Source organism: Cervus elaphus, chromosome 33 (assembly GCF_910594005.1).
Source record: "Cervus elaphus chromosome 33, mCerEla1.1, whole genome shotgun sequence".
In the NCBI taxonomy this organism is placed as follows: Eukaryota; Metazoa; Chordata; class Mammalia; order Artiodactyla; family Cervidae; genus Cervus; species Cervus elaphus.
This window is the reverse complement of record NC_057847.1, coordinates 17,574,746-17,718,924: the sequence shown is the minus strand read 5'-3', so window position 1 is coordinate 17,718,924 and position 144,179 is coordinate 17,574,746. Positions and strand designations below refer to the sequence as shown.

Below are 144,179 nucleotides of genomic sequence, written 5' to 3'. Positions count from 1 at the left end.
ACAGCATCGGAGGGTTCCCTTTTCTCCACACCATCTCCAGCATTTAATATTTACAAACATTTTGATGATGGCCATTCTGATTGGTGTAAGGTGATGCTTCATTGTAGTTTTGATTTGCATTTCTCTAATATGTAGCCGTATTCTTGCCTGGACAATCCCATGGACAGATGAGCCTGGTGGGCTATAGTCCAAAGGGTCGCAAAGAGTCGGACATGACTGAAGTGACTTAGCACACACGCACAATATGTAGCATGGTTTTAGGTATGGAAGTATGATACTGCCAGCTTTGTTCTTTTTCAAGAGTATATTGGCAATTTGGGACTTTTGTGATTGTATACACATATTATGATTACTTGTTCTAGTTCTCTAGAAAAAAAAAAGCCATTGTTTTGATAGTTCAGTGGCTCGGTTGTGTCTGACTCTTGTTTGATAGGGTTGCATTAAATCCATAGATTGCTTTAGGCAGCATGGACATTTTAACAATATTAATTCTTCCAATCCATGAGCATGGTACTGGTTTTCTATTTCTTCCTGGTTCAGTCATGGAAGATTGAATATTCTAAGACACAAAAGTGCCCATGACCCTGAATTCCCACACACTCCCCTTCCTCCAGTGGTGACAGAGCCTTCAACCAAGGAGACCCTGGACACAATGGAGGCACCCACCATCTTGGTGCCCCAGACAATGACACCAATGGCAGTATCAACACCACCAGCAGGAAGGCACCAGCAACCATAGAGAGACAAGCAGTGAAAACAAAGGAAAGACAAGCAGTGGTAGCCATGTACTGAGTGATACCGCTGGTAAATGTGGTAGGAGGTGAAAAGTACCAATTCTCAGATATAGCCAGACACAGCTCAGGTAAGAGAAACTACAAACCTGTGCTGTAGAGCTTCCTTGTTGTTGTTCAGTCGCTAAGTCGTGTCCACCTCTGCAACCTGCTGGACTGAAGCACATGTGTTTCAGACATGTTACTGGAAAACTTGGATTGAAGGATGTAAAAAGTCTCCTAATTTCTTCCAAGCCTAGAATTTTGGAATCCATCTGTTATTGTCTATCCGCTTGCAAATGAAAAGTTGGAGTTGAGAAAGCAAGCCCTCTTGGTCTGCTTATCACATAAAGATTAAAAACACAGGTGCTATATGTACCACAGCTTCCTTATCCATTCATCTGCTGATGGGCATCTAGGTTGCTTCCATGTCCTGGCTATTATAAACAGTGCTGCGATGAACATTGGGGTGCACGTGTCTCTTTCAGATCTGGTTTCCTCAGTGTGTATGCCCAGAAGTGGGATTGCTGGGTCATTTGGCAGTTCTATTTCCAGTTTTTTAAGAAATCTCCACACTGTTTTCCATAGCGGCTGTACTAGTTTGCATTCCCACCAACAGTGTAAGAGGGTTCCCTTTTCTCCACACCCTCTCCAGCATTTATTGCTTGTAGACTTTTGGATAGCAGCCATCCTGACTGGCGTGTAATGGTACCTCATTGTGGTTTTCATTTGCATTTCTCTAATAATGAGTGATGTTGAGCATCTTTTCATGTGTTTGTTAGCCATCTGTATGTCTTCTTTGGAGAAATGTCTGTTTAGTTCTTTGGCCCATTTTTTGATTGGGTCATTTATTTTTCCACCATGGAATATTACTCAGCCGTTAAAAAGAATCCATTTGAATCAGTTCTAATGAGATGGATGAAACTGGAGCCCATTATACAGAGTGAAGTAAGCCAGAAAGATAAAGATCATTACAGCATACTAACACATATATATGGAATTTAGAAAGATGGTAACGATAACCCTATATGCAAAACAGAAAAAGAGACACAGAAGTACAGAACAGACTTTTGAACTCTGTGGGAGAAGGTGAGGGTGGGATGTTTCGAAAGAACAGCATGTATATTATCTATGGTGAAACAGATCACCAGCCCAGGTGGGATGCATGAGACAAGTGCTCGGGCCTGGTGCACTGGGAAGACCCAGAGGAATTGGGTGGAGAGGGAGGTGGGAGGGGGGATCGGGATGGGGAATACGTGTAACTCTATGGCTGATTCATATCAATGTATGACAAAACCCACTGAAATGTTGTGAAGTAATTAGCCTCCAACTAATAAAAAATTAAAAAAATAAAAAAAAAACACAGGTGCTAGCAACTTCCCTGGTGGTCTAGTAGTTAAGAGTCTGCACTTCCCCTGCAGAGGGCCCAGGTTTGATCCCTGGTTGAGGAACAAAAATCCCACCACGCAGCATGGCCAAAAACAAAACACCCGAAAACACAGTTGTTCACTGTGTAAGAGAGCAAACAGGCCCCAGAGGACAAGAAGCAGTTTCCTGTCCACTTGGCAGTATAGTGTCTTGCCTTCTGGTCAACATAGACCAAAGGAGAACAGCTTCTCTGTAATAGATAAGTAACCTGAGGTTCCGATGTTAAGCATCTTACTGAGGTCACATAACTAAGTGGCAAGGGGCCAAGGCAACACTCAAACCTAGACCCTTCCGATGAATATTTAGGACTGATTTCCTTTAGGATGGACTGGTTGGATCTCCTTGCAGTCCAAGGGACTCTCAATAGTCTTTGCCAATACCACAGTTCAAAATCAGCTCAGCTTTCTTTATAATCCACCTCTCACATCCATACATGACTACTGGAAAAACCATATCTTTGTCTAGACGGACCTTTGTTGGCGAAGTAATGTCTCTGCTTTTTAAGATGCTGTCTAGGTTAGTCATAACTTTCCTTCCAAGGAGCAAGTATCTTTTAATTTCATGGCTGCAGTCACCATCTGCAGTGATTTTGGGGAGTCCAAAAAAATAAAATCTGTCACTGTTTCCATTGTTTCCGCATCTATTTCCCATGAAGTGATGGGACCAGATGCCATGATCTTAGTTTTCAGAATGTTGAGTTTTAAGCCAACATTTTCACTCTCCTCTTTCACTTTCATCAAGAGGCTCTTTAGTTCTTTGCTTTCTGCCATAAGGGTGGTGTCATCTGCATATCTGAAGTTATTGATATTTCTCCTGGCAATCTTGATTCCAGCTTGTGCTTCTTCCAGCCTGGCATTTCTCATGATGTACTCTGCATATAAGTTAAATAAGCAGGGTGACAATATACAGCCTTGACATACTCCTTTCCCAAGTTTGAACCAGTCTGTTATTCCACGTCCAGTTCTAACTGTTGCTTCTTGACCTGCATACAGGTTTCTCAGGAGGCAGTTCAGGTGGTCTGGTATTCCCAGCTCGAAGATTTTTCCACAGTTTGTTGTGATCCACATACTCAAAGGCTTTAGCGTAGTCAATGAAGCAGATGTTTTTCTGGAATTCTCTTGGTTTTTCAATGATCCAGTGGATGTTGGCAATTTGATCTCTGCTTCCTTTGCCTTTTCTAAGTCCAGCTTGAACATTTGGAAGTTCTCAGTTCACATACTGTTAAACCTAGCTTGGAGAATTTTGAGCATTACTTTGCTAGCGTGTGAAATGGGTGCCATTGTGTGGTAGTTTGAACATTCTTTGGCATTGCCTTTGTTTGGGATTGGAATGAAAACTGACCTTTTCCAGTCCTGTGGCCTCTCCTGGGTTTTCCAAATTTGCTGGCATGTTGAGTGCAGCACTTTCAAAGCATCATCTTTTAGGATTTGAAATAGCTCAACTGGAATTCCATCACCTCCACTAGTTTTGTTTGTAGTGATGCTTTCTAAGGCCCACCTGACTTCATATTCCAGGATGTCTGGCTCTAGGTGAATGATCACACCATCATGATTATCTGGGTTGTGTGTATTTCTAAAAATACATTTAGAAATGTTTAAAAAACTATACATAAATATTTTTGAGTTCTATGGGAAAGTGAAAGTCACTCAGTTGTGTCCTACTCTTTGCCATCCCACAGACTGTAGCCCACCAGGCTCCTCTGTCCATGGAATTCATCAAGCAAGAATACTGGAGTGGGTTGCCATTCCTTTCTCCAGGGGATCTTCCTGACCCAGGGATCGAACCCAATCTGCCTGCACTGCAGGCAGATTCTTTACTGTCTGACTTATATGACTTAAATCATGACTATAGCAATGACCTATAAGAAATAGTATTGTTTCATGCTGCATATATTTCAGAAGATGTGCTTGGTCTTTAATTCATATGAGGACTGAAATTCTAAAAGATACCTTTCAAAGAAAGAAATCCTCCATTAGTTACAGCTATTAAGTTCTTAAATCTTATAGTATGAATGTTTTCTTCAGATTTTAAAATTTGTGCATAACAGTGATTGCTTTCTACATTAGAAAAATAATCTGCTTTCAAAACTGGAAAGGTAAATAAAGAAAGCAAGTCAATAATACCATAATTGTACACAATCACTTTTTAAATTTCTTTTGTATTTCTTGTCTTAAAAATTTTTGCTCATTTTTTTTTTCTCTACATAAAATCAATAGTCTTTCATTTTCTCCTACTAGAGCTCCAGGTTCCATAATTTATCTTCTCAAGAGTTTCTCCATTAGTTACTCCTCCTATTCCTGAATCTTTATGCTTTCTTCTCTCTGGGTTATATTTAAGCATATGAACAGGCTGTATTAGTTAAAGGTATGTGTCCTTTATGTCAGCATTTGTCCTAACACAGACCCATCGGCCATTTCCAACTCTAAGTAGCCCTCCCCTTGTCAGGAAAGACAATCCTTCATGGATCTCTGGTCTGCTGAGTGTGCCAAAACTGCAATGTCCTAACTGTTCTTTCACCTGGGTCATTTCTCAGGGTTGTTTGTGTATCTATTAAGAATATTTTAAGACATGAGTTACATCATCCTCTAGACAAAGAATAGACTTAATTGCTGCTTGCTGTAAAAGCAGTGAATTCTACAATCCCAATGTTCCTCGACACAAACACTCTAAATGCATGGTGTTCATCTAAGCTCATTGTATCATCTACATTGCATGGTATTGGCATAAAAATCAACATATATATCATTGGAATGGAATTGAGAGTCCAGAAGTAAATCTATACGTTTGTGACCAATTGAATTTCTACAAAGGTGCCAAAACATTTAATCAGGAAGGGGGTAGTCTAACCAACAAATGAGGCTAGGACAGCTGGATATCCACATGCAGAAGTGTGAGTGGATTCCTACCTCACACCATCTACAACAATTAATTCCAAATAGATCAAGGACCCAAATGTAAAAGCTAGGATTATATAATATATAATCATATATATTATACATATGCATATAAAACATATATATAATATGTCTTCCCTGGTGGCTCAGCAGTAAAGAATCCACCTGCAATGCAGGAGCCACAGGAGACGTGGGTTTGATTCCTGGGTCAGGAAGAGCTCCTGGAGAAATGAATGGCAACCCACTCCAGTATTCTTGCCTGGAGAATCTCATGGACAGAGGAGCCTGGCTGGTTACAGTCCATAGAGTTGCAGAGATGGACACAAACGAAGTGACTTAGCACATATAAAATGTACATGTAAATCATCATTACCTTGTATTAACAATACTATTTTAGACATTTATATATAACACCCAAAGCAGAAGCAAGCCCCCCCAAAATAGACTTCACCAAAATTAAAGTTTTATGCTTAAGAGAACACTATTTTTAAAGTGAACACACAATGAACAGAATGGGATAAATATTTGAAAAAGTATATCTGATAAGGGTCTAGTATTCAGAATATATAAAGAACTCACCAACTCAACAATGAGATGACAAATAACCCAGTTAACAAATGAGCAAACATACTTCTCCAAAGAAGAGGTACAAATGGACTATGAGTACATTGAAACTGAAGTTATGTTCAACATTATTAAATAAAATCAAAGAGGTATCACTTCTCACCCACTAGAATGGTTAGAATAAAAAAGACGTAATAAGTGTTAGCAAGGGTGTAGAGAAATCAGAAACCTCATACATTGCTGGTGGGAATATAAAACAATGCAGTTATTTTGCAATGGTTTCTTAAAAGGTTAAACAGAGTTACCATGTACTCCCGTAATTCCACTCTTAGATATGTACCCCAAAGTGATGAAAATATATGGACATACAAAAACTCATACACAAATGTTCATAGCAGTATTAATCATAGTAGCCAAAAAGTATTAACAACCCCAAAGTATATTAACTGATGAATGGGTAAACAAAATGAGGTGTGTCCATATAATTGCATATTATTTGGCCATATAAAGTTCTGATATATGATACAACATTGATGTACTTTGAAAACATTATGTTAAGTGAAAGAAACAGACACAAAAGAGCATATACTGTACAATTTCATTTTTTGAAATGTCCAGTACAGGCAAATCTATAGATTCAGAAATAAGTTAGGAATTGCTATGGGGTAGTGGGGGGGGGGGCAGGTGGAGAGTGACTTCTAATGAGATTTTGAGCTGATGAAAATGTCCTGAAATTATATAGTGACGATGGCTACATATATCTTTGTGAATTTATTGTCCCATCACTTCATGGCAAATAGATGGGGGAAACAATGGAAATAATGACAGACTTTATTTTCTTGGGTTCCAAACGGTGACTGCAGCCATGAAACTGAAAGACACTTGGTCCTTGGAAGAAAAGTTGTGGCAAACCTAGACAGTGTATTAAAAAGCAGAGACATCACTTTGCCAACAAAGGTCTGTATAGTCAAAGCTATGATTTTTCCAGTAGTCATGTATGGATGTGAGAATTGGACCATAAAGAAGGCTGAGTGCTAAGGAATTGATGCTTTTGAACTGTGACGTTAGCAAAGACTCGTGAGAGTCCCTTGGACTGCAAGGAGATCAAACCAGTGAATCCTAACGGAAATCAGTCCTGAATATTCATTGAAAGGACTGATGCTGAAGCTGAAATTCCAATACTCTGGCCACCTGATGCAAAGACCCGACTCATTGGAAAAGACCCTGACGGTGGGATAGATTGATGGCAGGAGGAGAAGGGGGTGACAGAGAATGAGACAATTAGATGGCATCACTGACTCAATAGACATGAGTTTGAGCGAACTCTGGGAGATAGTGAAGGATAGGGAAGCCTGGAATGCTGCAATCCATGGGGTCGTGCAGAGTCAAACATAACTGAGCGAATGAACAACATGCATCAGAAGAGCAGCAAAGACAGTCAGCATCTTCCTCTGGTAACAGTGCTGCTAAATGGTTATTATCAGTAACAGAATGCAACTCCCATACACAAGTCTCATACACTCTGTTACTGTTCTTAAAGTACAACTCCTCAGGACAACTTTTAAGCACTGCATTTTAGAAAGCTGATTAGGTTTTTATTAGGAAAAAATCGTTCCTTGCCCTCTACTCTAATGTCTTATGGGAATATACCTTAGACCCTAAATATACCTTTGAATTCTAAAATTCAACTCTTGAGATTCTAAGGGTAAGAAATAGAAAATAGCAAAGGTTTTATCCAGAGTGATACTTACATCAGCATTGTTTATCTCAGCAAAGGGAAATTTGGAAGCAGCTTTAAAAACTGGAAATAACCATGGGGTGAGTGTTTAAATAAATTATGCTAAATCCATTCGGTGAAATATTATAAACTACAGTATTATTAAATATATTTATAAAGATCATGTTGTAATATCGAAAATATTTGGTAGGAATTTGAATAGAAAGAACAGAATAAATACTTTTACAGATCTGTAGAAACAGAATGAGACATAAAAAGCGCTCACAGTACAATAGTACTTTTATTTGAGTGGTGGAAGATGAGCATCATCTTCCTTTTCTACTTCCTTTCATGCCTATTCTTATTATAAAATATATATGTGTATTTTTAAAGCCCAGAGACATTAGATACAGTGAGTGCCTAACATAGCCTATCACCAAGGCAAAGGGGTAAAACAACATGGCTATGAATTCATTTCCTCTTTAAGGCTGTTCCTAATGTTCATTTCAAGCTGATTTCATCTCTAAATATACTCATGTGGGAGAACCTGAGAACACAGTGTATTTGGCCCCGAGACATCTGGTTCCCAAGAAATGTCTACAGACAGTTGGCAGCGCTTGTCAACTAACAGGTGGATCAGGCGATAATGTATTTCAGTTATTCTTGAGTTTTAAAGACTGCGTGACTTCCCCTGACATAGCCCTTATCAGTAATAATGCTGTTGTTTTGATTTCTCTTTGACTCAAATCTTGGTGATTATTCTCTTTTGACCATAACTCAGGGAGAAGGGATAAGTGGTCATACTAAGGCCTCAGCCCACACCCCTAATCTTCATAAAGGAAATCAGGCTAGAAATTACACTCATCAAGATAACTCATGCTTCTAGACAAAGCTCTGTATGAAATAGCTGACTATCCACTCTCAGGAGGCAATTTACTCAATTTATTCCCAGTAAAGAAATGAGCATGACCTGCTGATTATTTCAGATTCACAGGTGTTGCATTTTGGTTAATATACCAAACTTCAGGATCAAATTTTTCTTACTTTTCAGTTTCTATATCACTTCGCTGAGGAGATAATAAAGCACCATAATTTTGATATACATAATATATTTTACAAGAAACATTTAAAGTCAAGAATGCAGATATGTGATTTTACACTGTAAGATAATTATCACACTTGATTCATTTTCAAAAATAATGGAATATAGGAAGTTACTTAGAGTATGTAGAATTTTAGATGACGTTACAAACATTTAAGAAATATTTCCAGTAAGCTTAAACAGCCTGATGAAATACTATTTTCTGCTATAAGGCTATTCCTGTAGAAAGAACAAGCAAAAAGTTTGTTTGCTTTTTCCTTGTACATTACCATTTGTGAATGCTTATCACATACCAGGCTTTTTAAACACATGGTCTTTTATAATTCTCAAAACAATCTTGTGAGGTCATCATTATGACTACTTTACAGAAAAGGATAAAAGAGGTTAACTGATTTGTCCAAGGCTGAAATGACATAGCTGGGATTCAAACCCAGGTCTTTCTCATCATCCTGTGATCTTTGCTCTTGATCACAGTACTGAGGCCGCTGTCAGTGCTAGTAGTCATCAAGCCCTGTTTCTCTCCCAAAGAAAACTGACCGAGACCTTATTCTCCAGTGAAAGGTACGCTAGGTTGTATGGGATGCTCATCATAAAATATGTGCACTGAATTTTCAGATGGAGTTAGAGAAAATAGAGACTCGTCTTATTTTTTGTAACTATAAAAGTTATAAAAATTTTCTCTGAATAAGGAAATTTATGTTATTAATATTAAATGATGGCAATAATTTTAAAACTATTTTCTTAATTATTTAGGTTACTCTATTTATCAAAGGCCACATTAAAATTTTTTGCTTTCAGTTAATCTAAATTTACCAGCAAAGTAACTGGTGTTGCACCCTCACCACACTATGAACGTGACTAGTGTAAATTTGAGTCTTTTCCTGTTAGAAATAAAGTGAGTAAATAGGTGGCAATCAAAATATGTCAGTTTGGATTTTTGTGAATTTTTCATTCTCTTCCTTGTGATCTTTCAGACAGGTGACTCACACAAAGTACTTTCTGAATGTAACCATTACTTTTTAAGATTTCAAGTCATAACGACAGTGATGAAAGTTACTGATAAGAAAGTGTATTTGCAGTTGATTGTTAAAGTGAAACAGAACCAACCAAATGGTTCAAATGACTAACAAAAGCAAGATGAAATTTCTTTTCAGGAGGCAGTATGGGAAAGCATTTCAATATATATATATTTCATGTTCTATAAAAAATCCTACCTGGGATTTGATTTTATTTCTAATAAACCCTTCAGTCCCCAGTGGCAAGTTATTTTTCAATTTCTCTTCAGTTCAGTTCAGTTCAGTCACTCAGTCGTGTCCGACTCTTTGTGACCCCATGAACTGCAGCATGCCAGGCCTCCCTGTCCATCACCAACTCCCAGAGTTTACTCAAACTCATGCCCATCGAGTCGGTGATGCCATCCAGCCATCTCATCCTCTGTCGTCCCCTTTTCCTCCTGCCCCCAATCCCTCCCAGCATCAGGGTCTTTTCCAATGAGTCAACTCTTCCCATCAGGTGGCCAAAGTACTGGAGTTTCAGCCTCAGCATCAGTCCTTCCAATGAACACCCAGGACTGATCTCCTTTAGGATAGACTGGTTGGATCTCCTTGCAGTCCAAGGGACTCCCAAGAGTCTTCTCCAACACCACAGTTCAAAAGCATCAATTTTTCAGTGCTCAGCTTTCTTCCCAGTCCAACTCTCACATCCATACATGACCACTGGAAAAACCATAGCCTTGACTAGATGGACCTTTGGCAAAGTAATTGGCAAAGTAATGTCTCTGCTTTTTAATATGTCAGTTTCTCTTAGACTCTCTAATTTACATTCTGGAAGAAACAGGCCTATCTTCCACTCATTAATTTTCACAGCCCTTGAAAAGTTGGTGACTTCCCTGCTAAAAGGTCTCTGGTTAAAATGCTTTTCTGAGCAGAGGAAACAGTTGGAAATTCTGATTCTGACCAGGGGGCTGGAATGATCTGAAAGAAAACAGAAAGAATTTTAACAAGGTTAAGCAGGACTCACCTCTTCAGTTGGGTCAAATGTATGCCTCCATTCTACAAAAATTATTTATTAAATATCTATTATGGTGCAGACCTCCCACAATATAATACCTAAAGAAGAAGAAAGACTATACAATAAATTGAAAGGCATCTCTTGCACACCTGGCCTGGGAGGCTAATCAGGCCAGGCTGGGAACTCCAGCTCTACCAATTAACTGTGTTGTCTTGAACAAATCATTTCACTTTCCTGAATTACGTCTCCTCATCCATGAAATGAGTCAGCTATGAATATCTCCAAAGAAACCTGAGCAGGGACCAAAAATAATGAAAGACATTAAGTAGCTAGTAGAATGCCATATTACAAACTGTTTGTAAGTATCTAGCTATGGTCAAGTCTCATTACCTTGGTTATGTGAATGTGGGGATTATAGGAGAAATATTAATACTACCAGTCATAAAACTTAAGTTCTTTGATGCTCACCATTCCTACTCTTACATCTTCATACCTCTCCAATCAATTTTGCCGTTCAGTCATCAAGTTGCTTCAGGTATTCAGACTTCTGTAAAATTTAAGAATTTTACACCAGGGACTGAAGAGTTATTAGAAGTAAAATCAAATCCCAGGTAGGATTTTTATATAACACAATATATATATATATATATTGAATGCTTTCCCATACTGCCTCCTGAAAAGAAATTTCATCTTGCTTTTATTAGTCTTTTGAACAATTTGGTCGGTTCTGTGCCACTTTAACAACTGAAAATACACTTTCATATCATTAACTTTCATCACTGTTGTTATGACTTGAAATCTTAATAAGTAAAGGCTACTTTTAGAAAGTACTTGTGTGATTTACCTATCTGAAAGATCACAAGGTAATTGATCTGGCAGTAAATCTAGAGCTGGAGCAAGAGATGGGAGAACATAGGATACATGAACTAAAAACAGAGTTGAGGTCATTCAAATGAGTAAGGTTATTAGGTAAATATTCAAGTATACAATTCTCGGGATAAAGTGGGAAAATTAGGAAGTCTTCTTGGCATTCAGATTGTCAGTGATTTGCAAACTCTTGCCTCAGGATCCTTTCACACGTTAAGAATTGAGAACTTCAAAGAGCTTTTGTTTGTCTGTTGAGTCTATTGATATTTACCATATTAGAAGTTAAACTGAGGAATTTAAAATCTTTTGTTAATTCATTTTAAAAATAACAAATCTTTACATATTAAAATACATGTTTATGAAAAATCCCCCCCCCAAATTAATGATGATGACAGTATTTTAAGTCTCTATAAATCTCTTTAATGTCTCTAGCTTTACCCAAGAGGACTAGATTTTCATATCTGTCTCGTTATTCAATCTACTGCAATATGACATATCATATAGACTCTGGAAAATTTCAATGTATACTTGTGACAGAGTGAGAATGAGCAAAACACAGTTAATATCTCATTATTATGAAAATGACTTTGACCTCATGAATAACTGGAAAGATGCTGGAGTCTGGAATCCCCAAGAATCCCTAGCTCATACTTCCTGTCCTAATGATTAATTGAAGCATTCAAGATTTGTTTTTTTTTCCCCCAGATATGTCCAGGAGAATGTGGCCAACCATAGCCTGTGGCTTTCTTTCTTTTTTAGTTTTTTGCAACTGACAAATTGATCAAGTAGAAACAAAATCAAATAAAACTTTTAGACTTTACCTTTAAGAATATAGAAAAACTCAAGGTATCCTGAAGGACCACATATCATGTACAATAATTCCTCTAGCAAAAATTCTATACAAAGGGAAGTTTTGCACAATAGAAAGACAATTTCTTCCCCAGTATACTTTGGCAGTTCCTCTCACCTAATTAATAGTGAGTGGCACTTGGCTGCCTCAGTGGTGTCTTTATGAATTGAACAAAAACAATAATAATGGAGATAGGAGGAGATAGCATAGTGACAATATGTTTGCTGCCATCAACTTGGTGGCCATCTGCCCCTTAGTTTTGTAAAGTAAAAAATTATTCAGCTAATTAACATTGCTAATGAATAAAGGAAAAGCCACCGAAAAGCACATTTTTATAAGAAGTAGATTAGATCTTTGGGATATAAATTGACCTTGATAAAGACTAACTCTTCAAATGAAAAATTTATGACAACAGAATTAAACAATACTATTTAACTGCAGAATATTGCTGATTTCGCTATAAAATGTTCTTATAAATGGAATAACTGCATTAAAGTATCCACTGCAATTGAGAGGAAACTTAACAGATTTTCATGGTCAGCTTTGCTAAACAAACTGTTCAGTCTAACACTAAACTTCTGTTGAAAAGTCTGACTATTGTAGAAACTAAAACCTTTCGATGGGGGACAGGATAGGAGCCTGTTTCAATATGTGAGAGGCTGCTGTTACGTGATATTGCTGTTATGCAATATGTGAGAGGTAGAGTCCAAAAGGTGTCATCAACCAGGTCAGGCACTTGTATCTAGACAGATAGGAACAGGGGTTCAATGTTTAAAAATCTCAGAGCCTTTCATCGTCTACTCCCTTCTCTGAAACCCTATTCCCTCATTTAGAGATAGAGAATGCTTGTCCTTTTTATTTAGCAACCCCATTCAACATCAAGGAGGAGTCTTTCTGTATTAGTATGCAACTGAAATTTTAACAGTTTTATTTAATCTCAGTTCTGACTATATTAATTCAGGGAAAAGGCACACTCAGTTTTATTTGATGTTTTAAAATGTTAAGGAGGGAAACATGAATAACCCCTGGAAACAACATTCAGTAAAGAAATTCCTTTAGAAATAAATTCACCAAGAAGCAAAGAGTAATATAACTTGAAGCTGGTTACAATGAGTAATATATTCCAACACTGCCAAAGTAAACTTTTCTGATGGAAAAAGGCTATCAAAGAAGTAACAAGATTTCTTTTTAAAACACCACACCCATATTCTTTTGTTTGTTTTCTTGTTCTGACCACAAAATTTTAAAGGGCACATGGCTGCTAAAGCAAGCAGAAGTTGCACAAAACAAATAATGGTTTTCTCTTACCCACAAAACATCTGGTTAATTAGAGATCAATTATATGCTAGCAATGTAAGAAAGCCTGGGCCCTCAAACATTTTGATTTTACACTGGTAGCAACAAATGAGAATGAAATAGAGGGCAGTGGTTTAAATGGGTTTATAGTATCAGAGGTAAGAGAAAATGCAGGTTTTTCCTTAAAGCAGAATATGGAAAGGTAAGTTTGGCAATGAAAATAATAGCTTTTTTAACACTTCTACAATGATTCATTTACTTCTTCACAACAATTATTTGAGGTAAGCACTAGTTCATTCCCCTTGTTACATCTAAATGTCAGGTTGGCTTAATTCTCTTCCTCGGTTCTTGTCTCTGCAACAAAAGTTTGGAACAGTGGACAACAGACAAGTTACAGCTCAGTTCAGCTCAAGCAGATAGATCTTTTATAGCAGACACTTCCAAGACATGGGAGCAGGCTGACCCTAAAGGAGTTGTCCTTCTCATCCCTCTCGGCTTCTCCCTTTTTAAACTTCCTGTCTCCTCCTTTTGGTTGTGCCCTGTGCAAAATAGGGCTTGTACCCTCCACCAATCAATGAAAATGAATGCAAATGTTCTCAAAGCCAATTGCAATTGCAAGTTATATCACAGCAGGCTCTGTTGTGTAGGTCTTCCCATAATTCAATCTGTTATTATCAGATATATATGTGTATAGAATATTTATGAATCCTTAATGGGCTTCTGGCTGCCTAAAGTTACTTGGAGAAAACCCTGCGGTTAGTCTGTATCCATTGTGTGCCTAGGGTGCATGTGCCAGGGTTGGAAAAGTCTCTGTGGTTATTTTTATAGCATATCTGTGAGCTCTCCTGGGTACCTCCGGGATAGGGTTTAGAGATCAGCTTGCATCCTTTTCAGCTAGGCCACCCCTCATTGCTCATGGCTAACTTCCTACCTAACATAAATAACCCAAGGGCCAAATAAGAATTATAAGGGAAATTAAAAATATTTTTAACTGAATAAGAATAAAACACACATGCCACTAAATTGGTACTTAGAAAGAACTTGATAGCAGAGGAGGGACCACAGTGGGGACATAGGAGTCTCCTGAACTTCCCTCCTTCCACAGATATACCGAATGTAAAGTAATTCAAGTAACCAAAGCTGGAATTCACAGACTCTTTCCTTGCTCCCAGAATGAATCAGCTCCCAAATACAGTCCTTCAACTGAGATAGATGCCTGCAACAGGACAACAGAAAACACTGTGATTTTTCCCCTTGAGCCTTCCCCAGGAGATCCAGAGCCCTTTTGCCTGACTGACACTGCCTTTGTGAAAGGGAAGTAGCCATATATCCTGAGAGTTCTCAGACGCTAGTTCTGAGTTTTTTGCTGTTTCCTGGAAACTCAACATATCACCATGATCTACTAAGCAAGGTACGACGCATGGAGTTTTGGGCTGAATCTAATAGTAAGCCCAAGAGAATGTGAACCCATTCTGTGGTTATTTTCCCAGTCCTAAAATGTATAGTATAAACTGATATGCTAAGTAACTGGCAGAATCCCAAGAACTGGTTCCTTGAGGGGACGTGGGGATTTTATGACAGAAAGGGCCAAATGGAAGCATCTGAACTGTTGCACACAGACACACAGTAAGCAAGCCAAAAGCAGGATCACATCTCTGGGTGAATTTCAAACATTAACATCACCATTAAAGGCCTGAGAAAGGCAGGGTTAGTAGTTCCTAACACATCCTCATTTAACTTGCCTTCTTAACTGGGTCAAAAGTCATTGACTCTCGGAGAATAAAATGGTGATGCCAAAGGAAGTTACATTTGCAAATATGTTTTCTTAGCTGAAAAAACCTAGCAGTCTTTGGCACATGGTGTGTAGCCGTTTAAATTTTTTTTTTTTCACTTGGATAAGAGAAAGCAGAAGCAATTTGCATGTACCTGGCACCAGCAACAATATCGGTTCAGTTCAGTTCAGTCTCTCAGTTATGTCCGACTCTTTCCAACCCCATGGACTGCAGCACACCAGGCCTCCCTGTCCATCACCAACTCCCAGAGCTTGCTCAAACTCATGTCCATCAAATCGGTGATGCCCTCCAACCATCTCATCCTCTGCCATCCCCTTCTCCTGCCTTCAATCTTTCCCAGCATCAAGATCTTTTCCAATGAGTCAGTTCTTTGCATCAGATGGCCAAAGTACAGCTTCAGCATCAGTATAGTTTCAGTTTCAGCAACGGTATAGTTTTACCTTATTTCAGAACTATGGCAAACCTCTTATTGTCATATTGTGGTTTGCTGCTGCTGCTGAGTCACTTCAGTCATGTCCGACTCTGTGCAACCCCATAGATGGTAGCCCACCAGGCTCCACCATCCCCGGGATTCTCAAGGCAAGAACACTGGAGTGGGTTGCCATTTCCTTCTCCAATGCATGAAAGTGAAAAGTGAAAGTGAAGTCACTCAGTCGTGTCCGACTCTTCACGACCACATGGACTGTAGCCTACCAGGCTCCTCCGTCCATGGGATTTTCCAGGCAAGAGTACTGGAGTGGGTTGCCATTGCCTTCTCCATTGTGGTTTGCTGCCGCTGCTGCTAGGTCGCTTCAGTCGTGTCCGACTCTGTGCGACCCCATAGACGGCAGTCCACCAGGCTCCCCCGTCCCTGGGATTTTCCAGGCAAGAGTACTGGACTGGGGTGCCATTGCCTTCTCCATTGTGGTTTGGAGGGTCCTTAATCATTCTGATATTCTAAAGTCTTATTATATTGACCCACTTTATTAATGTGGAACAGATAAGTAGAATGTACCAAGCCTTACTAAGTCATAAATATGCCAGAGAATAGGAGACAGATTTCAGGATCTGCTACACTTGTAAAATTTCTAGAGGTCCAGTGACCTAGGACATGGTGAAATATTTCTTTTAAAGTAGTATAAAAGTATGAGTTCATATAAATTATAATGGCATAAGTGGTATAATGATGTGAGTTGCTGCACCTATTGTGAAGGAAGAAGTTAAACGTTTGGTGGCTTCTTGAATTTTGAAGGAAATGTTAATAACATTTGGAGGTGTTACTCCAACTCATTTACCAATTAATTTATGAGACTGGACAATTTCGGACAGACCTGGATTAAGAAAGGGTCTCAAATAAATATTGGGTTGGCCAAAAGCTTTGTTCAGATTTTTCTATAGGATGTAATGAATCTTTTGGCCAACGGAACAGATCTAAACTGTGATGCAAATGGTCCTGTCACTTGGGACTTATAACCAGCAGACTAACAATATTGAAAGTGCCTTTGGCAGACAGAGATACTATAAGGTGCTTCTGATATGTCTCAATAAAAGACTCACAGCCTAGGCCTTTAGAGTTTTGTTATATGTCAATGATATCCTCTTGTAACGAATATTATCCATGTGAATTAGTTTTCTCCTAGACTCGAGCACCAAATGCCTGACCCTGGCCTATCAAGTAAACTGAATCATAAACTGAGTGTTATCTGATCCGTCAAACCATAAATCAATTTCTCCAAGATCTAGAACTTCCCCTGTTGCCACCACACTCTCCCACTTTTATACAGCTAAGAATGAGTGCATGTGTAACAAGAACGATAAGTGTAGCATCCTCACAGCAGAGTGTCTGTGGCAGAAGTGCAGTATTATAAGGGTCATTGTAAAGGATGATCATGGCCCTGGGGGTGTGGCTACAACAGTGGGCCAGGAGAAGGCAGTGCCTCCAGGCTGGTGTTCATCCATCCACCCACGGGCACAGGATGCAGCCTAGGATTCCTAACTGATTGATCAGGGAGTCAGGGAGGAGGGAAGAGATTATGGGAAATCTTATCTAGGCTGGGGTCTTGCCCTGTATTTGTTCTACTCCAGAAGCTTCCATGCCTCCTTCTGGAACACTAGATGATAACTGAAAAGTGCAAGTGTTGGTCACTCAGTCATGTCCGACTCTTTACAACCCCATGGACTATAACACCCTCCAGGCTCCTCTGTTCACGGAATTCTCCAGGCAGGAATACTGGAGTGGATTGCCATTCCCTTCTCCAGATGATCTTCCCAACCCAGGGATTGAACCTGGGTCTCCTGCATTGCAGGCAGATTCTTTACCATCTGAGCCACCAGGGAAGCCCAGAAGATAGCTAAAAACAGATAAACTCTTGGAGAGACAACCTAAGGGAGATACAGCATTAGGCATTCAGTCTAATGGGCATTCAGTGACCCATTCAATCTACCAGTGGGATTATGAACAGCAGACTGATGAAATTTGTCCTTTTCAGTGACCTGTTCCAGCATTTTACTTCCACACAGTCTGCAGGTGATATATGCATGGAAGAGCCTATGCTAGGATGCCCAACTTAATATTTTCTGGGCCATGAAGTATAATCTAGCATCTGATTGGAGGGTCTCTGGACAGCTCAAGAGTCGAAAGCATCAATGTTCCAACCACGTGTATGAGCATCTGCAACTGGACGGTCAGTGCCTCTGCTTCACTCCGGGGTCATGATGGGTTAGCAACTACCCAGAGGACACATACCTTATCAGAAAAACTATCGTATTATTTAAACGTCATGCGAAGTGAAAGTTACTTAGTCACGTCTGACTCTTTGCAACCCCATGGAATATACAGTCCATGGAATTCTCCAGGACAGAATACTGGAGTGGGTAGCCATTCCCTTCTCCAGAGGATCTTCCCAACCCACGGATCGAACCCAGGTCTCCCACATTGCACGCAGATTCTTTACCAGCTGAGCCATGAGGGAAGCCCAAATGTCATATGAGGGGATATAAGTTTTGGTTCCTCCTTGTTCTCGCCTTCTAGATGGTATGGGCCTTCCCCTAATATTCGCTTTATCTCACACACTAAGCACTCAGTCTGGTTTTTACAAGAAGGGATCCCTAAACCCTAATTTCTCTCATATAACACAGTTGGGGACACTGAGTTTTTCTATTTGGACCCTTTATTTAGATGCCATAACTACACAGTCCTCCAAGAGGCAGCCTCAGAGTGGAGGTCCACCCAGCAGCTCTGTCAGTTCATGTGGTCAGATTTAAAGTTATCTCTTCCATGGAAGCAGGCGGTGTGGATGACCAGAAGGGTCACACACTTTATGCATTCCCCGCCCTCTTCTAGCTCCACAAACTGCCCTAACAACATTCTGTCTCATATGACCTAATCTTGACAGGACACATGACACCTATCTTGACATGGTTTCATGACAACCTACATTGCTTTAATTACAGGAAGTGGATTAGGGAAATAATTCATTTATTTCTTCTTACATTATCTGAAATTCTTTGCCATTCCACCCATCAGAATATTCAACTAGTAGTTTCACCTCCAGTTCCAGTCCACCCCTCCTCTTCTGTTTCACCTCCTGTATAACTCCTGCTCAGGCCTTAATAACAGCCATGGAATATTGAAAATATCTGCTCCTGTATCCCCCCAGGTCTTGACCTTCTTAGCATATTTATTGTTTAAGAAACTTGGGACTTCAAAGGACTATTTCCTGCAATGAGTTGGTAATTATCCATCACAGTCCTTGAAGCAAGTCATGCTACCCTGTTTGGGCTTTTCCCACTTCCAGAGAAAGGTCTTTAATCTGTGGTGCCTCAGTATGTTGGGCAGATGCCCTACTTTTGGCGCCAGTTGTTAGTTAGCAAACAACCCCAAACACTCCAGGCCTGCATAAAATTCCTACGAAAGTAGTAGGTATGCAACTCCTCCATCGCCTAGCTCGTCCTGGGCTAGGCCCCCAGGCATCTGGAAGGGCAGACTCTAGACTCAGAAAGCGCATCCTGGCCTGGGTGCTGTGGGGATTTGACTGGGAAAACACTAATCCTCCCTGTCACAATCAGGGTTCTGGATTTAAACCTTGTAGTTACAGATGTTGGACCAGTTGCTTGACCTATCACCAGAGAATTCTACCAGAACTGAGATCCTTAAACACTCAGCTATGACTTATTCCCATGGAAATCATGGAAAAACAAAAGGTTAAGTCTTTTCTGAGAAGAGAATCTTCAGGAAATAAGTCTCAAACAAATTTATTCTAACCTTGCACCCTGCTTTACTCTTTTGTGTATTTTCAACCTACATACTTAAAGTCTTTTTTGTAATGCTTAGATTTCCCATTTCCTCTTGTGTAAGATCTTCCACCTTTTTAAAATCTAAATCCATGGCTGATTCATGTCAATGTATGACAAAAACCACTAGAATATTGTAAAGTAATTAGCCTCCAAATAATAAAAATAAATGGAAAAAAAAAGAAATAGAAAAAAAATAAATAAATAAAAATAAAATCTAACTGGCTCTTTCATAGAAAAAAGTATCTGACTGCAACAAAATAAAAGGTTATTTCTGTCACAACAGGGTAAGTATATCATATTATGATGTAGAACAGTGTTAGTTCCTTTCATTTACCATATCTTCACCTTTTATTTTAAATTAGGTTTTTTAGAAGAAGAAACAAACCCATTTCATATGTCTCTTAAGGCTGAAGTCTTTACTATACAAGCTCCAGGTTTACAATTCTTGATCAGAGCTCATCTTTCTTGGAAGATTTCTCCCTCACTTGCCCCTTCTTCTAGTACTATTTCATATCTGTATGTGCTCCAGAACCTGCTCTCCATTCGTAGATTAGTGCCTCCCAGGGCTCCTGTCCTATATGCATGGTACAATTCTGAGTCCTACTCCAGACATGTGGCATCTTTCCCTTCTCCGTCTTATGCAGTTAGCTCTGCTGACATTGCCACCAGAAATTAGGAAGCTTGTTAATCACTGTGTATTCGAGGAAGGAATGCAAATCCATTTGCTCCTGAGCAGGTAATGCAGTCCCATCTCTTGGTTCTGTGATAAGAGTTTCAGCAACAGAAAATCTCAGTAATTGCTGGTGGAAATGCTTATTGGTACAGCCACTTTGGAAAACTGTTTGCTAGTTTCCTTAAAAAATAAACATACATTTACCATACAATCCAGCAAATCCCATACACTCCTGGGAATTTATTCTAGAGGAATTAAGATTTATATTCATGCATACACACAAAAACTACACACAAATATTCATGGCAGCTAGAAACAACTAAAATGTTCTACAATCGATAAATGATTAAGCATATCATAGAATACTGTTCAGAAATAAAATCAATGGAACAAACTATTAACACAACTTGAATAAATGTCAAGGGTTTAAGGCTAAGAGTAAATCAAATCTCAAAATGTCACACACTGATTTCTGTAGCATTCTCAAAAATGGCAAAATTATAAAGATGGAAATATGTTATTAAGGGTTAGAGGTGATAGGATGTTGGGGGAGATGCTGGTAATCTTGTGACTAAATGGGTGACATAAAGGAGACCTCTGTGAGATGGAATAGTTCTATGTCTTGAGTGACAACAATGGTACAGAACTATGCAAATATTATATCAATGTCAATTTGCTTGTTTTGATATTGTACTAAAATTACATAAAATATAACCATCGAAGAAAATCGAAAGAAGGCTTCACAGGACATCTTTGTATTTTCTTTTTTAATTTCTTGTTAATCTATCATGATTTTAAAATAAAAAGTTAAACAAAAAATAAATAAATAAACTTAAGAGCTCTATATCTATTTTTTTTCAATTGAGTTAAAAGTTAAATACCTTTCCACAGATAACATGGACTTCCCCAGTGGTTCAGATAATAAAGAATCTGCCTGTAATGTGGGAGACCCAGGTTCAGTCCCTGGGTTGGGAAGATCCCCTGGAGAAGGGAATGGCAATCTACTCCAGTATTCTTGCCTGGAGAATTCCATGGACAGAGGAGGCTGGCAGTCTACAGTTCATGGGATCACAAAGAGTTGGTCACGACTGAGCTATGTTCACTCACTCACAAATAAAGTCCTAGACTCAGATGGCTTCTTTGGTAAACTATACCGAATATTTAAGGAAGAAATACCAATTCTACACAAACTCTTCCAGAAAATTGAAAAGGAGTGAATACATATGTCCTAATGCATTCTATCAGCCCAACATTATACTGATGCCAAAAGCAAACTAAGACGTTACAAGAACAGAAAACTGCAAACTAATATTTCTCATAGAAAGAGAAGCAAAAATCCTAAACAAATTTCAGAAAATTAAGCCCAATATTATATTAAGAGGAACTGTATTATGACCAAGTGTATTTATCCAAGGAATGCAAGGACAGTTTAGCATTCAAAAATCAGTCAGCTTAATTCACCAAGTTAACAAACTGGAGAGAAAGAAAAAGTGATCTTCTTAATAAATAGAAACAATTCATTTGAGAAAATACAACTTCATTCCTAATAAAGTGTAAGTGAAAGTCGTTCAATTGTGTTCAACTCTTTGCGACCCTATGGACTATAGAGTCCACGGAATTCTCCAGGCCAGAATACTGGAGTGGGTAGCCTTTCCCTTCTCCGGGGTATCTTCCCAACCCAGGGATCAAACCCAGGTCTCCCACATCTCAGGCGGGTGGGTTCTTTACCAGCTGAACCACCAGAGAAGCCCATTTCTAATAAAGCCTCTCATCAAATTAGGAAGAGAAAGGAATTTTCTCAACTTGTTAAAAGTCATCTACCAAAAAAGCTACAACTAAAGTCATGCCTAGCTGTGAAACCCTGAATGCTCTCCCACTATGGTTAAAAAAATCTGTTCAACACTTCTACTCAGCTTGTACTGAAGCTCTAGTCAGTACAATAAAGCAAGAAAAAGGCATAAAAAGCATTCGTTGGAAAGAAGAAATAAAATTGTCTTAATGCATAAACAATATATTTTTTAAAGAAAATTCAATGTAACCTACAAAAAAAAGCTACCAAATTTCATTACTTTAGTGATGGTGCAGAATTCAAGTAAAAATAATTGTGTTACTGTATACTCACAATGAACAAAATATACTAAAAATGTAAAGTATAAAATTTATAATAGCATCAGAAAATAAAGTTCAGCATCATTTTCCCTCAGAATTTTGAGAAAGTGCCTTCTTGTATTTAGTTTGCCTTTAATCGGAAAATCATGTGTGCTTTTTTCCTTTGGAAGCATTTAACAGTTTATTCCTTCCATTGAGGCTTTGGTTTTATCACAAAATATGTTTTTCATTCATTCTGTTCAGTACAGTGTGTCCTATTAATCTGAAAAGCTGAGACTCCCACTGTAGGAAACATGTCTTTGAAACTTCTTACACTGCATTTGCACTCTCACCTCTTCCTGAAAGTGAAAGTTGCTCAATCATGTCCGACTCTGAATTATCCAGGCCAGAATATTGGAATGGGTAGACTTGCCCTTCTCCAGGGGATCTTCCCAACCCAGGGATTGAACCCAGGTCTCCCACATTGCAGGTGGATTCTTTACCAGCTGAGCCACAAGGGAAGCCCAAGAATACTGGAGTGGGTAGCCCATCCCTTCTCCAGTGGATCTTCCCAACCCAGGAATCGAACTGGAGTCTCCTGCATTGCAGGTGGATTCTTTACCCACGGAGCTCTCAGGGAAGCCCTTCTTGGAATCTCTGTTAAGTTCCCAGCTTCTCAAATCAATGGGTCCATCTTTGTGTCCACAGTCCTAGAGAGTTCCCCATTTGATCTTCTAGCTTGCTGGTTTTGTGTGACCATCGCTGTACCTAGTCCATCTTTGAGATTTTTATTTTAATAATTATACTTTTCATTTGTATTTGCAATGAATTTACTTCTTTTTTATTTTTTTTTTTTTGTTTTTGTTTTTGTGTTTTTTGAATTTACTTCTTTTTTATAACAACCTGTCCTGGTCTCCAGTTTTGGTTGTTTCAGGTTTTGTTTTTTTTTTCCATTTATTTTTATTAGTTGGAGGCTAATTACTTTACAATATTGTAGTGGTTTTTGTCATACATTGACATGAATCAGCCATGGATTTACATGTATTCCCCATCCTGATCCCCTCTCCCACCTCCCTCTCTACCCGATCCCTCTGGGTCTTCCCAGTACACCAGCCCCAAGCACTTGTCTCATGCATCCCACCTGGGCTGGTGATCTGTTTCACCCTAGATAATATACATGTTTCGATGCTGTTCTCTCAAAACATCCCACCCTCGCCTTCTCCCACAGAGTCCAAAAGTCTGTTCTGTACATCTGTGTCTCTTTTTCTGTTTTGCATATAGGGTTATCATTACCATCTTTCTAAATTCCATATATATGTGTTAGTATACTGTAACGGTCTTTATCTTTCTGGCTTACTTCACTTTTTTTTTTTAAGGGGCAGGGCAGACAAGGATGAGGGTTGTACTTTTATCAGTATATTTCTTTATAAATGCTATAACATTGCTGCTCTTAGCTCACATATTAAATTTATCCATTTATCCCTTCAACAAATACTAAAATCTACTCTTTAACAGACACCTCTTGAATATAAAGGGAATGCAGACAATATTCCTTGACTCTGATTAGCTGACATTTTAGTAAAATAAGTAAAGTTGGATTTTTTATAATTATTTTTAAAAAATAAAGAGTTAAAAAGTTTCCTCCCTACCCCCAAAAGATTACCTGTGTGTCTCCTGGGGGTACATGTAGCTCCCTGTATGCACTATTAACTCTTGTTAGTTCTATTTTTATTTGTTTTGTTTTTTGTTTCTTAGTTTTGTGCCTTTTTTGTTGAGTTGATCCTCAACTTTTGGTGATTCCTAGGTAAGCTATCTTTGTTTTTGCACCTCTTTTGGATAGCCTATATATATATGCTGTTCTGTGGACTGCAAGGATATCCAGCCAGTCCATCCTAAAGGAGATCAGTCCTGGGAGTTCATTGGAAGGACTGATGCTGAAGCTGAAACTCCGATACTTTGGCTGCCTCATGCGAAGAGTTGACTCATTGGAAAAGACCCTGATGCTGGGAGAGATTGGGGGCAGGAGGAGAAGGGGACAACAGAGGATGAGATGGCTGGATGGCATCACCAACTCGATGGACATGAGTTTGAGTAGACTCCGGGAGTTGGTGATGGACAGGGAGGCCTGGCGTGCTACGATTCATGGGATCGCAAAGAGTCGGACACAACTGAGTGACTGAACTGAACTGAACTGAACTGTACTGTATAATAGGATCTCCTCTGTGTTCATAAAGAAAGAGAAAATGTGCTGCTAAGATGAATGTGCCATTCATTCATTTTCTGAGTAGGTCATCTTTTCCCCCTCCTAGCAAAGCCAGGACCTTTCCTTGACACCTTGAAAAGTATCACATCCTCAATGTACCCGTCTGGCAGCAGATGCCTCTACAGTGTGCTGCTGGACTGGTTGGAGGAGAATAATTAGAGGACACTCTGCAAAAACGAGTCAACATAGCAAACCTGAAACTGCTATCCTTGGAGATTCTTGCTGGGAAGCTGGTCTTTGTCTGAGGTCTGGAAACTTGCAGGTAAGCAATTTCCTGATACAAAACTTTCCTTAAATGACAAAATTACTTACTGTACCTAAACTCTAAAACAATGTGGGTTGTGCTGAACATTTATTTTCCTTCTGAGTGCCAAGTCGCTTCAGTCGTGTCTGACTCCTTGTGACCCCATGGACTGTAGTCTGCCAGGCTCTTCTGTCCATGTGATTCTCCAGGCAAGAATATTGGAGTGGGTTGCCATGCCTTTCTCCAAAGGATCTTCCCAACCCAGGAATTGAACCATGTCTCTTTGTCTCCTGCATTGGCAGGCAAGATCTTTACCACTGGCAGCACCTGGGAAGCCCAGTGCCACCTGGATGTGCACCAGCCCACTGCCATTCCCTTCTCCAGGGGATCTTCTGACCCAGGGATTGAACCCAGGTCTCCTGCATTATAGGCAGATTCTTTACCATCTGAGCCACCAGGGAAGCCCCATTTTCCTTCTAGGGGTGTACAATTGTGGCACCTACTAAGCAGAGGATGGCTACATGCCTGGTTGCCAATAAAAACCTTAGCCAGTCTCTCATGAACTTCCATGCACACAGCCCTTTGCACATGTTATCACAACTCATTGCTGAAGCTGTGCAGACTGTGTGACTACTAGAAGAGAATTCTTGGAAGCTTCCACTGGTTTCCTCCAAAATCTACTCTTGCATTTTCCCCCTTCACTATTTCTGCTTTGTAATTATTCCCTGTAGTAAATCTTTGCCATGAGTACCATTATATTCTTAGTCAGATGGGTCATTCTAATGAATCATCAAACTTGGGGGTTGTCTTGAAGATGCCCAATACAGGGGCCCGCCTACACAGCCACCCTGAATTCAGTGCCTCAACCAACTAATATCTCCAAGTTCCTTCATTCTCATGTGATTTTCTTCTTAATAATATCCAGAGCCATTCTCAGATTTTGTAACTTTCTTCTCCTTTGTGCTTTGCTCGGTGATTTCTTCTGTCAATTCAGCACCTTCTGTGTTCCACATTTCAAGGATCCCTCAAAATTTCTGGTCCAGAGAACAAGATGGCAGAGGAGTAGGTGGGTGTGGAGTGCATCTGTCTCCACAGATACATCAGGAATACACCTTCAGATACAGGGGTGCAGTCAGAACACCAGCTTAGAGCGGACAGGAGTACCTGACCAGCAGAAAAGAACATACGGAACCACTCAAAACTCAGTAGGATGAAGGAATGAGAGGAAAACAGGAGTGTCAGTAGGGCTGGACCTGCCCTTGGCAGGTGGGAGAAGCAGTGGTCCAATCCCCACAGTGGGGCAACTGTCTGGGTTAGAGGAGAAACATTTAAGGCTGAGAGTGAAACAGCTGATCTGTGGCAGCCTAAATGGAATGAGCATCAGACAGTCCTTGCTGCAGCCGTACATACCCCGGACAGGGACGCGGGTCCCCTGGAAGGGGCAGCGGGTGGGAGCTGGAGCTTAGGAATCATGGAGCAATCCCAGGGCAAGGGCTGCCGTTGACTGTGAGGAGACAGACGGAGAGGACGTGAGGGAGGAGATTGTGGTGGGATATTCCTGTGGAGGAAAGCCAGGCAGCTACGGAAGCAAGGTGATACTGCTGAGTCACGCGTGGCGGGTGGAGCCATCACCATACCTCTCTGTCCCCGCACAACAGCATCAGCAGCTGAACAATACAGAGGCTGGTCCATCAAGCGACTGACTCACCGCCCTACAGAGCAGGCCCCCACCCAGGGTGCCCCTTAAGTGACTGATTCACCAAACTACAGAGAGGACCCCAGCCAGGAGGGCTGCTCTAGGTGCCTGACACACGGAACAACAGAGGACCCCAGGCAAGGGAGCCCTTTAAGTGCCTTAACGGCAGAGCTATGGAGAAAGACTGGCCAAAGAGACTTCCGATCGCCAGCTACCAGAGGCTCAAAAAAAGACCCTGATAGGGCTGTAACTGCTGCGGCTGAGGCAGTCCGTGTCCCTGCACACTTGGTGCTGCCAGGGTTCCCTCAATCCAAGCAACTGCGCCACCTTCAAGCTCAACCCTCACTGGGGCAGAGCTGCCACAGGCAAAAAAACAGTCTTGGGTCTATGCACGTGGAGTAACCTCAGTTGTGTCCAACTCTTTGCAACCCTGTGGACTGTGGCCTGCCAGGCCTCTCTGTCAGAGCGGTTCTCCAGGCAAGAATAATGGAGTATATTGGCCAATACTGGTTGCCATACCCTCTAGAGCACCATTTCCTGCTGCCCCAGCCACCAACTCCCCTGAGTACCTGGTGCTGCCAGAACCCCTGTGACCCAAGCAGCTGCACCACCTCCACACCTGGCCCTCACAGGGTCAGATCCAAGTCCTCCAGGGCAGCCCCAGGAGGAAACCCCAGTGGACGACCACATGGAGAGGTGGAAGTAAAACCACAATTGAAACCCAGGGTCAGTGTGGCTAAGGAAAAAGACCCAAACCTTCCCACCAGTTGTGCAAGCTTTAGATTAAATCCACATGATCAACGAGGCAGACTCTGTGTCTACAAAATATATCAAAAGATATTGAGAGCTCCCACACATGTATGTGTGTTTAAGTCACTTCAGTCGTGTTGGGTTCTTTGTGACCCTGTGGACTGTATCCCTCCAGTCTCCTCTGTCCATGGGATCCTCCAGGCAAGAATACCGGAGCGGGTTGCCATGTCCTCCTCCAGGTAATCTTCCCGACCAAGGGATTGAACTTGAGTCTCTTATGTCTCCTGCATTGGCAGGCAGGTTCTTTACCACTGGCACTACCTGGGAAGCCTGGGAATGTCCTCTCATTCTGCTCTGTTCACTTGAGCCCCAAACTGAATCCCTATGGAATACATTGTTTATATCATTCATTCAATCTTTACTACATTTCTACAAGTGACTGTGTGTTCTTCATACTGTCCTCCCAGGACAGACAATAATGACTTTAGAGACAAAGGGCCATTCTTTCCTCTTTGCACACGATAAATATTGATTCTTCATTCCATCATAATGCATGTATTGAGTAAGTGCCAAGAACTGTTTCAGCTAGACATTGAGGGAAAAAGTAAATATTATCTGCTTCCTGATCTCAAAGAATTCATTACGGTAGACCAACCAATGAAATGTAATTACAATATGGTATGATAAACGGAATAAAGGATGGAGTGATCAAATACGCTTGAATGGCTCACAGAAAATTAATGTCTAAAAGATAGTGAACTGGATCTTAAAAGATGAATAGCAGTTCCTTAGATGGAACTTAAAATTGAATAAAACAGTCCCCTCATTAAAATATATCTCATGCATATATGATACAGTGATTGTATCAAATTTTGATGTAGTATTATACTGAAGCTGGCAAAGCTTTGGTTTCCCTGAAACCAAAGTGGTTTCAGGGCAAAACTTGCCCTGAAGCAAGTGGGCATCAATTATCTGTCTTCAGATAGATCTTCAGTAGAGATCTGTCTTCAGATATCTTTTTCTTTCCCACCATGACCAAGTCATCAAAAGCATGGATCATGATTAGCACCAAGATCTTGGTATCTAATTACCACTCTCCTAAAGAATCAGGACTTTATAGAAATGACTGGTATCAGGGCTGAAGCAGGAAAAGTACTGCATAAGCCTAGAATGTCTTCCTATGCATTAAAATAAGCAAACTCAAAAAATAATGAGGATTGTCAAAAAAACATGAAAGTCAGCTTGAAACAATTCCAAATAGTCAAATCCATAACAACTTAGGCATCTAAATAATTTGTCAGGCATTAAAAATACATAGTAATATATCTTAACCCTTTAAACAAAATAGGAATCCATGAATCCATAGCATAAATTAATGAATAAACTGAAAGTTTGATGAGGAATAGGGTCATAAAGAAGGCTGAATGCCGAAGAATTGATGCTTTCAAATTTTGGTGCTGGAGAAGACTCTTGAGAGTCCCTTGGACTGCAGAGAGATCAAACCAGTCAATCCTAAAGGAAATCAACCCTGAATATTCACTGGAAGGACTGATGCTGAAGCTGAAGCTCCTGTACTCTGGCCACCTGATGCAAAGAGCCAACTCATGGGAGAAGACCCTGATGCTGGGAAAGATTGGGGGCAGGAGGAGAAGCATGAATGGTGGGATGGCATCACCAACTCAATGGACATGAGTCTGAGCAAACTCTGGGAGACAGTGAAGGACAGGGAAGCCTGGCGTGCTGCAGTCCATGGGGGTCACAAAGAGTCAGACATGACTTAGTGACTGAAAAAAAAAAGGGTATTCAGAGAGTGGCACAACTTAATTACAAAAAAGGAAAAATGTAACTTTACAGTGGAAAGGAAAGTCTTCACAGATACCTCTTTTATCAAATGATCCAGTTTAACCTACCAGCAATGGAACAAATTAAGATTTGGGACCACATGATAGCATGCAATGAAAACAGCATAATATTACTTTCTATTATATTCCCGACAAAGATGTATAACCTAAATCTAGTCATGAGGAACCATCAGACAAGCCAAAAAAGGGAGACATCTATAAAATAACTGGCTTGTATTCTTCATAAGTATCAAAGTATTGAAAGTCAAGGAAAAACTGAAGAACTATTCCCAACTGAAGGAGTCTAAGGAGTTATGACAACTCAGTTAAACAAGCAGTTCTGTGCTGGATCCTGCAAAGTCACTATTAGAACAATTGGCAAAGCCAACAAGGATATGAGGATTAGGGAGTAAATTAGATGGGGATAACCCGTGCCAGTGTTAGTTCTCTGACTTTGATGACTGTATTGTGGGTATATAGGAGATTGCCCTTGTGTGTAAAAAATACATACCACAGTTTTGGGAAATAATGGGAAAACATCAGCAACTTACTCTCAAATTGTTGAAGAAAACAAAGCTATTTGCATTATATTCTTACTTCCCTGGTAGCTCAGACGGTAAAGTGTCTGCTTACAATGCAGGAGACCGGGATACAATCCCTGGGTTGGGAAGATCTCCTGGAGAAGGAAATGGCAACCCACTCCAGTATCCTTGCCTGGAAAATCCCATAGACAGAGGAGCCTGGTGGGCTGCAGTCCATGGGGTCGCAAAGAGTCGGACACGACTTCATTTTCACTTTCACTTTGAATTGTTTTGGAAGTCTAAGCTTGTTCAAAAATTTTTTTAAATAAAATAATAACAATAACAATGATGATTATGATGGTGTTCTACAGTCTAAAACTTATCTAACTTTTTCTTGCTCTTAGGAAAAACGATAAGAATCCTTAAAGTGAACCATAAGACTTTGCATGATCATCCTGTCACCTGTTGACTCTTCATTAGGCTCACTGCATTCTCTTCTTTTTGTTCCTTAAACAACCCATGGACTTTTGAGGTACAAGTTCATGCTCTTGTCTTCCCTCTGCCTAAAACATTCTCTAATTCATTGCCCGTATACATTAAATTTCTTTTTTATCTTATTTATTTTGGTAATACCATTACAAAACTTTTGCCTCTCCAAGGTCAGTTTTCCCTTATTTATTCTCACAGCGCTGTGTATCTTCCCTTCATAATTACAGATTTCCTTGAATATAAGATTAATGTGAAAAAAAAAAAAGATTAATGTGTCCTCCATTATCCTACCTCTCTGGGGTAGAGTTGTACCTTTGCTCATCATGTTATCCCAAGGACCTAGCCCAGAGGACAATAAACAATACTAGTGAATAAATGAACTGTTTAAGATCAATCCATTCATTTGGGCCCTTGACTCTCCTACGTCTCAGCCTTCCTCTCTTTTTTGGCTCCTAACCAGATTTAAACATGTTCAAGTCTTTTCAACCTACAGCATTTCCTCTCTTGAATCCACATCCTCCTTGAACTGCAGTAAGTTTACCTGTTTCTCTCTTCACTCAAACTTCCAGTAGATTCCTGTAGACTTACAATTTCCATTTCTTCAGCTCCCATCCAATCTCCCGCCCACTGCAACTTGATTTCCACCCTATCACCCACTAAAATTGTGCTTTCTGTGGTGGCTATAACCTCCAAACTACTGGACTCAATTAACAAGTTTTAGTTACTATATCACCTTAATTTTTCTCACTAACTTCCTTGATATTTAGTTCAGTTTTAATATCTCTAATTATCTCATTTTTGACTCTTTGATGAGGTCTTCTTTTTCAGATTACTCTGCAAATTAATTTATTTATTCAAAAATATATTTATTTAGTACCTACCATAGGCCAGGAACAACTGTGGATACAATACTAATTAAACAAAAATCCCTTTCTTTGAGGAACTACATTCTTCTGTTTTTTTAATTAAGGTAGAATTCACTTGCAGTATTATATTAGTTTCAGGTGTATAACATAGGGACTTCCCAGATGGCACAGTGGTTAAAAAAAAAACCATCTGTTCATGCAGGAGACACAGGAGATGTGGGTTCGTTCCCTGGGTCAAGGATATCCCCTGGAGGAGGAAATAGCAACCTACTCCAGTATTCTTGCCAGAAAAATCCCATGGACAGAGGAGCCTGGCGGGCTATAGTCCATGGGGTTGCAAATCATCAGGAGCAACTGAGCACACACATCTGTGAGACATAACATTTGATAATTGTATATATTGTGAAATCATCACCGTAATAAGAATTTTATAGAATTTGATCCTTGTGATAAGAACTTTTAAGATCTACTCTTTTAGCAACTTTCAAATATGCAAAACAGTGTTATTCACTATAGTCACCCTGCTGTACTTAACATCCCTAGAACTTATTTCATAACTGGAGGTTTGTAACCTTTTGCCCCTTTCCCCCATTCCCCCCTCCTCTCCTCAGCCTCAGGCAACCACAAATTTATTCTCTATATCTATGAGCTTGGTCTTTTGTTTTGGGTTTTTTTTAGAATGCACATATAAGTAAAATAACACTCTACAAGCTCATTACTCTTAGCATAATACCCTCAAAGATCATTCATTTGTCTCAAATGGCAATATCTCATTCTTTTTATGGCTGAATAATATTCCACTACATATATATATATATATATATATTTTTTTTTTTTTTTCTTATCTACTCACCCTTCAGTGAACATTTAGGCTGTCTCCATATCTTTGCTATGGTAAATAATGTTGCAGTGAACATATTGATGCATATTTTATTTATAATTAGTGTTTCCATCTTCTTCTGATAAATACCCAGAGGTAGACTTGCTAGATATTGTGATAGTTCTATTTTAGCTTGTTGAGTCACCTCCATACTGATTTCCACAGCGGCTACACCTATCCACACTGATTCTCACAGTGCACAAAAGCTCCCTTTTCTCCACGTCCACTCCAGCATTTGCCTCTATAACAATAGCCAACAGGTATGAAGTGGTATCTCATTGTGGTTTTGATTTGCATCTCCCTGATGAGTCAAGGCTATGGTTTTTCCAGTGGTCATGTATGGATGTGAGAGTTGGACTGTGAGGAAAGCTGAGCGCCAAAAAATTGATGCTTTTGAACTGTGGTGTTGGAGAAGACTCTTGAGAGTCCTTTGGACTGCAAAGAGATCCAACCAGTCCATCCTAAAGGAGATCAGTCCTGGGTGTTCATTGGAAGGACTGATGCAGAAGCTGAAACTCCAATACTTTGGCCACCTCACGCGAAGAGCTGACTCATTGGAAAAGACCCTGATGCTGGGAGGGATTGGGGGCAGGAGGAGAAGGGGATGACAGAGGATGAGATGGCTGGATGGCATCGCCGACTCGATGGGCATGAGTTTAAGTGGACTCTGGGAGTTGGTGATGGATAGGGAGGCCTGGTGTGCTGCGATTCATGGGGTCGCAAAGAGTGGGACAGGACTGAGCAACTGAACTTAAGTGAACTGAACTGATGATTATGTAATAGGGAAGAAACTTTGTATTCTATTACAAGTTAATCACTAAAGGGATGGTGCCTATAAGCTTAAATTATTCATAATATCCATCTCTGGGAACCCAGCCTCCCAAATAATGAGCATTAAGCTACAATTCCTTTGTATAGCTCACAGGAAACATCCTGACCAGGCCCACCTGTGAATGTCTACAGGCAGGACAAAATTAACACAACCCTCTGGAGGTTGACCTGAACCAGGAAAATTTGACTTTACTCCTTCCACTTTTAGTATAAAAGAAGCCTAAATTCTAACTCAGGCAAGATGGTTTTTTAGGACACCAATCTGCCATCTTCTCAGTCTGATGGTTTTCTGAATAAAGTTGCTAAAAAGCTGGTCTCTCTATTTATTGGAATGCTGTGCAGGAAGCAGTGAGTATGACCCTGGACTCAATAACAATTAGTGAGTCTGAGCATCTTTTCATGTACCTATTGGATATCTGTACTTAGGAAAAAATATCTATTCAGATCCTCTGCCCATATTTTAATTGCATATTTTTAAAATTTGTTTTGTGAGTTTTTTTGCTATTCAGTTGTATGAGTTTTTCATATATTTTGAATATAGATGTTTTATCAGGTACATGATTTACAAACATTTTCTCTCATTCCATAGATTGTCTTATCATTTTGTTGATGTTTCATTGACTATAAGACATTCTTAATGTTAGAGTTTCCCAAGATTTTATCCTTGGTCCACAACTTTTCTTATTCTGCCTACTTTTTCTAAGTATTCTTATTCATGCTCATGGGTCCAACTACCACAGGATAATCTCCTGTTTTCTCCTCTAGTCTAGACACTTTACATGAATATTATACTCTGTGTCTTTATTTGGACATGATCTAGGAAATGTGAAATAGATATATCCAAATCAGAAACCTTTATCTTTTCCCTAAATAGATCTTCATTCAGTGAGTGGTACTCAGCCACCTAAACCAGAAGTTAACCTTAGATCCTTTCTTTATCTCCCACATCCAACTATTACCATTTCTTGCCAAATTTACTTTTCTGTTTTCCATTTCTCCAGTCATGGCCCCTTTGTATTCACTCTCCAGTAGCTACCAGAGTGATCTAAAATACAATCTCAGTCCCTTACTTAAAAGCTTTAAGTAGCTTTCTTATTACTTGAAAGGTAGTCTTCACCATGGCATAAAACCCACTGTAATATGGTCCCTTCTTGATTCTCCAGTTTTCCTTTTTGCTTTTCAATTTACTCTGAAGATTTTGGTGGCTCACAGTGTGGCATAATGATAAACATTACAGTCTCTGGGGCCAAGTTGCTCAGGTATGAACCCCAGCTCTATCATATATTTATCTCGTTTTCCTCAACTGTGAAATGGATATAATAATAGTCCCTATCATATAAGAGAACTTGGAGGACTGAATTACATGTGTACTTAGACCAGTTCATGGCACTCCTTAGCTACATGAGGCTACTTCTAATATTTCTGCCTTTGCTCTGGCTACGTTCTCTTCTTTCCGGTCAGGTATTAGTTTAGCTATGGGTCCTACATGCTCATCATTTTTTAACAAGCTGACATTTGATTTACTACACGTGAAATCGTTACCAATTACCACTTATATTAAGGTTGCTGTCATACGTAGGCATTCTTTTCATTAGGATGTTTTTTCTTTTCATGGTTGCAAATGCATCTACCTCAACTGTTCTAGTGATATTGTGTGTGCGCTCAGTGTTCCCAGGCATGTCCAATTCTTTGTGACCCCATGGACTGTAGCTCGCCAGGCTCTTCTGTCCATGGGATTTACCACTCAAAGAATACTGGAGTGGGTCGCCATTTTTTACTCCATGGGATCTTCCCCACCCAGGGATTGAACCTGTGTCTGTTACCTCTCCTGCACTGGCAGGCTGATTTACCATTCCGGGAAGCCTAGTTATAATGCTGCAGATCAAAATGCAGTTTCTATACCATATTATTTAGATACAAATGTGGGAGAGAGGAGTATGCACAACTCCCCAGTGTCCAGCTTGAATGACCAGGAAGTCGGGCAAAACAGTAGAACACTCACGTTTGTCGCCTACACACACACACTCATAAATATTTTTATTTCTTCCAAATTTCCTACTGCCTCTTCACTCTAGACTGACACTTCTATCAATGTCACTTCAGGTAAGTTTCCCTTTTCCTTCAAAATTTCCCCTTGCTGCCCCACTCACCCACCAAACAGAAAAGTACTGTAATGGGTCTGCCTTTCCCTTTAAGAACAGGGTCAGCGAGAAATTGCACGCCTAAACCAGCCCTCGGAATAGTCGCCGTAACCACAGCAACGGGAGCAGGAAGGGGCGGGTTACGTCGTCCTGCGTCCGGCCCGCGGCGCGCGCCAGCCGCAATGGTGCGGGTGCGGGGGCTTCGTGGTTACAGCGTGTTCTTCAGCTCCGGGTTGAAGCCGGAGCCGGAGCCGGATTCCGCGCCGAGGGCCACGTCAACCTAAACCTACACCGCCCTCCCCACCCTGTTCGGCCCGCAGGTCCTTAGGCGAATCCTCCCAGGCAGCGGCCTCCACGCCTTTCCCACAATGCCCCGCGCCAGGCCCCGCCCCGCCTCGCCTAGGAGACCGCCGCGCGAGGCGCAGACCGGAGCCAGCCGCGCTGCTAGCTGCCGGTGTGGCTGGTCCAGCCCCATCCCGGGCGCGGCGGCGCAGCGGTCAGAGAGTAAGTGCTTCTCTCCGGAACGCATAGGTTGTATTTGGCCTTGTGGGGTCCGCCCCCGGGGATTGAGGATGGGGAAGTAGCTGCAGGAGACGACCCCGCAACACCGAGGTGGGCTTGGACCCGGGGCCGGGGCTTTGCTGGAGCTGGTGGCGGCTTGGGCTCACCGGGAAGGGAGGGCGGAAATGGCCTGTGCGCTGGAATCTTCCCCCGCGCTCTTCTCTCCTGTGGCTGGATTTTAGTATTCTCGCTCCCAGTCGTCTTTCCCCCTGCTCCACACCATCCTTTCTTCAGTGGTTCCGCGCTTTTAGTTTCTCCCTTTAGCCTCAGTTATCCAGATTCCTGGCACACTAACTCGGTCTGAGGTCTCACACACCAGCACCCCTTGGCTCCCAATGTCTACATCTTTCCCCAGTCGCCGCAACCCATTCTGAAGTAGTGGCAGCAAGGAGTTCGTGTTGCATTTACCTGCAGCTTCTACCTGTCCCCGCACCTCGGCGCGCAGCCGTCCGGCACGCCCACGCTGACTTTGAGAACCCCCGCTGCACAGGGAACAAATAGCACTTGTCAAACGGTGTTTGCTAATGTGATCTCTGTTTTATTCTAAATGTTTTCTAGTCTGGATGTTTATTAATCTACATCGCTCTATTTTACAAAGGTTTTTTTGGTGACGTGAAAAGGAAGGATTAGAAATGAATCGAAAACCGTTCACAGGTGAGAAAAAAGTTAAAATAGGCATTTAAGATTAAAGGACGAAAGGAGGAACTGAGAACGCTCGAAAAGTTGGGTTTTTCGAAACATTATGAGTTCTTTGGAACTAAAGTATATACAAATTTGCATGTGATTTTATTTTATTTTTATCCTGCCCAGGTTAGCGTGTCTGAATAACTGATTGCTGCTTTTCTGTTTTTCTATTTTTATTTATGCCAAATGTAAACTTTGTAATGAAATTACAGTTAACTTGCAGTTATTATTCTGCAAGTTATATATAAAATAGTAACTGCTTAGATAGAACAATAGCACCTTCTGAGAAAATTCAGAAGAAAAAACGGGCGACTTTGTACGTTGTTACAGTGATAGAAATTCACTGCCGTTCTTCTTGCATCGGTTTTATGAAAAATACAGACTCCTTGGAAGGATCTGGTGCTTCTTTCTTGTACCCCCAAAGGGTATTTCCTACAAGTGAAATTTGATTGAAATGAAAACTGAATAGGCGTAAATGGGTGGAGAAATAACCAAAAAGGAAGCAGATTAAAAGGGCCAGTCTTAAGCTGGGTAGAAGAAGGAAGGAAGTAGCTCCTCACCTCCTGTTCACCACCCCCCTCCCTTGTGTTGATGCTGAGAGAGCGAATTGCTGCATTTGTTTGTTTCTAAAACGTTCTAAATAGCTGCAGCCACACTAGATCCCTTTTCTTTTTTTTACCTTTATCTGCTGTCTTGACACGAATGATCGCATGAATCTGGCTACCTAGATAATGGAAGGAATGAAGCAGGCCCCCAAAGAACAGGGCCTCAGGCACTCACCCTGATTTGCCATTTACTGGAGGTTATATTACTGGTCATGTTATTTAGTAAATAGTGCTGTTGATGGGTTGGGTTTTTTGTTGTTGTTGTTGGTTTTTAATGTATTTTACCTGATTTTTTCTCTTTAGATTAACATTTGGGGAGACAATTTATGATGCCTGTTTCACTTTTGGAGTAATGTGGACAGAAGTTCTCAAATTTGCATATTACATCAACTGGAACCAGTGGCCTTATCTTAATGTTTATTTAAATCAGAACTTGTACAAGAAAAACAATGGGAATCTGGTTAAATAAAGATGACTATGTCAGAGACTTGAAAAGGGTCATGCTCTTTTTTCTAATAATGTATATGGCCATTTTAGTGGGTACAGATCAGGATTTTTACAGTTTACTTGGAGTATCCAAAACTGCGAGCAATAGAGAAATAAGACAAGCTTTCAAGAAATTGGCATTGAAGCTACATCCTGATAAAAACCCGGTAGGTAAAAATTTCTTTTTAACCATTTCTGATTAATGTATTTTAAATTAGTGCTCAGAATTCTTAAGAACAGCCACTACTAGTCAAAAAGTTCAACATCTGTGCTCAAAACAGAGGAAGTTAAATAGTCTAAGTTTAGAGGAGTTAAACGAATGTCAATATCAAAATGCAGTTCTCTCAATTTGAAAACTAATTTTCAGCAGTTCTGTTACAGACGTTAATCACAGAGCAGTAGCTTTCTCTGTAAAGCAGGTTAAAATCAAGTATTTTAGAACAGTAAGAAAAATTATTTGCTTAGAACATACAGAGGGTATGTCTTGCTAAAAACAGCAGCAAGAGCTATTAATAGCATGCTTCAACTTTTTTCTCCTATGTACAAATCTAAAACCAGAGTCAGAAAGTATTACAAATTAAAACTTGGCAGCCAAATCGAGTTAATGCCGATCATAAATATTTGGTTATGTATTCCGTAATGTAATCTTTCAAAACTGTTTTAATTCTTAAGATATTTTTATTATTTATCTCATTTCATTTTTTTTTCTTAATGAGATTTGATATTCATCAATAAGAAAGATTTAACTATAATTTTCTAGGTAAAGTTTTTATTAACTTCAATAACTATTTTTTAACTTATTTTTACTTATTTTTATTTTTGGCCACACCACTCTGCTTGCAGGATCTTCCCTGACCAGGGGTTGAACCCAGGCCACCGCAATGAAAGGAATCCTAAGCGCTAGGCCACCAGGGAAGTCCCTAGATAGAATTTTAAGTAGGATTATTTTATTTCCATCACATAAAGCCGAGCAATAGAATTCGTATTTCTCTAAAACTCTTGTTAATTGGTAATCTTTTCCTGAGATCAACATTTTGTTGTGTTTAGGATTTTCATTTTTACAAGTTTTTCTTTAAATTTTCAAATGTCATTTCTTTTAAGTTTCTGTATAAAAGATGGTAGACCCACCTAAGTACTTAATTCAGCAATCCCCAACCCCTAGATGCTAATGCCTGAAAATTTAAAGTGGAGCTGATGTAATAATAATAGAAATAAATATACAATAAATGTAGTGTGCATAAGTCATTCCAAAACCACACCCCATCTGTGGAAAAATTGTCTTCTTTGAGAGGGTCCCTGGTCAAAATGGTTGGGGCTTGCTGATTTAAATGAAAGCATTCTTCAAAAAGCAATTCTATGAAACACTGACAAATGAAACATATCAGTCCAGTTTTAAGTTATTACTCTGGTATTAGTTCTTATGTCATTATAATCGATTGGGTTATGTACTTTTTTTTAATTTTGCCTCAAATAGGTAACCTAAAATTTTCTTTGTGATTGTTTTAGAGGCCACACATGATATTTACCATGTTGTTTCCAAGGATTCATTAGTCCGGTTTTTCTGTTGCATCTATTAGAGGTCATATTTTATGACCACCTCTGTCAACCTCTTGAGGCATTAATTCTCATTTCTTTGTTACTTTTCTTCTTTTTTAAGATTGTAGTTTTTTAAAAATACTTTTTTACTTTTTTATTTCAATGTGTGATGCCCATTTCATATTGTACTACTCCTCCTTATCTTGGTATCTACTCTCAAAGAATTCTCAGAATTAAGTCAGTTAATTGTGTATCTGAAATAAATATTATATCTAATATTTTTAATAGAATAACCCAAATGCACATAGTGATTTTTTGAAAGTAAATAGAGCATATGAAGTACTCAAAGATGAAGATCTGCGGAAAAAATACGACAAATATGGAGAAAAGGGACTTGCAGATAATCAAGGAGGCCAGTATGAAAGCTGGAATTACTACCGTTATGATTTTGGTAAGATGATAGATACTCCTTATGAAGTTATGGTTTATTTAAGTAAATTTAGAAAATTAATTTTGTTTCACCAGTTAGCCTATTTATGTAATTAATGTGCATCCCCTAGACCCTCTTTTTAATGCAACATGGAAGTGGAATTCAAGAGGAAAGTCAAGTAGTATGTAGATACCTGAATAAATATGGAGGTGTTTTGGTCATAATCTTGTTAAATACTTATAACAATTGTATTTAATTTTGTAAAATATTTGTATTAGAAGTTAAATATTGAAGCCTTCTAGTACTTTTAGAGTATCATATTTTCCAGGAAAGATTGAAGTTTCCTTTAATAGTGGTCACTTCAGTAGAAAAAACCATCCTTCTTAATTAGTAATGAATAATGGCTTAAGGTGTGACAGGAATGAGAAGGCAGGCGCAGAGAGAGTCAACAAGTGAAAGAGATCGAGGGAGGGGAGAGTAAACACAGGTGTCAAGCGAAGAGGGAGCGTTCTGATAGCAGTGGTCACTTATTGGCCTCAAATGCAGGCTGAGAAGCGAAGTACGCTTTTATCTTAGAATCAATAAAATATTTTCAGTTTTACATCTGGAGTATTTATTTCTCGAGACTGACTTTTCAATATAGTATTTTCAGGTATATTCACTATCGTTTGATAGTCTATAACAAGTGTCGGTAGTCAATATTTCACAGGCTAAGTCTGGCCTGCCACCTGGTTTTGCAAAGTTTTATTGGAATACAGTTTTGCTCATCTATGTACATATTATTTTTCACACTTCAGGGCAGAGTTGCATAGCTGTGACAGAAATCATATGTCTCACAAAATCAAATACTAACGTCTGTATATAGCTTATCACTTAATATTTATTCGTTGATATTTTATATAGTAATGAGAAGCTTTCCTACATTGGTGTTATTATAAGAAATAAATTTTATATTTAAGTTTGCCCCTGCCTCTGCAAATATTCTAATTATATAAGACATTTAGAACATTTTTAAATGATAGCACATTAAAAAGAAAAACATGCAATCTGAAAGTGAATGAGGTCTGAAAGTAATGTACTATGGCCAATTTCCTGGTTTGGATATTGTACTAAAATTACATAGTATGTCACCATTAGGGGAAGCTGGGTAAATGGAAGTCTGAACTATTTTTACAACTTAATAAAAGTCTATAATTACTTTCAAATAAAAGCTTTTTCAAAAAAGCAATAAAAATTTTCTGTGGAGATGAAATTGTGTGACTATTAGGAGCCACATCCCCAACACACACACCTGTGGCAGTACATATCAGGAAATGTCTTTTGATCACTCTTTAAATGTATCACCACTGTTACTATTTATTCTTTGCTTTACCCCTAGAAAAATAGAATAGATTCTTAGTGTTGCATATTCTTCAACTTGAGATTTAGAATAATCTGATTTTTGATGATTGAAAGAAAATGACATTTTTAATGTGTTTATTTTTATGATGAAGTATTAATTTTATAATTTTATTTACTTCTAAAATTAGGTATTTATGATGATGATCCTGAAATCATAACATTGGATAGAAGAGAATTTGGTAAGTTTGTGCATTTATGATTTTCCAAAACTAGTTTAAGACCAGTCTCTTTAACTAAAATTCCCTCAAAGACAAATTATTTAGAATTCAGAAATTTTTCTAATTTTAGCAAGGTAAATGGTATATATTGTATTTTAAATAATGTTTTATAATCACCATCTGAGATTTTAACAGTTTCTTTTATTGTAGATTTTAGCATATCATCAACTTTCCTTCTATTATGTTAATGAACTTTTCTAACATTCCTGTATTAGTACTATTATTCCTCTTATTTGGCAGTTGAGGAAACCATAGAAGTGCTAGCAACATCCTCAACATTCTATACTTGTGTGTTTGTGTATAATTGACACATTTGAGATAATGAGCCAATATTTATTCTATTTCTCTATATTTTTTCACATTATTAAAAAATGTGTATATTTAAAAGTATATTATATGAAAAAAAGCCTAATACAAAAATGTATATGCAGTATAATACAGATCATACAAGAGGTGTACATATATATGCGTAGAGAATAAAACCTGGGTGGGAACAAAATAAAAATATCAACACTGATTAAAAACAAAGTTCTTAACAGAATGTGGGGCAGTATACTATTTTTTTTTTTTAGTATACTATTTTTAAAAAATATTTATGCAGTGAAATGCCTCAGCATGTATACTAAATGAAGTGGACATTATACACAGCCCCCCATATCAGTTCAGGATAAGTTTGTATGCCGTGTGAGCTTCGTGCAAACTTGCAGAAATACTTCTAGTTTTGTGTTTCAGAGTTTTAAATAAGTATTGCAAGTAGATTTACTTTGATCTCTGATTTGTGTGAAAATGGATATAAAAATATACTCATATACTTGGCAGTGTACTTTAGAAAACGTTCATTATTCTTATACTTTCAAACTAGCACACTTTTAATAAAATACTCTACTTTAAAACTATATTTTACCTTAAATCATATTTCAATTTTATTTTGCTTTGTTACAGTTTCATTTAATTAACTAAAATAACTTACTAGGTGCAAAATGTATATAGTTTCTCATTTTAATAAACAATGTGTTACAACCAGTGAGTTTTTTACAGTTCCTTGTAAGCAAAAGTTGCATCCTATTTGTATTTTCTACAACATAGTGAGTTCAGGTCTACAGGGTAGCTGTTCAGTACATTATTTTGTTTAAAGTCCTGTAGTGAATACCTGAATAAGTTCTAAGGAACATTAGTTAATATCTTTATAAAAGAAATGGAAGAAAATTTTATTTGTTTGTATTATTGGTAGACAGAATTGATAACTCATGTCACAGGCTGGCAGAATCATGACTTACTGGCAGGTAGTTATATGAACCTATTGCTTTTTATGTCGTTATTGTCTCATCTGCTAGTTTATCAGTAAGTATTTTGTGGTCCTATGGGACAGAACACTTTGGAATTAGAGATAGAGAAACTGAACAAAACCTGCAAGCTGATTAATCCATGAACCTACCCAGAATGAAAGACTTTCCTGATGGCTGTATTGCACATGGGTTCAGACTTTTTCAGATCAGTCATTTCAGAGAAAAGGTTAAATTAAGAAATGCTAATAGTTCGTGTGGAACTGCAAATAGTAGTTAAAAATAGATTACAGTCACAAAATCTTAGAGACAGTTATTCAGAAATAATTAAATGACGTCGACAGGTCCAGTGCAAAGTGGCCAGTATTCTGTTTGAACTCTGATAACGACCCTGTGTGTGACTGGACTAAGGCAGGGTGATCCAGAGTTTCAGTTGAAGAAGCCGAGGGAGGAGACTGAGGATGGGTAGTCCTTACCAGTTTGTGCTTATGTAAATATCACATCCGCCTACTTGGTGTGGGTCTCTTCCTGTTACCAGTAGTTTCTATTTTTTGGGTTACTTAACTTGTCTTTTGTGTAACTAATAAGTAATTATGAAGTTATTTTTAAGGTATTTTATGTTCTTTTGCTCTAGAAAGAAATTATGTTTTCTTTTGACTAGAGTCACTAACAACCTTAGATCAGTTTTTTCCAGGGATTGAAATGATTCGAAAGCTGAGCTTTGGACTTGGACAATACCAGCCTCTTTTCAGTTCACCTTTACATATAGAACCCTCTCTACGTGTGCCCTGAACTTCATTTTGTGTCTCATCTCATGAATCTATTGAAAACTCTGCTTAGTTTCTTGCCTATCAAGAGATGGCAAACATTGGCCCCCTGATTTCTACCTCCTGCCGTTCCTGGGGGTCCCGTAATTCTTCAACCGCATTGGTAACTCTGATGCTTTCAACGCAGGTCTTTTGTATTTTGTCCAATTCTTCAGTTGTGGTAGGAGAGTTAATCCAAATTACATCAGTTCAGTTCAGTTCAGCCGCTCAGTCGTATCCGACTCTTTGCAACACCATGGACTGCAGCATACCAGGCCCCCCTCTCCATCACCAACTCCCAGAATTTATTCAAACCCATGTCCATTGAGTCGGTGATGTCATCCAGCCATCTTATCCTCTGTTGTCCCCTTCTCCTCCCGCCTTCCATCTTTCCCAGCGTCAGGGTCTTTTTAAATGAGTCATTTCTTCACATCAGGTGGCCAAAGTATTGGAGTTTCAGCTTCAGCATCAGTCCTTCCAGTGAACACCCAGGACTGATCTCCTTTAGGATGAACTGGTTGGATCTCCTTGCAGTCTAAGGGACTCTCAAGAGTCTTCTCCAACACCACAGTTCAAAAGCATCAATTCTTCAAATTACATAGTTCACTTTTATCAGGAGTAGAATTCAACTGTGATACAGAAGAGAGAATGTGATCAATACACTTCACTTTGAAGTTCTTATCCTTCCCATTAAACATGATTTGTATTATCTTTTTAAGTCACAGAAAAGTATTATATCGTTACTAAAAACAAGTTCTAGATAGTATCTGCAAAACCAGAACATCCTGCACTTAACACTAGTCATTTGGAGTAGTACCCACACAATACATGCATTCTTTTGAAGACAAACTCAAGAAATGAAAGAGGAACTCAAAGCACTTCAGCTTTTTTTTTAAACATTTTTCTGGGGCTAACAGAAGCTGCTAGCTATAATTGTACAAATATTAACAAACATTAGCTGTATAGTTTAGAAATTGAAAGTCACATTTTGAAATATACTTGTTCTTTTCTGGGTCACTGAGTTGTACAAAAACATCTCATTGAGCTTTGATAATAGAGTTTTACAAATATTGTCAACAGTAGTGGGAACTGGGCAAATTAGAAGTACTCTATGAAAACAAAGTACCAAGGTGGAAAACAATTTTCTTTTCATTCTCATATAGAGGCAAATTTAAATAGAAAAAAATTTTCTTGTAATGAGAATGCTCAGGATGTTCTTTTAACAACTTTTATATATAATATACAGCATTGTTGATTATAATGTTGTACATTACATCCCTAGTAGTTTTTTGTCTTGTAACTAAGAGATTGTTCCTTTTGACCACCTTCATCCAATTACCCTTTCCCCACCTCTGCCTCTGCCAACTTCGAAAATCTGATCTCTTTTTCTGGGAGGTTGTTTTTGAAGTGTAATGACCTATGACACTGTATTAGCTCCTGTTACACAGCATAGAGATTTGTCATTTCTGTGCATTTCAAAAGGATCGCTACAGTAAGTCTAATTACTATATGTCACCATACACAGAAACGGTATAGTTACTGAGGATACTCCTCACACTGCATAGCAGTCTGTATATGTGTGTTTATGTATATGATTATTTTAAGTTGCTGATCTCATAGGTTCAAACTCACCATAACAACCCTGCATTTTACTTCCCCCACCACCACATTCACAGATTTTAACATAATATTTTATATATTTTTGTATGTTTCTTAATTACTTATTGTGGGTATAAATGATTTTTCTATTTTGTCTTTTAACCTTCCTACTAGCTTTATACATGACAGATTTACTACCTTTACTGTATATTTGGCTTTAAGTGAGATTTTTTTCCTTCCATAATTTTCATTTTTGCAGTTGTGGCCTTTTCTTTTTTCACTTAGATAAGTCCCTTGTGACTGACTCGTGTTAGTATATGGCAGAGGCCAACACCATATTGTAAAGCAATTATCCTCCAATAAAAGAAAAGTTAAAAAAAATAATAAAATTTTAAGAAAAGAAGTCCTATAACTTTTCTTGTAAATATGGTTTCATGGTGATGAACTCTTTTGCTTCTCTGTAAAACTTTGAATCTGTCCTTCAAATCTTAATGACAGCCTTGCTGGGTAAAGTATTCTTAGCTGTAGGTTTTCCCTTTCATCACTTTAAAGATGTTCAGAGAACTTAGGAGAAGATTGAACAGAGTGAGAAGTTAGAAGTTTTTGAATAAAGAGCAAACAAAGAGCAACTAAACAGAGGTGAGGAATGCAATAACTTAAGTAAAAAATACGCTAGAAGAAGTCAACAAGTAGATTATATGATGCAGAGGAAGACAGTGGAAATCACTGAAATGGAACAGAAAAACGAAAACAGAATAGAAATGAGGACAGTTTAAGAAACCTTTGGGACATCATCATCCATATTAACACTCGCATGATAGAGGCCCCAGAAGAGTGGGGCAGAGAACGCGTAAGATTTTACCTCAGTTCCTACCAGTTGGTGGTCCAAGGCAGCATGGCCATTATTTTGACAACCTGGATAGAGTGGTCTATTCATCAGACTTTCTAAACTTTGCCAAAGCACAGCCAATAAAATCCTAATGTACACACTTTGCCTGTAATTTTTCCCACAGATCCATGTGTCTTGGCTTTGAAATGTAGGTGAACATTACTGCACACATTACTAATTAACCTGAATCAGTTATATATATTTTGAATAGTGTGCATGTTTTGATGTCTTAGCATAATTTATTATGACTTTTGAAAATTTTCTTTCAAAATTGCTGATTTTAGTGTGGAGTTATATGGAAACTCTTTAGCCAAAAGCAAATTGTCTTAAACTTTTTGTCTTGAATGTTAGAGCACATCCTTACAATCGTAAAATGTTTAAATGAATGTATTTTGTTTGTATCAGGTCCTTTATAGGTTAGATTATAACGTGTAATATAATTGTTGAGTAGATATTATGTAGTGTTTGGGTCTGTTAGCAAATATGTATCCATGTTTTGAATTGTTAAAAACCTTGATCTGATCTACTTCAGATAACGCAGTTTTCCAAAGAAAATGTCTTATTAAGAGCAAAAAGTGAAAGTGAAGGTCGCTGAGTCATGTCTGACTCTTTACAACCACATGGACTATACAGTCCGTGGAATTCTGCAGGCCAGAATACTGGAGTGGGTGGCCTTTCACTTCTCCAGGGGATCTTCCCAACCCAGGGATGGAACCCAGGCCTCCTGCATTGCAGGAGGATTCTTTGTCAGCTGAGTCACAAGAGAAGCCCCTATTAAGAGCAAAGGGTAGGTTTAATCTCCACAGCCCTTACTGTCATGTAGGTCGCTGACCGCATTCTTCTGTAATCTGGAGTAGCTCTCAGAGTTTGACTGTGTGCTAAACCGGTGCTGCAGGTGATGGAAGAGCCTGAAACCCCAGTCTCTCGGGTCATTTCTCCATTTCTGTCATCCACACAGCCTCTCGTGAGGTTTGACTGTTGCTTCCTTATGTTGCGTCCTTTATTTTTACAGCTTCTTAGTGACATAGATCATGCTTTTCAAGAGTGCATCTTATTGAAATAGAGCTTGGAAGAGGTTTTTTGTTGTTTTTTTGTTTAAAGGTATTGTTTGACAGTTGAAATAGTATGTTTTCTTCTTATAGAAAAAAAATGTATAGAAAATGATAAAGGCAGTATGAAAGATGTATGACTATTTTTTTCATTTTGATCTCAAGGAAAATTTTGAACTAAAACATGTACAAACCTTTAGTAAATAATTACAAGTTGTTTGGTTTATGTATTTTTAGATGCTGCTGTTAATTCTGGAGAACTGTGGTTTGTGAACTTTTACTCCCCAGGGTGTTCACACTGCCATGATTTAGCTCCCACAGTAAGTATTTTACATCCTGATTATTAAAGTTTTACTATTAACAGTTTATCTATTATTTGAATGTTTTTAAAAATATGTTAGGATTTAACTATCAGAAATAGCTATCATATTTTTTCACGTTTATGGTTTTATTTCATGAATATATTCTCTTTTAAGGAAGTGTAGTTTGAAGAATGTTCAAGGAAATGTAAATTATTTTATCAGAGAACTACTTTTTTTTCTTCATAGTGGAGAGACTTTGCAAAAGAAGTAGATGGATTGCTTCGAATTGGAGCAGTTAACTGTGGCGATGATAGAATGCTTTGCCGAATGAAAGGAGTCAACAGTTATCCCAGCCTCTTCATTTTTAGGTCTGGAATGGTAAGATATAAAATTCGCCTTTTTTTTTTTTTTTTTAATTTGATGGAACATTATAACAAGAGGACTACTAGAGAAAACAATATGTGAATTTGTAGAGTCTTTTGATTTTTCTTATTTTAGGTGCTATCTAACTATGCTATAGTCATAATAAACACTTTTGATTATACTGTAAATACTTTTTAGATGACATTGCTTTAACAAAATGTTTGCCAATTTCAGTTTCCATCTTAAGGAATATAATGATAACCAATATGTGTGTTGTACTTTATGATTTACAAAGTATTTCACAGGTATTTTCTCTCATTGAATATGAAGTTCTAATTTCCCTTTCTTTCCCCAGTGTTAAGCGATAAAACTGAAACTGAAACAATTATAAGTAATATTATTCAAATGTCTGATAGGGAATCCGTGTAATCCAGATTCTTAGCATGTCATTTAGAAAAACACTTTACCATTGAAAGACATATTTTACTTATTCAGAATAATGGAGAATCAAATCAATCAATTTGTTTGAGTCTTAAAAAGTAAAAGATGTTTCTCTTTTTATAAATGAAAATATAGGCTGCAGTGAAGTACCATGGTGACAGATCAAAGGAAAGTTTAATGAATTTCGCCATGCAGCATGTTACAAGCACAGTGACAGAATTATGGACAGGTAATTTTGTCTTCATAATTTGCTAGATTTTCAAGGATACTTTGAATTGGTATTTCAGATTTTTCAGTAGTAATATTAATGTTCTGGTCATATTATCTTTTCCATGCTTCTTAGAAAGGAATTATGTCATTTGTTCTGAGCTCTGCTAAATAGTAGGCCTTTAATAAATTTAATTTATACAGAAACGAAAACAAGTTTGATGTAGGATATGGATATGAGATGGGGCTAGGTGAAAAGGCAACTTTGAAAGTGCAACTGAATATTTAGTAAAACAAGTGTTTTATTTCTTTCGTAAGTATACTATATCAGGTGTAAATTTATGCCTATTCAATTTAATTTTGAAGTTTAAGAACTTTTCTAATCTCAGGCATTTAATTCATCAGGTGTCTTTAGGGGAGTTATGTAATTACACTACCCATGAAATGATAGTATTTACTTCTAAAGGGATGCTCATATCATTTAATGAATCCAGTTATGTCTCCAAAACTGTTAAGTACTAGGACTGCAGCCATAAACTGTATAATCTTTGCCTTCTGGGACCCCATTATTAAACCATTAAAATACAGAGTAGTGACTATTATGATAGAGGTAAGCTTAGGGAAGCATGAAGGATATGAAAGAATTCAGGTGGGGAAAGGAGGAAGGGTTAGGAAATTCTTCCTGAATGAAATCAGATCCAATCTGTCGTGAAAGTGAAGAGGAATCCTTAAAAGGTCACTGTATTGGGAATCTGCAATATTTCATGAATCTAACAAAAGATGGGTGATGAGTAGAGTGGTTTGGGGCAGGAATGACCAACTGAACGGGTAGACAAAGCTCAGATCACAAGGGGCCTAACTTGTCAATTTTAGTTTCTTTCTTAATAATAAATTTAGATTTTATATGATTGAAAAAAAGTCAGGGTGGGAATTTGACATACTCAATAGGAATCCTGAAAACTGCTCAAGAGTAGATTGGAAATGGATGAGATTAGATGGGAAAACCCATGTAGAAAATGGTTTCCATTGTGGAGTAGTAAATGATCAGAAATTTTCTTTATTTTCTCTTAAGGAAATTTTGTTAACTCCATACAAACTGCATTTGCTGCTGGTATCGGCTGGCTGATCACTTTTTGTTCCGAAGGAAGCGGTAATATTATTTGTTGTTTTGTTATGATGAAGAGACCATGACATTTGATTTTTAGGTGACAGTCTTTTTTTCCATAGCTTTATTGAGAGATAATTGACATAGAACATTCTCTAACTTTAAAGTGTACAATTTGTTGATCTGAAACACTTACATGTTAGAAAATGATGACCACCATGATAGTAGCTAACACCTCTATCCTGTCACATAATTACCATTTCTTTCTTGTCATGAGAACATTTAAGATCTACTCTTTGAACAAGTTTCAAGGATTTAATACAGTATTATTAGATATAATCACTATATCCTGTATATTAGGTCCTCAGAAGTTACTGGTCTTATAACTGGAAGTATGTACTCTTAGACTAGGTAAAAATCTTAAGTATGCTACTATAATTGATTATTTTCTATTTTCAAAGTACAATTTATACTTTTTAATTCAATGTTATAATTTTTATTTAATGAATATTTATCTTTTTATTATTTTACACATAAAGCTATAAAATTATTAATTGCTTGTTTTAAGTTGAAGTATATATTTGCAATACTGTGTTGGTTTCAGGTGTATAGCATTCAGTTTGATTTTTTGTGGGATACCTTCCATTATAGGTTGTTACAAGATATTGGGTAAAATGCCCTGTACTATACAGTAAATCCTTCGTATCAATTTTATGTGTAGTAGCTTGTATGAGTTAATCCCACATCCCACACTCCTAATCTGTCCCTTCCCTCGTCTCTCTCTCTTCTGGTGACCGTTAGTTTGTTTTCTGTGTCTGTTTTGTATATAGATTGATTTGTATTATTTTTTAGATTTCACATATAAATACCATATATTTGTCTGACTTCACAAAGTATATTCTCTAGGTCCATTCATGTTTCTGCAGATGGCAACATCTCATTCTTTTTATGGCCAAGTATTACTCCTTGTATCCATACCACATCTTCTTAGCCAGTTGTCTGTTGATAGACGCTTGGGTTATTTCCTGTTTTTGGCTATTGTAAATAGTTCTGCTTGAACATACAGGTGCATATATCTTTTCAAATTAAAGAGTTTTTGTCTTTTCTGGATATATACCCAAGAGTGGAATTGCTGGATCACACAGTAGATCTATTTTTAGTTTTTTTGAGCAACTACCATACTGTTTTCCACTGTGGCTGTACCAGTTTATATTCCCACCAACAGTTTGGTGGGGAGCCACAGTTTATATTCCCACCAACAGTTTGGTGGGGTTCCTTTTCTCCACACTCTTTCCAGCATTTATTTGTAGACTTTTTGATAATAGCCATACTTATGGGTGTCAGATGATACCTCATTGTGGTTTTGATTTGCATTTCTGTAATAAGTAGCCACATTGAGCATCTTTTCATGTGCTTGTTGGCTGTCTGTATATATGTCCTCTTTGGAGAAATGTCTGCTTAGGTCTTATGCCTTTTTTCTTTTTTTTTGGCTGCATGACACAGCATGTGGGATCTTAGTTCCCCAACCAGGGATCGAACTCGTGACCCCTGCATTGTAAGTGTGGATTCTTAACCACTAGACAGTCAGGGAAGTCCCTGCCCATTCCTTGATTGGGTTGTTTGTTTTTTTGTTATTTCTGTCATGTGAGCTATTTACTATTTTAGTTATTAACCCCTTTTGGTCACATCATTTGCAAATATTTTCTCCTGTTTCTTAAGTTGTCTTTTCATTTTATTGATGACTTCTTTGCTGTGCATACTTACAAAAACCAAGCCTGTAAGTTTGCTTAGGTCCCAGTTGTTCACTTCTGCTTTTTTATTGTGTTTGCCCTGGGAGACTGATCTAAGAAAAGATTGCTACAATTTATGTCTGAGAATGTTTTGCCTGTGTTTTCTTCTAGGAGTTTTATGAGATCATGTCTTATATTTGGGTCTTTAAAGCTTTTTTTTTTAATTGAGGTATAGTTGTTTTACAGAGTTGTGTTAACTACTGCTGTAATTAAGTGGTTGAGTTATACATGTGTATGCATCCTTTTTTTCCTATTCCTTTCCGTTGTGGTTTATTGTAGGATATTGAATATAGTTCTCTGTGCTGTACGCCAGCACCTTGTTTATTCATTCTGTGCAACCCCAGCCGCCTCCTCTGTCCCTCCTCCCAAACCCTCTCCTCCTGGCAACCACGCGTATGTTCCCTGTATCCGTGACCCTGTTTCATAGATAGATTCATTTGTGTCATGTCTTAGATTTCACATATAAGCCATATCATATGCTGTCTTCCTCTTTCTTCTGACTTACTTCACTTAGTATGATAACCTCTAATTGCATCCATGTTACTGTACATGGCATCGTGTTGTTGTATTTTATGGCTGAATGGTATTCCATTGTGTATATGTACCACGTCTTTATACATTAACTTGCTAATGGACATTTAGGTTGATTTCGTATCTTGGCTGTTGTGAATCGCGCTGCTCTGAGCATAGTGCTGCATGTATCTTTTTGGATTGGAGTTTTGTCTGGATATATAAAGCGTCTGCCTATAATGTGGGAGACTGGAGTTCAATCCCCAGGTCACGAAGATCCCCTGGAGAAGGAAATGGCAACCCACTCCAGTACTCTTGCCTGGAAAATCCCATGGATGGAGAAGCCTGGTAGGCTACAGTCCATGGGGTCGGGAAGAGTCAGACACGACTGAGTGACTTCACTTTCACTTTCATGCCTAGGGATGGGATTACTGGATCGTATGGTAATACTAGTTTTAGTTCTTTGAGGAAGCTCCATAATGTTCTCTATAATGGCAGTACCAACTGACATACCACCAGTAATGTCAGAGGGTTCCCTTTAATCCACAGCCTTTCCAGCATTTGTTATTTGTAGACTTTTTAATGATGGTCATTCTGACTGGAAGTGGTACCTCACTACAGTTATCGTTTGCATTTCTCTAATAGTTAACAACATTGAGCATCTTTTCATGTGTCTATTGGCCATCACTATTTCTTCTTTGAAGAAATATCTCTTTTATGTCTTCTGCTTGTTTCTTGATTGGGTTGACTTTTTGCTGTTGGATTTTTATGAACTATTTGTACATTTTGGAAATTAAGCCCTGGTTGGCTGTGCTGTTTGCGGATATTTTCTCCCATTCTGTAGGTTGTCTTTTTGTTTTGTTTGTGGTTTCTTTCGTTGTGCAAAAGCTTTTAAATTTGATTAGGTCCCATTTGTTTACTTTTGTTTTTATTCTTACTCTCTTGGGAGACTGACCTAAGAAAACATTGGTATGACTTATGTCAGAGAATGTTTTGCCTGTGATTTCTTCTAGGAGCTTTACGGTGTTAAATCTTCTATTTGAGTCTTGAAGCTATTTTGAGTTGATTTCCCTATGGTGACAGATGTGTTCCAGCTTCATTGATTTACCTGTGGCTCTCCAACATTTCCAGCACCACTTGCTGAGGAGATCCTCTTTTCCCCGTTATATATTCTTGCCTCCTTTGTTGAAAGTTAATTGACCATAGGTGTGTGAGTTTATTTCTAGGCTCTCTATTCTGTCCCATTGATCCATATATCTGTTTTTGTGCCAATACCTCACTCTTTTGACTAATGTAGCTTTGTAGCATTGTCTGAAGTTTGGTAGGATGATGCCTCCTGCTTTATTTTTCTTTAGGATTGCTCTGAACAATTCCTTGTCTGATTGCTGTGGCTAGGACCTCCAATACTTGAATAGAAGCGATGAGAGTGGGCATCCTCATCTTGTTCCCAAATTTAGAGGGAAGGCTTTCAGTTTTTCACTGTTGAGTATTATGTTTTTGCCTGTGGCTTTGTTGTAAGTGACCTTTTATTATGTTGTAATATGTTCCCTATACACCCACTTTTATGAAAGTTTTTTATCATGAATGGCTGTTGAATTTTGTGAAATGATTTTTCTGCATCTGTTGAGATGATCATGTGATTTTTGTCTTTTTTGTTAATATCACATTGATTGATTTGCATATGTGGAAACAGTCTTGTAACCCTGAAATGAATCCAACTTGATCATGGTATATGATCCTTTTTCAGTGTTGCTGGATTCACTTTGCTAATCTTTTGTTGGGGATTTTTGCACCTATATTCAGCAAAGATCAGTTCAGTTCAGTTGCTCATTCATGTCCGACTCTTTGCGACCCCATGAACCGCAGCACACCAGGCCTCGTTGTCCATCACCAACTCCCGGAGTTTACCCAAACTCATGTCCATTGAGTCAGTGATGCCATCCAGCCATCTCATCCTCTGTTGTCCCCGTCTCCCACCCCCAATCTTTCCCAACATCAGGGTCTTTTCAGAAGAGTCAGCTCTTCACATTAGGTAGCCAAAGTATTGGAGTTTCAGTTTCAGCATCAGTCCTTCCAGTGAACATCCAGGACTGATTTCCTTTAGGATGGACTGGTTGGATCTCTTTGCAGTCCAAGGGACTCTCAAGAGTCTTCTCCAACACCACAGTTCAAAAGCATCAATTCTTTGGTGCTCAGCTTTCTTTATAGTCCAACTTTCACATCCATACATTACTACTGGAAAAACTATAGCCTTGACTAGACAGACCTTTGTTGGCAAAGTAATGTGTCTGCTTTTTAATATGTTGTCTAGGTTGGTCATAGCTTTCCTTCCAAGGAGCAAGCGTCTTTTAATTTCATGGCTGCAGTCACCATCTGCAGTGATTTTGGAGCCCCAAAAAAAGTCAGCCACTGTTTCCACTGTTTCCCCATCTATTTGCCATGAAGTGATGGGACCAGATGCCATGATCTTAGTTTTCTGAATGTTGAGCTTTAAGTCAACTTTTTCACTCTCCTCTTTCACTTTCATCAAGAGGCTCTTTAGTTCTTCACTTCTGCCCTAAGGGTGGTGTCATCTGCATATCTGAGGTTATTGATATTTCTCCTGGTAATCTTGATTCCAGCTTGTGCTTCTTCCAGCCCAGCGTTTCTCATGATGTACTCTGCATATAAGTTAAACAACAGGGTGACACTATACAGCCTTGACGTACTCCTTTTCCTATTTGGATCCAGTCTGTTGTTCCATGTCCAGTTCTAACTGTTGCTTCCTGACCTGCATACAGATTTCTCAAGAAGCAGGTCAGGTGGTCTGGTATTCCCATCTCTTTCAGAATTTTCCTCAGCAAAGATACTGACCTGTAATTTTCTTCTTTCTAGTGTCTTTGTCTAGTGAATTTGGGACTGTTCCCTTTTCTTGAGTTTTTTTAAATTTGTTTTGTGTTTTGATTTGTGGTTACCATGGAATTCATGTATGTTGACCCATATCTCTTACCAGCTAATACTTGATTTAAACTGATAGTCATTCAAGTTTAAACATATTTTAAAAGATGTACATTTTTACTCCCCGCCTTGCTGTTTTGCAGTTTTGATACCCTGTCTTACATCCTATGCTTGTAGTTATAGTCGCTTTAGTCTGCATCCTAGCTTATATAAGTTGATCTTAAATCATTACTGTGTATTTGCATTGCCTATTTTGAGTTCCTTCTTGCTCCTTTTCCATTTAGAGAAGACCCTTCAGTATTTCTTTTAGGGTAGGTTTAATATTACTGAATCCTTTCAGTTTCTTCTTGTCAGAGAAATTTTTTTATCTCCCCTTCTGAATGGTAGTTTTGCTGTATAGAGTATCCTTGGTTACAGGTTTTTCCCTTTCAGGACTTTAGTAGATTATGCCACTGCCTTCTGGCCTGCAGATCAGTTGATAGCTTTATGCGGGTTCCCTTGTAATTAATTCTTCATTTTTCTCTTGCTACCTTTAGAATTCTCTTTTTATGTTTAAGTTTTGCCATCTTAATTATATGTTTTGTTGTGGGTCTGTTTGGGTCATCTTCTTTGGGAACCTCTGCTTCTTGTACCTGGTTGGTTATCTCTTTTTCTTTAGGTTTGGGAAGTTTTCAGCCATAGTTTCTTCAAATAAATTTTCGATGTCTTTCTCTCTTCTTCTGGAACCCCTGTTATGCATGCTGCTGCTGCTGCTGCTAAGTCACTTCAGTCATGTCCGACTCTGTGCAACCCCATAGACGTTAGACCACCAGGCTCCTCTGTCCCTGGGATTCTCTGGGCAAGAACACTGGAGTGGGTTGCCATTTCCTTCTCCAGTGCATGAAAGTGAAAAGTGAAAGTGAAGTCACTCACTTGTGTCTGACTCCTAGCGACCCCATGGACTGCAGCCTACCAGGCTCCTCCATCCATGGGATTTTCCAGGCAAGAGTACTGGAGTGGGGTGCCATTGCCTTCTCCTCCTGTTATGTATAGGTTGGCATATTTTACATTATCCCATATATCTCGTATGTTTCTTTTTTTTCCCATTTGTCTTTCTGTTCTTCTAATTGGGTGATTTCTATTATGTCTTCTAGATTATTTATTCATTCTTCTGTGTCATTTAGTTAGCTGTTCATTGCTTCTAGATTGCTTTTTATCTTAGAATTATCTGTTTCTGATTGGTTCATCTTCATAGTTTCTAGTTCTTGTTACAGTGATCTGCATTTATATTGATGATCTTTCTTAATTCATTTAGCATTTTTATTACCACTTTTTTGAGCTTGGGGTCAGGTAGACTAGTGAGCTCTATTTCATTATTTGTTTCAGTGGATTTCTCTTGGTCTTTCAATTGGAAATAGTTCCTCTGCCTTTTCATTTTACTTTCTCTGTCTCTGAATTTAGGAGAAATGATTATCTATTATGGTCTTAGAGGGGTGTTTTTGTATGGGAGCATCCCTATGTAGACCATATGTACAGTGTCTGGTGCGAGAGTTAGTTTTGATGTGGACACCAGTCCCATCTTTCTTCAGGTCCTTACATTTTGCCACTGGTTGTTATCACCTTACTGGGGGGCGTTGGTTGGTTTGGGGAGTCTAAAGCCTGGGCAGAGTGTGAGGTGGGACTTTTCTCTTTGCTCCATGGCTGCTGCCACCCTGTCAGGGATAAGGTCTGCTCCCCAGTTGTCGGAGTAGCTGCCCTGAGGGTCAGGGTGAACCAGGCTGCATTCTCCTTGAATGGTGCCCTGAGCCTTGAGGAGGCGGCTACTGAAGCAAGTGAGGCCTGTGTGCTCACAGGACCAGTGCACCACCTGTGCAGGTGTCTGAGGCTCGACTCAGATGCAGCCCAAGGTCTCATCCTTTCTTCTGTTGTGTCCACACCAGATCTAGTGCAAGACTGCGGTTTGGAGTGGGTGGGGCTAGAGCATTTGCCAGGCTGGGGGTCGGGGCATTGTGGCTCTCGGACTTGAGGTGGCTCTGCCACCACTCAGAGAGCAGGGCTGCCTCAGTGACAGTCCTCTCCCAGGACCTGTCTCCCCCAACCCCAAGGCCAGGGCGCTGGCCCCGCTGGGAGGCAAACTGCAGGGGGCCCCTGTAGCACTGCCCAAGCGAGTGCTAACGTGACCACCTCTGCTGCATCCAGATCACATCCCGGGACCCCAGTCTGTCTCTGCCTAGCTAGACTGAGTCTTCCCAGGACCTGCTTAGCCCAGATCTAATATCAGGCTGTGGTGTAGAGTGAGAAGGCCAGATACTTAAGCTACTCATGTTGGAGAGTGTGGTGAGGTGGCAACTGCCCCTCCAAAGCTCTCCCCCTGATTGTTGGTAAGCCAGCACGTGTGTTTGCCTCATGAATCGTCTCGGCTTCTCTAGGCCTTCTGTCTGTCCCAGCAGTTCTCCCAGGAGCCAAGTGTCTTGTCTCCTCCTTGCAGGACCCCCATGACAGTATTGCCCAGTCTGTGACTCAGCCCACTTGCTCCCCACGGTGAGGGTCTCCTTGTGGCAACCTTCTTTTCCTTTCAGATCCCTTTCAGGCAGGTGTCCCAACCCTCTGCCTTTTCCATCCTACCTGGTTGTGGGAACATCTTTTTTGCAGCCTTGGTTGTATAGGAGTCGTTCTGCCGTTTTCCAGTTAGTTTTCCATGAGAATTGTTCCACATACTTTTTTTTTTTTTTTTTAATGTTTGTCGGGGGTCGTGAACTCTATGTTCTCCTACACAGAGTCCATCTCGATCTCTCTTCTCCAGTTATTAATTTCCTAAAGTATCATTGTGGTTTATGTTCAGTGGGCAGATTTTTCAGCTTAATTGTACTCATAGGAAATTATACTGTAAGCTACTAATGCTTTGGGCACTTTGCAAAAATAATTGTTGATAGATATAACTCTCCCAAAATGATTTCTTCCCTCATACTTATTTCAAAAATGTACATGTTTGCCTCATTAAAGTATACATTTCAAGATGATAAATTTCTAATTCTAGGACCTTTTACCTTAGTAAATTAAGTTGAAAGTTCAATACCCTACACAAACTGTAAACTATATTTAAGCAATAAGATTGGTTAAAAATTGGTCCTAGTGTTAGAAAATATCCCAATTAATAAACTCCTCTTTGTTTAACTCCAACAAGGGTCTTTTCGCTATACTTCATCTCTCAGCCTTTAAGCCGCTGTGTTGAAAAGCTATTGCTTTGCAGCTAAAAATCAACCACTTATCCCATCTTAGGAAGGTATTGCCTTGCAGCAAAAATCACCTAATCATCCTTAGTCTGTCATTGAGGGATTTTATCTCATTTTGGCCTAATGCACATGTTTCTGTCCTTTCCACACATAAAGAAAACTTTAAAAACTTTCTCACATTATCTTACTTCTATAACAGGTAGGTTGATTTTGCCTATCTCTATAAGTTCTGTGATGCTGTATCTCCCTTATAAATCTATCTCATTGTATCCTAGCATTCATATTTATAGAACTTTCATAAAAGAGTTCCGTTCAGTTGTTCAGTTGTGTCTGACTCTTTGTGACCCCATGGACTGCAGCACACCAGGCTTTCCTGTCCATCACCAACTCCCAAAGCTTGCTCAAACGCATGTTCAATTGAGTCAGTGATGCCATCTAACCATCTCATCCTCTGTCGTCCCCTTCTCCTCCTGCCTTCAGTCTTTCCCAGCATCAGGTTCTTTTCTAATGAGTCAGTTCTTCACATCAGGTTGCCAAAGTACTAGAGCTTCAGCATCAGTCCTTCCAATGAACACCCAGGACTGATCTCCTTTAGGATGGACTGGTTGGATCTCCTTGCAGTCCAAGGGACTCTCAAGAGTCTTCTCCAACACCACACTTCAAAAGCATCAATTCTTCGGCACTCAGCTTTCTTTATAGCCCAACTCTCACATCCATACATGACCACTGGAAAAACCATAGCTTTGACTAGATGGACCTTTGTTGGCAAAGTAATGTCTCTGCTTTTTAATATACTATCTAGGTTGGTCGTAGCTTTTCTTCCAAGGAGCAAGCGTCTTTTAATTTCATGGCTGCAGTCACCATCTACAGTGATTTTGGAGCACAAGAAAATAAAGTCTCTCACTGTTGCAGTTGTTTCCCCATCTATTTGCCCTGAAGTGATGGGACTGGATGCCATGATCTTAGTTTTCTCAGTGTTGAGTTTTAAGCCAGCTTTTTCACTCTCCTCTTTCACTTTTATCAAGAGGCTCTTCATTTCCTCTTCACTTTCTGCCATAAGGGTGAAGAAAGAGTAAAGAAGCTATTTAAGATTGTACTGTATTTTAAGAATTTGTTGTATATGTTAATCAGATAGGTCCATTACGTTTTGTTACCCCAGATTATGAGATCCTTGGTTCAAGGGGACTGTTGATAGGAGGAGCTATTTTAGAATAAGATCTTAAAGAGGTGCTTGAGAGGGAATGCCTTCTCTTTTCTTTGGCTGGAAATCCTGAGAAACTAAGAGGGGAGAACAGAAGAGGGAGGGAAGGGAGGGAAAAGAGGTCAGGAGGGAGAAGAATGAGACATTGACCTCTGTGTCTGCCTAGTAAATAACAGTCTCAGTATTTACCAGCACAGCCCAGTTAATTGCCTTAGAATCAACATCATGGTTTGCAGCAAATGAAAAGTATAGATTTAATCATTAATAGCTGAAATTTCCTCATAAGTTTCTTTTTTCCCCCCAGATTGTTTGACCTCACAGACACGTCTCAGGTTAAGTGGTATGTTGGTAAGCATCAATTATTTTGCAAAACTGCATCACCATGTTAAGAAACACATTTAAAAACTGATTCCAGATAGTTTCTTTGCTGGTTTCTTGAACATTTAACTCGCTTGTTTGTAATCTTCCTTGTTTTCTGATCAATGTATTCATAGTTATAAGCGTCTTTCTAACTGATTGGCTGTGTTCAATATATTTTAACATGTTCAATATATATTTCATTCACTCCTAAATATTTCATAATTTAATTATGAGTTCCTCTTTAACCAGAGAGTTAGTGTTTTTGTCATTTCCAAACCATAATTTTTTGTTGTTTTGTTATTTTACTTACTTAGCTTTCATCATATTATGGTCAGGGAGTACAGTCTATGTGTTGATACTTTAACACTATTAAAACTGTCCTTGTGGGTTGGGAGTTTGCCAAGATTTTGTTTGTTTTACAAAGATTTTTAGTGTTCTATGTATGCTTTAAAATGTTTCCTATGTGAGGTGTAATTTTTATATCTATTTGATCAAATTTATTAATCATGTTATTCAAATCTGCATCATTTTTTATGTTCTTTTTAAAAGTTTAATTTTTATGGTAGTGAAGTTGTATTTTTGCTAAATATAAATCCTTTTAACTTTTTTTTTCAACTTATTTTTTCTTTTCATTTTAGGATGGTCTTGTTAATGTAGGATGGGTGGACTGTGCCACCCAGGACAACCTTTGTAAGAGTTTGGATATTACAACAAGTACTACTGCCTATTTTCCTCCTGGAGCCACTTTAAATAACAAAGAGAAAAGCGGTATTTTGGTATGAATCCCTTTAATTTCTTTACATATAGATACATAACACATGTATTCAAATATATCATTTTGTAAACAATGAGCAAAAAAAAGTGAACCAGTTTATATCATCTGATTATGGAACACTTAGTTTATTTAGAACAAATACTTAATATTTGGGATTCTGTTTAATACTTCAGTTTATAAAGTTACACTGTAAGGATTATTTTTAAACTGCACTTTTAATAATCCCAAAGGTTAAGGAATACATTGTTAGGTTAAATGAATATTTATTGGTTTCCATTTATTTCTATATTTTTTAATGTTAAAATATAGATTATTGGTAGGTTTAGCTGGGATCTGGTGTCTGTTTTTTTTAAAGCCTCCTGTTTGACTCTGATATAAACTTAGTTTGGTGATCTACTGGTCTGGTTCACCTTCCTAATTTTATGAATGAAGAAGCTGAGGTTCAAGATAGCTGTCAAGGAGCTGAAACAAATACTGGGATATCAGATAGGTCTCTAGAGAACCCACAAAAAAAGATTCTAATATAAGACAAACTACCTGTAGTTTTCTGTTTTTTTTTTTTTATATTGACATAGATTACATGTATTCATTATAGAAATTCATATTTGATTTATAAATGTGTAAAGAAAGATTTGAAATTTGTTAAAACTAAATCACCCACAGGCAGGCACCATCAAATCTTGGTACATACCCTTCCAGATCTCTGCTTATATGTGTATGAAATTATGACTTCATGCAGACAACTCACCAGCTTTGCCTTTGGCCCAGACCTCTGCCCTCCACTACAGACATGCTTATTCTCCAGCCTGTTCAGTATCTCCCCTGGGATATTAATTGATGTTTCAAACTTAGGTGTCTGTAACTATACTCCTGATATTTCCCCATACATCTGTTCTACCTAGTTTTTTCCCCATCTCAGTTAATGAAAGCTTCATCTTTTATGATTAAGGCCAAATACCTTGGAGTCATTCTTGACCCCTCTTTTTCCCATATCTTATAACCTATACCCTATTCATCAGGAAAATAGTTGGATCTCTTTACAGTCTTTCATAATCCACCTTATTGTACTTATCACCTTATATATTTATTCTTTCACCTTATATACTATATTTATTCTCTTGCAGTAAATTTTAAGTTTGAATTTTTCACTGACATATCCTAAGGGCGTAGAAGAGTATCTGGCACATAAGTACTATATATAGTGCCAGAATCCTGGAGTGGGTAGCCTTTCCATTCTCCCGGGGATCTTCCCAACCCAGGGATCGAACCCAGGTCTCCCACATTACAGGCGGACCCTTTACCAGCTAAGCCACAGGGGAAGCCCATTTAGTGCCTGCTTAAGTGCTTTATACTGTGCGTGTGTGTGTGTGTGTGTGTGTGTGTGTGAAGCCCATTTAGTGCCTGCTTAAGTGCTTTATACTCTGTGTGTGTGTGTGTGTGTGTGTGAAGCCCATTTAGTGCCTGCTTAAGTGCTTTATACTGTGTGTGTGTGTGTGTGTGTGTGTGTGTGTGTGTGTGTGTGTGTGTGTGTGTGTGTGTGTGTGTGTGTGTGTGTGTGAAGCCCATTTAGTGCCTGCTTAAGTGCTTTATACTGTGTGTGTGTGTGAAGCCCATTTAGTGCCTGCTTAAGTGCTTTATACTGTGTGTGTGTGTGAAGCCCATTTAGTGCCTGCTTAAGTGCTTTATACTGTGTGTGTGTGTGTGTGTGAAGCCCATTTAGTGCCTGCTTAAGTGCTTTATACTGTGTGTGTGTGTGTGTGTGTGTGAAGCCCATTTAGTGCCTGCTTAAGTGCTTTATACTGTGTGTGTGTGTGAAGCCCATTTAGTGCCTGCTTAAGTGCTTTATACTGTGTGTGTGTGTGAAGCCCATTTAGTGCCTGCTTAAGGGCTTTATACTGTGTGTGTGTGTGAAGCCCATTTAGTGCCTGCTTAAGTGCTTTATACTCTGTGTGTGTGTGTGTGTGTGTGTGTGTGTGTCCCTGAGTAGTAGTATGTATGATAATTCCTGTGAATGTGTGCATCACATTCCTAGAAACTAATTAATTGACTAAATGTAACATAATGAGTTTAACCAGTCCTCTCTGGATAGGTATTTAAATTTCTACTTTTTCATGATTACAAGTAGTGTTATAATGAACTGTCTTGTTCACCTTTGTGCAGTTCTTCCATTATCTATATAGAATGAGATGGTGGTAGCAATTGCAAATTCAGTTCATGTTGCCAGATTTCCCAGAAAACCTGGGTTTATTTTACACTGTGCCATTAGCTCATGAGGATTTCCTGTACTCTAGTCAACACTAAACATAGGCTCTTGCCTTCAGTACAACAATCTCATTTTTCAGTGAGACCTTGGGACTTTTTGGTTAAAACAGCAAGCTCAGATATGATCTCAGGAAACATAAATAAGTGATGTTAGACGTGTGATAACACAGGGTGATGAATTAAAGTCCTTGTCCCTCCTAAAAGCATTCAAGTTTTTTAAAAATGTAAAATACTATGCTAGCTAAATACGTTTGGCAGGTGAAATTTAGAGGCCGCACAATACCCTTGTAAATAAAACTACCAAATTTTACTCTAAAATAGATTTAAAATGAAGTTCTAGTGAATTTATAAATTACATAAAATTTTTGATGACTGTGAGTAAAGTGAATAAGCTTTATAGTACTGAAACAGGAAAGCTTTCTGTTTTGACCTTTTAAGCCCTTTGGTAACAAATTATTTCATAGGTTTTTGAGAGTATGCTATAGATTTTTTTTAAGCAGAAAAACCGAGTTTTCTATTCTTATAGACATTGTTTCTATCCATTTGATTGTGTTCTCATGTTGAACATAATTGAACTGAATACAGTAATAGTTTCTACAGGTTTTTAATAGAGTTTTATATCTTTGAGGTGATATTTGAATTGTCAAGAAAATAGTTTAAAGATAGACAGTAAACTGATCAACCCCTGTAACTGCTGCTACACTTTTGGTAACAGCAGCTGCTTCCATGAGAATTAGACTGGCAAAGAGAGTTCCATGAAAAAAAATATGCTGAGGATAAAATATGGACAGAAATAGACAGTTGTTAGAATTGAGATGTGTCTATTTCAGTTGTTTGCATTTTAAATAACAGACCTAGATGTAAAGTGTATTTAATTTAAAATACATATTTTACGTATATACATTTTACCCTGCAAAATTCCTCAGTGGTTTGGTTCAGGGCCTTTATTTCTATAAACCTCTATAATAAACAAGGTCCATTCCAGTTTTCCCATAAGTTTTTCTTAATTCCTTCAATTCAGTTCAGTTGTCACCAGTCATGTCCGACACTTTGCGACCCCATGGACCACAGCACGCCAGGCCTCCCTATCCATCACCAACTCCTGGAGTTCACCCAAACTCATGTCCATTGAGTTGATGATGCCATCCAATCATCTCATCCTCTGCTGTCCCCTTCTCCTCCTGCCCTCGATCTTTCACAGCATCAGGGTCTGTTCCAGTGAGTCAGCTCTTCTCACCAGGTGGCCAAAGTATTGGAGTTTCAGCTTCAACATCAGTCCCTCCAATGAACACTCAGGACTGATCTCCTTTAGGATGGACTGGTTGGATCTCCTTGCAGTCCAAGGGACTCTCAAGAGTCTTCTCCAACACCACAGTTCAGAAGCATCAAGTCTTTTGTGCTCAGCTTTCTTTATAATCCAACTCTCATATCCATACATGACTACTGGAAAAACCATAGCCTTGACTAGACGGACCTTTGTTGGCAAAGTAATGTCTTTGCTTTTTAATATGCTGTCTAGGTTGGTCATAACTTTCCTTCCAAGGAGTAAGCGTCTTTTAATTTCATGGCTACACTCACCATCTGCAGTCATTTCAGAGCCCCCAAAAAGTCAGCCACTGTTTCCCCATCTATTTCCCATGAAGTGATGGGACTGGATGCCATGATCTTAGTTTTTTGAATGTTGAGCTTTAAGTCAACTTTTTCACTCTCCTCTTTCACTTTCATCAAGAGGCTCTTCAGTTCCTCTGCACTCTCTGCCAGTATTAATTGGGATATGAAGCATCTTGCTGCTGCTGCTTACTTGCGTCAGTCACGTCCAGCTCTGTGCAACACCGTGGACTGTAGCCCGCCAGGCTCCTCTGTCCATGGAACTCTCCAGGCAAAAGTACTGCAGTGGGTTGCTTTGCCCTCCTCCAGGGGATCTTCCCAACCCAGGGATCAAACCCTGGTCTCCTGCATTACAGGCAGATTCTTTACCACTGAGCCACCAGGGAAGCCCATAAAGCATCGTATTAGATCGTCAAATATTCTATTGTTTTAACAATTTTTAGAAAATTTGTAAAGCACTGGCATTCTGTAAAACATGGTTAGCATTAAAATTAGATTGAATATGATACAGCTTTTCCCACCAGTGAGCCCCAGTTCACTCAAGGTTATTTTGAGGATTATCATAGAATACCCAGCAGAGTTAGCAGAACATTCCAGGTAATAAAACGCCTAATAATGAAATTTATTTTGCATCACTATTTTTAAAGAAACAACCCAGTTATATAACTCTTTAATAATTGCCAAAATATGATATACTGTCTTTTTTTGAAAAGGAAAACATTTAGGATAAATAGCTTGAAAACTGTGTTACTTCTGTGGTTTTTTCTTAAAAGTTCTTTCTCTGAAAACTGAAAAACTAAGATACTGAAGTACTCAAATTTTGATTTAAAAAATAACAATATGATTCTCTTATTTTAGTTTCTTAATTCATTGGATGCTAAAGAAATTTATTTGGAAATAATGCATAATCTTCCAGATTTTGAACTCCTTTCAGCAAATACACTACAGGTAATTTTTTTTTTAATAATAAATAGTAGCAAATATTGATAACATTTCAGATCTTAACATTATCAGTTGATTCCAGGTTAAACTCTTAATGCCAGGTTTGCTGGGATTGCAACTTGAGGGTGGACCTATAGCTTTGTGTAACTAGTCCTGAAGGCAAGTTCAGGAAGAGCACCAGAAAAGACAAGATACTGACCACAAAGCAACTTTGAATCTGATCTGGAGCTCTGTGTTCCTCCTACAGAACAATTTGTGTTGTTCACTGAGAATTACAGAGCAGCTTTAGAAACATTCAGCTTGTAGTAGAATCAATTAATTTCTTCTACTTATTGATCCCAGAGTTTTCTAAGTCTATATCCCTATGAAACATTATGTTAAACCTGAAAAAAATCTGACTTCCCCACCTTTCAGCTTTTTAGCTGTGTCATTAAAACCATGTTTTTTCTTAGCACAGTCATCTACCTTAAGATTTCATGATTTAGTGGCTGTTTTCTTTCTATAGTACTGTATAATTGGTTTATATATAAACTACAAAATAAGAATATGAGTGGGTCTGAATTTTAGACAGTATTTTGAAGTAATGGGTAGGATAGTTAAAGAAATAAAGATTAGAACTCTTAGGATTTCTCATCTCTTGTTTCTTTCCCTTTACCACTTTCTTTTTAAATCACTTTTAAGGATCGTTTAGCTCATCATCGGTGGCTCTTGTTTTTTCACTTTGGACAAAATGAAAATTCAAACGATCCTGAGTTGAAGAAACTAAAAACTCTACTTAAAAATGAACATATTCAAGTAAGAAAAATGTATTCTGCCTACCCTTCTGCTTTTGTGCTGTCTTAATTTAGTACATAAAGTTATGTTTTAAATAACATTAAGATGTTTAGTTGAGTTCTAAATTTAGAAACCCCTAAATGCTTTTGTTCTTCTATTTTTTTTTTCTACTGAAAATTAAAATGATATCTGAAAAAGTTTAACCTTCATTACTCTTGAGCAGTTGGTATGTGATAAAGCTATATGATATAGTTTTTCTGGAATGCAGAAAACTATAGCCTTTTTTAAGTACTTGTTTCTTTATATAAGTAATTCATGTTCGTTATTTTAAATTAAGATATTATAAATAAGTACAAAAATGAGTTAGATCTAAAAATTATCCATATTTTCACCACTGTTAAGAATTTCCTGTTAATAACTCTTGAGGCTTTTTAAACGTGGGTTTGTGTTAGCACGTGCACATATCTATATATGTGCACCTATATTCATATTGTAATGGCCATGGTAATAGACATACACATGTAAATTTATATGTATGCTTTTATTCTCTTCTGTAAAATTTTCCATTTAGTGATTAAAAACCTTTCTACATACCAGTGTAATACATATTGATGTGTATATTTTTGTGTACATCTGTGTATCAGTCATCATCCAGAGACGGAGTAGTATCTCACTGTATGGCTGCACTATAATTGTTTAACCTGTTCTGTCTTACTGGTAACTTTCAGTTGTTTCCATTTCTATGTCAGAAAGATACACTGGAAAAATGCACTATGAGGAATTTTTTGAGCCAAGGTTATATTTTCTTAAAAGTTTTCTGTCCTCATTATCGAGCCTGCCTTCTTACTGACAGCGTGGGAGTGACCACTTCCCTACACCAGTGCCAGGCCTGGTGTTACACTCTTTATAAGCAGCAGTGCTTGGATAGGCCAGAAGGGAGATGTTAATAATACTCCTTTTTATTTATTTGCTTTCTACTTTATTTTCTATGTATGTCTCTACCCCACTTTCTTTCTCCTGATGGGATGTTTATCTTTTATTTCTTAATAGAAATCCTCTGTCTTAAATGGTGCAAATATTTTTCCTTGGTTTATCATTTGCCTACTAGCTTTTTTCCCACACTGTATGAAAATGTCGATCTTTTTATTATTTCTGCTTCTGCGGTCTTAAGACGTTCTTTCTCTCCCCCTTGTCAAGATAATATAAATATCCTCTAAGTTTTTAGAAGGATGGGCTTCATAAACAACTTAATATTTTCTTGGTAATTTCCTCTCAGGTTTTTGAGATCTCCAAGAGGCATTATTTAAACTAAACGTAGTTTCAGTGTTAAATGTAAATTAATGATTCCTGTTTCTTATTTTCATGGTCCACTAACTTGTTTAGAAGCTGTGTTGTTTTTATAGCAATGTCATTTTCGGATTATCCTTATGAATATTTAATTGAATGGATAAGATTTTATTTTCAACATATTGAACTTTCTCTTTCCTTTAGGTTGGCAAGTTTGACTGTTCCTCTGCGCCAGACGTCTGTAGTAACTTCTATGTTTCTCAGCCATGTCTGGCAGTATTTAAAGGACAAGGAACCAAAGAATTTGAAATTCATCATGGTAAGAAGGAAAAAATGATTAAAAAATTTCTTCATTTTTAATTTTACTTTTTACCTTGTTTTATATGGACATGAATATTTTAAAATAACTTTGCTTTCATTTATTAGTAAATGTTTCTTAAAGGGAAAGATATGTTTAATTATATATAGTTATTTTATCTTCTTTATTCTTTTTAAAATAAATCCCTTTCTTCTACCTAATATTTTGATCAGTGTTTCAGTAAGAACTCTAGTGACTTGTCAGGCTAGTAAAGAATTTAAGGGTCTTACTGGTTGACAAAAGTAAGCAACACCTATCGTTTCCATTTCAGTGTACCTAATATAGCATCTCAACCACTATGGGCAATTTCTAGATAGTCTGTTAGATGTTTTTGCAACACTTGATGACCAAAAATCTCTGTTAACTGCTTTGTTAGTGTTCTTGAATTTTGATTTTGTATTTCTGCATTTCAGCTTGTTCAGGACATTAGCCCTCTGCATCATGTAGGTGCAGTTCTATTTCCTGAGGTTTGGTATAGATCATTGTCTCTGTCCTGAAAAAGGCCAAGTGTAGGAAAAGATAGACACAAACTACTAACATTGACAGTAAATAACAGATATCTATATCATGCCTGTAATGTGAGAAGCATTCTTACAGGTGTTAGGAATGCAAAATTGTAAGATATGGACTCTGCTCTCAGGAAGTTTAAAATATCATCTAGTGGCAGGGGGGTGAGAAAAGGGAGATTTTTAAGAAAATATGAAGGACATTGTAATAGTCATTATAAATTATAAGATCAAATAAAGAGACTTTTGCATCAGGAGGTGATATTTGAATTAAGGTGACATTTGAACACTCAGTTTCCCCAGGCAAATACAAGAAAACAAGTGAGGTCCCCTAAACTGAAGGAGCTATGTGAACAAAGACAAGATAAACTTAACAGTAACTACTGTTTATTCAGTGTTTGTTTTTTTTGTTTTTTTTTGGTTTTTTTTGTTTTTTTTTTAATTTTTATTTTTTTTTTTCCCAGTGGGTTTTGTCATACATTGATATGCATCAGCCATGGATTTACATGTATTCCCAATCCCGATCCCCCCTCCCACCTCCCTCTCCACCTGATTCCTCTGGGTCTTCCCAGTGCACCAGGCCGGAGCACTTGTCTCATGCATCCCACCTGGGCTGGTGATCTGTTTCACCATAGATAGTATACATGCTGTTCTTTTGAAATATCCCACCCTCACATTCTCCCACAAAGTTCAAAAGTCTGTTCTGTATTTCAGTGTCTCTTTTTCTGTTTTGCATATAGGGTTATCGTTATCACCTTTCTAAATTCCATATATATGTGTTAGTATGCTGTAATGTTCTTTATCTTTCTGGCTTACTTCACTCTGTATAATGGGCTCCAGCTTCATCCATCTAATTAGGACTGGTTCAAATGAATTCTTTTTAATGGCTGAGTAATATTCCATGGTGTATATGTACCACAGCTTCCTTATCCATTCATCTGCTGATGGGCATCTAGGTTGCTTCCATGTCCTGGCTATTATAAACAGTGCTGCGATGAACATTGGGGTGCACGTGTCTCTTTCAGATCTGGTTTCCTCAGTGTGTATGCCCAGAAGTGGGATTGCTGGGTCATATGGCAGTTCTATTTCCAGTTTTTTAAGAAATCTCCACACTGTTTTCCATAGCGGCTGTACTAGTTTGCATTCCCACCAACAGTGTAAGAGGGTTCCCTTTTCTCCACACCCTCTCCAGCATTTATTGCTTGTAGACTTTTGGATAGCAGCCATCCTGACTGGCGTGTAATGGTACCTCATTGTGGTTTTGATTTGCATTTCTCTAATAATGAGTGATGTTGAGCATCTTTTCATGTGTTTGTTAGCCATCTGTATGTCTTCTTTGGAGAAATGTCTGTTTAGTTCTTTGGCCCATTTTTTGATTGGGTCATTTATTTTTCTGGAATTGAGCTGCAGGAGTTGCTTGTATATTTTTGAGATTAATCCTTTGTCTGTTTCTTCATTTGCTATTATTTTCTCCCAATCTGAGGGCTGTCTTTTCACCTTGCTTATAGTTTCCTTTGTAGTGCAAAAGCTTTTAAGTTTCATTAGGTCCCATTTGTTTAGTTTTGCTTTTATTTCCAATATTCTGGGAGGTGGGTCATAGAGGCTCTTGCTGTGATTTATGTCGGAGAGTGTTTTGCCTATGTTCTCCTCTAGGAGTTTTATAGTTTCTGGTCTTACATTTAGATCTTTAATCCATTTTGAGTTTATTTTTGTGTATGGTGTTAGAAAGTGTTCTAGTTTCATTCTTTTACAAGTGGTTGACCAGTTTTCCCAGCACCACTTGTTAAAGAGGTTGTCTTTTTTCCATTGTATATCCTTGCCTCCTTTGTCAAAAATAAGATGTCCATAGGTTCGTGGATTTATCTCTGGGCTTTCTATTTTGTTCCATTGATCTATATTTCTGTCTTTGTGCCAGTACCATACTGTCTTGATGACTGTGGCTTTGTAGTAGAGTCTGAAGTCAGGCAGGTTGATTCCTCCAGTTCCATTCTTCTTTCTCAAGATTATTTTGGCTATTCGAGGTTTTTTGTATTTCCATACAAATTGTGAAATTCTTTGGTCTAGTTCTGTGAAAAATACCGTTGGTAGCTTGATAGGGATTGCATTGAATCTATAGACTGCTTTGGGTAGTATAGCCATTTTCACAATATTGATTCTTCCAATCCATGAACACGGTATGTTTCTCCATCTGTTTGTGTCCTCTTTGATTTCTTTCATCAGTGTTTTATAGTTTTCTATGTATAGGTCCTTTGTTTCTTTAGGTAGATATACTCCTAAGTATTTTATTCTTTTTGTTGCAATGGTGAATGGTATTGTTTCCTTAATTTCTCTTTCTGTTTTTTCATTGTTAGTATATAGGAATGCAAGGGATTTCTGTGTGTTAATTTTATATCCTGCAACTTTACTATATTCATTGATTAGCTCTAGTAATTTTCTGGTAGAGTCTTTAGGGTTTTCTATATAGAGGATCATGTCATCTGCAAACAGTGAGAGTTTTACTTCTTCTTTTCCTATCTGGATTCCTTTTACTTCTTTTTCTGCTCTGATTGCTGTGGCCAGAACTTCCAACACTATGTTGAATAGTAGTGGTGAGAGTGGGCACCCTTGTCTTGTTCCTGATTTCAGGGGAAATGCCTTCAATTTTTCACCATTGAGGGTGATGCTTGCTGTGGGTTTGTCATATATAGCTTTTATTATGTTGAGGTATGTTCCTTCTATTCCTGCTTTTTGGAGAGTTTTAATCATAAATGAGTGTTGAATTTTGTCAAAGGCTTTCTCTGCATCTATTGAGATAATCATATGGTTTTTATCTTTCAATTTGTTAATGTGGTGTATTACATTGATTGATTTGCGGATATTAAAGAATCCTTGCATTCCTGGGATAAAGCCCACTTGGTCATGGTGTATGATTTTTTTAATATGTTGTTGGATTCTGTTTGCTAGAATTTTGTTAAGGATTTTTGCATCTATGTTCATCAGTGATATTGGCCTGTAGTTTTCTTTTTTTGTGGCATCTTTGTCTGGTTTTGGAATTAGGGTGATGGTGGCCTCATAGAATGAGTTTGGAAGCTTACCTTCATCTGCAATTTTCTGGAAGAGTTTGAGTAAGATAGGTGTTAACTCCTCTCTAAATTTTTGGTAGAATTCAGCTGTGAAGCCATCTGGTCCTGGGCTTTTGTTTGCTGGAAGATTTTTGATGACAGTTTCGATTTCCTTGCTTGTGATGGGTCTGTTAAGATCTTCTATTTCTTCCTGGTTCAGTTTTGGAAAGTTATACTTTTCTAAGAATTTGTCCATTTCATCCAAGTTGTCCATTTTATTGGCATAGAGCTGCTGGTAGTAGTCTCTTATGATCCTTTGTATTTCAGTGTTGTCTGTTGTGATCTCTCCATTTTCATTTCTAATTTTGTTAATTTGGTTTTTCTCTCTTTGTTTCTTAATGAGTCTTGCTAATGGTTTGTCAATTTTGTTTATTTTTTCAAAAAACCAGCTTTTAGCTTTGTTGATTTTTGCTATGGTCTCTTTAGTTTCTTTTGCATTTATTTCTGCCCTGATTTTTAAGATTTCTTTCCTTCTGCTAACTCTGGGGTTCTTCATTTCTTCCTTCTCTAATTGCTTTAGGTGTAGAGTTAGGTTATTTATTTGGTTTTTTTCTTGTTTCTTGATGTAAGCCTGTAATGCTATGAACCTTCCCCTTAGCACTGCTTTTACAGTGTCCCATAGGTTTTGGGTTGTTGTGTTTTCATTTTCATTCATTTCTATACATATTTTGATTTCTTTTTTGATTTCTTCTATGATTTGTTGGTTATTCAGAAGCGTGTTATTTAGCCTCCATATGTTTGAATTTTTAACAATTTTTTTCCTGTAATTGATATCTAATCTTACTGCACTGTGGTCAGAAAAGATGACTGGAATGATTTCAATTTTTTTGAATTTACCAAGACCAGATTTATGGCCCAGGATGTGATCTATTCTGGAGAATGTTCCGTGTGCACTTGAGAAAAAGGTGAAGTTGATTGTTTTGGGGTGAAATGTCCTATAGATATCAATTAGGTCTAGCTGGTCCATTGTGTCATTTAAGGTTTGTGTTTCCTTGTTAATTTTCTGTTTAGTTGATCTATCCATAGTTGTGAGTGGGGTATTAAAGTCTCCCACTATTATTGTGTTACTATTAATTTCCTCTTTCATACTCGTTAGCGTTTGCCGTACATATTGCGGTGCTCCTATGTTGGGTGCATATATATTTATAATTGTTATATCTTCTTCTTTGATTGATCCTTTGATCATTATGTAGTGTCCTTCTTTGTCTCTTTTCACATCCTTTATTTGAAAGTCTATTTTATCTGATATGAGTATTGCGACTCCTGCTTTCTTTTGGTCTCCATTTGCATGAAATATTTTTTTCCAGCCCTTCACTTTTAGTCTGTATGTGTCTCTTGTTTTGAGGTGGGTCTCTTGTAGACAGCATATATAGGGGTCTTGTTTTTGTATCCATTCAGCCAATCTTTGTCTTTTGGTTGGGGCATTCAACCCATTTACATTTAGGGTAATTATTGATAGGTGTGGTACCGTTGCCATTTACTTTGTTGTTTTGGGTTCACGTTTATACAACCTTTCTGTATTTCCTGTCTAGAGAAGATCCTTTAGCATTTGTTGAAGAGCTGGTTTGGTGGTGCTGAATTCTCTCAGCTTTTGCTTATCTGTAAAGCTTTTGAATTCTCCTTCATATCTGAATGAGATCCTTGCTGGATACAGTAATCTAGGTTGTAGGTTATTCTCTTTCATTACTTTCAGTACGTCCTGCCATTCCCTTCTGGCCTGGAGGGTTTCTATTGATAGATCAGCTGTTATCCTTATGGGAATCCCTTTGTGTGTTATTTGTTGTTTTTCCCTTGCTGCTTTTAATATTTGTTCTTTGTGTTTGATCTTTGTTAATTTGATTAATATGTGTCTTGGGGTGTTTCGCCTTGGGTTTATCCTGTTTGGGACTCTGGGTTTCTTGGATTTGGGTGGCTATTTCCTTCCCCATTTTAGGGAAGTTTTCAGCTATTATCTCGAGTATTTTCTCATGGCCTTTCTTTTTGTCTTCTTCTTCTGGAACTCCTATGATTCGAATGTTGGGGCGTTTCACAGTGTCCCAGAGGTCCCTGAGGTTGTCCTCATTTCTTTTGATCCTTTTTTCTTTTTTCCTCTCTGCTTCATTTATTTCCACCATTTTATCTTCTACCTCACTTATCCTATCTTCTGCCTCCGTTATTCTACTCTTGGTTCCCTCCAAAGTGTTTTTGATCTCATTCATTGCATTGTTCATTTTTAATTGACTCTTTTTTATTTCTTCTAGGTCTTTATTAAACAGTTCTTGAATCTTTTCAATCTTTGTTTCCAGGCTATTTATCTGTAACTCCATTTTGTTTTCAAGATTTTGGATCATTTTTATTATCATTATTCTAAATTCTTTTTCAGGTAGATTCCCTATCTCCTCCTCTTTTGTTTGACTTGGTGGGCATTTTTCATGTTCCTTTACCTGTTGGGTATTTCTTTGCCTTTTCATCTTGTTTAGATTGCTGTATCTGGAGTGGGCTTTCTGTATTCTGGAGGTCTGTGGTTCCTTTTTATTGTGGAGGATTAACCCAGTGGGTGGGGTTAGACGATTGGCTTGTCAAGATTTCCTGGTTAGGGGAGCTTGCGTCAGTGTTCTGGTGCGTGGAACTTGATTTCTTCTCTTTGGAGAGCAATGGAGTGCCCAGTAATGAGTTTTGAGATGGGTCTATGTGTTAGGTGTGTCCTTGGGCAGCCTGTATGTTGATGTTCAGGGCTATGTTCCTGCGTTGCTGGAGAATTTGCGTGGTATGTCTTGCTCTAATACTTACTGGCTCTTGGGTGGTGGTTGGTTTCAGTGTAGGTATGGAGGCTTTTGGACGGTCACTTATTACTTAAAGTTCCATGTAGTCAGGAGTTTTCTGGTGTTCTCAGGTTTTGGGCTTAAGTCTCCTGCCTCTGGATTTCAGTTTTATTCTTCCTGTAGTCTCAGGACTTCTCCAACTATACAGCCCTGATAAGAAAACTTCTAGGTTAATGGCTAAAAGATTCTCCCCCGTTAGGGACACCCAGAGAGGTTCACAGAGTTACATGAAGAAGAGGAGAGGGAGGAGGGAGATAGAGATGAGCAGGAGGAGAAAAAGGGGGACTCAAGAGGAGAGAGACAGATCTACGCAGCTGTCTGTTCCCAGAGTGTTCTCCGTAGCCCAGTCACCTACAAGGATTCACAGAATTGGATTGGGAAGAGAAGGGGAAAGGAGGAAATAGAGGTGTTCTGAGGTAGAAAACAGAGAGTCAAGATTGGGAGAGAATAATCTTCGGTTTAAAAATAGGGCTTCTCTTCTTTTTTTTTTTGTAAGGTTATAGTGTATTGAAAATGAAAATTAAGGAGTAGTAGAGGAGTACTAGAGGACTTTAAAAGAAATAAGAGAAAAAGAAAAATAGAAAATAGAAGAGAAAAAGGAAAGAAAAAAAAGAAAAAAAAAATTTTTTTTTTCCCCCTAATTAAAAAATCGTAAAAGTCTGTGGAAATGAAAGTTAAGGAGTAATGGGGGAGTAATAGGGGATTTTAAAGGAAAATAAAAGAGAAGAAAGAAAAAAGAAAAAAAATTAAAAAAAAAAAAAAGAGAAAAAAGTAAAATTATATCTAGGAGTTTCTCTGGAGCTGTTGCGGTCAGTGTGGGTTCGGCTCAGTTTCAGATAGCTCCTCGTTCCAGCTTACGCTTCTCGATATCTACAGGCCCCTCCGGTGTAGTCAGCGTTTCCTAGAGGGATTTTAATCTGTTGCACCAGTCCCTTCTGAAGCGGTTCCCTTTGTTTATTTGGCTTCTGTTTGCGGGTCTCTTCAGAGCCTCATTTCCGCCCTGACACAGGCGGGCGGAGGTGGACTCTTATTCAGGTAGCTAGTTCCGTCGCTCTGCGGGGTAGGGAGGGGCTTGCGCTGCAGGGAGAGGCTGGCGCTGTGGGGACAGGCTTGCGCTGCGGGGATGGGCTGGGGCTGCCGGGAGCGGCTGACGCTGCTTTCTCCGTCTGTGCTGCTCAGGCTCCCGGCTGTTCTATATGGAGCGCGCCCCGCGCTGCGCGAGGTTCCAGCCCTCGGGTGTTCCACAAAAGCGCGGAAGGAAAAGCTGCGCCTGCTCTCTGTGCCTTCCCCGTCAGAGCGGTCCAGGCAGCCAGGGGCTTGGTGGGCGCACTATCCCCAGGTGTGGCGCGCCCCCTCCCTTCCGCGGACCCAGTCTCAGTTTCCGCTGACGCCAGTCGGGTGCGCGCGCCTTCCGCCCTCTGCGTCCCCAGCCCCAGTCCCCGCCCGCGCCGGTCGGGTGCCTGCGCCCTGTGTCTCGCCGCGACCTTCCCCTCCCCCCTGCCTCCTGCCTCCGGCGGGGCTGGGCCGTCAGCAGCCTGCGAGCTCTTCTCTGGATTTTCTCGGTCTCTTTGTTCTGCGAACGGCCGGCAGTGTGTTCGGGCCGGTTAATTTACTCTCTCTCTTTTGGTCTCCCACAGTTCAAGTTGGCAACTCACAGAAGTTCCCTCCGATTGTCCTCAGGGCACTTGGGCCCGGACCCTACCCCAAGCAATGCCGCCTAAGAGCTCCCTGGACGGATCTCCGTCCTTAGCTCTTTTGTCTCACTTTTTATCTTTTATATTTTGTCCTACCTCCTTTCGAAGACAATGGGCTGCTTTTCTGGGCGCCTGATGACCTCAGCTAGCGATCCGAAGTTGTTTTGCGAAGTTTGCTCTGCGTTCAGTTATTCTTTTGATGAATTTGTAGGAGAGAAAGTGGTCTCCCCGTCCTACTCCTCCGCCATCTTGGCTCCTCTATTCAGTGTTTTTTATAAATGAGATGTTTTCCTAAAGCTATCTGCATATTGTGCATGTCCATTTATATCTTCACAGCAAGGCAGAAACTTAGGCTCAGAAAGATAAAATAACTGGTGAAGATAGATTTTGTATCCAAATATGTCTGACTCTGAAGCCTAGACTTAGAGCTACACTAAACTATGCCACCTCGTAAAAGTGCTGGGAATGACCTAAGGTTTCATAGTGTTCTGTTCTTTTCCGCCTCTGAAATATTTCTCAGATTCCTTCTCTAGTCTATGCTTGCTGCCTTATTTCAGGTCCATCATCTCCATCTTGTCTAATATCCTCCAGGATAATTATCTGCCTCACAACATTTTTTCTTTACAATTAATTATTTGTTTTCTTTGCAGATTTATTACCATAGAATACCTGGAACCTTCACATGTCTCTTTTCTGCCTTGAGTCTTCTGATTTCGTTAGGAATAAACTTCAGATTCCCTAGCATAGGAGCAATGACTTTGTCTTGGTCACCACTGTATTTCCAGCACCTGGAATGGTGGTGCCTAACAGGAATTCAGTAAATAGTTGTTAAGTTAAAAGTTAACCTGCCTCTGCCTGGTTTTCCAACCTCATCTCCCACCTCTGCCCCTGCAAATAATTTTAGCTCTAGCTACTTGTGAGAACTTTGGCCACCTGATGTGAAGAGTTGACTCATTGGAAAAGACCCTGATGCTGGGAGGGATTGGGGGCAGGAGGAGAAGGGGACGGCAGAGGATGAAATGGCTGGATGGCATCACCGACTTGATGGACATGAGTTTGAGTAAACTCTGGGAGTTGGTGATGGACAGGGAGGCCTGGCGTGCTGCGATTCATGGGGTCGCAAAGAGTCGGACACGACTGAGCGACTGAACTGAACTGATACAGGGTCATCGTTTCCATCTTTGTAAATTCCATATATATGCGTTAGTATACTGTATTGGTGTTTTTCTTTCTGACTTACTTCACTCTGTATAATAGGCTCCAGTTTCATCCTCCTCAGGAGAACTGATTCAAATGCATTCTTTTTAATGGCTGAGTAATATTCCATTGTGTATATGTACCATAGCTTCCTTATCCATTTGTCTGCTGATGGGCATCTAGGTTGCTTCCATGTCCTGTCTATTATAAACAGTGCTGCGATGAACATTGGGGTACACGTGTCTCTTTCAATTCTGGTTTCCTCGGTGTGTATGCCCAGCAGTGGGATCACTGGGTCATATGGCAGTTCTGTGTCCAGTTTTTTAAGGAATCTCCACACTGTTCTCCATAGTGGCTGTACTAGTTTGCATTCCCACGAACAGTGTAAGAGGGTTCCCTTTTCTCCACACACTCTCCAGCATTTATTATTTGTAGACTTTTTGATAGCAGCCATTCTGACCAGCATGAGATAGTACCTCATTGTGGGTTTGATTTGCATTTCTCTGATAATGAGTGATGTTGAGCATCTTTTCATGTGTTTGTTAGCCATCTGTATGGCTTCTTTGGAGAAATGTCTGTTTAATTCTTTGGCCCATTTTTTGATTGGGTCATTTATTTTTCTGGAATTAAGCTGCAGGAGCTGCTTGTATATTTTTGAGATAAATTCTTTGTCAGTTGCTTCATATGCTATTATTTTCTCCCATTCTGAAGGCTGTCTTTTCACCTTATAGTTTGCTTCGTTTTGCAAAAGCTTTTAAGTTTAATTAGGTCCCATTTGTTTATATTTGCTTTTATTTCCATTACTCTGGGAGGCGGGTCATAGAGGATTCTGCTGTGATTTTTGTCAGAAAGTGTTTTGCCTGTTTTCCTCTAGGAGTTTTATAGTTTCTGGTCTTATGCTTAGATCTTTAATCAATTTTGAGTTTATTTTTGTGTATAGTGTTAGAAAGTGTTCTAGTTTCATTCTTTTACAAGTGGTTGACCAATTTTCCCAACACCACTTGTTAAACAGATTGTCTGTTCTCCATTGTATAAACTTAGCAGTTTAAAACAATGACCATTTATTAACTCAGCACAGTTTCTAGTGTTCAGGAAGCTGAGAACAGCTTAGCTAAGTGCTTCTGGCTCGGGTTTTCTCATGAGGTTGCAGTCACGGTGGGTAAGGACTATAGTCGCCTGAGGATTAGACTGTGGCCGGCAGATCTGGCTCCAGACTGACTCATGGGATCGCCAGGAGGCCTGCGTTCCTCACAGGATGGACCTCTCTGGGGGCCTGCTTGCTTATCCCAGAAGGAATGATGGAGAGACACACATGCACAGAAGCAGTAGTATCTTTTATAATCTGATCTCCGACAGTATAAACCAGCACACTCACCATATTCTATTGATTACATACACCAACCCCGGTACAACCGTGGTATGAGTCCTTGAGACAGGGGTCACTGAAGGCTATCTTGGAGATACCTACCCTAAGATGACTATGGGTTACACTTAGGAAGAATACATAGATGGAGTAATTTTCTGAGGTTAGAGAAAGCAGTCTGTTCATTGAGATCCAAGTAGAAGTAATAAATAAAATAAATATATATAATATATAAAATATAAATATATAAATATGAAATATATATATATATAAATAAATAAAATAACACCTCTTTAAAAATAAAGTGTTAAATATGTTCCAAGCACAGGAACCAGTAAGTGTATTCTTGGACTTTGAAATAAGAGCGAGCCTTATTCATTCTTAGAAGGCAAGAATTTTAGGATAACTGGAATGTGGAGTGTGGAAAGGTCTGAGACTTAAGACTGGAAATGGCACCGGGGTCCCAATTGTGTGTTTCATCTGTCGGGTAATAAATTAGTTTGGACTCTACCCTGAAGACAGAGCAAAGACTCTTATGGATTTAAGCAGAGATGTGACTTAACTAGTTCTACATTTTAGAAAGTTAACTGGCTGCCTAGAATTGGAGGGAGGGAAACCAAGTAGAAGTCTGATGTAATCATTTATGTAAGACAAGATTGGTAATGTAGATGAAGAGAACTAGACAATTTTTAAATGAATGCAAAATCAGTATAACTTGATGATTGTGTTTAAACTTAGGGAGATAAGAAAAGGAAACTCAAGTTTCTGACTTGGCAACTGAGTGATTGCACCATTCTGTAAGAAAGAGGACACTGGGGGAGGAGGTGACATGAAGTACACACCCCTGGTTCACAGTTGAATATAGGCCTGGTCTCAGGAGAAGAGTTTGGGCTAAAACTCTTTCTTTGGTAATTGAAACCTTAGGTGAGGATGACCTTGTCCAAAGGTGAATAGAGAGACAAGATTGGGACCCTGTGAATCATTTTTAAAAGATTGTCAAAGATAGAACAATTTATGAAGCAATTCAAGCAGCAGTAGCTAAAGAGCGGGGAAGAAGGAGAATGTGGTATCATTTATCACTGTTTAAATATTTATGAAATGTTTCTTTTCTGTTGGCCTATGAACTCCTTAAGGAGAAAGTGTGTATCTTTTATTTTGCATGCGCTATGGCATTTAAAACAGGACCTGACACATAATAGGTGCTTTACTTAACATTAACTATTGAGTGAATAAATCAGAGGGCACATGGGAAAATGGATTATGTCCTGGTCCTAAGAAAGCTAGTATTTGCGAAGGCAAGGAGTATATTCTTTAAGCAGTGGCCTTTAAGCAAGGGGACCACACAATCAGATTAATGTTTTTGTAACTTGCCTCTGGTAGCAGTGTAGAAAATGAATTAGTTAAGGAAGGCAGAATAGAAAGACCAGCTTGGTTATTTCAGTAGGCTAGACTAAATTTAGGCAGTAGCCTAAATTGGGGTTGGAGATGGTAAGAGAGAGAATGGTTGGAGCTGTGATACACAGGCAAAGAGAGAAGGCAAGAATCACTCTAGGAAATCTGATTTACCACCTAGTGGATGATTACGCTATTGTCAAGGTAGGAAAGGTGAGAAAAGGAGCAAGTTTAGGGAAGAATAACTCAACTTGATTTAATGTATATTTTGTTTGAAATGTTCATATGGCATCCAGGTGTAAATATTTCCACTGGGTAACTCAGGTCTTGAATTCATAAAAGAAGTCTCGGTTGAAGAAACAGACTTAAGAGTTAGGCCATAACAGTAGTTCAGGCAAGCAAAAAGAACTCCAAGAACATTGGGAGGCAATAATTCTCCCTCTGAGGATGAAGGAACTTTTCAAAGAGGTCTTGACATTTTATCTGATCTGCAAGAAGCAGAGTGTAAAGCAAAGGTTTCTCTGGCAGAGCAAACTTACATAGTATACAGAACACTAAAACCTCCACCAAATCAATTTGTTCATAAGTTTATCTTCTTTTCAATATTTCAAGTATAAAAGCTTTGAAATGTTTCTATGGATAAAAAGACAAAATGTAGATTTTAATTTTTCTCTTTTTTCTCTATTTCAAAGGAAAGAAGATTCTATATGACATACTTGCCTTTGCCAAGGAAAGTGTCAATTCTCATGTTACCACACTTGGACCTCAGAATTTTCCTGCCAATGAAAAAGAACCATGGCTAGTTGATTTTTTTGCCCCTGTAAGTTATGTTTATTTGTCATATTTCAACATTTTCAGGTTTTCTCTTGTTATGACAGAAAAAAAAAAAAAAACAAATACGTTTTCTGGGTAACCTTGAATAATGAACAGTGTTACTCAATTTGGCTACTGGCACATATTGTTTTTAAGAAAGGCTGACATACTTGCCCTTCCAAGGACTAAGTATATAAATGCTTAAGATTTGTAACTGTAATAAATATCCTTTATCTTAGCATATTGCTTGTTGCAAAAAAATATGTGGTTTTTTGGTTTCATTTGGCTTGGTGCTTATGAATATTTTTCCTTCAATAGTGGTGTCCACCATGTCGAGCTTTATTGCCAGAGCTGCGAAAAGCATCAAAGCATCTTTATGGTCAGCTTAAGTTCGGTACATTAGATTGTACAGTTCACGAAGGACTCTGTAATATGGTAAGGCAAAGTATAAATATTTATTCTAATGTTTTTGCAAAATGTTTCAGCAGCCTCACATTAAGGCAGTAAAATAACTTTCAAAAGTACATATAACATTTAGAGTAGTAACATATTACTTAAATAATTTCATCAAAATGATATAAAATTATGAAAATTATGATTGGATTAAACATAAATATTTAAGGGGTTTTTTTTTTTTAATATTACCTTTTTGCAACCTATGGGCGTGTCTGCTCGCTCAGATGGTAAAAAATCTGCCTGCAATGCAGGAGACCCGGGTTTGAACCCTGGGTCGGGAAGATGCCCTAGAGAAGGGAGTGGCTACCCACTCCAGTCTTCTTACCTGCGGACAGAGGAGCCTGGCGGACTACAGTCCATGGGGTTGCAAAGAGTGGACAGGACTGAGCGACTGACACTTTCACTACGCTTTCTTTCTGGCAACCTATAGTTTTTATTCTTTGTCTTCTAAGTGTAGTTAATAGAAATTAAGCAGGCTTTCTTAAACCTTTATTTACATAACATACTTTCTTAGGTTAATATTTACTCTTCAGTTTAGGAAGAAATAGAAATTATAAAATATTCTTGGGGGGGAAAATCCTAAATCAGATCAAGCCTACAGATATTAGTGTATAGGCAATCCAGTGACAGAGGACATATTAAGTGATATGGGGGTATGCATACAATCTTCAAATCCCAGCATGTAGAGAACTTTTTAGGACAAATAGCAGTTTATTGAACATACACATGAAAAGAAGGAAGAAAGATATTAAAAAGCCTGAGAAGATGTATCATTCAAATACAGTGTTCAGGCCTTGTACTCAAACAAACCAACTCAAAAAAAGATAATTGAAGAAACTTGAACACTGAGTTTCTGATGATTTTCAGTAATTATTATTATGAAGGTATACAGATAGCCAACAGGCCTATGGAAGGTTGTTCACCTCTGGTTATTAGAGAAGTATAAATTACGACAGTATCACCTCGCATTGGTTAGAATGGCTGTCACCCAAACGTCTGCAAACAGTAAACCCTGAAGACGGTGTAGAGGAAAACGAGTCCTCCCACACTGCTGATGGGAACATAAATCGGTGCAGCGACTGTGGAGAATGTGAAGGGTTCCTTAAAATACGAAAAATAGGACTACCGTATGACCCAGCAGTCCTAACCCTGCGTACATACCCAAAAAAACAAACTCTAATTTGAAGAGATACAGTTCACAGAAGCAGGATTTACAATAGCCATGATACGGCAACAGCCCAAGTGGCTGTCAGCGACAGTTGGCTTAAGACGGGGGGCGGGGTTGTGGCCGGAGAATATTATGCTTAATGAAGTAAGTCAGACAGAGAAAGCCAAATATTACATGATATCACTTATATGTGGAATCTTAAAATTTACACAAATCAGCCTGTATACAGAACAGAGACATGCTCACAAACAGAGAAAACGAACCTTGTTACCGAAGCCTGAGGTGACAGGTTACAATCAGGAGATTAACAGATACACACTCCTACACATAAAATAAGCTACAAAGGCAGCGTACTGCACAGGGAGTTATATTCAGTATGTGGTGATAACCTATTGTGGAAAAGAATCTGAAATATATATATATATAACACTAAATCATTTTGCTGTAGAACTGAAGTCTACCCAATGTTGTAAATCAACTATACTTCAATTTTTTTAGAAAGCAATGTGTTTTAAAAGCAAAGTAGAAGTAAATGTAGGGTGAAATCTTTATGCATCTCTGTGAGGAATAATTTCACTGCACAGAGATGCTCATGCCTGCCATTACACACATAGACTGAGAATAAAAGTTACGAGTGATTTTAGCTTCATTGAATGTTAAAACTGTTGCCAAAGAGACATTATAAAGTCGAAACAAACAACAGACTGAGGAAATACTTGCAGCACATACAACTGACAAAGCCTTACTGTCCAGAATGTTTAAAGACTACAGATCAGTTTTTTAAAATAGCAAAAGAATGAGGAGGTTTAGACATTTTATAAAGGCAGAAATTCGATAAATGTGAAAAATGTTCAACTTTACTGGTCCTCAATAAAGTACAAGTTATTGCAGTGGTCATATACCCTTCCTCCATCAAATTAAAAAAACTTAGCTGACCAGTAGTAATAAGTACATGAATAAATAAATAATCCAGTCACATGTAGAATAATCATAGAGGATTTAAAACTAGATCTGTCTTTACCAGCATGTTTGGTAAATCTCAAGACTATAATGAAAAAAGCAGGTTGTAGAATAGTATACAGAGTGTGATAAAATTATAGAAAGTTTATAAGTGCTCAGACATTACAGTATACTGTTTAGGAATACACATGCATGTAGCAAAAGTGTAAAACATCAGTGGATTGGATACATGCTTATTTCAGGATATTGGTTATTCCTAATGTCAGAAAGGGAAGGAAATGGGATCAAAAAGGAGAACCTCCAAAGATCTGCCAGAACGGCAGAAAAGTTAGTCATCCCTAAATGTAGTGGTAGAGATATGTATTTGTTAAATGAGTCTCTTTCTATATCATGTTTGAAATTTCATTAAAATAAATTTAAAAAATGAAATAAATAAGGCCTTTGGTTATAAATGTCTTATATGGGACTTTGAAAAGTTGCTAAGCAAAAATGAAGAATTGTGTTCAACAGTAATTTGAATTCCTATAGTTTTTCTACTTTTCATCTCAGTTTTTAATTTTCTATAGATAATTAAGCAGAATGTAGATATTTAAAGCTGTTGTAACAATTCACCTGGAATAGAGGCCAGGATTCCTTCCTCACTAGTTGGTTAATCTCCACCAAGTCACTGAGCCTCTCACTACCTCAGTTTCCTCATCTATAGAGTTGATTCAGTGATTTTAGCTTCCAAATAGAATTGTTTTGAGGAACAGATGAGAAACTACATTTCAGTGCTAAAAAAAACGTGCTCAACACATAGTAAGGACTTGTCAAATGTTAGATAAATGGTTTTTTCCATCTAATGGGTTATTTGTGCTCATTTACAAAAGTTTGATGAATATTTCCATCGCTTTTTCTGAAGTTATTTTTGAAGTTCAGTTTGCTAATGAGTGCTTGTCAGCTTTGAGGATGCATAGTTCAGCTACAGCAAATTTAGAGATGGGGATCTGTTTATAACCTTTAAAAAAAGAAAAAAAAAAACTTGAGAAGTGCTTCCTGAATTAGTGCTCATGTTAATTCTGAGGAAGGAAATTATAGTGGGTTTACACACACACACACCATAAATGAGCAAACAGTAAAAAGTGACCTCATTTTTAGCACGATTCATAATTCTCTAATCTAAAAATGGCTGTGTGCAACGTGGATTATTATTTCCTTATTCTTGCTATTTTTATGTCCTTGATTTTCTTCTACTTCTGAACAAATTGGAGTGTTTATTATGGTTTAACAAAAATAATCACACACTCAAACCAGAGCTCAGTCTGCTCTTACCCCATCCACCCTGGCTCAGGAGGGCAGGAGAGGACTGCACTCAGAAATGCCCATCTCCCTCCTCAGTGTTCGGTGCCTACGGATTTTGTGGCTAATGGAGTAACTGCATGTAAGAATCAGCTGCTCAGGGTACAGCGGTAGATCTAGTTCCTTTGTTAAATTTGGCTAGGCTAAAATTTTTCAGCCATCAGTTAAGCATTGAGTCTTTTAAAATGTTGTTGTTACTTAAGGCACGCTGGTTATAAATTTGAAGCAAATCGGTAAAATATATAGAATCTTATGTTTAATTTGTATTTTCATTCCTAACAGTATAACATTCAGGCTTATCCAACAACAGTGGTATTCAACCAGTCCAACATTCATGAATATGAAGGACATCACTCTGCTGAACAGATCTTGGAGTTCGTAGAGGTATTTTAACTTACAGCCTATATAGCTATAAATCCTTCCATGTATGTATATACTTCATATGAGCATTTAATAATATTTAATAATAGGATTTGTTAAATTTTCTACTCTTCTAGTAATAGACTTATTCTCAGTTCATAGCTAGTGTGTTTTGTTTGTTACCTAGTATGGTGCCTTGTACTTGGTGGACACAATTATTTATTGTATACATGAAATTAAAACTTTTGCTTAAAGCCTTGTCAGCCCTCTCCCCGCCCCTGTTTTCTGTAGTTTTCTCTAATCTACCACAGATTATTTCTTTTTGGTCCCATATAGATTAGATAGCAGTGAATCCCATTCTTGGATAGTTCCAAGAAATATGTGGCTAAGGACAGGCTTACCTCAGCCACCAATGGAAGGCTTCTGCACCTCAACAGCCTATGCCAAGCCTGCTGTTATGAGCCCAGGAGTGCTCTACTAGAGCATCCTCCCCCCCCTTTTTTTTTAATCACTACTAATCTTAATTGACTAGAATAGTTAACAGGGGACTCCTAACAGAAAAAGGAACAATTATAGCTTATTATCTATGCAGTTGCCCTCCCAGCCTCTGTCCTACTCTTCTCTTCCTCCTCCTGAAAAATAATAGCTTTTTGTTTTGTGTTGTCTCTCTCCCCAAGGAAGCTAACATGATTAGTATTACCCAATCATGATAGACTGAAGCTCGTTATTAACAAAACAGCATTTGGAACAAGTGATCTGAGGTTGTGCAGTATCTCAAGTGGGAATGTCAGAAAAATAGGATAGTAGGCTTTCCATTAATAATTAAAGGGTGTCCTTTCCAAACCAATTATTGGTTCCAAAAAGAACTACGTGGCCTACGTAGACATCTGGGCAGCTCTTGAAACTCTTGCCTCATCTACCCACAACCTTAATTCAAGTTGCCACTTTTCTCTGCTTAAGATGGTTTTAGTGATACATAGAAATAAGAAAATATTCCTTGATTTAATAAGACTGATGAGCAGAATCCAAACTTAAAAAGTAAATTAAGGGTCATTTCTTCAAATAATCCACTATAGATTCTCTTTAAATATCCTAATGTATCCTTTGATTATTCAAAAGCAGAAACTTTTCTAAGTGACATATACCAACAGTTTGCCCAAGAATATGTGAACTACTCTTTTTTATATCTGTTGCAATGAATGCTATATTCTCTTCAGGATCTTATGAATCCTTCTGTGATCTCTTTGACACCTACCACTTTCAACGAACTGGTTAAACAAAGAAAGCATGATGAAGTCTGGATGGTTGATTTCTATTCTCCATGGTGTCATCCATGTCAAGTCTTAATGCCAGAATGGAAAAGAATGGCCCGGGTATAGTAACATAATTTATTGTCCAAGTATAGTAAAATAATATATTTTTTAAATCTTAACATATAGTAAGAATGTTCATTTAACAAGCATTTTGAAACTGAGATGAATGAAGCTGCCTCTAGATTATCACTTAATAAGAGTTTTGATCATTTTTTATTTAACAGATTTCAGCTCTGCTTCTGTCTGGCATTGAGTAGTACACAGTAAGGACCCTTTTATCTGTGTCCCTTGGTTTGACCAAATTTCTGCCAACATCAACACAAAGATCCTTTTGTTTCCTATTAATATTTTTTCTGCTTCTTCATTTTTAGAGCTTAGAAATACAGTTTCTTCACAGTGTTATAAGATGATAAAGAAAAAATGGCCTTGATCAATGAAATAGTTAGGTTTTTAAATTTCCTACAGAGCATTATAAATCATGAAAGATTGGAAACAAATTATTTAAATATCAGAATGGAAAATGCAATTACTATTTTATCTATTTATAAGGTAAAAAATGAATAAGCCTAAGAGTTAAAATTCTTTCTAGTATTTAAATTCATAATATAATTTTCCACTCTTTTCAATGAAATTTTTATATTCAGGCATGACTCAGTATGATATCTGCAACCCACATTTCCATTTTAAAAAGTAATTTTGAAGGACTGTTGGAAAGAAATTCATTCTTGGTTTCTGACACATCAAATTTTAGATATACATAATTTTCCCCATGTAATAGATGAATGGAATCAATTATTTAATCTACAATAATTTTAGTAAGTTTTTGACTACAAAATTAGATTTCTAATTTATTATTATATATGTTATGTTTTAAGCCCTTCTCTATTGTAAACATAAAAAATTGTTATGGAGGTAATTTAATTCTAATTACTTTGATCTATTCATCTTTTTTTTTTTCTTTTATAGACATTAATTGGACTGATCAATGTGGGCAGTATAGACTGCCAACAATATCATTCTTTTTGTGCCCAAGAAAATGTTCAGAGATACCCTGAGATAAGATTTTTTCCCCAAAAATCAAATAAAGCTTATGAATATCAGTAAGTATTCTCTAAAATTTGAAGGCATTTATATAATCATTTATTTTTATACAGTTAAAATTTTAAAGTTATCCTAACTAAATAAAAGTTAAACCACCCAGTGTTTTGGGAGAGCCCACACCTTACTTAAAATAGTGTGGGAATGAGGAATTTACAAAGCGAAAAGTGAACTGAATGGACCCACTGACTGTGAAGCTGACGATCTAGTAAAGAAGAAAATGAGAGGAAGAACATTTACTAAGCCCCTCTTTGGTTTCAGGTACTGTACTAGAGACTTTTTGCTCATTACTTCCACTTGTCTTCACACATACTCTTGAGAAGTAAGAATTATTACCCTTCCTGCTGTTAGAGATAACTTTCCCGAGTCACACAGCTGCTGCGGTTTGAGGCTGGGGTTTGAATTCAGATCGGTGTTACCCGTGCTGTTTTGATAACACCATATGACATTTCAAGTAGGAAACTCATACAAAACAGAATATAATAAAGATTGTTAAAAAGTAAAAATGAACCACGGATTTCAGAAAAAAGGATCACAACCATGAGAGGAAATCATGAGGCTACATTTTTGCTGTGCCCTTCTTCCCCCCCCCCTCCCCCTGCCCCGCCGCTTGCCTGGAACTCAGAGTCCAGTGCTTTTTTTTTTTTTTTTTAATATAAATTTATTTTAATTGGAGGCTAATTACTTTACAGTATTGTATTGGTTTTGCCATACATTGACATGAATTCACCACGGGTGTACATGTGCTCCCCATCCTGAACCCCCCTGCCACCTCCCTCCCCATCCCATCCCTCAGGGTCATCCCAGTGCACCAGCCCCGAGCACCCTGTCTCATGCATCCAACCTGGACTGGGGATTCATTTCACATATGATAATATACAGGTTTCAATGCCATTCTCCCAAACCATCCCACCCTCGCCCTCTCCCAAAGTCCAAAAGACTGTTCTATATGTCTGTGTCTCTTTTGCTGTCTTGCACATGGGGTTATCGTTACCATCTTTCTAAATTCCATATATATGTGTTAGTATACTGTATTGGTGGTTTTCTTTCTGACTTACTTCACTCTGTATAATAGGCTCCAGTTTCATCAACCTCATTAGAACTGATTCAAATGTATTTCTTTTTAATGGCTGAGTAATATTCCATGGTGTATATGTACCACAGCTTTCTTATCGACTCATCTGCTGATGGGCATCTAGGTTGCTTCCATGTCCTGGCTATTTTTACAATAGCTGCTATTGTAACAGTGCTGTGATGAACATTGGGGTACACGTGTCTCTTTCAGATCGGTTTCCTCGGTGTGTATGCCCAGCAGTGGGATCACTGGGTCATATGACAGTTCTAGTTCCAGTTTTTTAAGGACTCTCCCTCCACACTGTTCTCCATAGTGGCTGTACTAGTTTGCATTCCCAGCAACAGTGTAAGAGGGTTCCCTTTTCTCCACACCCTCTCCAGCATTTATTGTTTGTAGACTTTTGGATAGCAGCCATTCTGACTGGCGTGAAATGGTACCTCATTGTGGTTTTGATTTGCATTTCTCTGATAATGAGTGATGTTGAGCATCTTTTCATGTGTTTGTTAGCCATCTATCTGTATGTCTTCTTTGGAGAAATGAATGGTATTTTTCACAGAACTAGAACAAATAATTTCACAATTTGTATGGAAATACAAAAAACCCCAAATAGCCAAAACAATCTTGAGAAAGAAGAATGGAACTGGAGGAATCAACCTGCCTGACTTCAGACTCTACTACAAAGCCACAGTCATCAAGACAGTATGGTACTGGCACAAAGACAGAAATATAGATCAATGGAACAAAATAGAAAGTCCAGCGATAAATCCACACACCTGTGGACACCTTGTCTTTGACAAAGGAGGCAAGAATATACAATGGAGAAAAGATAAATCTCTTTAACAAGTGGTGCTGGGAAAACTGGTCAACCACTTGTAAAAGAATGAAACTAGAACACTTGCTAACACCATACACAAAAATAAATTCAAAATGGATTAAAGATCTAAATGTAAGACCAGAAACCATAAAACTCCTAGAGGAAAAGATAGGCAAAACACTCTCTGACATAAATCACAACAGGATCCTCTATGACCCACCTCCCAGAATATTGGAAATAAAAGCATGAATAAATGGAACCTAATTAAAATTAAAAGCTTTTGCACAACAAAGGAAACTATAAGCAAGGTGAAAAGACAGCATTCAGAACGGGAAAAAATAATAGCAAACGAAGCAACTGACAAAGAATTAATCTCAAAAATATACAAGCAACTCCTGCAGCTCAATTCCAGAAAAATAAATGACCCAATCAAAAAATGGGCGAAAGAACTACGCTGTGCCTTTTGACATGTGTCTTAAAAAGTAGATAGGAATTTGACGAACTGTAATAACCGGGGTAAAGGTTTCAGAACTAAAGCCTTGGAGATTTTGAGTTTTGCCATTACCATAGGTCTGTGGGAGATGTCCAGCAGACATCTAAACATTTAGGTCTGTTTTGAGCACACACGCACACACACACCGAAAAAAACGTCGAGACTAGAGAAAAATACACTTGGAAAGCCATGTAAGCTTAGTATTTGCAGCTAAGGCGTATCTGAGAAAAGAGATGCTAAATGAAGCCAGTCAACTAAACTTTTAAATTGCTACAAAGGGATTGTTTTCTGAACATACCCAATAATAGAAATAACTGTTTATAACTTACATATTTTTCTTCTTTCAGTAGTTACAATGGTTGGAATAGAGATGCTTATTCCCTAAGAATCTGGGGTCTAGGGTGAGTAATTAAATTATGTATATTTGTATAAATTATATCCAATGCTCTTTACCTTTCTTTTATGTCTGTGGCTAAATTTACTCAGTTAAGGTTCTAGCACTTTAAAGTAACACTTACTTAGGAAAGTTCTAGCACTTAGGAAAGAATATAATTTACCAAGATAAGGTTATGCTTTATTATGTTGTCATTCTTTGAAGTCTTTTTTTAACTTATAAAGATTTGCAATAGTCTATTTTAGATGTTTGCTTTGACTTTGTATAATAAATAATTTTGATCTCTTGTCACAGATTTTTACCTCAAGCATCTATAGATCTAACACCTCAGACTTTCAATGAAAAGGTTCTACAAGGGAAAAACCATTGGGTGGTTGATTTCTACGCTCCTTGGTGTGGACCTTGCCAGAACTTTGCTCCAGAGTTTGAGCTCTTGGCTAGGGTAAGTCTTATCTATCTACTTAAATAAGCTATAGTCACCCTCATGTTTTAATAATTAGATAAGATTTTGTAAATAATAATTTTTTCCTTAAAAGTTTCCTCTGAATTTAAAAACTCTGCTCCATTTCAGTGATTTTAATCTTTGCAGTAGATTCTTGCTTTTTCACTAAAGCTAGTAACTACCTACCTATCTTGATTAAGAACATCTACTTAAGCAGAATAGCCAGAAACCTCACTTCTTCCCTTGTTCTTTATTTTCTTCATGCTGCCCTCTAGGCAGTCACTAGATCCTGTCACTAGATCCTGTCAGTTCAGTCTCCTAAACTTCTTTGAAATCTGTCATCCCTCTGCTAGCTTTTTGGTCACACCTTCATCATCTAGACTTAGTTATATGCACCTCTTAACTAGTCTCATACTGCCAGCCTGCCTTCTTCAGTTCCACCCTAATGATCTTTCTGACATATTGCCTTCTCTAGCTTTCTGTTAACCACATTTCTTGATGACAGCTCTCTAATCTGACCCTTCTGACGTCTTTAGCTTTTTCCCTCTCCCTGACCTTATACTCCAGGCACAGCAAAGTGCTCCAGGTTCTCTGAATAGGTGCTTTTATGTCCATGCTGTCCCCTCTCTAAAATGCGTTTTCCTTACTTTGGTCATCTGGATTGTTTTTTGTCCCTAATCTACAAAGCCCAGCACCATTGGGATTTCTGCATTCTCTCCCCTTCCCAGTACTCCTTCAGTATGCTTATACATTGTATGTTAACTATATCTGCCTCCTCTATAAACTATGAGCTTCTTGAAAGCAGTATATCTCTTACCTATCTGTATATCCCGTGTCTTAACTCGATAAACACTTAGAAAATTAAAGTAAACGCAGTTTATTTTGGTATTTCTGTTATAAATCCTATTAATGGCCTCATCCAAATTGTTAGCTTCCCTACCTCTGTACTCAAGGAATTTTGCCTTTGGCTACAAAACGTTCATTAGAATGCTAAAGCCAGCACTAGTTCCATCAGTCTGAAACAAAAGCTGAGCATCCCAGGCAGGAGCAATTTTTTTTTTTTTTTTAAGCAAAGAGATTTCAAAACTCCTATGGAGCTATAAGAGATTGTTTCAGTTATTGACTGGTTTTTGAAATAAAAGGTTATTCTTTTTTTTTCCTACTTATCGTATCTTTTTTGCTCTTGTGCTTCTTTTTCTCTAATAATCCAGACAAAAATGTTTTATTCCCTTATCTTTTAAGTACTGAAAAACTTAATTTAGCATATTTTGTAATGCAACTGTATCTTGAATATAGCAGAAAAGTATTTAAAAGGTCATTCAGCAAATCCTGAGCACCAAGTAAAAAGCACTATGCCAAACATTAGGGCTGAAAAAATGGAAAGATGAATATTGCATGTTTTTTAAATGAGATTTTAATCTAGTGGGAAGATAAAATGCAAATACATGTAAATCAGTAGTATCTTTACTATAGTGAATCAGAGCAAAGCGAGAGCATGGGGAGCAGGTCAGAGTCATACCAGGAGGCCGGAGGCTCCACGGGAAGTGGTGTTGGAGCTGGGAATCGCAGCATGGCTGGGACTGCGGCACTTGGAAGGGTTGACTCAGGAGTCCTCTAAACACAGGAGACAGAGCTTGCAGAGATGCAGGAGACACAGACGGCGGAGCAAGTTCAGGCTCTTCCTCTGTTGGTCCAGTGTGGCCAGAGGATAAAGACAGAGGGGGCGTGGCCAAAACAGGCGCTTAGCCAGGCAAGGAGGCGGCGGTGTGGTCAGCTTGCCCGCGCTCTTCACACTGGACGCTTCGCCTCACTGCTCTCACACTGTTCAGAATGTATTCTGTAGAAGCATGGGAGGAGAACTGTTGGATCGGTCAGGATCCTTTTCTATTGTAGAAGGATCACATTGAGTGGACTGAACCTGGGCCGTCAAGACGAGAGAAAGATCAGAGCACCAAAAGCAGGGCTGCCCTGGCGCAAGTTAGTCTGCCTTTAGTACCCCAACCTTGGGGACAAAATTAGAGGTAGCAGGGATATTTTAATTGTCCTGAAGTGAGGTGATAACCTGAACCAGGATTATGGCAGTGGTACAAAGAATGGAACAAATATGAGAGATAAGAATGACTAGGATTTGAAGTAGTAGTGAAGTCGCTCAGTCGTGTCTGACTCTCTGTGACCCCGTGGACTGTAGCCTACCATGCTCCTCCATCCATGGGATTTTCCAGGCAAGATACTAGAGTGGGTTGCCATCTCCTCCTCCAGGGGATCTTCCCGACCCTGGGATCGAACCCAAGTCTCCGCATTGCAGGCAGACGCTTTACCGTCTAAGCCATCAGGGAAGCCCAATACTGCCTTTGGACATACCAAAGAGGACCCCCTCCAGAGTCCCTCAGTAGCACCCACTGCCGCCCACCTGTTCACAGGGGGTTCAAGGAAACAAGAAACGAGACATTGTAAGGGAATTAGACTAGGATTTAGTTCATGTTTATTTGTGATAAGTGTAGGAGAAAAAGGAGTCTAGCATGGCCCTCGTCTCTGGCCTGAATTAAGTGAATAGTAGGACAGAAGGGATAGTAGGTTAAGGGGAAAGGGGTCATTTTAGAAATGGTATCTTTAACGTGCTTTAGGTGAGACAGGCCAGTACAGAGTTGACTGAAATCAAGGGAACGTTGGGGTTCAGCACCATATAGGTGTATAAAATCTCCCTGGGAGATTGTTCACAGTGAAAAAAATTGCTGATGAAATACAGAACTGTGGTTGGACATTTCGAGGGGCAGGTGTAGGAGGAGTTCCCCTTGCTAGAGATGAAGAACAACAACCAGAGGAATAGGGGTAGCCAAGAGAATAGTGATAAGTGCCAAGAAAGAAGAGAGGAAAGAAAGGAGTGGTCAGTCGTGTCAGACACTCATTAAGAAGACTGAAAAGTGTTCATTGAGTTTGGTCAAATAGAAGTCACTGATGAACTTACAGCAGTTTCAACGGAGGGAACCGTGAGAACAGAAGCTAGCTAAAATGTGTTGATCATAAGTAGATGATGGGGACATGGTCAAGGAATAAACTCAAAAAAGAAGCAGGGTGGCAGAGGAATCAGTGCCATTAAGGAGGGGATTCTTTTTTGATCATATGTATATATGCTAAACACCACCAACAGTACATGCTAACGAGTGAGTAAGAGTTCTGGCAGGAAGGGACCAGAGAATGTTGGCATAGTCAGCCTTCCATGGGAGGAAGTTGCCCGCCTCAGCAAACGAGACCAGAGCTTGGAGGAACAGAAAGACAGAGTCTCAGACGTTTGTGGTGTGGCAGATGCATTGTGGGTGACAGGAAGAAGGTGAGGTCCTTCAGGGTAAAGCTTCTCAATTTTCTTGATAAGGCAAAGGAGAGTTTATTTGCTATTGGAGGGGCCATGCTAGGTAAATAAGAGTTCAGAGCTAGTAAGAATTTGGAAGCAATCTTGCTTAAATGGAAAAGATTAAAATTATGTTGTTTTGGTTTTGGGTTTTTTAAAGTAACAAATCCTTGCATTTATAAATATCTAGAATTTTTAGTATCATATTGCTCTGTGGTTGCCAGAGTAGTAGATACCAAAGAGAATAATAGCAAAGCATATTTTTCTTTTTTCAGACGATTAAAGGAAAAGTGAAAGCTGGAAAAGTAGACTGTCAGGCTTATGCTCAGACCTGCCAGAAAGCTGGTATCAGAGCCTATCCGACTGTGAGATTGTATCCTTATGAAAGGACAAAGGTATGTACACACCTTCCTCTGTGTCACTCTTCTTTAGCAGGTAACATTTTTTTCTGGTTTCTTTCCTTTTGTCATTTCTCACTGCGTTGCATGCCACTGAAACAGCTGCTTTTCACATATACACAAAGTGATTTTAAAATTTTTTTCTGCCTCGCAGTTGATATGATGGTCTCCAGTGCCTTAAAATTTCTGTACTCATGAATAGGGAACTACTAAATAGACATACCAAAACACTAATAGTGGTTTTGTGTGGGTGGTAGAATTTAAGGTAATTGTTTTCTGTGAAGTTTTGTGTTTCCTATTTTTATAGAATTAACATATATTACCTTTATGATGAGTTCTTCCAGGAAAGAAAAAGAAAAGAATACTGTCATAATACTTCTGAAATAGCCTTAGTACCTGAAAATTTATCTTGAGGAATATGCATTAATGGTTTAGACTATTAAAGTTAGGATTTTGTGATTCATTCATAATTTCTTTTTTGGGCCACTGATACTGTGCTTTTTTTAACTTTCTTTTTAAAGAGAGTTTAACCCATTAGACCTGGGTCTTTATGGTCATCAATACAAAAGTGTATACCTTTCAGCCAGTATAACTGCTAACTGAAAGGATTCATGACCTTTGCTGTCTTCCCAAGTAAAAGACTAAGACATTGTTGACAATAAAGCTGTGATGGACAGGTATTTGTTATGCATACATATTTTCTGGTAAAACATTGAGATAAATAATTTCAAATGTTTTTAATACATACCTTTTGAGAAAGTATATCAGATTAAGATCTTGTGTAATTTATTTGTGATTATAATACATTTTGAAATAGAACTAAAGAATCTAGATGACTTTCAGAAGTCTAGACTTGTCAGACAACCTACATTTTTCAGTGAAGGATTCTGACACGTGAGGAAGGTATCTCTGTCTTAACAACATCCTGGGGGTAAGCAGAACTCAGAGTAGAGGAACTTTATACCAGAGCCTGAATCTTCATTCCTCTGGCTTCCGAGTTCTCAGACACCTTGAGAGTTAGATACATAAATAGGTATCTTATTCAGGTAGAATGATGTTAGGGAAATATCAGTATAATGAGCAGTCACAGAATTAACCGGGCCATACAGGGAACTGTTTGAAAACATGATGTCACCATATGTCCAGATGGAAAGGCAGGGGTAGAATCCAGAAGTCCAGCAGACAAGACCACAGCAGAATAAAGATCCAAGTGTGAAGTTCCACCAGGAAAGGAAACTGGCGGCTCCAGATCCTAAACAGACAGACCTGGATGCGTTGACCTGACCCTTCCCCCTGCTTTTCAGCCACCTTCCTGCCATAGGCGGATGAGAACCAGGAGATACATGGCTTTGCATTGTTGTAATTGGGCCAAGTTTTGTCTGTGCCAACCAGACATGTTTTGAGTCCTCTGGGGACATCTTTTCTTATGCAGTTTAGATGTTTTGAGGCATTTGGAGTTAGCAATGCATTTTAACCAATTAATTAATTTTACATGTTTCCATAACAGTATTGTTAGTATTTATTTCTGGTAAGTTATTGTTTGATTGCTTTTGCCAGCAGCATTTCCTTGAAGAAGTTTAAGTTTTAAGCATTTAATCAAGTTTCTTAGGTGGAAATGTCATGTTTTGATTAGATACTTAAAAGGTTATAAGAAGAGTATTTTCAATTTTAGAGAAATACTTGGGGAGAGCAAATAGATTCCAGAGATGCAAAAGAGATTGCTACCTTAATATATGAAAAATTGGAAAAGCTCCAAAATCATGAAAAGAGAGATAAGGTAAGGACTCAATCTAGAACTGACTTTGACAAACATTATTTAAATGTATTCTTACTGTACAGTATGTGTATCAAACAGTAAAACAAAGCTTCAAGAAACAGTAAAGTGGTTAGAAACTTTTCCTTTGGAAACTATGACAATCAGAATGTAGCTTCTGAAATGCTTAGAAATTTGGACAAATAAAACCGTTTAACAGAAAAATAGTAACTATGGTCATAAATTTTGTTCAAATGTAAAAACATTGATTTGAGCCTCAAAACACCTTTGGGAGAGCAAGTTTTCTTTTGTTCTTGATATAGTCAAGATATATTAGAATCCGTGTTCCATCTTGACCTGTCCCACCCCCTTGAATTACTAATCTATCAAGAAGCAGTACAACCTCTTTCTTGCTCTTCTAAAGAGGGCTATTCATGTTTTCCTTTTTTAAAATCAGTATCATTGTAAGGCATACTTAGAAACAGACCAACCAGTTTACAAATGCTAGAGTGCTTTCTGAATGGAATTTAACACATTCACATATAAGGTTTCTTGGATTCTTTACACAGCTGCTAGATGGCTAGGGAATCTGGCTTTATAGAGCCCTATTAGAACTATAGACCCTCACATACGAAGCTTTACAGCCTACTTCAAGAATTCTATTTTATCCAAATCTAAAAGATGGAGATAAAAGTATTTTTTTCCATTTTTGTGAACAAAAATTTTTTCTGACATTTTGGCTTTGTTAGTTTTCTCACAATGTTTTTTTATCTTTAGAATTCTGACTTTTAGCTCAAGTTAGACATTTGAAATCAAACATTATTAGTCAAAAGTAGAATAACTGAAATGAAGTTAAAGAGCATGCCAAAGGATGACTTTGAAAGTGTGGTAAGTTATAATAATTGTATTACATGCAATGGGCAAGAGAGAATTGTGAGACACCCTTTCCCACGGTTAGACAAGGTATACTTCCATGTGATCTGTAAAATAAGAATATTAATTATTTTTGAAAAAGTAAAACTTAGGTCAGTTAATTATTTTTACCTTTTAACATTAGATGTTTAAGAGAAAGGAATTAAATCACTTCTACATTATTATTGTAGGACGAACTTTAATGATGAAAATGAAGAAAAACTTGAAAAGAAATCGACAGATGACATCAGAAGATACCTTTTCAGAAAGTTACTTATATTCATGATGGGAATAAATGAAACTTATCTTGGACTTGGAATTGCACTGCCTGAATTCTGTACAACATTGATATAAATGAAAGGTCTGCAGACTTTTCTATAAAGGGCCGGATCATAAATATTTTAGGCTCTGTAGACCATATATGGTTCTTTGTTACATATTCTCTGGTTTGGTTTTGTTTACAATCCTTTAAAAAAATGTAAAAACCATTCTCGACTCAGGGCTGTGTACCAACAGGCCACAAGCCACACTCAGCCTATGGTGTGTGGTGTTTAGGCTAGCTGGCCTAAGTGATTAAAGTGTATTTTATCACTTAACGTTTTGTAGCTGGCCTGTAAAGAGAACTTGGTTTTCAGTCACCTGTTCTAAGAAAATCTCTGAGATTGATGCTCTGACCATGTATTATTTAAAAAAACATTCAAAATGTGGGAAAACCATCTTTCTAAAGGTTGAAGAATTGGTTTTAATTTTTCACATAATAAGAAAAAAAACTTTCTAACAGTAAGTAAACAAATTCTATTGACTTATACAGTATTCATAAATACCTGAGGGGGAAAATACATATATATATATAGTAATTAACTGGGCATTGTAAACTATCTCAAGTATTTCTATGTTTTAAAGATAAGTGTTCATTTATTTTTTGAGCTGCTTTCATAATAGTTTTTCCCTGTGATGGTAATTGATTTTTTTGAAGCATCTTTCTAATAATTCATTTTTAGCTCCTGGGCTTTGATGTGTGTCCTTTATTTACATTTGCCTTTTTTCCTTCATAGTTGTGGTTTTTCACTCTTGCAAACTTTATTAGTCAAGAAAGAAAAATTTTGTTCGTTTCACTGTAGCTCATAATGATACTGTGGCTATTTCAATTATTTACTGTTGGGGGCTGTCATTTTCAGGTAAATATTGGCATAATAACTGAAGTTATTTCTGTAAGAAAATTAAGTATAAAAATGTAAGAATGGGATCTTTTCATTTCTTAGTTGTTCAGACTCAAAGAATCCGATTATTTTTTCCTTACACATTAACAAAACATTGTAACATGTAGTTATTTATATTGCAGAGTATATGAAATGGTAAAAATCCCAGTTAATCAAGAGGTCAACAAATTATTTAAAAAACTTAAATTTCCCTAAATTTCCCCAAAACCTATTTGAATTATGCTTTATTATATTGGGAGAGTTTTTGGTGTTTTTCTTAATATCATTTTACCCCATTCCCCAAAATGTCCTCATAAAGGTTTAATTTACAACTGCAACTTACCCAAAAAGTGATCAGTTTTTTTTTTTCATTGTCAGGTCTAACCCTATTCTTCATATTCTCTCCCATATTGTTTCAACTGCACTTTATACATGTGAGCACATACAGAACAGTCACCACTTCTAACTTAATCTTACATCATCTTTTTTAACTTATGATTAGTAATAGCAAGTGCATTTCATTTATTAAATTTACAAAGACCAGAAGATTTTCCAAATTGACTTGTTTTTACAAGAATTCCAAAATGGAATGCCTAGAGAAGTTCTGGTAATATTTACTGAACTCGTACAAGTGCCATGCTGGACACTGAGGAGTGTGCAGAAGTAAACTAAACACAAGCCTTAGCCCTGTCTCCTCGGTGTCTGTACACTCACAGTTCTGACACAGAATCTGTAAACAAGCTTACAGGTACCTGTACTGTTATCTATATAAAGAATTCCAGACTCACTTGTTGAGAAACATCTTCTAGGCAGTAAGTGAAATAGTAAATATTATCTACCCCATAACTAGGCCTAAGTAAGTGCCTATGGAATTAGCTCAAAAGCCAGGGCTACCTGGGAGACATAGTAAGTAATATGTATCATAAAAGTGACATACATCAGAATTTTATGCAGTCATATCAGTATCATTGGGTATTTAAAGACAGCCGGCAGAATTAAAGGTTTTAATGGCAACTGCACAACAGTGACAAGCAAATTCATATTTTTGGGCTTCCCAAGTGGCGCTAGTGGTAAAGAACCCACCTGCCAGTGCAGGAGATGTAAGAGACACAGGTTCGATCCCTGGGTTGGGAAGGTCCCCTGGAGGAAGAAATGACAGCCCACTCCAGTATTCTTGCTTGGAGAATCCCATGGAAGAGGAACCTGGCAGGCTACAGTCCGTAGGGTCACAGAGTCGAGCACCACTGAAGCGACTTAGCATCAAGTCATGTAGGTCAGCCACCATGCTAAGTATAAATTATTGATCATATATAAAAATGTTAGTGATTTACTGACTTCAGTCTTTTTTTATATATATATTTAACAGTCGATTTGCATTTAGGTCACGAAGAGTCAGACACAACGGTGTGACTCAACAACAATTGACCTTTCAATAACACAGGTTCAGTCACATGCAGATCTTATTCAATAAAGAGGTTCTACAGTACATAATCCATGGTTGGCTGAATCCACAAATGCAGAATTTCAGATATATAGTGCCAACTCTTTGAAATTATACATGGGTGTTTAACTCCGCTCGAGGTTGGCACCCCTCACCCCCACATTATTCAAGAGACAGCCTGTACTGTCTTTCAGTCTGCTTGATGGGTATATTTTGTGAGCAGTAACTCACCGGAATAATGGATGGAGGCTGATGTCAAAACAGGGCCATATCAATAATGAATCCCGAAATGTGGTGTCTGGATCATTTGGTTGCATTATCTTGTCACTGGAGTGAATGATTTAGCAACCTGCTCTGAAAATTAGTAATCATATTTGAAAAGGCCTGTTCTGCTCTAAATTAGTTTGTTTGCCTAAGATTCAAAAGTGGATAAGTAAAATAGCTCAGTAGAAAAAATAAGTCCAACAGAAGGGTCCTGGTGTGTCGAGAAACTTGTTCCATCAAGGGCTCCTGAGACAACTGCACACTTAACAGTCTGAACTGAACTGAACTGAAGGACTGGTCATCATGACCAGACACCATAGGAAAGAGGAAAACCCAGAAATGTGCTCTCCATCAATCCACCCTCTGGGCCAAAAGTCTGTTAAGAGTCTGTGCTAACGTTCTCCAAAATTATTGTTATATGTTAATTAACTACTGATGAACAATTCATTAAATAACTGCTATTCCAAACATTTTGAGGAGGTAAAGGATTTTTTTTTTTAATCAGTAGGTTCCAGGACAAGATGACTCCCAAATTCACCTCCTCCCACAGACAAATTAAATAACAGCTGCATACAGAACATTCTCTCTGAAAGAAATCCAGAACCTAACTGATTAACTTTTTACATATCAGGTGGATGAGAAAAGGCCCACATTGGAATGGGCAGGAGAGGCTGAAGACGCTTTCACCATAAACCCCACCTTGACACAGTGACCCAACCAGGGGGGATCTCAGGACTACAAGTTTCTCCTAAGGATTGAAAGGTTTGGACCCCACAGCTGGTGCTGCAGCTTCTAAGACTTGGAGAGATGGGCCCCTAAAACATGGAGCTTTGAAAGCCAGCAAGGGCTTGCATCTCTCAGACTCACAAGCTAATGCAGTCTGAGAAGCAGTTCCTCACAGGCTTGTGTGGACTCACAGTGGCTAATCCCCCAAGGCTTAGCCGAAAGGGAATATCGTGAAGCTGCCCAGTCTTCATGTAAAACAGGCCTGTTTTGCTGATCTTAAATGCTTTAGCCTGAGGAACAGGCTTCTTGGGGCTCACTTCCTTACTCTCCAGAGACCACGGAGGCGTGCAGGTGTGTGCTGTCCCTCTGCCTCACACCAGATCACCAGAACTTCCCGGGAAGGAGCTTGTGCAAACATCTGGTGCCCCAGCTGTTGCGGCTGTCACTCATGGGACTGCTCACCCGGCTCTGGTGGAAGCGGTGCTTGTGGAGCCTGTGGGACTGTAGCAAACAGTCCATAATGCACTCGCTATCCTTTCAAGCCTCAGTGCAGAGAGAGCCAAGACCATCTCCCAGTCTTCCCCTAAAGTGGTCTGTTGGTATACTGTACAATCCGCTGCCTGAGAATACAGTTTCCAATCAGCCTGCATCCAAGTGCTGAATGAGAACCTCCCCTTTGGGACACTGACAGGTCTTGGTACACCTTCGCTAAGGAGAGCCACTGAGGAATAAAGTCGGCTGGAATGATCACAAAGGTATTAGAGCCAAGGGCTAGGCCATTGTTGATAAGGTTAATCTACACAAAAGTACTACTTTAAAACTAGGAGAGGTTGTTTTACCTAATGCAGAGAAACCAACACAGAGTCAGGACAATGAAGAAACAAAGGACTGTGTCCCAAACAAAAGGACACAAGAAAACTTTAGGAAAAGATCTTAATGAAATAAATGCTAACTATTACCATAAAGGTACTCCCTAACACATGAACAAAGTGAGCATGTCAGCACAGAAATAGAAAGTGTAGCAAATAAAAATTACACAATTGAGGAATACAGTAACTGAAAAATTCAATAGAGGGATCAACAGTAGACTAAGAAAAATCATTACGTGAAGTCAAAGACCAGATGGTAGAATTCAGAGTGGCAAAAAGTAAAAGAGTTAAGAGTGAAGATAGCTTATAGGACACCATCAAGCAACCCAGACAGGGGTCCCAGAAAGGAAAGGGAGAAAGACAGAAAATTTTGAAGAAATAGTGGTTGTAAGCTTTCCTAACCTGGAAAAAGACACCCGGATCCAGGAAGCTCAAAGTGCTAAATACGGTCTAAAGAGACCCATACTAAGACAAGTTATAATTCAATTGCAAAAGAGAATCTTAAAACCAGCAAGAGAAAAAAAATACTGTTCCATACAAGGGAACCGCACTAAAACTATAAATGAATTTATCAGCAGAAACTTTGCAAGCCAGGTGGGAGTGACACGGTGTATCAATGTGCTAAAAGGAAAAAATCTGACAAAAGTTGTCCTGAATTGAAGAGTTTTCTTAAAAAGCAAAAGCTAAGGTCGTCATCACCTCTAGACAGGCCTCATAACAAATGTTAAAGGGAACTCTTTAAGCTGAATTAAAGGCACTAGGGCTTCCTAGGTGGCACAGTGGAAAGAATCTGCCTGCTAATGCAAGAGACGTAAGATCGATACCTGGGTCAGGAATATCCCCTGGAAAAGGAAATGGCAACCCACTATAGTATTCTCACCTGGAAAATCCTATGGACAGAGGAGCCCGGTGGGCTATAATCCATGGGGTCACAAAGAGTCAGACATGACTGAGCATGCACAAAATGGCATTAATTAGTAAGAGGAAAACATGAAAATATAAATCTCACTGGTAAAAGTAAATGTATACTTAATGTGGAATACTCTAATGGTGAGTTTATCATTTACAAATCTAGTTGTGAAGGTTAAAAGACAAAAGAGACCGTAATGAACTACAATAATTTCCTAATGGATATACAAGATAAAAAGATGTAAATTGTAACAAGACCCAACTATATGCTACTGATGAGACTCACTTCAGCCTTAAGGACACAGGTAGTCTCACACTTAAGGGATAGGAAAACATGTCATGTAATCATTGGGCTTTTGAACAACACGTTAGGGCAGATGGACTTAACGTTTCATCCAAAAGCAGAAAAATACCCATTCTTTTCAAATGCACATAGAACATTATCCAGGGTAGATCATATGTTAGGCCATGAAAAAAAGGCTTCATAAATTTAAGAAGTTTGAAATCGTATCAAGCATTTTCTCTGACAAAAATGGTAGGAAACTAGAGCCCAAGTATAAACGGAAGACTGGAAAATTCTCAAATGTGTGGAGATTAAACAACATTCTCCTGAACAGCAAATGAGTCAAAGAAGAAATCAAAAGGAAAATTTTCAAAAAACTTGAGACAAAGGGAAATGGAAATGCAAAATACCAAAAGTCATGGGATGCTGCAAAAGCAATTCTAAGAAGCAAACAGTGATAAAAAGCCTACAGGAAAAGAAAACGGGAAACAAAATTCTCAAACAGCCTAATTTGCACCTAAAGGAACTAGAAAAACAAGAACAAATTCCAAGAGTAGTAGGAAGAAAATAACAAATATCAGAGCAGAAATAAATGAAAACTAAAAATACAACAGAAACTGAGATGCTTTGTTAGAAAGATAAAATTGATAAAACTTTAAATTGAATAAATGAGAAGAAAGGATAATTTCTAGAACATACAATTTAGCAAGATAAGGGAAATCTGAACAGACCCATTGCACGTAAGGAGGTTGAATCAGTAATCTGAAATGTTTCAGCAAACAAAAGTCCAAGACCAGATGACAACCTTTCTCAAACTCTTCCAAAAAATAGAAAAGGGAAACTTCCAAACTCAGTTTAGGAGTTTAGTGTTACCCTAATACAAAAGTAGAGAAGAGAATATACTGTGACTTTATATGTCTGCCCTGTATTTTGAAATTCTGTTTGGTTTCTGCTTGTTTTTTTCACCGATGCTTGGATGAATTCATGAATGAATCTTTGAGGTGTTTGTGTGCCTGTATCCTGGTGACATCTGGTGTTTCCCAAATGGTTTGTTGAAGTTTTTGATCATTGGAAGTATTTCTTAAACAAGTAAATATTCATCTGAAGATAAAAAAAAAAAAAACAAAAAAAAACCAATCAAGGAAAGGAAGGTTACAAGCTAATATCAGAAAGGAAACTTACAGGCCAATATCCCTAATGAACAGAAATGCAAAAACCCTCAACAAAAGATTATCAAACCTAATTCAAAAATACAGTAAAATGAGCAAACACCATGATCAAGTGGGATATATTCCAGAGATGCAAGGATGGTTCAACATCTGCAAATCATCTACAAATCATTTTTAAAACATGAAATATAAAAATCATATGATCATCTGAATAGATGTAGAAATGGCATTTGATCAAATTCAACATCTATTCATAATAAAAAACTCTCAAGGAAGTAGGTATCAAAGGAATTGTACCTCAACATAACAAAGGCTATGTATGACAAGCTAACAGCATACTCAGTGGTGGAAAAGTTGAAAGCTTTTTCTCTAAGATCAAGATCATGATAAGGATGCTCACCCTTGCCATTTTTATTTAGCACAGCACTGGAGGCTCTAGCCAAAGCCACTAGGCAAGAATATTATATATAGAAAACCCTGAAGACTCTACCAAAAAAAAAAAAAAAACTGTTAGAACTAATAAATTAGTAAAGTTGAAGGATACCAAATGAATAGACAAAAGTCAATTCCATTTCTACACAGTAATAAACTGTCAGAAAAGTTAAGAAAACAAGCTCATTTACAGTGACATCAAAAAGGGTATCTAGGAATAAACTTAACCATGAAGGTGAAAGACCTGTACACTAACAACTATATTGAAAAAATTGAAAAGACTCAGACAAATGGGAAGACATTTCTTGCTCATGGATTGGAAGAATATTGTTAAGGTGTCCATGCTATGTATAGCAATCTGTAGACTCTGCAGTATCAAAATTCCAATGACATTTTCGAGAGCAATACAGCCAGTCTTACAATTTGTTCAATTCAGTCACTCAGTTGTGACTCCGACGCTTTGTGACCCCATGGACCGCAGCACACCAGGCCTGCCTGTTCATCACCAGCTCCCGGAGTTTACCAAACTCATGTCCATTGAGTCGGTGATGCCATCCAACCATCTCATCCTCTGTCGTCCCCTTCTCCTCCTGCCCTTAATTCCTCCCAGCATCAGGGTCTTTTCAAATGAGTCAGCTCATTGCATCAGGTGGCCAAAGTATTGGAGTTTCAGCTTCAACATCAGTCCTTCGAATGAACACCCAGGACTGGTCTCCTTTAGGATGGACTGGTTGGATCTCCTTGCAGTCCAAGGGACTCTCAAGAGTCTTCTCCAACAGCACAGTTCAAAAGCATCAATTCTTCAGTGCTCAGCTTTCTTTACAGTCAAACTCTCACATCCATACATGACTACTTGAAAAACCATAGCCTTGACTGGACAGACTTTTGTTGGCAAAGTAATGTCTCTGCTTTTCAATTAGCTGTCTAAGTTGGTCATAATTTTCCTTCCAAGGAGCAAGCGTCTTTTAATTTCATGGCTATAGTCACCATTTGCAGTGATTTTGGAGCCCCAAAAATAAAGTCAGCCACTGTTTCTACTGTTTCTCAATCTATTTGCCATGAATGATAGGACTGGATGCCACGATCTTAGTTTTCTGAATGTTGAGCTTTAAGCCAACTTTTTCACTCTCCTCTTTCACTTTCATCAAGAGGCTCTTTAGTTCTTCTTCACTTTCTGCCATAAGGGTGGTGTCATCTGCATATCTGAGGTTATTGATATTTCTCCCAGCAATCTTGATTCCAGCTTGTGCTCCATCCAGCCAAGTGTTTCTCATATAAGTTAAATAACCAGGATAACAATATACAGCCTTGATGTACTCCTTTTCCTATTTGGAACCAGTCTGTTGTTCCATGTCCAGTTCTAACTGTTGCTTCCTGACCTGCATACAAGTTTCTCAAGAGGCAGGCCAGGTGGTCTGGTAGTCCCATCTCTTTCAGAATTTTCCACAGTTTATTGTGATCCACACAGTCAAAGGCTTTGGCATAGTCAATAAAGCAGAAACAGATGTTTTCCTGGAACTCTCTTGCTTTTTCAATGATCCAGCAGATGTTGGCAATTTGATCTCTGGTTCCTCTGCCTTTTCTGAAACCAACTTGAACATCTGGAAGTTCACGGTTCATGTATTGCTGAAGCCTGGCTTGGAGAATTTTGAGCATTACTTTGCTAGCGTGTGACATGAGTGCAATTGTGCGATAGTTTGAACATTGGCATTGCCTTTGTTTGGGATGGATCTCGAATTTTGTTGAAGAGATCTCTACTCTTTCTCATTCTATTATTTTCCTCTATTTATTTGCACTGATCACTGAGGAAGGCTTTTTTATCTCTCCTTGCTATTCTTTTGAACTCTGCATTCAAATGGGTATATCTTTCCTTTTCTCCTTTGCTTTTTGCTTTTCTTTCCACAGCTATTTGTAAGGCCTCCTCAGACAACCACTTTGCCTTTTTGCATTTCTTTTCCATGGGGATAGTCTTGACCCCTGTCTCCTGTACAATGTCCCGAACCTCCACCCATAGTTCATCAGGCATTCTGTCTATCAGATCTAGTCCCTTAGATCTATTTCTCACTTCCACTGTATAATCATAAGGGATTTGATTTAGGTCATACCTGAATGGCCTAGTGGTTTTCCCTACTTTCTTCAATTTCAGTCTGAATTTGGCAGTAAGGAGTTCATGATCTGAGCCACAGTTAGCTCCTGGTCTTGTTTTTGCTGACTGTATAGAGCTTCTCCATCTTTGGCTGCAAAGAATATAATCAGTCTTGATTTCAATGTTGGGCATCTGGTGATGTCCATGTGTAGAGTCTTCTTATGTTGTTGGAAGAGGGTGTTTGCTATGACCAATGCGTTCTCTTGGCAAAACTCTATTAGCCTTTGCCCTGCTTCATTCCATACTCCAAGGCCAAATTTGCCTGTTACTCCAGGTATTTCTTGACTTCCTACTTTTGCATTCCAGTCCCCTGTAATGGAAAGAACATCTTTTCTGGGTGTTAGTTCTGAAAGGTCATGTTGGTCTTCATAGAACCGTTCAACTTCAGCTTCTTCAGCATTACTGGTCGGGTCATAGACTTGGATTACTGTGGTATTGAATGGTTTGCCTTGGAAACGAACAGAGATCATTCTTTCACTTTTGAGATTGCATCCAAGTACTGCATTTTGGACTCTTGTTGACTATGACGGCTACTGTATTTCTTCTAAGGGATTCCTGCCCACAGTAGTAGATATAATGGCCATCTGAGTTAAATTCACCCATTCCAGTCCATTTTAGTTTGCTGATTCTTAGAATGTCGATGTTCACTCTTGTCATGTCCTGTTTGACCACTTCCAATTTGCCTTGATTCATGGACCTAACATTCCAGGTTCCTGTGCAATATTGCTCTTTACAGCATCGGACCTTGCTTCTATCACCAGTCACATCCACAACTGGGTGTTGTTTTTGCTTTGGCTCCATCACTTCATTCTTTTTGGAGTTATTTCTCCACTGATCTCCAGTAGCATACTGTGCACATACTGACCTGGGCAGTTCCTCTTTCAGTGTCCTATCATTTTGCCTTTTCCTACTGTTCATGGGATTCTCAAGGCAAGAATACTGAAGTGGTTTGCCACTCCCTTCTCCAGTGGACCACATTCCGTCAAAAGTCTCCACCATGACCCAACCATCTTGAGCAGCCCTACACGGCATGGCTTAGTTTCATTGAGTTAGACAAGGCTGTGGTCCATGTGATCAGATTGGCTAGTTTTCTGTGATTGTGGTTTCAGTCTGTCTGCCCTCTAATGCCCTCTCTCAGAGCCTACTGTCTTACTGGGGTTTCTCTTACCTTGAACGTGGGGTACCTCTTCACGGCTGCTCCAGCAAAGTATGGCCACTGCTCCTGACCTTGGACATGGGGTATCTCCTCACTGCTGCTGCTCTTGACCTTGGATGTGGGGTATCTCCTCTCAGCCGCTCTCGGCTCCAGCGCCGTGCAGAATTAAAATTTGTACAGAACCACAAAAGACCCCCAAATAGCCAAAGCAATCTTGAGAGACTATATTTCATAATTATAGTAACCAAAATAGTATATTATTGGCATAAAAACAACACATAGATGAATGGAATGGAATCAAGAGCCCAGAAATACACCAATGCATACATGGTCAGTTTATTACAAAGGAGCAAAAAATATACACTGGAGAAAGGACAGTGTGTTCAGTAGAGTTGGGAAAACTGGGCAGCCATATACAAAAGAATGAAACTGAACCACTACCGTATACTGTACATAAAAATCAAACAGATTAAAGACTTGAACATGAGACCTGAAATCATAAAAACTAGAAGAAATCATAGGCAGTAAGCATCTTGACATCTGTCTTGGTTATGACTTTTTGCATTTAACACCAAAAACAAAGACAACAAAAGCAAAAATAAATAACTGAGACTACATCAAACTAAAAAAACTTTCATGCAGCAAAGAAAACTATCAACAAAATGAAAAGGCAGCCTATGGAATGCTATAAAATGTTTGCAAAAGATTTTTTTTTAATGAGCAAAGAATCTGAATAGACATATTTCCAGAGAAAATATAAAACTGACTTAACAAGTACATAAAAAGGTGCTCAGCATCACTAACATGAGGGAAATGCAAATCAAAACCACAGTGAGATAGTGCCATTCTAATAGGTGTGAGGTGATGTCAAAGACAAAAAAATCACAAGTGCTGATGAGGGCGTAGTAAAAAGGGAAGTCTCATCCCCTGATGGTAGAAATGAACATTGCTACAGGCACTATGGAAAATGGTATGGAGAGTCCGAAAAATTAAAATTACTCTATGATTCAGAATTCTACCTCTGTGTATTTATCTGAAGGAAATAAAAACACTTAAAAAGATATCTGCACCCCCATGTATATTGCAGCATGCATTATTTACATTAGATATAAAATGGAAGTATCATTCTATATTGTTAAATTTGCTAAAATTCATTTGCCAGTGATTCAACTGTGATAAGAATTGTTGGCTAGAAGTTGTGTTCATGTTATACCTCAAAAGTAGTTCAATTCAGTTGCTCAGTCGTGTCCGACTCTTTGTGACCCCATGAATCACAGCACACCAGGCCTCCCTGTCCATCACCAAAAATTACTAGCATATGATAAATTTAATTAGCAACTTTTATAATGCTTAGAGAGTATCATAATAGTATGAAAAATTTTAGAAGGTAGTCATTTTTATTTTACGCTTAAGATGGCTTTACTTATCAAGAAAGATAAGTAAAGGTGCCTTCTCAAAGGTGCCTTTGAAAGGTGTCTTCTCAAAGAATTTGTATGACTTCATAATCAAATCCCTTACGATTGTACAGTGGAGGTGATAAATAGATTCATGGGACTAGATCTGGTAGACAGTGTCTGAGGAACTATGGACAGAGGTTCACAACATTGTACTGGAAGCAGTGACCAAACCCATCCCCAAGAAGAAGAAATGCAAGAAGGCAAAGTGGTTGTCTGAGGAGGCCTTACAAATAGCTGACAAAAAGAAGAGAAGAGAAAGGCAGAGAAGGAAAGGAAAGATATACCAAACTGAATGCAGAGTTCCAGAGAATAGCAAGGAGAGGTAAGAAGGCCTTCTTAAGCGAACAATGCAAAGAAATAGAGGGAAACAATAGAATGGGAGAGACTAGAGATCTCTTTAAGAAAACTGGAGATATCAAGGAAACATTTCATGCAAAGATGGATACAATAGATAAAGGACAAAAATAGCAAGGACCTAACAGAAGCAGAAGAGATTAAGAAGAGGCGGCAAGAATACTCAGAACTGTACTAAAAAGCTCTTAATGACCCAGATAACCATTGATGGTGTGGTCACTCACCTAGAGCCTGACATCCTGGAGTGTGAAGTCAAGTGAGCCTTAGGAAGCATTACTATGAACAAAGCTAGTGGAGGTGATGGAATTCTACCCGAGCAATTTCAAATCCTAAAAGATGATGCTGTGAAAGTGCTACACTCAATATGCCAGCAAATTTGGAAAACTCAGCAGTGGCCACAGGTCTGGAAAAAGTCAGTTTTCATTCCAATCCCAAAGAAAGGCAATGCCAAAGAATGTTCAAATTATCGTACAACTGTACTCATTTCACATGCTACCAGGCGTCCCTGGTAACTCAACTGATAAAGAATCCGCCTGCAATGCGGGAGACCCAGGTTTGATTCCTGGGTCGGGAGATCCCATAGAGAAGGGATAGGCTACCCACTCCAGTATTCTTGGGCTTCCCTGGTGGCTCAGTCAGTAGAGAATCCATCTGCAATTGGGGAGACCTGGGTTGGGAAGATCCCCTGGAAGAGGGCATCACAAGCCACTCCAGTATTCTTGCCTGGAGAATCTCCATAGACAGAGGAGTCGGGTGGGCTATAGTCCATGGTGTCGCAAAGAGTCAGACATGACTGAGCGACTAAGCACAGCATAGCACTTGCTAGCAAGAATATGCTCAAAATCCTTCAGTCTAGGCTTCAGCAGTATGTGAACGGAGAACTTTCAGATGTACAAACTGGATTTAGGAAAGGCAGAGGAACCAGAAATCAGATTGCCAACATCCACTGGATCACAGAAAAAGCAAGGGAATTAAAAAAAAAAAAATCTACTTCTGCTTCATTGATTATGCTAAAGATTTTGTGTGGATCACAACAAACTGGAAAATTCTTAAAGAGATGGGAATACCAGACCACCTTACCTGCCTCCTAAGAAACCTATATGCAGGACAAGAAGCAACAGAACTGGACTTGGGACAATGGATTGGTTCAAAACTGGGAAAGGAGTACATCAAAGCTGTATATTGTCGCTATGTTTATTAACTTATATACGGAGTACATCATACAAAATGCTGGGTTGGATGACTCACAAGCTGGAGTCTAGATTGCCGAGAGAAATATCAACAACCTCAAATATGCAGATGACACCACTTTATGGCAGAAAGTGAAGAGGAACTAAAGAGCCTCTCGATGAAGGTGAAAGAGGAGAGTGAAAAGCTGGCTTAAACCTCAGCGTTCAAAAAATGAAGAGCATGGCATCAGATCCCATCACTTCATGGCACATAGATGGGGAAACAGTGGAAAGCGTCAGATTTCATTTTGGGGGGCTCCAAAATCACTGCAGACGGTGACTGCAGCCACAAAATTAAAAGACACTTGCTCCTTGGAAAAGAAGCTATGACAAACTTAGTGTATTAAAAAGCAGAGACATCACTTTGCCAACAAAGATCCATTTGGTCAAAGCTATAGTTTTTCCAGTAGTCACATATGGATGTGAGAGTTGGACCATAAAGAAAGCTGAGTGCTAAAAAAGTGATGCTTTCAAACTATGGTGCTGAAAAACACTCTTGAGAGTCCCTTGGACAGCAGGGAGTTCAAACCAGTCAACCCTAAAGGAAGTCAACCCTAAACATTCATTGGAAGTACTGGTGCTGAAGCTGAAGTTCTGATACTTCGGCCACCTGACACGAAAAACTGACTCATTGGAAAAGCCCCTGATGATGCTGGGAAAGGTTGAGAGCAAGAGGAGAAGGGGGTGACAGAGAATGAGATGATTAGATGGCATCATTGACTCAATGGACAAGTTTGAGCAAACTCCAGGAGATAGTGAAGGACAGGGAACCCTGGAGTGCTGCAGTTCACCAGGTCGCAAAGAGTCTAACACAACTTAGTGACTGAACAACTTCTTTTTCACCATTAAGTCCCTGTGATAGACTTCCCTGAAAGAGCTTAATCAGAAATAACATCAGGCACCAGTAGATGGCAGTAAGAAATAAGCAGAGACATTCTGAGTATTTCATTACTCAGAAAATTCTGTTCTACTCCAGTGTGGAAGAATTCACACAGTCTATTTTATCTTTGTTTTACACCAAAAGTCCTGAGTATCAGTCACATACATTTGACTATGAGAAATTGCAAAGAAACTAACACAATTTTGCATCTAAAAGTTTATAATCTAGTATAGAAACTAAGACTTAAATAAATACTTAAACGTGTATGATATGAAAGAATAAGTTTTAAGACAGTCATATAGGCACATATACTATAGACAAGTAAACATATATACATACATTGAGGCTCAGTGATTCCCATTCATGAAATATGGTGCCTAAATAACAGTGTACATGGATTACTTTTAAGAAATCACAGAACATTAAAATTATACTAATACCTTAATTTTTTTAATATTAATTAGCTTTCTAGCCACACCTTGCAGCATGTAGGATCTCAGTTCCCCAGTCAAGGGTCAAACCTGCTCCCCTTGTCTTGGAAATGCAGAGTCTTACCCCCTGGACCACCAGGGAGGTCCAATACCTTAATTCTTGCTTATTCAAAGTCTTTTCAGGATTTTTGGAGTTTTAATACTGCTTAAATTCATGAAATAAGAGACTCAGTGTTTGGATAAAAACAGCTGCTCTCTGATCTAAGAACTGTGTTTCCTGGATTCTACTTTTGGTTCAACTACTTACTACAAGTTTGGACAAACTGCTTTCTCTCTCTGTACCCTGATCACCTCCTTTGCTAAATGGTAAAACTATCTCTTCTATCTACCTCATCAGGTAGTTGTGTAGACAAAATGAGATAGCATGTTTTTTTAAAAACTATGCAGGCAACAGAAATTAAGAATGTGAGAAATTTTGTAGAACAAATGACATGGTTTCTTTTAAAAGGATAGCAAGAAAAATACAGAAGGAAGAGTAATCTATAGATTAAAGGAGATGTTGGAGAGAGGGGCTTTTGAGTCACATTAGCCAAAGGCAATGTGTGGACTTTATTGAGACTTCAATTTGAAAAAAGAGGCTGCAAAATAATTTATGAAACAGTGGGGGATATCTAGAACACTGAGTGGATATTTGATATTAACTAAGTATTCCTCCAAGAGAGAGAATTGTTGTTTTCAGGTATCCGTTTTAATGGTATCTACAAACTGATATGTCCAGGGTTTTCTTGAAAATAATTCAGTGACTAGGATGTGGGGGAAAACAAAACCAAAGGCAAGGGGATTAATAATCCAGAGGCTGAAAGTGGTTGTCAAACAAAACAAGATTGGGACATAGTATTCAGTATTGGAGCTGAATAATAGATAAATAGAAATTGAATTAAACAATATTTAATTAAAAATTAAATTTGAAAATTTCTATAATAAAGCTTTTAAATAACTAAGTTTAATTTTTCAAAAGCAAAATACTGTCTTTATAACTAAGAAATCTTTATAACTATTGAAATCTTATGCAGAACCCCAAGTGACAAATTTATAATCATTTGTTTGCCAGATATAAATCAGTTCGCTGTATTAGGGAAAGTAGGAAAATTACTACAGATAAAGATGGAGTTGGCTGGCACTAAGTAGGACTATTTTGAAAGAGAATATGTGCATTTCATTTCCCTTTCATTATTCCCTCCCAGCTTGGAACCTAAGAGCCATTTCACTATTTAGAGCCTATGTCATTGGCCCAAGCTGTCAGAGTGCCCGAAAATTATGATGCTGTTTCCTTGCTCAGGTCATAACACTGAATTCTCAAACAGAAAGAATTGACTAGAGATTGGCTAGTCAAACCAGACTAATGATACACAGAAGTCTCACCATCTTCTGCAAGGGTGACCTGAAGGGGCAGGTACATCGTTTCCCCAAACAGGCCATCTCTGCTGTTCCCATGGGTCATTTCCATGGCTGGCAGCACGTAGCCTTTGCCCTTGATGGATACCACAGCTTTGAATTGCCAACCATCAGTGGCTCCTCCTCTCAGGGGTGATCTTTCCTGAACTGAATCTCTCTTTCCTGCCCTGGATCAATTGATCTTTTTCTCTCTCTGCAGCCCACCAGTTCCCTGTTATTCTGTCAGTACTGCTTCTGTACAAAATCTTGTGTTTATGAGAAACTAGACTTTTTCCTTGTAAGAGAGTTTTGTGCATTATGCAGCATCTGCTCAGATGATTCTCTATACCTTTGAATAATATTCTTCATCTAAGAAACATGGTATATCAAAGGCAATAAACTACTGTATAATTAACATGTGAAATGGACTCACATGGATTCTCTTCTGGAATATACAAGTGGTAACTGGATAATGATCACCTGTCTCCTCTTGCAATGCAAAAAAATTAAACTGGAGTGGTACTTAATAGGTGGTACGAACATGATCAAGTTCAATTTCAAACAAAATTATCTCAAAAAAAACTCATTCATTGGAAAAAACACCGACTGGGACAAGCTAAGGAGCAGATTGACCTTAACACAGTCTCGGTGTTTCCTACAACTGCAGTCCTACATCCACATCTGTCGCAGCCCCACCAGCTGCGTGAACACCGTGGGGCATGAGCCACAGTCCCCGTGTTACCACTCTTGTAGTCAATCCAGCTCCAGCCAGGGACACATCTCCCACGGGTTTGGGGTGGGGGCTTGCTTCTTAAGGCTCTGGAAATTGGGGAAGGAAATTTCTACTTTATCTACTGTTTGACCCGGTGTTTTGATTTCCAAACAGTTTTCGAGTTCTGCTGTTCAAGAAGTTCAGAAAAACTCATGGTCTACTACCAAACAGTCCATGAGTTAGAACAAAAATCTGCCTGTGAATGCAACAGACGCTAGATTTAGGCCTTTTCCCTGGTGGCTCAGTGGTACAGAATCGACCTGCAATGTGGAAGACCCAGGCTCAATCCCTGGGTTGGGAGGACGCCCTGGAGGAGGGAATGGCAGCCCACTCCGGTATTCTTGCCTGGGAAATCCCATGGACAGAGGAGCCTGGTGGGCTACAGTCCATGGGGTTGCAGAGAGTCGGACACGACTGAGTGACTAACATTTTCACTTCTCATTTTCATGCAAGACCATTACTGAAGGCTTACATGCTTGGTCTCGCCAATTGAAAAAGTCAGAGAGATCTAATTTAGTCCAAATGGGTATAGGAATGACGGTAGTCATATAAGATTTAATAGTCAAAGAGCGTCTAGGAGTTAGATGCCTCTATGTTGGAGTTAGATTAATAGAAAAATAAGACACAATATTTCACTATAATCTCAGATGTAAGTATTTTAAATATTTTCAAGGGCCACTATTTGGGGAAAATGAGAGAAAACTAGATAAAAATAAGAAAAGATAAATAAGAAGTGTTAAAAATTGCAATATATCTAGAAAGGATGGAGAGTTGAAATATTATCTCAGAAGGAAAAATGTCAACAATGGATAATATAAGTCCTTCTGCTAGTAATAGTTTGGGGCTTCCCAGGCAGTGTTAGTGGTGAAGAACCTGCTTGCCAGTGCAGGAGATGTAAGAGATGTGGGTTCAATCCCTGGGTGAGGAAGAGCCCCTGGAAGAGGGCATGGCAACCCACTCCAGTACTCTTGCCTGGAGAATCCCATGGACAGAGGAGCCTGGCGGGCTACAGTCCATGGGGTCATGAAGAGTCAGACACGACAGAGAAACTTAGCACACACGCAGGAAAGTTATGGTTAGGTGTAGAGTTAGTCCTGTGTTCTTTAGTCCTAAAGGAGAAGGAAGGTAAGCCATTAATAGTTCCTGCAGCACAAGGGACTTTGATTTATCTTAGGAGAAAGCTAAATAGCTTTCTTCTTGGGAAAATGCAAGAATAGAATATCTAGAAGTCCTCTAAAATGCCCTTGCCTTCTGGGACTTTGTAATCACTTACATTTAGTGACTATTTTTCACTAGAACACAGAAATGAGAAGTACTGTCAACTATTTTTTATTTAAAGAAGTATCTACTAACTATGGCAGGAATATCAAGTATGTCTAGGTTTTATCTCTGGAGAGAAAGAAAGTGAAGTCGCTCAGTCGTGTCCGACTCTTCGCAACCCCATGGACTGTAGCCCCCCAGGCTCCTCGGTCCATGGGATTTTCCAGGTATGAATACTGGAGTGGATTGCCATTTCCTTCTCCAGGGGATCTTCCCAACCCAGGGGTCGAACCTGGGTCTCCTACATTGTAGGCAGACGCTTTACCATCTGAGCTACCAGGGAGAGAAAGAAGTTTCAAATTAATAAAGGTCATTTTGTGTCATCCTTACAGCTCTTAATTCCTTAAAATTTTTTAATCATGGTTAAATACATGTAACATAAAATTTACAACTCAATCATTTTACGTGTACAGTTCAACAGTGTTGAGTACATTCATATGGTTGTGAAAACAACATGTGAAATTTGAGAAGTTTGCAAAATGTTCAGTAAATATTTTGGCCTTATAGAATTGAACAATTCTTAGATGTGTTTAAATATGCTATGCAAAATATCAAATGTATAAACAAGGTCCTATTGTATAACACAGGGAACTATATTCAATATCCTGTAATAAACCATTATGGAAAATAATATGAAAAAAGAATAAACACATATGTATATATATCTGAACCACTCTGCTGTATACCAGAAACACATCATTGTAGATCAACTATAGATCAGTAAAAAAATAAAGTGTCAATTATAAAAGCCATTATCTAATGAAGCATGTTTTCTCTTTTCTTAAATTACAACAGTAACAATTATGCCTTCCAGCACTAAAATCAAATAACTTTACTTGCTCAATACATCAATTACAAAATAGCTTTAGTTGCTTAATATCTCAGTTACATTGCCAGCTAAGCTGACTTGCTTTTTGACATTGTCTTTGCTTTATTCTCTATCTTACTTCTTCCAAGTAACTGTATTCCTCCTCCCCTTCTGTCCAACTATTTTTAATCTTTGTTTCACTATTTAACTTTTATGACTTATTTTCAAGTAAATATTTTTAATGTTCTTCATTTGGGATAAAACACACACTGTATAAATGTAGTGGATAAATACCCACACACAGAGCTACCCTACAAGACATGTGTTCCCTCAGAAGTAGGCCAATTCATCTATTACAGAATCAAGCCAGAAAAACTGAATCCAAGCAGTAATTCTCCAATTTAAATTAAAAAAAAACAACTCTAGGGCCTAGTTTTTAGTCCTCCTGAATCATAACTAGTTGGCAACAAAAGTTGGCATTTCTTGGTGTGAATTAGCCTTAACACAAGAACTCCTCACCAAGTCTCAAGAGTTAGAATTTGAGAGAGAAATGTATTCAGGTGGCCATGTATACACAGTATTTTTAAAAACCATTTTGGCCAAATTAGTATCAAGTGAGTTGCTGTCAAGTGAAATTTTAAAAGCACATAAACTCTTCAACTTTAACAGTTCAGCCTGGCTAAAAGTCATTATGTGTTGTGACATCATGCAGGGGGGAAACAGACTTGAGCATGATGACCAAATAGTTGTTAACAGAATATTGGCCCAAACTGCTCCAATTCCATGCCTCATCCTGAAGATCCTCTTCAAACTAGCCTCTTCCCTGAAATTTTCCTTGACACGTGGGACCTGGCTCCATCTGTGACTACTATAATCTCCTCTCTCTTTTCTGCTTAATAAATCCAGCATTCAGGCATACATATTATACACAAAGTTTTGAGACACTCAAGTATAATGTGTGTAAGACCCTGCAAAAACAGGAATATAATCATTATAAGATGCAGTAAGACTTCTAGTTAGAGTTCATAGAGTCATGTTTTAATTAATTGCAACATGGGTATAAAGTAAATGTTCAAAAGTCAGAAGTGCCTCTCACATTTCCACAATGGATGCTTGAAGTTTTTGTAAATTATATTTTGTATTTGACTAATTTGAAATTCACATCAATACTTAAGCTCTAAACAGTATCCTAGAGAATCAGAAAACAGGATTCTAACACTCACTGTGTAAATTTGGCCTCATCACTTGTCTGTCTCCTCACCCTAGGCTACATGAACCCTGAAGCTAGGACTGCCCCTTGCTTACTTTTGATCCCACGGATTCAGCGTTCAACACATTTTTGGAGAATAAATGAAGGAAAGAAAAAAATAGGTACACAAGTCCACTTACAAGCAATTCTCACAAATGTATACAAACCACCAATGAACAACTGTTCTTTAAACTCTATGCTGTGATCTTTCCATTTTCATTAGAATTAAATGCATCATCTGAAGCATATGCTTTTGAAGGAGGTTATCTATGGGTGGAGCACATCAGTAGTGAGAAGAGGTAAAGCAGGGGCTTCACACATGCTGGAAAAGTTCAGGGAACAACAGGGAGTCTACTGTGGCCGGAGTGGAGTGAGGTGCTGGAGAGCGTCAGGTCTGGGGAGGAACTGAGAGTGGGGAGCCAGACCACAGAGGGCCTTTCAAACTTCATCCTCAGTCATGTCCGACTCTGCAACACTTTGGACTGTAGCCCACCAGGCTCCACGTCCACGGGATTTCCCAGGCAAGAAAACTGGAGTGGGTTTCCATTTCCTCCTCCAGGGGATCTTCCCAATCCAGGAATTGAACCCACATCTCCTGTGTCTCCTGAATTGCAGGCGGATTCTTAACCCCTGAACCATTAGGGAAGCCTTCAGAGGGCATTGCAGGGCATTAGAAGCCCTTTAATTTTTACTCAGCATAAAACTGTTAAGTTCTAGAACCAAACAGAAGGTCCTAAAACTTCCAGACAAGAAACACATACACACACACACACACACACACACACACTCTAAGTTACCTACAGAAGAACAAGAATCAGATTGTAATTGGAACTCTGGGTACGCTGGAAAACTATGAAGGAAAGACTTTCAAGTTCCGAGAAGAAAATATTTTTAATCTGGGCTTTTATACATCATGCTGCTGCTACTGCTAAGTCACTTCAGTCGTGTCCAACCCTGTGCGACCCCATAGATGGAAGCCCACCAGGCTCCTCCGTCCCTGGGATTCTCCAGGCAAGAACACTGGAGTGGGTTGCCATTTCCTTCTCCAATGCGTAAAAGTGAAAGGGAAGTCGCTCAGTCGTGTCCGACTCTTAGTGACCCCATGGACTGCAGCCCACCAGGCTCCTCCATCCATGGGATTTTCCAGGCAAGAGGACTGGAGTGGGGTGCCATTGCCTTCTCCATTATACACACACACACAGATACAAACAACAGGCAGGTGATGAAAACGTTTTCTCTTAGGCAGTTAGCTGATGGTACGCCTCCGCTAAAGAAAGGCATTAAAAAATGCAGGAAATGCAAGAAACAATGGCTCTAACCCAAGAAATCAGTGAAGCAAAATCACATAACAACAGCTGAGCAAGAAGACTGAAGATGACCAGGTCAGACTGGAGCCAAGAGGAGAGGCCCTGGGAAAGCAGTCTCTGAGGAGGAAAGGGGAGATATATGGGCACATTCATGTCTGGGAAAAACTAGAGTATACAGGAGGCAATTGCTGGAGTATAGAAAGGAAGAAAACACTCAGACTCTCTCCTTTGAGTGATCATAGCATTAAAACTAGAGTAAAAAAATATGTCTACCATTTGGCTATTTAGAGAGCTATGTTTACACACACACACACACTCACTGGAATATTTCTCAGCCTTAAGAAAAGAATTAAATTCTGCCTATTTGCAACAACATGAATGGACCCAGAGGTTACTATGCTTAGTGAGATAAGTCAGACAGAAAAACACAAACACTGTATGCTATTACTTATATGTTAATCTTTAAAAATGAAAGAATATAACAGAACACAAACAGACTCACAGATATAAAGAACAAGTTAGTGGTTACCAGTAGGGTGAGAGAAAAGGGGAGGGGCAAGATAGGTGTAGAGAATTAAGAGGTACAAACTACTATTGATAAAATAAATGAGATACAAGGATATATTGTTTAGCACAGGAAAATACGGCCATTATTTTAGAACATGAAATGGAGTATAATCTATAAAAACATTGAATTACAATGTTATACACCTGCAACTAAATATAATATTATAAATCCACTATGCTTCTTTAAAAAGGAAAAAAATTTTAAAACACAGGTAGACACTCTTGGTGGGAATGTACTGTGGTACAGTCACTGTGGAGAACAGTGTGGAGTTTCCTTAAAAAACTATAAGTAGACTTACCATATGACCCAGCAATCCCACTCCTAGGCGTGTATCCAAAGAAAACCATAATTCGAAAAGATGCATTCACTTCAATGTTCATCGCAGCACTATTTACAATAACCAGGACATGGAAGCAACCTAAATGTCCATTTACAGATGAATGGATAAAGATGATGTGATACACACACACACACACACACACACACATATACAATGGAGTATTACTGAGCCATAAAAATAATGAAATAATACAATTTGCAGCAACATGCACAGACCTAGAGATAATCATGCTGAGTGAAGTCAGACGGAAAAAGACAAATATCATATGATACCACTTACATGTGGAATCAAAAACAAAAGGTGCACATGAACTTATCTACAAAAGAGAAATAGTTACAGATGTAGAAAACACACTTGTAATCAGGAAGTGAGAGGGGAATGGAGAAACTGGGAGATTGGGACTGACAGATACACACTACTATATATAAACTAAATAACTAATAAAGACCTGCTATACGTCACAGGGAACTCTACTCAATACTCTGTAATGGCCTATATGGGAAAAGAATCTAAAAAAAGTGTCTATATCTATAACTGATTCACTTTACTGTATGCCCGAAGCTAACATAACACTGTAAATCAACTAAATTCAATACAATTTTTTAAACTATCACACATATAAACACACACACACAAATAAAATAATAAATAAATAACACAAGGGGGCAATCTATTGAAGTCAATTTAGGGGTCTTACTTTAAAGCTTCATTGGCACTATAAGTATACTATTTGTGTTTATTTCAGGAGAGGGCTAGCAAAAAAGCTAAAGTCCCTTTCCCCCACCCATTTCTAAGTGCCAGAGCTGGAGAACAGTGAAAAAACTGTTTGCGGAAGAAGGAGGAAGAGAAAAAGTGTAAGAATGCAAGTCCTCACCTAGCATAATAGGAAACCAAAGCCAATGTCTAAGTTTTTTAAAGAGCGCTATGAGCATGTTGGGGTTTCCCTGGTGGCTCAGTGGTAAAGAATCCACCTGCAATGCAGGAGACCCGGGTTCGATCCCTGGGTCAGGAAGATCCCCCGGAGAAGGAAATGGAAACCCACTGCAGGATTCCTGCCTGGAAAATCCCATGGACAGAGGAACCTGGTGGGCTACAGTCCAGAGAGAATCTCAAAAGTGTTGGACATGACTTAGCAACTGACACATGAGCATGTTACTTAAATAGTAAAGGAAGAACTAAAAGAGAGAAGTTAATTTAATAGTTTTCTCAACATACAGCAAAACTACTTCTGCATTTGCCTTTTGTCCAGTGACCCTACTTCTAGGAAATCTACACTGAAGAAACACTCAACAAGATGAAACATGTGTGCCCAGAGTTTGTCAGCACAGAATTGTTGGTAATTGCAAAATACTGTAAATAATCTAAGCGCTCATACATAGGAGACTGGCTTCATAAACTATAGTACATACTCCCAATAGAGTACTAAGTACTCTGAAAAAATTGTAAGTTTATTTCTTGAGAGTAAGTTCTTTCTTTTTTTTGAGAGTAAGTTCTATATAAAGTGATACGGAGTGATTTCTAGGATATACCATTAAGTGAATAATGCAAAGGTAAAGGGTATCTATAGTATGATATCTTTATCTAAGGAAGAAGGGGAATTATGAAATACATGTGTCTGCTTAGTTTTGCAAAAAGAAACACAAAAAGGAAATATAAGAAATCAGTGCAATCAGAAACTTATCAGGGGTGTGGTAGAAAAGAGTGGAAGGGACGGAGGAGAAGCAACACTTCTCTAAGTAAACCTTTTTGCACTTTTGGAATCATGTGAATGGTCTACATATTCAAAAATTTACTCCTATCTTTGTTGGCTTAATTACTGTACCCCTTGTAGGTCTTCCCACCCCTCCCAGCCTCTGCCACACTAGCTCTAGTTGTTAAATTTTTCCAGTTCCCAGAGATAGATAGGTTTCCTAGATCTGCTTAAATAGGTCTAGAAGTAATCACACCCCAGTAGAAGTTAGCACAAGTAATATTCAGATCTTAATTTCTAAATATCCCTCGCCATTCAGAAGAATGACTTCTTCAAGGGTAGCAGCAGGAAAGGTAGAAGGCGAGCTTGGAATATCTTTTTGTGACAGAAAGTAAGGACATACTCAAAACCTGATGTGGGCATGTCACGGGGACACATGAAGTAGCTTGAAGGGTCACCCTCGGTATAAAACTGGGGCATCAATATAAGGACAGACAGTAGTGAACTGTAACTCACTGAGTAACTGAATAAAATAGGAATTCCTGAGTCCACATGGGTGATAGGTAGAAAGAGAAGGGAGAAGGCATCAACAGTGAGGGAGAGATCAGGCGGGCTCTCTCTCACAGTAGCATCTGAACTGATAAATGTGGGAGTGCTTAAATCATAAAATCAACACCTTGCAATGATACTAGTTAAGACTGGTTCAGGAAGTCATCAAGTGATACTAAAATCAGGGGGAAATTTCATGAGGAACAGGAGTATTTCCAAGGTCTCAAAGTCTCTCTCCACAAATTATTAGTTGAAAGTATGGAGTAGGAAGCCCAGGCCACACCCTGACCTGGTGATCATATTAACAACACAGAGTGGAGAGAGAAAGTGTGCATCCAGGCAAGGTGCTCCAAGAAGGAAATATTACGTTTATGTTACTCCGGCTGGGTATGCACAGCCTGAGGAATGGCAGAAACATTAGGGAAACCCAAACTGAGAAACATTCTGAAGTCTCAATATCAGACTTACCTGGGGTCTAGGGGTTAAGAATCCGCCTACCAATGCAGGGGACACGTGTTCGATTCCCAGTTCAGGAAGATCCCACAGGCTGCAGGGCAACTAGGCCCACGCGCCACTACACTGAAGCCTGCCAGCCCTCAAGTCTGTGCTCTGGACGAGAGAAAACGTCGTGGTGAGGAGCCTGCTCACAAGTAAAGAGCAGCCCTCACTCGCTGCGACGAGAGAAGACCCGCGTGCAGCAAGGCAGACCCAGCACAGTCCAAAATAAATAACTAAATAGTATTTTTAAGTCTCAGTATCAAGGGAAATTTTTGAAAACACACTTCACCAAAGAAGATATACATATAACAAATGTACCAAACATACTCAGCATAGTTAGTCATTAGGGAAATGCCTAAAACAATGAGATACTTCTACACACTTAACGAGAATCCCTAAAATTAAAAAGACTGACCATTCTAAGTATTCACTAGAAATTGGAGGATCTGATCCACTGCTGTAGGAAGAGAAAATGGTACAATCACTGGAAAATTCAGCACTTTCTTAAGAAATCAAACAAGCACCTACTGTATAATTCACATATTTCCTTATAGGTCTTTATCTTTATGTCCATATGGACATATGGACATAAAAATATATCCATAGAAGACTTGTACATGAATGTTCATAGTTTCATATGTAATTTCCAAAAACTGGAAACAATCCAAATGTCCACTAACAGGTGAATGGATAAACAATCTATAGCACATCCATGCAAAGGAACACTTCAACAATAAAAAGAATGGACTATTGACGTACCCACCAACATGGATGAATCTCACAAAGTTATGCTGAAAGAAATAGTACACACTTTATACTTACACTATGACTGTAAAATATAAACTAATCTGGTACTAGAAAGCAAATCAGTGGCTGTGTGGGGAATGGAGGAGATGGGTGGCTGGAGGGAGAAATTCCAAAGGGATGTGTGGAAACTCATATATGCATTTCAAAACTTTTCAATTGTACAACTTATGTACAGTTTACTGAGTGGCAATTTTCTCGCTAATAAAATTTGTTTAAATGTAAAACTGTGTTTACATTGTAAAAGAGAAAGGCTGAGGGATCATTTCAGAATAGAGGAGATTAAGAGGAGTAGTAAGTCAGTACTTGATCTTGAACTGAATCTTGAACTTAAAGAGAACAAATGCTCTAAATCAGGGATCCCCAGCCTCTGGGATCTAAGGCGGAGCTGCTATAATAATAACAGATATAAAGTGCACAGTAAATGTAATGTGCTTGAATCATTCTGAAATCATCCCCCCTCCCCTGTCCATGGAAAATTTGTCTCCCATGAAACCCGTTCCTGGTGCCAAAAAGTTTGGGAACGGCTGCTCTAAGGAACATTATCGGGACAATTGATGAAGTTGTAACATGAACTATAGATAAGATAAAATACTGAGTAGATGTTAAGTTTCCTGAATTTGAGAGTTGTACTGTGGTTTTGTAAAAGAATATTCAGCTTGTATTTAGGAAATACATACTGAGGTTTCTAAGGGTAAAGTGCCATGATGTATTCAAAGTACTCTCAAATAGTCAAAAAAGTTAATCATATGTCTATACCTATCTCTGTGGATATAAAGTGAGCTGATGATAAAGCAAATGTGGCAGGATATTTTTTAAAATTATAAGTCTGAGTAAAAGGTAAAAACAACAGAAAATTTAAGTGGTAACTTTTGGTGAGTGAAACAGGAGAGGAGAGGTCTGCTATAAATGATGATTGGTTTTCTGGTTAAGTTTCTTTATACTATTTTATTTCTAATATTACATTTATATTTTTATTTCTTCAGTTTTAAGTTTAAATTTTTTAGGAGTACTTTACTGAGATTTTTTTTTAATCACTAAGGTATGTATTTGGTTACACCTGCTGTAAGAAATCCATACTGAAATTCCCTGTGGGGATCAAAAAGTTCCCCCAAAGAGTCATCTTGGCTCCATGTATTTTGGGGGTGACCAAGGCCCCAGAATCTATCCCATTGGATACAGTCCTGTACAGACTGAAAGAAAGAAAAGTGAAGTCGCTCAGTTGTGTCTGACTCTTTGCGATCCCATGGACTGTAGCCTACCAGGTTCCTCTGTCCATGGAATTTTCCAGGCAAGAGTACTGGAGTGGGTTGCCATTTCCTTCTCCAGGGATCTTCCCTCCCAGGGATGGAACCTGGGTCTCCCACATTGAGGAAGGACGCTTTACCATCTGAGCCACCAGGGATAAGCTATACATACAGACTGGGTGGCCCTCTAGTCAAAGAGTCTCCTTGCATTCCTTCAGCTTTTACAAGCAAATCTATCCTTTCCCCCGCTCAGCTGGCCACTAAACTTGAAGCTCTGTACTTAACCAACAGCACAGAAAAGCTGCACTCCATGTACCGGTCAGGAAATAACCTCAAACTTGCCACCACTCAAAGTTTTACAAAAGCTCAATTGAAAGGAATAATAATTATGGACAGTGGTCTGCAGAATCTACAGTCCATTCGTCCCTCTAAATAGCCGAAAATATTTTCCTAAATTAAGCCAGACCAGCAGAGATCCACAAACCTGACCACATCTTCAGAAATCCCCCACCCTTGCAGAATTGCCTTTTACTTAACTTGGCTTTGGGGTTGATTATACATTATGACATAGTGAAGGATGTTGTAAAAAACAGACCTCTGAAACCCTGACAGCCTAACTGGAGAATAGAGTCCACTTCATCACATAGTGACTTCTTTGTGAGCATTTACAAGAGAATTTTCTTCCTGGTCTCCCAACCAGAAATAATTATGCTACTCTTTGAGTAACTAGCTTGTTTTTTATCTCCTAAACACTGTGAATCATGTATTGATCGTTTCTCCTTCTCGATTTTGTCTGCCAAAAATCTTAGAGGTAAATTTGTGGTCAGCCTCTAGCAGGTTGGTAGGACCTTACAATTTCTACTTTGTGCATTAATCTTATTTCCAGCTTTATTGTTGAATCAGTAAGGCATGATGGAACCAGAGTCCCCAGCTTTAAGCCCCAGAGTTCTATCCCTTACTATGTGTATGGTGTCAATCACTTCTTCATGCCTCAGTTACTGAGAATAACATTGGTAAAATACTGAAAATAACAGCACTGATCTTGTGAGGATGTAGTCATGATGAAATGGGTCCATATATGCAAAGTGCTTAGAACAGTGCCTACCTTCCCCCAGAAAATGGTACGTTTGTGTGTGTGTGTGTGTGTGAGTCACTCAGTCATGTCTGACTCTTTGCACGTTTAGGCATTATCATTTTTATATCATCTGGCCTATTCTCACTTTTCCATTGTATTGATTTCCTCTCCCACCAATTTTTAATGTAACCTTTTTTCTTATTGTATATGTATGTGTGTATGTATGTATATGTGTGTGGGGGTGTATAAACCCCTTAAATGTTTCCTGGACCAAGACTGGGTGTAAAATAAATAAATAAAAATGCATAAAGCAATTGAGAATGAATTAGAAATAGCCAATTTGAAAACACTGATTAACTTTTATAAAAATAAACACACAATAGCTACAATATGGATTATCATCTAGATAGACTTTAACCTGGCCCTCGAACCTTTTGGAAGCCACCAGAAATCTGATTTGCTCTGATTTGCTCCTAATTACAGTTTGTCCTGATGACGGGTTTCTGTGAGAAAAGGTTCACCTTTCACACCACATAACCGTTCAGAGTTTGCCATTGGGAAGCTACACAAACTCTTAATCAATAGACAGACCTGCAGGAAAGGGATTTCTCTGCCTTATCCTTGATTTGATGAGGGTTTGGGGCTCTAAGGAAGCATCTCTCCGATTCTCTGCTAAGAAGGCAAAGCCTCTTTTCCCATACGTGTGTGGAGATCATTTATTCAGAAAAAAAATGAGGAGGAGCCAAGATGGCGGAGGAGTAGGACGGGGAGACCACTTTCTCTCCTACAAATTCATCAAAAGAATAACTGAATGCAGAGCAAACCTCACAAAACAACTTCTGATCGCTAGCTGAGGTCATCAGGTGCCCAGAAAAGCAGACTATTGTCTTCGAAAGGAGGTAGGACAAAATATAAAAGATAAAAAGTGAGACAAAAGAGCTAAGGACAGAGACCCGACCCGGGAAGGGAGTCTTAGGCGGCCTTGCTTGGGCTAGGGTCCGGGCCTGAGTGCCCTGAGGACAATCGGAGGGAGCTTCTGTGAGGTGCCAACTTGAACTGTGGGAGACCAAAAGAGAGAAAATCAACCGGCCGGAACACACTGCCGGCCGTTCGCAGAACAAAGGGACGGAGAAAGTCCCGAGAAGAGCTCGCAGGCTGCGGACCCGCCCAGCCCTGCCGGAGGCAGGAGGCAGGGGGGAGGGGAAGGTCGCGGCGAGACACAGGGCGCAGGCACCCGACCGGCGCGGGCGGGGACTGGGGCTGGGGACGCGGAGGGCGGAAGGCGCGCGCACCCGACTGGCGTCAGCGGAAACTGAGACTGGGTCCGCGGAAGGGAGTGAGTGCGCCACACCTGGGGATAGTGCGCCCATCAAGCCCCTCGCTGTCTGGACCGCTCTGACGGGGAAGGCACAGAGAGCAGGCGCAGCTTTTCCTTCCGCGCTTTTGTGTAACACCCGAGGGCTGGAACCTCGCGCAGCGCGGGGCGCGCTCCATATAGAACAGCCGGGAGCCTGAGCAGCACAGACGGAGAAAGCAGCGTCAGCCCCTCCCGGCAGCGCCAGCCCATCCCCGCGGCGCAAGCCCCTCCCCGCAGCGTCAGCCCCGCCCCACAGCGCCAGCCCATCCCCGCAGCGTCAGCCCCTCCCAGCAGCGCAACGGAACTAGCTACCTGAATAACAGTCCACTTCCGCCCGCCTGTGTCAGGGCGGAAATGAGGCTCTGAAGAGACCGGCAAACAGAAGCCAAATAAACAAAGGGAACCGCTTCAGAAGGGACTGGTGCAACAGATTAAAATCCCTGTAGAAAACACTGACTTCACCGGAAGGGCCCTGTAGATATCGAGAAGTGTAAGTTGGAACGAGGAGCTATCTGAAACTGAGCCGAACCCACACTGACCGCAACAGCTCCAGAGAAACTCCTAGATATATTTTTACTTTTTTTTTTTCTAAGTAAGGAAAAAAAAAAAAAAATTTTTTTTTCTTTTTATATTTTTTCTTTTTTCTTTTTTCTCTTTTATTTTCCTTTAAAATTCCCTATTACTCCCCCATTACTCCTTAACTTTCATTTTCATAGATTTTTACGATTTTTTTAATTAGGGGGAAAAAAAAAAATTTTTTTTTCTTTCTTTTTTTTTTGTTTGTTTTTTTTTCTTTTTTTTTTTTTTCTTTTTTTTTTTTTTTTCTTTTTTTTTTTTTTTTTCGTTTTTTCTTTTTTTTTTTTTTTTTCTTTTTCTCTTATTTCTTTTAAAGTCCTCTAGTACTCCTCTACTACTCTTCATTTTCATTTTCACTACACTATAACCTTACAAAAAAAAAAAAAAAAAGAGAAGCCCTATCTTTAAACTGAAGATTATTCTCTCCCAATCTTGACTCTCTGTTTTCTACCTCAGAACACCTCTATTTCCTCCTTTCCCCTTCTCTTCCCAATCCAATTCTGTGAATCCTTGTAGGTGTCTGAGATACGGAGAACACTCTGGGAACAGACAGCTGCGTAGATCTGTCTCTCTCCTCTTGAGTCCCCCTTTTTCTCCTCCTGCTCATCTCTATCTCCCTCCTCCCTTTTCTCCTGTTCATGTAACTCTGTGAACCTCTCTGGGTGTCCCTAACAGGGGAGAATCTATTCGCCATTAACCTAGAAGTTTTATTATCAGGGCTGTATAGTTGGAGAAGTCCTGAGACTACAGGAAGAATAAAACTGAAATCCAGAGGCAGGAGACTTAAGCCCAAAACCTGAGAACACCAGAAAACTCCTGACTACATGGAACTTTAAGCAATAAGTGACCGTCCAAAAGCCTCCATACCTACACTGAAACCAACCACCACCCAAGAGCCAGTAAGTATTAGAGCAAGACATACCACGCAAATTCTCCAGCAACACAGGAACATAGCCCCGAATGTCAACATACAGGCTGCCCAAGGTGACACCTAACACATAGACCCATCTCAAAACTCATTACTGGGCACTCCATTGCTCTCCAAAAAGAAGAAATCAAGTTCCACGCACCAGAACACTGACGCAAGCTTCCCTAACCGGGAAACCTTGACAAGCCAATCGTCTAACCCCACCCACTGGGTAAATCCTCCACAATAAAAAGGAACCACAGACCTCCAGAATACAGAAAGTCCACTCCAGACACAGCAATCTAAACAAGATGAAAAGGCAAAGAAATACCCAACAGGTAAAGGAACATGAAAAATGCCCACCAAGTCAAACAAAAGAGGAGGAGATAGGGAATCTACCTGAAAAAGAATTTAGAATAATGATAATAAAAATGATCCAAAATCTTGAAAACAAAATGGAGTTACAGATAAACAGCCTGGAGACAAAGATTGAAAAGATACAAGAATTGTTTAATAAAGACCTAGAAGAAATAAAAAAGAGTCAATTAAAAATGAATAATGCAATGAATGAGATCAAAAACACTTTGGAGGGAACCAAGAGTAGAATAACGGAGGCAGAAGATAGGATAAGTGAGGTAGAAGATAAAATAGTGGAAATAAATGAAGCAGAGAGGAAAAAAGAAAAAAGGATCAAAAGAAATGAGGACAACCTCAGGGACCTCTGGGACACTGTGAAACGCCCCAACATTTGAATCATAGGAGTTCCAGAAGAAGAAGACAAAAAGAAAGGCCATGAGAAAATACTCGAGGAGATAATAGCTGAAAACTTCCCTAAAATGGGGAAGGAAATAGCCACTCAAGTCCAAGAAACCCAGAGAGTCCCAAACAGGATAAACCCAAGGCGAAACACCCCAAGACACATATTAATCAAACTAACAAAGATCAAACACAAAGAACAAATATTAAAAGCAGCAAGGGAAAAACAACAAATAACACACAAAGGGATTCCCATAAGGATAACAGCTGACCTATCAATAGAAACCCTCCAGGCCAGAAGGGAATGGCAGGACGTACTGAAAGTAATGAAAGAGAATAACCTACAACCTAGATTACTGTATCCAGCAAGGATCTCATTCAGATATGAAGGAGAACTCAAAAGCTTTACAGATAAGCAAAAGCTGAGAGAATTCAGCACCACCAAACCAGCTCTTCAACAAATGCTAAAGGATCTTCTCTAGACAGGAAATGCAGAAAGGTTGTATAAACGTGAACCCAAAACAACAAAGTAAATGGCAACGGGACCACACCTATCAATAATTACCTTAAATGTAAATGGGTTGAATGCCCCAACCAAAAGACAAAGATTGGCTGAATGGATACAAAAACAAGACCCCCATATATGCTGTCTACAAGAGACCCACCTCAAAACAAGAGACACATACAGACTAAAAGTGAAGGGCTGGAAAAAAATATTTCGTGCAAATGGAGACCAAAAGAAAGCAGGAGTCGCAATACTCATATCAGATAAAATAGACTTTCAAATAAAAGCTGTGAAAAGAGACAAAGAAGGACACTACATAATGATCGAAGGATCAATCCAAGAAGAAGATATAACAATTATAAATATATATGCACCCAACATAGGAGCACCGCAATATGTACGGCAAACACTAACGAGTATGAAAGAGGAAATTAATAGTAACACAATAATAGTGGGAGACTTTAATACCCCACTCACAACTATGGATAGATCAACTAAACAGAAAAAAGAAAAAAAATGAAAGTCAGATACCTGACATAAAGAAAGATGTGGGACAGAAAAGGAGGTTTAAAAGCTCTGAAAGGTTTTACTTCTGCACTTGAATATACTTCAGTTAAAATAAGATGTTTTATTTCTCCACAATTTAAATTGCACAACTGATGTACATTATACAAAATCTGTTTCTCATCCGCTTTTCTCACTCTCTCTCTCTGATGACAGTTGTTGGGAAAGCTGGCCTTGGGCATAGGTCAGGGATCATCAAAAAGGATCCCTTGCTGGGCAAAAATACTTTCCTCAAACTTTTAGTTGTAATGACTTAGAGCTTTGTTCCTTTGGCTAAATCACAGTAAGGTTTCTCCTTTTGTAATGAAAGTAACCCCTAGGGGATATATTAAGCTTTCTAGACCACCTTGAGATAACACTATTGAATTTTTAACTAAAAGCAAGTTTTAATAAAGGAAGGGACTTAGTCAACAAATATTTACTCAGCACCCACTTTGGGCTCAACAGGCATTAGAGGCACACTTCTGCAGTATTTCCTCATGGAACATCATAATGAAGGGAGGCCAGGAATGACCAATATGCCAGGTAATAAGGCCAAGAAGAAACCACACTGCTAGAGAAGGACATTGTTTGATGGGGGTTGGGAGCAGTGACACTCCTTAGACAGGGTGGTCCAGGAAGGCCTCCCTGATGAGAGAAGAGATAACACAAAAGTTCTGTGGTCAGCAGATGTGTGCTTGTGTGTGTTTAGTCGCTCAGTCATGTCCGATTTTTTGCGACCCCATGGACTGTAGCCCACCAGGCTCCTCTGTCCATGGAGATTCTCCAGGCAAGAATACTGGAGGGGGTTGCCGTATGACCTCCTTCAGGGGATCTTCCCAACCCAGGGACTGAACCCAGGTATTCCACATTGCAGGTGGATTCTTTCTTTGCCCTCTGAGCCATCAGGGAAAAATATGGTCCGCAGATGGATAACAACCAAGGTGAGGAAGAAAAACCACTCAGAAGAAGGAACGTGGAGTCCTGGAGTCACTTTGCTGGTTGCTGAACAACAGTCAGATTCTGAGTCCTTATCTTGGCCCTGTGGACTCCCTGCCCTGCCTGATCTCATCTTTCAGATGAGGGTAATAATGTTCGCCCTGTCTGTACCTTGGAGCTACTGGTGTTTGAGTAAATGTCAATATTTTGAGCCCTACAGGCAAGAAACATTAGGAAAACACAAGGTACAATTATGTTGTTTTCCTTGTATTTTTCTCCTATTTCTTTCAGTTCTGGTTGGTTTTTGGCTGTTTTTTTTTTTTTTTTTCTTTTTTTCTTTTTAAATAAACAAGGGTTTTAAATAAACAAACAGGGCTGGTGGCCTATTCCTTCCTCTCTGTGAGCCAACATCATAGAACATCATACATTCTTCATCTTTCAAGGGCAGTCCTGAGATCATCCTCTATACTCTAGAGTCAAGGTAAACAAGAAACCAGAAAAGAACTTTCTTCCCTTTAAGATAAACAAACTCTCTCAGCCAATCATTGCTAGACATGGTTACAGGGGTTAATGCTTACAGGAAATCTCCCTTGGAGAATTTATAGAGAAAAGCAAAAAAGCAAAGGATGCCCCCAAGTCCTTGAGGTAGGAAGAGAGCTGTGCAAATGAAATCCCTGGCAGCAGCTTGCTTGTTTAATGTGTCAACTGTTCTAGAGAAGTGAACAGAACCCTGCAAGACATAATTTAATTTTTCTGGGTCTGTAAAATTCAACTGAACTCTTCTCACAGCCCTCAGATTGTATTCTAACTTCCTTCCATTTTCTCTTACCCAAAACAGTAGAATGAGGTAAGCCTGGAGGAAACAGAATGATAGAGGAAGGGGGAAATGAGGAAAATTTTGAGTCGAGTACTGAAATTGGGGACAGCAAATGTCCATAAAAAATATTTGGAATTAAAGTCTTTAAATACTTCGACTGGGACTTTAAAAACAAGTTTTTATTACAGAAAAGCCAAGCGTGTATGAAAATAGAGAAAGCAGTCTAATGAGCAGCTAATTGCAACTTCACCAATTTTTTTTTAGCTCATCACTTCCATCCAGGCCCCAACTCAACTCCCTGTGCCTCCGTGAATTAATTTTAAGCAAACCCCAGATTGCTCTCTCGCTTCATTAGTCAATACAGTCAATTCTCATTTTTCTGGTTGGTTATATTCTATAAATTCATCACAAACACTGAATTAACAAATACTAAACCACTACTCGTGAGAGAGATAAAGAGTTAGTTTCCTATGAGCCTCTGGTCACATTGTGAACAACTAGTCAATACATAGCTTTTCTTATGTGTGTCAGTTTGAAGACACTTGAGGTATAACGCCGATTTATTAACACTGAACTCAAGGTCAACAACATCATAACTCATGTAAGCGGTCTACCTAATGCATGTCTTTTCTCGGTAATGTATTGCATCAGAGTCTTCTTATATCGATCGCTAGAAACATTACACAACACTTCAGCAGTGCACTCAGAGGCCATCCTAAACAGCAAAGTAACCAGCAGGAAGCACAAAAACGTGAGAAACATGGAGCTCAGTACCCGGGGAGGCCGCTTGTTTACAGTGTGAGAACGGAAGCCAGGAGGCTGAGGGCCGCTGCGTTCAACCGCATCTGGGAACGTGTGCATCGGGCAACTCCAGTTTCCTGCTGCTCCACGCGTGTCTGCAAATGGCCGCAGAAGCATCATGGATACCGCTTTAGGGCTTGCAAATACATCTTAGTGTATCCACAAAAAATGAGAATCGATTATATTTTGACATATATCTGAGGTACAGATTTCTTTTTATTAACATAACCACAGTAGCAATTTTTACTTCACGTGAGCAATAAAAATGAGTACTTTTAAATGATATTTGTCATTCATTAATGACATTCAATGACTTCCCTGGTGGCTCAGATGGTAAACTGTCTGCCTACAATGCAGGAGACCCGGGTTCAATCCCTGGGTCGGGAAGATCTCCTGGAGAAGGAAATGGCAACCCACTCCAGTATTCTTGCCTGGAAAATCCCATGGATGGAGGAGCCTGGTAGGCTGCAGTCCATGAGGTTACAAAGAGTCGGACCCGACTGAGCGACTTCACATTCAATAATGCCACTCATTCAATCATGACAATTAAATAATATCACTCATTAATTCAAATATTTATTAAGTACCTACTGCACATTTTATAATTGGATGAGACAAAGATAAAATTAGAGCAATGAATACACAATGTCCAATCTCAAATATGATAGTAATTTCAAATATTTCATATCATTTTTTAAATTTTATAATGTATTTTTGAGGGAAAGATTTCCTGTCATCATGTGATTCCATCCAGTATCATAATATAATATTACTAGGGAAACGTGCTTTAATTGCTCACATCCTTAGCAAACCAGCCACTATACTTTTCACTTTTATATTTCTGTCTTTTGTATTGCTGTATAAAAACTACATTAATGAGACTTTTTAGTTGTTTAATGTCTCATTAGTAAATGTCTGCTCTTACTGAGATCCTGACTTACAAAAGCAATTATAGTTTTCAAAAGGTGGCAAAATATGAGAGTTCCAGCAATATAATTTATCCAGGATAATTACCTAAGATATGGCAGTAAAGCACTTCAAAATATGACAAAAGAGGGGTGGGGCTGGATGGACTGGGAATTTGAGGTTAGCAGATGCAAATTATTACATATAAACCAGGTAAGAAACAAGATCATACTGTCTAGCACAGGTAGCTGTATTTAATATCTGGGATAAACCATAATGGAAAAGAACTTAAAAAACAATGTGTCCATGTGTATAACTGAGTCACCTTGCTGGGCAGCAGAAATTAACACAACACTGTGAATCAACTATACTTCAGTTTTAAAATAAATTAAAAATAAAAGTTGAGGAAAGTTTTCTATTGATGATCTTTACAGCACTCCTCGTAAAGCACCCTGGATCCAGTTTTTAGGTTATCAGTATATGAATGGCTAGATCTGCATGAGGACAATGGGAAACATGGTAAGTGGTACATACACCAAGACTTTCTTTTTTCCATTTTCAAATAAATTTCCCTTAAGCCTAGTTCTAGAAACACTTCAGCGTCATGAAACAATCACCCTTTTTTGATGCTTCAAGTATTGGAAGCAAAAACTATATTCTTTTCTAAACAGTGAAAATTACATTCCTCAATCTAAACTCTCAGTTTCAAACAACAATGACTATTGTGATGAAAAATATATAATTTCAAATAAGCCCATTTAACCTATTGTTCCTATTTAGTCACAGGAAAACCACACTATGGGACTGCCACTTGGGGGCATGCTAGTGTTTTTGTGTTCTAGATTCAAAAGAACTAGAGATCTGAAAATCGAGCAAGCCAGGAAATTAAAGTTCAGATGTGAATAATTCTAAGCTAAAACAATAGTTATGAGGTTGATAATAGAACGTATATAATAGGTTAATAATATTTCCCCAGTATGAACAGATTTTCTTTGTGCTGTTAGCTGCAATACATATTTCAGAAGAATCATTTCAATTGGCTTAAGATACAATAAAACCTTAACTAATCTCCAAATTGACTCAAAGTTCTTATTAAATAGAAAGTTCTTGATCTTAAACTTTATTTTAAAAAATTAAATAAGGTTAAGAGGTTTCCAGTCTGATATGTAAGAAGTTTAGAAGTTACTACTTTACCCTAACAACAAAGAAAAAACTAAGCAAACTGAAAAATCTGGGTGGAGCACAGAGGATTTTTATGCAGCAAAAAACATTCAGTATGATACTGTAATGATAGATACATGACATTATATATTTGTTCAAACTCACAAATAGACAACACCAAGAGTAAACCCTCCTGTAAATTACGGTCTTTTGAGAGACGATGTGTCAATGCAGGTCACCATTTATATCAAATGTTTCACTTTGATGGGGAATGTTGACAATGGGGAGAGTCTATGCACATGTAGGGGCATAGTATATAGGAATCTCTATAACCTCCTCCCAATTTTGCTATGAGCCTGAATCTGCTCTTTAAAAAATCATCAACTCTTCTTAGATCCATAAGGAAGTGTCGATCACAGGGACAGCTGCTGCCCCCCAGATTCGAGAGACCGACAAGTGAGTGCAAGGAATCAACAACTTACCAGGCCAGAAACCTACGAACAAAACCCCCATCTGAACCTGAACTATAACTGATGAACCGCTAGATACTAACTATGGACAAGTCAAAGAGAAAATCTCCAAGGGGATCCAATCTTTAAAGGGCCTCACACTTTTGTGTTTTACCTCCTGAAACTCTACTAAGTTCTCAGAGTGAGTACCAGAGAAAAATTTCTTCATGCTTCCAGCAGGGGAAGGGAAAAGGAATCATTTTGAAATACAGTAGAACACCATATTCTTAACAAGACTCACCCTCAAGAGAAACAATTTAAACAGAGCCTAACCTGCTAAGGTTTTGTCAGAATCTAACTGACTTGGGGGAAGGGAAACAGCCAACTCCAGCCACAAAAGGCAGAAAAAAGAACTGAAGACGAATATATATACATGTAATATTTTACATATATATCATATATGTATATACACATACACATATATATAGTGAAATGATTACAATGTCCTGGAGACATTGAGTGCTTTCCAGGTAGTAAAGAATCCACCTGCCAAGGTAGGAGACCTGAATTCAATCCCTAGGTCAGGAAGATCCCCTGTAGGAGGAAATGGCAAATCCCTCCAGTATTCTCGCCTGGGAAAACTCCATGCACAGAGGAGCCTGGTGGGCTTGCAAAGAGTTGTACACTACCGAGCGATTAAGCACACACGCACACAGACATTGAAAGGATAATAAAAGAACACTGGACAACTGTATGCCCACAAATGTGATAACCTATATGAGGGGAACCATTCCTTGAAAGACACAATTTGATGAAACTCACAAAGAGAAAATAGACAACATAAATAACCCCATATCTATTAAAGAAATTAACTCCATAATTAATAACCTTATAAAGTAGGAAGCTCCAGGTCTGGATAGGTTCACTGGTGAATTCTATCAAACATTTAAGGAAGAAATTATACCAATTCTCTACAATCTCTCCTAGAAGATAGAAGCAGAGAAAATACTAACTCATGCTATGAAGCCAGCATTACCATAATACCAAAACCAGACAAAAATGTTATATGAAAACTACAAACCAACATTTCTCATGAACATAAATATAAAAACCCTCAATAAAATATTAGAAAATCAAATTCAACAATTTATAAAAAGAATTATTTAACCAAGTGTGATTTATTCCAGGTAGGTTCATTTAACATTCAAAATCAAATAAGTAAAGTTAAAGAGTGCAAGAGTGAAGAGTAAAAGGGAAAACTAAAAAGTGAAAGTAAAAAGTAGAAGTGAAAGGTGAAAGTAAAAGATGAAAGTGAAGAGAATAAAAATTAAAAGTAACAGTTAAAAGTTTAAAGTAAAAGTAGAAGTAAAAAGAAAAAGTGGAAGTAGAAGCAAGGTGAAAAGGAAAACTAAGCATGATAAATTAAAAATAAAAGTGAAAAGCAGGAGTGAAAGTAAAATGTGAAAGTGCTTGTTTAAAATGAAAGTAAAAAGAAAAGTAGACAGTACGAGTGAAAAGTAAAAGTTGAAAGCAAAATGTCAAAAGTGAAAGCAAAAAGTGAAAGCTCCTTAAAAGTAAAAAGCTACCTAGAAGTTAAAAGTTAGAAGTAAAAAATGCAATCCATCACATCAATTTGTTGTTAAGCTAAAGAGAAATTACATGATCTTATCAATGGATACAGAAAAAAAAAGAATTTAGCTAACACCCATAAAAAATGAAAATTCTCAGTAAACTAGGAATCACGGTGAACTTCCTCAATCTGATAGTATGCATACACGCACACCCCTACACAAAAAGCCCTGTGGCTCACATTACATGTAACGATGAGAAACTTGATGCTTTCCTGTTAAGATCAGGACCAAGACAAGGAAGCTCCCCCTCAAGACTGCTTTCCAGCATTGCCGTGGAAATCCTAGCTAATGGAATATGAAAAGGATATAAAAGGTATACAGATTGGAAAGGGAGAAATGAAACTTTGTTTGTAGGTAAAATTCTTTAGAATAATCCCAGAGTCAACAGCATCAGAAAACCTTTGTCAGGAAACTTTTATAAGCAATCATCATAAAGTTACAGGATACAAAGTTAATGAGGAAAAGTCACTTTCCTATACAGATTATACCTCATTTTATTGCATTTTGCAGATATCATATTTTTTAACTGAAAGTTTGTGGTATTAAAAATACTCTATTGCTAAAGAAATGGCAATTTCTTTAGAATATTACATAAACTTAGTTGATAAAACAGCAATAGGGTTTGAGAGTACTGACTCCAATTTCTAAAGTCCTGCTGTAAGCAGCTAATCAAAAGCAGTGAAGGCTACAGAGAAACCATTTGTGAAAAGAAAAGCTTCATTAGTCGATGCAGCAGACTTTATTGTTCTTTTAAGAAATTTTCACAGCCACTCCAACCTTTAGCAATCACGGCCCTAGTCACTCAGCATCCATCAACTTTGAGGCAAGACCTTCCATCAGCAAAAAGATTACAATTCAGTACATAGCTCAGATGATAGTTACCATTTTTAGTAATGAAGCATATTTTTAAACTAAGGTATGTACACTTTTTAGGTATAATGCTATGTACGCAGTTAATAGACAACAGTATAGTATACACATAGCCTTTATAAGCACTTGGAAACCAAAAACTTACATAACTCACTTTATTGCAGTGGTTTGGAATTGAACCTGCAGTGTCTCTGCAATATGTCTGTATGTCAGCAATGAACAAGTGGAATTTGAATTTAAAAAAATACAACACCATTTATACTAGCACCCCTCCAAATGAAATACTTAGGTAGAAATCTAACAAAATACATACAAGATCTGTAAGAAGAAAATGACAAAACTCTGAAAAATGACCAAACTGTAAAATTCCACTCTTTTCTGTCCCGTCTACCTGTCCAACTTTACTTTCACTCTGGTTGATCCTTTCCACCTTCGTTCTCACCCACATACTACACATTCTGGCCAAGTGCAACTAATGCCCCATCCTGAAAGTGTGTATCATTTTTTTGTGTCTATGCCTTTGCACACACTATTCTAATAAGCTCTCACCAATAATGACTATTATGACATAAGTAGGCTAGTTGCTCAGTTGTGTCCAGCTCTTTGTGACGCCATGGACTGTAGCCTACCAGCTCTTCTGTCTGCGGAATTCTCCAGCAAGAATATTGGCGTGGATTGCCATTCTCTTCTCCAGGGGATCTTCCTGACCCAGGAATCACACCTGGATCTTCTGCATTGCAGGCAGATTCTTTACTGCCTGAGCCACCAGGGAAGCCCATTATAAAGGACTATAGAAATATTAAAACATCCTTTTAATGAAAAATAAAAATACAGAAGCTTAATGAAAAATAATACAAGAAGTAAAGTATGTCAGGGCAGTGTGAAGTGGTCACTCTCAAAGGCAGGGCACCCTGCATTGTGAAACTGCTCTTGCCAGAGTCATCAACAAATTCCATCCTACATCTTTTTCTGCCCTCCATCTGTTTGATCTCTCAGTAACACTGATCACTGTCCAGTAAAGCAAACACCTCTCTTAGCTTTAACAACACTGCATTCTCCTGGTCCCCTTCCTCACTCATCTGCTTAACGAATCCGCTTGTTTCTCTTCTGCTTGACCTCTGAATTCTAGTGTGTCCGTGTAACCCAGGACTCCATCCTCAGTCTCTGCCCTCTGCTTTTCTCCACCCACATTCACTTGTTGGACAATCTTATGTGTTCCCATGGCTTTAGAGACCATCTATCTGTCAGAGACTCCCACATTTAGGTCACCAGCTCTGACTTCTCTTCTAGGCTTCAGTTTCAATTATCCAACTTGACATTTTCTTTTCAGATTTTAAAGGCATCTCAAACTACATAATCAAAACAAGGATTTCTATCGACCTTCCCCCCAAATTTCTGTTCCTTCCCTATCTTTTCCTCTCAGTGAAATGGCTCCACAGTTGCTCATACCAAAAACCTAGAGATAGTCTTTAATGCCTTTGTTTGCCTCCCCTTTTATACCCAGTTCATTAGGAAGTCTATTGATGCTACTTCCAAAATACATTCTGACTTTTCCTCCTTTACCTCCCCTGGTACTGCTCTATTTCCAGGTTTTAGCATCTCCTGCCTACATAGCCTAACAGCCTCCTAGCTGGACGCTGTTCATATTCTTACTCTTCCAAAATTTATTTATAGAGTAGTAGAAGTGATCTTTACAAAGTATAAATTAAAAGTCACTCTCTGGCTGCAGAATCCCTCAATGGCACCCCATTTTACTTAGAATAAAATGAAACCTTTCCATGATCTACATCAGTGTTGGTGGTGACATTCCTGCTAATTTCTCAAGCTCGTCTGGCACTGTCCTCCGTCTTGTCCACACCCTCCAGCCACACTGGTCTTCATTAGGTCCTATGAACTCCTCAATCATTTTCCACATTTGCACATTCTGTTTCCTCTGCCTATAATACTCTGTCCTCCAGATATTTGTGTGATTGGCTCCCTAACGTTATTTAGATCTCAATTTGAATATTATCTTAAAAAGCCAGTCTTGAAAATCTTGCTGCTGTTATTTACAAGAGTAAGTCTTGTTTAGGTGATTGTGTGTACGGTGATTCTCTAAAATAAAACAGGGAACACATAAGGAGGATACAGTTTTGGAAAAAAAAAAAAAGAGTTCAATTCAGAACCTTTTGAGTTTGAGATGGGATGCCACCCATTTGCCTGGATAGGAAAGAGATCTGATTGAACATTTGGTTACCAGTGCATAGGGGGCAACAGAAGGCATGAGGGTAGGAGGGTTTGCCTCAAGAAATTAGAAATGTCATAAAGGGACTGGTTGGAGAACATTATGAAATGACACCCATTTATAGGAAAGGGTACAAAAAGGGCCTAGGGGATAAGAAGGAATAAGAAAACCAGTGAAGAATGAGTACAGAAGGTGAAGGAGAAAGATGTTTCCAAAATTAAGTGATAAACTCCTATAGGAAATTGAAAGTGTAAATAAAAGAAAAAGGAGTCTGTGCTTCTGGAACTGATTGACGATTGAAGGCCTGGGCTGGAGCTTCAAGCTGAATTGCAATAGTTGGAGATGAAGAGTGCAGGTGATGATACTCGCCTGCTGCTTTACCAAATGTCTGTCTCCTTCACCAGACTTTAAGCTCCATGAGGGTAGAACCCAATCTTTCCAGTACAGCCATGTTTTCCAGAACTACAGTGTGAGGTACACAGGATACAACCCTACCCTCAAAAGCACTTCCCCAGTGGATGAATGAAAGGGAGCAGCTGGGGAAGGAGGACAGGGAAAGACAGTTCAGTTCAGTTGCTCAGTCACGTCTGACTCTTTGTGACCCCATAGATTGTAGCTCACCAGGCCTTCCTGTCCATCACCAACTCCTGGAGCTTGCTCAAACTCATGTCCATTTGGGTGGTGATGCCATTCAACCATCTCATCCTCTGTCATCCCCTTCTTTCCCTGCCTTCAATCTTTCCCAGCATCACGGTCTTTTGCAACGAGTCAGTTCTTCACATCAGGTGGCCAAAGTATTCAAGTTTCAGCATCAGTCCTTCCAATGAATATTCAGGACTGATTTCCTTTATGATGGACTGGTTGGGTCTCCTTGCAGTCCAAGGGTGTCTCAAGAGTCTTCTCCAACACCACTGTTCAAAAGCATTAATTCTTCAGTGCTCAGCTTTCTTTATAGTCCAAACTTGCATGTCATGTATGGACATGACTACTGGCAAAACCATACCTTAAACTAGATAGATCTATTTTGCCAAAGTAATGTCTCTGCTTTTTAATAAGCCGTCTAGGTGGGTCATAGCTTTTCTTCCAAGGAGCAAGCATCTTTTAATTTCATGACTGCTCACCATCTGCAGTGATTTTGGAGCCCAAGAAAATAAAGTCTGTCACTGTTTCCACTGTTTCCCCATCTATTTGCCGTGGAGTGATGGGACCAGATGCCATGATCTTAGTTTTCTGAATGCTGAGCTTTAAGCCAACTTGTTCACTTTCATCAAGAGGCTCTTTAGTTCTTTTTTGCTTTCTGCCATAAGGGTGGTGTCATCTGCATATCTGAGGTTATTGATATTTTTCCCAGCAATCTTGATTCCAACTTGTGCTTCATACAGCCCAGCGTTTCTTATTATGTACTCTGCATATAAGTTAAATAAGCGGGGTGACAATATACAGCCTTGACGTACTCCTTTCCCAATTTGGAACCAGTCCATTTTTCTGTGTCCAGTTCTAACTGTTGCTTCTTGACCTGCATACAGATTTCTCAGGAGGCAGGTCAGGTGGTCTGGTATTCCCATCTCTTGAAGAATTTTCCACAGTTTATTGTGATCCACACATTCAAAGGCTTTGGCATAGTCAATAAAGCAGAACTAGATGTTTTTCTGGAATTCTCTTACTTTTTCTATGATCTAACGAATGTTGGCAATTTGATCTCTGGTTGTTCCGCCTTTTCTAAATCCAGCTTGAACATCTGGAAGTTCATGGTTCACTTACTGTTGAAGCCTGGCTTGGAGAATTTTGAGCATTACTTTGCTAGCATGTGAGATGAGTGTAAATGTGCAGTAGTTTGAGCATTCTTTGGCATTGCCCTTCTTAGGGATTGGAATGAAAACTGACCTTTTCCAGTCCTGTGGCTCCTGCTGAGTTTTCCAAATTTGCTGGCTTATTGAGTGCAACACTTTCACAGCATCATCTTTTAGGATTTGAAATAGCTCAACTGGAATTCCATCACCTCCACTAGCTTTGTTCGTAGTGACGCTTCCTAAGGCCCACTTGACTTCACATTCCAGGATGTCTGGCTCTAGGTGAGTGATCATGCCATCATCTGGATCTTGAAGATTTATTTTGTATAGCTCTTCTGTGTATTCTTGCCATCTCTTCTTAATATCTTCTGCTTCTGTTAGGTCCATACCGTTTCTGTCCTTTATTGTGCCCATCTTTGCATGAAATGCTCCCTTGATATCTCTAATTTTCTTGAAGAGATCTCTAGTCTTTTCCATAGAATGATCACTGAGGAAGGCTTTCTTATCTCTCCTTGCTATTCTTTGGAACTCTGCATTCAGATGGGTATATCTTTCTTTTTCTCATTTTGCCTTTAGTTTCTTTCCTTTTCTCAGCTATTTGTAAGGTCCATTTAGACAACCATTTTGCCTGTTTGCATTTCTTTTTCTTGGGGATGTTCTAGATCACTGCGTCCTGTACAATGCCATGAACCTCTGTCCATAGTTCTTCAGGCACTCTATCAGATCTAATTGCTTGAATCTATTTGTCACTTCCACTGTATAATCAAAAGGGATTTGATTTAGGTCATACCTGAATGGTCCAGTGGTTTCCCCCACTTTCTTCAAAAAGGAGATAAATGGATAGATAAGGAGAAAAATAGAGAGAAAGTAGAGAAATGAAGGGACAGAAGAGAAAGCCAGATAAGGAAAGATGTGGCAGTGGGTTAGTCACTCAGTCATGTCCGACTCTTTGCAACCCCATGAATCACAGCACACCAGGCCTCCCTGTCCATCACCAACTCCTGGAGTTTACTCAAACTCATGTCCATCAAGTTGGTGATGCCATCCAACCATCTCATCCTCTGTCATCCCCTTCTCTTCCTGCCTTCAATCTTTCCCAGCATCAGGGTCTTTTCCAATGAGTCAGTTCTTCGCATCAGGTGGCCAAAGTATTAGAGCCTCAACTTCAGCATCAATCCTTCCAATGAATATTCAGGACTGATTTCCTTTAGGATGGACTGGTTGGATCTCCTTGCAGTCCAAGGGACTCTCAAGAGTCTTCTCCATCACCACAGTTCAAAAGTATCAATTCTTCAGTGTTCAGCTTTCTTTATAGTCCAACTCTCACATCCATACATGACCACTGGAAAGACCATAGCCTTGACTAGATGGTGGGTAGATGGGATCTAATTGTTTAAGTTTAGAACTTACTGAGCACATTTATATGTGGAGGCAAAAATAACCCAATTGGGAGAGCTTTGGGACACTGCAAGGAGAAACCACAGTGAGAGGGTAGAAGGGCTCAGAAACTAGCAGAAGGATGACTTTTATATCGATAATACAATGAATACTAAGTGTTTGTAAGACTGGCAGAATGTCATTGATAAGCCACAGATAATCTGTAAAGGGTGATTTTTAATTATAATACTAGTTTCTTACTGATTTAATCACACAATTATGAGGAAAAAGCTAATATTTATCAGTACACCTGATTTTAAATTCCTGATGAAATTCTTAATAACTCAGTTGTCATTTGTACCTATTCCATCAGAATTTTAATTTTTAGAAAAACTTTCTACTTTATCTATAAAATATATTACCTTTGAAAGTGCGACAGAAATAAAACCAGGAATAAAGAAGAAATATGCTTAATTTTTTCATAAAATAAATGTCTGAATCTTAAACCCTCTTAAAAGAAATTGTTCTGCTGTGCCAGTTTCAAAACCAACAGAGGGCAACAAAAGAAACTGGGAAATTAGGTTCATTGTTTGTTACAAAAAAATTCCAGTCTAAGTCTCATCTATTTTAGTCCATGTCCTTTGAGGAATGTAAACTCCCCACCTCCAGAAAAAAAGAAAAAACTTAATAGTTACTAAACTCTACTCCAGCATTGTGCTAATACCGCCAACTTTCTTGTTTACTGAAACTGAACTGTCCCAACATTTGTCCTGTATGTTCCTACCTAGAGGACAAGGCTGGACTGATTTCTTTGTGCTTTATAAAATCTTATTTTGGCCTCGCCCCTAACCCAAGGAAAAAGAAATCTGAACTTTACCTAATTTTAATCTTAGCTAAGGACTGGCAAAAAATACAAATTTGTTTTACACTTCAAGAACTAGGTGCCTAACCAAGACCTCACGTAGGCTTCTTCATCTCCTTCACAGGGTATTTTCTCAGGGCTGGCCTCAGAGATCTCCGTTTTGTAAGAAAACAGTGAGACTCATGAAGTCGCTAACTTGACCACCTGCCACTAGTTATCAACAGAGTTAGAACTAGATCTCAGGTGTTCTGAGTCTAAGCACACTTTATTTCCCACTGCTTGTGGGTGCCCTTTTAAAGTACTTATAAATATATGTGGCTAAAACATTGTGTTTCCAAGAGACAGTGTATCCCATCTGATTCTTCTAAAATGAATTCTGGATTCCACTTTTTCTTCATCTCAGCCTTAGCTACTTTCACTAATCCAGAAGGTGGCATCCTGTTTGTCGGTAAGCAGAGCCCACGCTCCCATTTTGCTTTAGGGTCTTGTCATTGCTCTTTCATGTCTCCTGCAGTGAGCATGGACTCTATGAATGAAGAGGGGGGTATGCCTCGGTCTGCTAAATTTACAGAGCTAGTAAATCTAAAAGAGAACTTTTAGAGACAAATGGCTTATTAGTATTTGTGGCTGGTTTTTGTTTTGTGTGTGGATTACTGTCACACGAGCAATTAAGAGTTCCGTGTGGGCATCGTCAACCACTCCACCAGCATCCATACCCTCCAGACTAAACCACACACCTCTCCCACCACTCTCAGGACTTCGCAGCCATAATGCATCTTGTCCCAGCGCTGTGTCTGCCCTCACAACTCCCCAGGGGCAGCCTGCCTGTGCTTTGGGCACCCGCCTCCACCAAGGCACCCTGCCAATAGGGGGCCCTCCTGGGTACCTTGTCCATCCCACTCCCACCCCACCCCCAGAAACACACAAAATTGAAGTGCAGGGGCTTTCACACACTAGGATCTCTTTTCACCAGTGGGAGCCATGGGATACACATTTCCACCTTCTGCTGCACGCCCATTTTATAGCCCTGAACACAGTCTCTCCTAGACTCAGGCAAATGCCTTTTTCCTTAAGCCCCAAGAACA

The 144,179-nt window shown here is 38.7% G+C and overlaps 1 protein-coding gene and 1 non-coding gene across 3 annotated transcripts; one reads left to right on the top strand and one right to left on the bottom strand.

The window, feature by feature from the left end:
• Nucleotides 1-34,987: 34,987 nt before the first annotated feature.
• DNAJC10 (DnaJ heat shock protein family (Hsp40) member C10) lies at nt 34,988-97,025 on the top strand. 2 transcript variants are annotated; one of them, XM_043894266.1, is made up of 24 exons: nt 34,988-35,461; nt 36,009-36,064; nt 37,003-37,352; nt 39,010-39,172; nt 40,681-40,731; nt 46,634-46,716; nt 46,945-47,076; nt 47,638-47,731; nt 48,782-48,859; nt 58,769-58,812; nt 59,463-59,600; nt 64,328-64,417; nt 65,093-65,206; nt 66,677-66,791; nt 79,577-79,704; nt 80,016-80,132; nt 83,902-84,003; nt 85,197-85,352; nt 86,259-86,392; nt 89,120-89,173; nt 89,461-89,608; nt 93,230-93,349; nt 95,025-95,129; nt 96,209-97,025. In XM_043894266.1, exons 3-24 carry the CDS (start codon nt 37,149-37,151, stop codon nt 96,218-96,220), a joined length of 2,382 nt encoding a protein of 793 aa, XP_043750201.1. In that variant the 5' UTR covers nt 34,988-35,461; nt 36,009-36,064; nt 37,003-37,148; the 3' UTR covers nt 96,221-97,025. The 2 variants fall into 2 exon arrangements, with proteins under 2 accessions (XP_043750201.1, XP_043750200.1); XM_043894265.1 differs by having other exon boundaries at nt 34,989-35,353.
• Nucleotides 97,026-114,699: 17,674 nt separating this feature from the next.
• Nucleotides 114,700-114,771, bottom strand: TRNAC-ACA. The gene has a single exon. It is a non-coding gene; the product is annotated as a tRNA-Cys (tRNA).
• Between the last annotated feature and the right edge of the window lie 29,408 nt (nt 114,772-144,179).

What these genes read in the sequence shown, in the direction of transcription:
- DNAJC10 (XM_043894266.1), top strand. Translation starts at nt 37,149, where the DNA reads ATGGGAATCTGGTTAAATAAAGATGACTATGTCAGAGACTTGAAAAGG. An exon ending in TTTCAGCAAATACACTACAG is followed by an intron (nt 64,418 to 65,092) that starts GTAATTTTTTTT and finishes ATCACTTTTAAG; the next exon opens with GATCGTTTAGCTCATCATCG. An exon ending in ATCCTTATGAAAGGACAAAG is followed by an intron (nt 93,350 to 95,024) that starts GTATGTACACAC and finishes TTTCAATTTTAG; the next exon opens with AGAAATACTTGGGGAGAGCA.